Source organism: Mercenaria mercenaria, chromosome 5, assembly GCF_021730395.1.
Source record: "Mercenaria mercenaria strain notata chromosome 5, MADL_Memer_1, whole genome shotgun sequence".
NCBI lineage: Eukaryota > Metazoa > Mollusca > Bivalvia > Venerida > Veneridae > Mercenaria > Mercenaria mercenaria.
Genome location: NC_069365.1, coordinates 67,065,212 through 67,181,091, shown reverse-complemented (window position 1 = coordinate 67,181,091; position 115,880 = coordinate 67,065,212). Strand labels below are relative to the sequence as shown.

General features: G+C 34.6%; 5 protein-coding genes across 8 annotated transcripts in view; all 5 read left to right on the top strand.

Moving 5' to 3' along the window:
* LOC123557496 (heat shock 70 kDa protein 12A-like) overlaps positions 1 to 7,054 on the top strand; it is a 13,931-nt gene extending 6,877 nt beyond the window's left edge. For 2 of the 3 annotated variants that reach the window (XM_053543812.1, XM_045348978.2), the window contains exon 6: positions 2,888 to 5,768. In XM_053543812.1, the coding sequence (XP_053399787.1) occupies positions 2,888 to 3,951 (1,064 nt within the window). In that variant the 3' untranslated portion in view covers positions 3,952 to 5,768. Of the gene's footprint in view, positions 1 to 2,887; positions 5,769 to 6,897 lie in introns of those variants that run through there. The other variant, XM_045348979.2, reaches the window with a different exon arrangement.
* Positions 7,055 to 9,114: 2,060 nt separating this feature from the next.
* LOC123557495 (heat shock 70 kDa protein 12A-like) lies at positions 9,115 to 26,059 on the top strand. The gene is made up of 6 exons (XM_045348977.2): positions 9,115 to 9,268; positions 11,911 to 12,042; positions 12,400 to 12,600; positions 15,857 to 16,075; positions 17,143 to 17,299; positions 18,448 to 26,059. Exons 1-6 carry the CDS (start codon positions 9,242 to 9,244, stop codon positions 19,509 to 19,511), a joined length of 1,800 nt encoding a protein of 599 aa, XP_045204912.2. The 5' UTR covers positions 9,115 to 9,241; the 3' UTR covers positions 19,512 to 26,059.
* A 5,027-nt stretch (positions 26,060 to 31,086) lies between these two features.
* On the top strand, positions 31,087 to 41,861 carry LOC123557494 (heat shock 70 kDa protein 12A-like). The gene is made up of 6 exons (XM_045348976.2): positions 31,087 to 31,244; positions 32,072 to 32,203; positions 32,785 to 32,985; positions 34,425 to 34,643; positions 35,824 to 35,980; positions 37,539 to 41,861. The coding sequence occupies exons 1-6, from the start codon at positions 31,218 to 31,220 to the stop codon at positions 38,600 to 38,602; spliced, it is 1,800 nt and encodes a 599-aa protein (XP_045204911.1). The 5' UTR covers positions 31,087 to 31,217; the 3' UTR covers positions 38,603 to 41,861.
* A 15,715-nt stretch (positions 41,862 to 57,576) lies between these two features.
* Positions 57,577 to 91,761, top strand: LOC123557492 (ectonucleoside triphosphate diphosphohydrolase 1-like). Of its 2 annotated transcripts, none has more exons than XM_053543809.1 (6): positions 57,577 to 57,731; positions 79,077 to 79,263; positions 85,070 to 85,311; positions 86,168 to 86,457; positions 89,031 to 89,184; positions 91,235 to 91,761. In XM_053543809.1, exons 1-6 carry the CDS (start codon positions 57,716 to 57,718, stop codon positions 91,312 to 91,314), a joined length of 969 nt encoding a protein of 322 aa, XP_053399784.1. In that variant the 5' UTR covers positions 57,577 to 57,715; the 3' UTR covers positions 91,315 to 91,761. The 2 variants fall into 2 exon arrangements, with proteins under 2 accessions (XP_053399784.1, XP_045204909.2); XM_045348974.2 differs by lacking the exon at positions 57,577 to 57,731 and adding an exon at positions 67,758 to 68,346.
* Positions 91,762 to 96,664: 4,903 nt separating this feature from the next.
* On the top strand, positions 96,665 to 107,163 carry LOC123557493 (uncharacterized). The gene is made up of 4 exons (XM_053544888.1): positions 96,665 to 98,347; positions 100,623 to 100,912; positions 104,104 to 104,257; positions 106,941 to 107,163. Exons 2-4 carry the CDS (start codon positions 100,655 to 100,657, stop codon positions 107,039 to 107,041), a joined length of 513 nt encoding a protein of 170 aa, XP_053400863.1. The 5' UTR covers positions 96,665 to 98,347; positions 100,623 to 100,654; the 3' UTR covers positions 107,042 to 107,163.
* The last annotated feature ends 8,717 nt before the right edge of the window (positions 107,164 to 115,880 follow it).

Below are 115,880 nucleotides of genomic sequence, written 5' to 3'. Positions count from 1 at the left end.
AAATGAAATGTACAACACCCACACACCCCATTCTACCTACCCAGTATCGGCTTAAGCAAAACGTGCTTATATAATGGGACGGACAAGAAATTATACGTTTTTAACCAATCCGATTAAAATCATCTCCAATTAATGCTACGCATTTGATCTGACGACAGGCTATTGAGACTTCCCTTTACCAAAAAGATCCTTGCTTCCAACATTTTGAAAGTTAAAGTAGAAGTTTTAAAGAATCTATATTTAACCTGGGATTCCAGTTTTCTATATATGTGAATATCACGTGCGGGTTCATAAATCTACTAAGAAAGCTGATAGAAACACATGAGAATTAGTAGTTTTTCTTATATTTCTCTTCAAAATTGAAAAGCGTTTGTAAAGGGTACCGGAGGTAAACTGCCTTAATCATAAATCTTTATATTTACCCATCGACAATTATGTGTTCCTTTGTGATGTATTGGTGAAGAAGGCAGGAAAATGTTTCCCGACTTAGGCGTGATTTTCTCTTGATTTCACATTTTTACTCAAATCACTCTGCGTCCGTCGTCCGTTGTCCGTCCGTCCTTCAGTCCGTTAACAATTTCTCGTTATCTTCTCAGAAATTATAAGGGGAATTTCAACCAAACTTTTTCAGAATGATGTAGTGATACCCTAGTTGTGTTCTACTGAAAATCAGAAAGGTTCAACAGTTTTTGAGTGAGTTATGGCCCTTTGTTTTTTTATAATTTACATAGATTTATATAGAGAAAATGTTTGAAAATCTTCTTGTCCAAAACCACAGGGCCTAGGGCTTTTCTATTTAGTGCGAAGCATCATCTAGTGGTCTCTACCAATGTTTTTCAAATTATTCCCCTAGGGACAAATATGGCCCCGCCCCGGGGGTCACATGGTTTATATAGACATATAGGAAAAACTTTGTAAAATCTTTTCGTTCAAAACCACAGGGCCTAGAGCTTTGATATTTTTCTGTGACATCATCTAGTGGTTCTCTACCAAGATTGTTCAAATAATTTCCCTAGAGTCAAATATGGCCCCGGCCCGGGGGACACATGGTTTACATAGACTTAGATAGGGAAAAACCTTAAAAATCTTCTTGTCTAAAACCACAAAACCGGGCTTTGATATTTGTAATGTAGCATCATTTAGTGGTTCTCTACCAGGTTTGTTCAAATTATCACCCAAGGGTCAAATATGGCCCCGCCCCGGGGAGTCACATGGTTTATATAGACTTATATAGGGAAAATCTTTAAAACTCTTCTTGTCCATATCCTACAACATTCAAATTTTTACCAAATGTATGGTTTTGAGTGGCTAGATGAACCTAGACATGAATTGTGTGTGTGTGTGTGTGTGCTCGGGTTTAACGTCTTTTTCAACAATTTTTCCGTCATATAAACTACGGTGTCTACTTGTAGCAGTGAGCACAATGCTCAACTTTATAGTGCTGCCTCACTTGAATATCACGCCGTAGACACATGGCATGATACCCCCCCCCCCCCCCAGTCACATTATACTGACACCGGGCTAACCAGTCCTAGCACTATCCTCTTAATGCTGAGCGCCAAGCAAGGAAACTACTAGTACCATTTTTTACGAGACATGAATTGACTTTGATATTGACCTAGTGACCTACTTTTACATTTCTGTAGCTACGCCTTCAAATTTGGACCACATGGATAATTTTGTGTACAGAAATGAAATTTGATCTTGACTTAGTTGCCTACTTGCACATTTCTGTACTAAAGCCTTCAAATTTGGACCACATGCAAAGGTTTGAGTACCGAAATAAACATTAACCTTGACATTGACCTATGACCTACTTTCACATTTGTGAAGGTACAGGATTCAAATTTGGACCACATGTATAGTTTTGTGTTCCGAAATGAACTTTGACTTTGATCTTTACTTAGTGACCTACTTTCACTTTTCTGTAGCTACAGCCTTTAAATTTAGACCACATGCATAGGTTTGTACCGAAGTAACCTTTGACCTTGACATTGACCTAGTGACTTACTTTCACATTTTTGAAGGTACATCTTTCAAATTTGGATCACATGGCATTGCATAGTTTTGTGTTCCGAAATGAAATTTGACTTTGAGATTGACCTAGTGACCTACTGTAACATTTCTCAGGCTACAGTCTTCAAATTTGGACAACATGCATAGTTTTGTGTTCTGAATTGAATTTTGACCTTGATTTTTACCTACTACCTGCCTACCTACTTTCACATTTCTCAAGCTACAGCCTTCAAATTTGAAACACGTGCATAGTTTTGTGTACCGAAATGAACTTTCTTGAAATTAATCTAGTGACTTACTTTCACATTTCTAAAGCTACAACCCTCAAATTTAGACCACATGCAAGGGCCACATGCACAGTTTTGTGTACCGAAATGAACTTTGACCTTGAACTTGACCTTGAGCTAGTCTTGAAATTTTGAACATTCAAAAATGACCAATAGTGGGCGCCAAGATCACTCTGTGATCTCTTGTTAAAGATAGTTTAAAAATACAATTTCATATTCTTATGTTCATAATATAATCGAACTTTTATTCCAAAGAACAAATATTTTAGTAAAAATCTGAATCAAGTCCCTTTTAGCCTTGTTGAAACGAGTCATCTGATTGGTTCAAGTAAAAATAGATCGGTAAGAATAAACGGCAATATCGAAAATCCGATTATACAGAAGATGAATTTGAATGGGCTGTTATCAAATCTACCTTTGAGGAAGATCGAGAACTTTAGTCAGATTGGTTTTTAACATGTGTATGTGAAATAATTATGTTTACAGTGCCTTATCATTACAACATTTTAGGTTGCCTTTAACTGTAACAGAACCATTATTAAACAGTATTTGCCATGAAATACATTCCTTTTCGCATTTTGCAGGCGGAACTGTTGATATGACAGTACACGAAATACAGGAAGACAGCACATTGAGAGAACTGGCTAAAGCAAATGGTGGAGAATTTGGTGGCACTCTGGTGGATAAGAAGTTCATTGAATTGCTTAACGACGTATTTGGTCCCGACGTCATGGAAGTTATTCAACAACGCTTCAAAGATGACTATCTAGACTTGATGCAAAACTTTGAAATAAAGAAAAGAAAAGTTTCTCAAGACTTAAAAGGAGTTGAGAAATTCCAAATACCAGTTTCAATTACTGATACATACAAAGAGCTTAACAACATAGCTATTGAGAACAGTACAGGTATTTCAGACCGACTGAAAAACAAAATTATGTTCAAAAACAATCAGATGCGGGTGAATGCTGAGGTTGTCAAGGACCTTTTCACTGATGTTTGTGACCAGATATCTAGTATTGCGAAGGAGTTTTTCCAGTCTGTTAGCAGTCACAGGATTGAAAAGATCCTAATGGTTGGTGGATTTAGTGACTCCCCGATGCTTCAAGAAAATGTCCGAAAAACGTTTCCAAGAATACGTGTGATAATACCAGAGGAAGCAGGACTTGCGGTCTTAAAAGGGGCTGTCCTATTTGGGCATAATCCAAAGATGATAACAGCTCGTGTATGTAAATATTCATATGGTATACGTGCATTCAAGCATTTTGAGCCAGGCATCGATCCACCCGACAAGCGAGTCGTCCAAGGGGACATAGTTCTATGTAAGGACTATTTCAGTAAGCATGCAACGGTCGGACATGAGTATAAGACCGAAGAAAAGGTATACACTCAAGAGTACGTTCCGTCTGACGCAAGCGGATCTAGAATGGAGGTATGGGTATACACGTCCCCCAGGAGGCACCCTTTGTATGTGGATGAAGAGGAAAGTAGAAAAATAGGAGAAATCAGTGTACCTTTGCACGACGCAACTGGCAAAGATAATCCTGTAGTTGTTCAGTTTGAGTTTGGCAACACCGAATTAAAGGTCAAGGTTAAAGAAACAAAAACGGGACAAGTGAAAGAAGCTGATTTTGATCTGCTAAGGATATAATCATAGACATGAATAAACAGATTTTGCCTAGAGAATGTAGGTAAGGTAGTTCTGCACGTCCCGGTCAATTTTTCTTCAGTGTAGAATTTAAATAAAACAGCCAGAATGAGCATGAATCAAGAAAATTTGGTTTAAAAGGCAGGGTCAAGCGTTGGGTTGATTTGAAACATTTGGACATAGCGCACGTTTTTAATGGTGGGTTTATAGGAAAATCACAATTATGATAAATTTTGCGTATACAGTTTTTAATGGGAAGTTCGCTGTCTGTCGTCCGTCCGTTCAAAATCTTCTTGATAAAAACTATTGGGATAGTTTTTAAACAATTCACGGGAATGATACATGGTGACGCACATGAAAATTGCTTAAACAATTCCATTCAATGCAGAAATGTGGTTGCCATGGTAAACGAATTGAAAATATGTTTGAAAATCTTCACGTGTAAACCAGAAAGGCCGAGAAATTAGATTAATATGGTGTGTGGCATTATCTAACGGACCTCTAGTATAAGAGTGGCATGCATAATTTGGATACCTCTCTACCAATATTTTCAAATTATTCCGATTTTTCAAAAAGAGAGTGATCAGTTTTCCCTTAGACTAGATCTATATGAATACAGTGGAAACTTTATGAATCTTCATGTATGAAACCGCTGTCCCGATTTTAAAATGATTTCATATAAATTGTCCTTATATGACCCTCTACTAATATTGTTCAAAATATTATGAAACGTCAAGAAACATGACCGCTATGGAGGCGTGGTCACTTTTTCCGTATATCTGCAAATTGGAAACTTTGCTATCCTCATTGAACTAGGCGGACGGGTTGATATAAATGTGTGCTGCCACTAAAATCTAGAAGTTTTTTTTTCAACAATCGACTGTTACTGCATGACATTTAATTATGGAAGTAATTTTGGAAGTAGCTCTACATACACAATTGATTTATGTATTTTGTAATGCTAGATAACAGATATTCAAAGATAAGATATTTAAGTGAAAGTGTGCATAGGATATCTTTAAAAGACAGTATATATGGAAATAAAAGAAAATGGTAAAAAATAATGTATATAGAGGATAATTGTTGGTTTCGGTGTAATATCACGTTATAATTTCACCGAGTGGGCACCAAAAGTGATATTTTCACGAGTGGCGCAGCCACGAGTGAAAATAACAACTTTTGGTGTTCACGAGTGAAATTACCGTGATATTACATCGATACCAACAATTTTTCTGTTTATTTTATGTCTAAAACTCTACTTTTGTTGTGTTTATTTCAATAAAATGTCGAAATTTGCGGGAATTTTTATCAGGAAGCATCGCAAAGATGACGTCATTTTAACGACGTCATCGTCATATTGTTTCCGGCTTTCAGTACGCTCGGTAAACTTTTTGACGTTAATCCGGGTGTCAGATTTGATAATTTTCACTGAGTGGCCAGTGAGTTTATCAGGATATAATTCACAGTTATATTTCGATAAACCACCGAAAAACATAAAATAAAAGAGTTTAAAAAGACAAAACCACTTGACAAATGAATAATTCATCTAGCATGACTTTGGAAATGCATATCATTCATTTAAATTAAAGTTAACTCCAAAATTTCATAAAACGTAAATGTATAATTTTGAAAGGTATAAGATAGATTTAGATATGTATTATTTAAGTGGGTTTTTTCGGATTTTTTCGTTAATGTGTATTATTGTCTAAAGTTCTGATTGGTGTTAACATAGAAGATAATGCAAATTGCCCAAATAAGGCATATAATTATGTTAGAGGTAAAAATCTGTTGATCAATAAAAATGTTACGTGTCAAACCTTCTCACACTTTGTGTTCTTTATCACTGGATATTAATATGATATGATTTTAGTAAGATATTTTAAAGACCTTGCAAAATCATAGTGAAGTAACAGAAACGTATGTACATATGCAGAATACATTGAATTCTGTTTCATTTGACTAGATTTCCTTTAGGATATTGTATTTGAACCTTACAAAACAGTTCAGATGATTCCGTTTACTGTATATGTGGTTAAGTTAGCGAGGTGGAAATATTGGCGAAATTTACGAATAGACAAAATTCGCTAACATTTTCTCAAGCGTAAATATAATCCAACCCACCATATTAAAACACCAGAAGAAAACGAGAGAAATTGACCATCTGTCTCTATATGTACACTTTACACGTTTTATAAGCTACCTTTTTAGGCCTTAAATACGTCAAAACAAAAAAAGCTCGAGTTGCTTGGTTATATTTCAGAAAGGTAAAGATTATCATAATTTGATTACATTCCATTCATTTGTTGACAGATATAAAACTAGAAAAGCTTATTATAGTGCATTTTATTTGACCTGGCGGGCCGTGGTTTCGCGACGGTCCATTGCATTATTGTGTAGGCTATGTAGTACATGTAACCAATGTAGCGTTGAATGTTAGTCATTGGTTTCCGAAGATTATGGAAATAAACAGTTACATTGCTCAATCTATTTTGCTCGTTTTTTTGAGATTTCCATTATTTGCATAAGTCAGAGATTAAGTCCGCCCGCCAGGTCAAATAAAACGGACTATACCGTAAACTGGCATAGGCGAGTATGGAAGCGAGAAAACATTCAGACTTTTAAAATTGCATTTCACACCTTTACAATATGTAATAAAAGGATTTACTTCAATACATAGTGTTAGCCTATTCAGGTTGATAATTACACATGTTCTCTTTCCTGAATAAATACTAGTGCGTTTTCAAGTATTATTTTTATAAAGAAAAGACAAACAACAGTTTTAGTTATGTGTAGCACATTCTTTTATGTATGAACGTTCACTGGCTCTATACAAGAGATTATAATGCTGTCATGCAGCAAACATGTAATTATTACGCCAGACACATTAGTGATTCTTATGAAAAGCTATTTTAACGCAAAATAGTAAAAGGGAATTCGCTAATATTTCAGCACGCCAAATGTCTGGAATTCCGAATTCGTAACTCTTCGACCAGCGGAAATAACCACTTAATATACAGTAATTGTGACGGAATTCAAAAGCTTGTAACCTTTTCTTCAGCCTGTTATGCGTACGTACTCAAGGGGAAGGTATGCAAAAATCACTAAATATGAAGAACTAGGATAGTAAAGTGAATGTGATAGTATTTAAAACAGTGTTTTGATTTATTCTTTATATCTTATTTTTGGTTATTATTCTGATATAAAGTTCCCAAAATAACATTTGGAAAGACAATAACATTCTTTGCTGTCAGTTTAATTAACTTACTGAAAGTAACATTATTAACGTTTAAGTCCTATCGTCACTAAATATTGTTTATAAGTTTGTGTGCTTATTCGTAAGCAACTATATTCATTCAATACCAAAAAAAACTTTCCTTCATATTGTATCATTAATACTCTTTTTCCTTCATAGATAACACTAAGATTTGAATATTCAGATTCCTTTCTGTCCAAGATGATGCCTACTTAATCTACTATGTTATACCAAAAATCTTCCTTGTTATTTAATGTGCTTCAACCAAAAGAACATAAATAACAGAGTGAGTATGAGACCGACGTAAAATGTACAAAATAACAGCGGAATGTTTTGCATAATGTGTAAAAGTATCGGATGTAAAATTATTTCTTCGAAGTAATTTATTTTTCTTGCATCTTTTATTCCTTAAAAATGACTTTCGAGACTTTTTTAACGTACGATTATTACCCAAAAATTAATTATTTTCATTACACATGTATAATTTTCATAGAGACATATGTTACGATATAAAACCAGTTTGATGAAAAGTAGTGAAAGAAGATAACCTTTTGAACTTTTTATATTTCTACCAGTGTGATTTATTTTTTTATTACAAGTCGAATAAGTTGGTTTATATCCTAAGAGCTCAAAACAGACAGTAGCTTGGGATGGGATTCTAAAATAGAAAAGCGTTGTAAAAAATCTTATGTCACATACACGAGTAGTTTTCCAAGTCTGTAAGGGCAGTGCATTTTAGCCCCAGAACGATTTGAAAACGCACATTTAACATGTCAAATGTTTTATCGAAGAATAAGCACTGTAAGTCCTTCTGTTTGATTAAAATAACAAAAAGGAGAAACGACTGATCAAGTTTGTACATTTGTACAAAGGAGACCTTTTGTACAGATTTATAGATTAGATATGTCTTAATGTCTCAACGATCTGATTGTACATTCATATATATCCATTTTCCACAAATATCGTAAATGTGTGTTTCCGTGCAAATATTTTAGCTTGAAGACTATCTTAGAAAACCAAGTCAAATTTTCATGACATTTAAAACTATTTGACTTTAGCTTACCTAAATGAAATATCGTAATCACAACTTTGACAGCATGCTATCATGTACTTTTAAAATTACTAGACCTCAGAACGTTACACAAACAACATCGTCTCTTTTTTTATAGTAATCTTAGCATAAAACTGCTATCGTTGGTGTTTTTCAAGTGATCATAACTATACATCTAAAAGACTTTTTATACGCTTGTTCTATAGTGAAACGAATGCATGGCCCGGTAACACATATTTGCAAGGCTGAGGTGTGATGAACACTTCCATGTATATAGTGTCATTTAATATCTTCTACGCCAAATTAACGTTAATGCACGTTTGTATTTTTGTATCATGTAACAGTATCCGCAATATGCCCCGTGATTCTGCAAGTTATATCACGAAAAAGCACTCGTTTTCCCTAAAGTGTCGAAGGGCCATTTTTATAATATCCTACTCTGTAAGATTCATAATACATAAATAATTTTATAGTACCGGTTTTCAACATTTACTAATTCTGATTTCGTCTGATCATCAACAGACTCAGTTGTGTACCGTCTGCGTACACTGCTCACAGGCCTAGGCAAGATTAGTGAAGCTAATTCGCTGGCTTCTTCTTTCTTTTTAGACCACTTCGCAACATTACCGATTCATCACTTAAAATATAAGTGTAGAACACTTTTATAAGTTGATTCATGATTTATATTGATATATATTTGCATCTGCATTTTGAAGTTCATGTATAGTTTAACAAGCTGTGTGTTTTTCTTCTTTGGTTGTCGCCTTCCCTATCCTGTTGTATATATGCAGGAAGTAAGTGAACAATGTAACGCCTCTACTACGAAGGGAGACAAATCGTATTGTCAGAGATTGAAAGTGGATAACAGTGTTAACTACCTTCCTCAATTCTAACACTATTGAAATCGAAAGAGGAAGTTTAAACCTATTTAAGTTTTGAAAAATTCAATTAAAATGTTTTGTATAGTTTAACAAACATTCTCATCTAATATGGCTTCGAACAGCAGGATAGGTCAGGTAAATATGAAATATTTACATTTTTTGCCATTTATGTATTAATATGTTCAGTCTAAAGGTGGTAATGGTTTCATGTTTAAAGTATTGAATGTTTTCAAAAGAGAAAGTACTTTTCTAGTTGTCAATTCTTAGTATTCCTTGATTTCAGTGTGTGCGAGTTCGTAATCTACTTGTTTTACTTAAGATTAAACATACAGTACAATCGCGATACTACGAAAAGCCAAGGGACCGGCCGTTTTTTTTCGTAATATCGCATTTTCGTTCGAGCGCAGTATAGGAAATTTCGCTATACAGCACCTTAATATTTACACTATATCGTAACCAGTGGTATTTCGTATCAGAGTACATGTATCACACTTTTATATGTACATCTGGGTTTTCTACAAATCTTATTCGAATCTGAACTCAGATGGTATCAAGAACTTTAAATCGTTTTTTTTTCTTCACCTTTTTTCACTGTACATAAAATATATAAAGGGTACATTGTTGCACGAGAACAAAAATTGCAATTGCCTATTCCGATTCAGCTACCATACACTGATTTGTTTTCGGAATAATAAAACGACAATTTACAGACGATGAGGACTTAGATTTTTTTTTATATTTTTTTATGCAGTGACTGTTTGAGACGTATAGATCTCGAAGTAAGTGTGCCTGGTATGCCATCCGATTGATAGTGACACTTTCCACTCATAAGCGTTTTTCACGCCGTTATGGAAGGTGTGAAAACTTTGACGATACAGGTATTCGTAAAATCGCAACTAAAACAAGTTGCAAACAGGCTTTAAGGGCATAACAATACATTCGTAGGAGCGCATTTTTCGTAAAATTGCATTTTCGTAAAACCGCGACTTTGTAACATAGAAATAAGAAGGAAAGCAGCCGGGACTACAACACCTTTTCGTAGTATACCGGTATTTCGTTAAATTGCGATTCGTAGCACCGCGAATGCACTGTATTTGAATGTGTTTCAATGTATTAACCTATTTATCTGTAAAACCAACTCGGTTGTAAGGGTTAAAATATAGGACATGAAATATTGTTTTTTGGGGGGGACAATTTAGTGTGCCCTGGGCATTGTTATAAAGAAGCTGAAATAAAACTACTACATTCCTTACTTGAATAGATAGCACAATATAGTAATTCGATTTATATTAAACTGCGTGTTTACATCTTTATGTAAAAGGAATGAATATTTATATTTTGAAGTGCATGCTTGTATGTGAATTAATATGTCTCCTAAGATACATAAATTTTACAGCCTGTTACATCGTATAACGGAAGACCATTAGTGCCAGGTGCTTTTTTTTATTAACTCGAAATTTCGAGTTACTAACTCGAATGTTCGAGTTACTATCTTGCCCTTTTATCCGCAAAATTTGAACGTCTGTCCGTCTGTCAAAGGCCAAAAATGTAATGGACGACTTTTGACTATTCGAAGTGGAATCACCTATCTATACATACATCTATTGTACCGAACATATAGGGACTTGAACGTTTACTATCATACATCAATGTATGACTTACCATAGCCTCTAGAGCTACTCCAGACTTCAAACTGTATCCAGACCTTCATTTACATGTATAGTATGTTCAGGTGGTAGGGCTCGAACTAGGTCGAAAACCTTCCGGATATGGTCAAAATAGTGAAATATGCTAAGTTTGAAACTTTCCATTCAGATGGCTTACGGGAGGTCGGTGGTTCTACCCAGGTGCCCGCTCGTGATGAAAGTATGCACGGAGGGGCACCTGGGGTCTTCCTCCACCATTAAAGCTGGAATGTCGCCATATGACCTAAAATTGTGTCGGTGCGACGTTACACCCAACAAAATAAATAAATAAATAAATTGAAACTTTCCGGTCACCATTTATGACCTTTCCTCAAAATCTAGATCTGCCCAGGTACCAGATCTTGGTCAGACTCCTAACTACACGTTCATTTAGGGTGTGTCTATATTTCATTGCCATATTGGCTCAATCTAGGTCGGAAACCTTCCAGACTTAAAAATGGTTTAGGCACCTGGGATCTTCCTCCAACATAAAAGCTGAGGAGTCGCAATATGACCTATAATTGTGTCGGTGCGACGTTTAACCCAACAACATAAATAAATAAATAAACATGGTTTAAATCGTGATATTTTATATGAGCAAACGCTGCCTGGTCATCTTAATTATATGACCCTGTAGGGCTACCCGATGGATACACCAGGTACTAATCTTGGCCAGGCCCTATACATCAATGTAAACTATTGTAGTTAGTAACTCGGAATTTCGAGATACGTAACTCGAAAATTTGAGATATTAACTCGAAATTTCGAATTAATAACTCGACATTCAGACTTCGTAACTCGAAATTTCGAGATAAGTAACTTGAAATTTCGACTTAGTAACTCGAAATCTCGAGTTAATAAATAACATACATCTGGCACTAATGTTCTTCCGTATCGTTTGGCTAAAAATGCCAAAAAAAAAACACAACTTAAATAAAACTGTACGATTTTAAAGTTACAATAAGGTATGAAAATATTTACGAATTTCATAAAACTTGCTTTTTATGTTCCATGTCATACAAGTTTATCAAACTTCGGAGATAGTACAGATATTATAAACTACCATTTTTTAGTCTGATCTATTTCATCCAGGGTCCTACATCAATCCCTGTACGTGCTGGTGCCTTCAAAGAACGTTTGCTGGTGGCTGCCATTGACTTTGGTACAACATACTCAGGGTATGCTTTCCAAATGCGAAACCACTTCGAGTCTGATCCATTGCAGGTGAGTTTTTATCTGAGAGCCTTTTAAAATTTTGTTTCAATTTAAAATCCATTTAGAACAAACATATTAATTTTCTGAGTCAGTAACCGTCCGATAATGAATATATACAGAGCTGACTTCAACTGTATTCAAACTAAGATGTATATTGTTGAATAAAGTGAAAAAAAAGGGATAAATATTTCAAAAGATAGTATTACACTTATTACTACACAGTGTTATCATTATTATTCTATTCATGCATATACTACACGACGAAGACATTTATCTACCTTCCTTTTAAACTTTAAATTACCCAGAATATTCTTTGTCTTTATATTTGCTTCTTTGTATTCAATTCATTTGGTTTTGTTTTTCTAGAAAATAATAGCAAATAACTGGTCATCATCCTCGGCTCAGATCTCTCACAAAACACCATCTTGTATACTGTTTGATAAAGATCAACAGTTTCATTCATTCGGTTATGATGCCGAACAGAAGTACAATGATTTGGCTGCCGACGGAGAGCATTGGAGCTGGTATTTTTTCAAGCGTTTCAAGATGCTTCTGTATAAGGATGAGGTGCGTCTTATTAGAAATGCTATTACATCAGTTATAGAAAATAAGTTAGACCACTTTAAAGCGACATGCGTCCAGATCGTTCGACAACTAATTTTTTAGATATCTTGAAATGAATGCTATATTTTTAAGAAGGCTTTAAAACATAATTACTGACAAATTTTATTTTACGGAAACACATGAGAATTTGCTGTTTTTACTACTTTTTACGATGAAAATCGAAAAGCGTTTATCACGCTTTTACTAACATAACATAACATAAATTTTATTTGTCTTAAGCATGAAAAGCTCATCGACACAACAAAAAACATATAAACATAATTTTTTTGCATGCGTAAAATACATATTCATGTAAAATACATATTCATGTAAAGATGCGAGAAAAATCAAAATTAACATAAGCATAACACAAAGTATGAATTTTAAGATGTGAGAGTATATTCAAAACACGAATGAACATAAATAGACTAATATCTAAGTGACATCTGGTCTAACATTAGACTGTCTTAATTTAAAAGCTTTAGTAATATATAATGCAAGTTTCGTTAATGTATTCTTATTTGTCGAGTTTAATAATTCCATGAATTTAAAAACACTTGGATTTTCAGAGAAATATTTACTAATATATTTTTTGCGCAGTTCTGCATAACAGCTACACTTTAGAATGAAGTGGAACTCGTCTTCCAAATCATTAAGGTCACAAAAAACACATTTTCTTTCCTGTCTCGGTATGGGGTTTGCAGAATGTCTGGCTTTTTCAATCATTAAGTCATGAGAACTCAAACTTATTTTAAGAATAGCCCTTCTATAGTTTATATTATTCAAAATTTTCAGATAATCTGACATTTCAAACACCTGTTTTAACTCTTTGTACATATGTAACGATGGGTGGAAGTTCATATTTTCTCTCCATTCATTTATGAATGTGTCTTTTAGTCGTTGCCTTAATACTGGTATAAACTGGTCCATGTTCACTGAACTGGGGAAAATCCAAACGTCACCAAATCCTATTTCGTTCAACATATTTCTCACTTTTAGAGACCAATTATCAATTCCTCTGTTCGTTAAATCTAACTGGCGTAACAGAATATTTGTCAATATACAATTTTCTCTTCTTTGGTGAATTTTTAAAAAGTATTTAATAATTCTTATTTTGCGTTCAATGATTAACGGCACACGGCCAGATTCTCCATACAAACGTAGGTTGCTAGTTGACATTTTAGCATTAAAAGTCCACTTCAAAAACTTTCTGTGTACGCGTTCTATACATTCAGCGTTTGAGCAACCCCAGATTTCGCTTGAGTATGATAGAATTGAAGATACATACGCGTCAAACAGATTAAACATGATTTCTGTCGGAACAGTTATATCTTTTATAATTGAGTAGAGCGATCCTATTGCTTTTAAGCCTTTTCCCGCCAGTGTACTAATCGCTGTTCGAAATGAGCCACCGGATGTCAAAACCAATCCGAGATAGTTAAAATGGTCAACAATTTCTATTTCTATTCCATCGTAGGTCCATTTCTCTGAATTTCTCAAGGCGCCCCCTTTTCTAAAGACCATTATTTTAGTTTTTTCGACATTTACAGTTAAGCTCCATTTATCACAGTACCGTTTTACTCCAGGTAAACTGACTCGACTATAAATATCTATATTTTGAAGTCATTATTCACTACTTCAGCTATAGCGCTATTGGTTACGACGACGGGAAAATGTCTTTATTGCGGTCTGGGGTTCGATTCCTGGCGCGGTCATCTTTTTTCTTGATTTGGAACTTTTAAAATACTTTAGAAACAAAAATTCATATTCTAACGTTCATAATACGACCAAACTTCAATTTGAAAGAAAGCTTATTTTTAGCCAAATCTTGAGGCATGCTGCTTTAAATATACCTTAAACACATTTATAGCTAGGCACTCTTCTATATTCCTGAAAAATACACAGAAAAAAACATAATTGTTAAATAAGATACATTTGGAAATACCAGTAGTTCTAAATAGTCGCTTTCTTTACATGTACGATATTTTCACCGAAGATAAAACTATTTCGAGGAGTGAGTGCGAAACTGTTGTACATGTATTTGACAATTACAATAGTTTCGCTCTCAGCCAGCGATTTGAATGTGCTACTTTCGTTTTGAAATATTGATATTGTACCTCACCAGTGTTATCAATTATGAAAAAAGATATATACCATCAGTGAAAAGTTTTAAACACAATTTTGTAAACAATAAACTGTTTCGTAATTAAAATTTAAAGGTCACTAATTAAAAACCATATTGTAACTATAAGACAAATGAGACCTCTTCCGAAAAGACTTATTACATAACTGTTTCATGTAGCTACTTTTCCTAAATTCACAAGAAAGGTGAGAATGAAAACATTTTGAAAACTTAATTCAAGACAGAGGGGGCCTTCTGCCGAAAAAAAGAGACACAAATTGACCTTTGTTTGCTCCCTCATATCGTCTGCAATGTGCACTGCCTGCAATAGGGAAATACTCTCAAATCCTGTAAAATACATTCTTAATCAGAAATATGCGACTAAAATGCCAATAATAAAGAAATGCGAAAAAGTTGAAAATGTCACTTTTGTTATCTGTTTATTTATAACAAGATAGGATACTGTGAACCAGTTTCGCTAAGTATATATCTAAGATCAAAGTCTGCAATGTAAAATATATAGATAAGTAACATCATTTCTAATACCGATAATCTTCTGTAAAATTCTTGCAAATTCTTGTTTTTCTGTGCATAACGTTTAAATTTATCGCAAATTTAGGAGAGATGAAAGTTAATGGCATTTGCATAGTCAGAAACAATTTTACCCATGATGCACGTTTTGTAATAAAACATTCCAGTCCTTAGAATAACTAGCTTATATTCTAATCACAGGAGCGGCCTTGTCCGACCTTAGTGAACTGCCGGATCTTACGGCCTTTACGAATGATTCAAAGTTTTCCTTTTTCTTTAAAAAAAATTACAGTATACCTGAGTTCGTGAGTAATTTTTAAATATTGAGATTACGGAAACTTTGGATCATATTCGTAAAGTCCGTAGGACCCGGCAATACATAAAGGTCGGAAAAGGCCGAAGCATCTGTGTTCCCGACTTTGAGCTCCCGTGGTTGTAACTGGCTACGTGACAGCTGTAAATATCACCATGTCTTACATTGCATATAGTTAAATATGGTAAACAAACTTCTATGAGTATGATATATTTTATCAAGCTGATCATAATCGAATTATCTTATATTTTAAGGCATTAACACGCGAGACAATTCTCCAAGATGACAAAAGTATGGACATGCCTGCAATGACTGTGTTCACAGCATCTATAAAGTATCTGAAAGACCATATGATAAAGACTTGTGAAGCTGCTAAAACAGTTGTACGACCCGAAGACATCCACTGGGTAATTACTGTGCCCGCAATCTGGACCGACTCTGCAAAACAATTCATGAGAGAGGCCGCAATAAATGTAAGAGTACAAGTTTCAGTTTTATCAAGTTGATCTTGACCCAATAGGGTTATGACCGTAACGCCTTCTATTTCATGATTACCGATAGCCCCAATCCGTGCCTCTAGTTGATTCCCCTGAAGGTCTGTCTAGTTATATCAAACCGAAATGAAATGAAAGTGATAATTACGTCACGAGTTGAGAATTCTCCTCTGACAAATTCATAGGACGATATTAGGTTGCGCTCTTTTTCTGTTTTTATTATTTGAGATGGGTTCCACATGGTCTATGTCCGCCTTGAAAATTGTTAACGATTAGGTCTGACTTCCGACCGTCCAAATATTACTTTTGAACACATTAAGAATAGCATCACATTGTTCTATATAGACGACTTTACAGTGACTGCTCTTGTTTATTTTAGTGTACATAATTTGTATGCTAACAAATATTGGATGACCTAATTATTCTCTGAAACATGTGATGAAACTACGCATATTACGATACAATCATCTAAGTCGTACGGTTAATGAAATAAGGCAAGTATTTCATTCTCTGTACAAAGGATATGATCTGTGTTTTACAAGATTATGCGATGTTCTTAAAGAAATAATTTGGGCTGTATACTATTTGAACAATCCATCAAATGAAATAAGTTGAATTACCCAGAACGTAAGTGATTGCAGGGTCATTTGAATAACTTCCATTATTTTTCTCGAGTTACCAGTGATTTCACCCCAAATTTTATATCTTATAGAAATACATCTTACAGATACAAGAACATCTAAAGTAACAGTAGATCTGAAAAGCGAAATTGGTCGACCTTCTCTTACAAAAACAATCTACACTACTATTGCAATGACTTACAACATAACATTCACACTTAATAATTTTCTGCATGCATTATCAAATATAAACAAATGTAGGTAAATCAGCTAAGAAAATTATTACAAATCATTGAACAAAACCTAAGAGCTCAAAAATACAAGAAATCATTTCAGCTTCATACATGTACTTCATGATACGTTATTGACAATATATTGCCTACTGAAATAGTCTGGTTAGAATAAAAGGTGTGTTGTTTATTCCAGGCAGAGATTCACACAGATAAGATTTCTCTTAGTCTCGAACCTGAGGCAGCCAGTCTGTTTTGCAGATATCTTCCTGTTGAAAGAGTTGCTGGTGTGAATCAAACTGAAATCAGAAGCTTCAGTATCGGGGACAAATACATGATACTTGATTGTGGAGGTATTATTTTACCACTCTGAGTGGACTATTTGTAGAGTTAGATAGAATTAAGTTAGATACTTTAAAATTCTTGACATAAAATTGTTTCAAACTGATACATTTAACTCTCAAGTACACTGATTTCATTCTCAAGGGCCAATATTCTTCAATGTTCTGAAACTGAAAGCTAGACACCAAGGTCCAATTAAAACTGAGTTGAGGGCCACGACAAAACAGCTTTTCAAACTTAACTTTAGAATCAACACCAGTCAGATGCTAATGTTTTGAAATTGGTCTCTAATTTGCTGAAATGTCCTGTATTGACATATTTCAAAGGTATAAGTGTTGTTTTCACGCAAAATTTCGAACTGTATACACAAAATAAAGCAGAAAATCTATCATATTTATGTCTAAATCTAACGTCCAGACTCACAGTTTTGATGAACTCAAACACTGAATTTAATTAACTGTCTAATTTTCTGTCCTGTACATGACCTTTCTGAGTCCAGATGAAATGCTAGACATTTAAATGTTTGCCAACATTAATAGAAAATAAAGGTCTTTCTTCACTTATATACCCTTCGGACGTACTACTGCTAGTTAACTTTTGTTTCCTAGCTACACTTGAATCTTTGAAATATGCTTGGAATACATGTCATATTAACTTTTGTTTCTTAGCTACGCTTGAATCTTTGAAATAAGCTTGGAATACATGTCATATTAAGAAAAAAACGAAATTAGTTCTTCATGTGACGCGCTATAATATCATTTCGGTTTTTGCACCCTGGTGTCAATTATAGTGATTGGTAGATCGCAACTAACAGCCAAACAAAATAAGAACAGCCAGAGTGTTTTCATGGGTAGAGATGAATTTTTCAACACCCCTACAACCCATTCGACAAACCCAATATCGGCTTAAAACGTTCTTATACAGAAAGTGGAATGGGATCTATAAAGAACCAGAAATTATAACATAGTCACACACTGGTTTGTTCAATAACGGTTATTCAGCAGTTCAGCCGTCTATAGGGAGATACCGTAATAATTAAGTTTTTAACTTGTATGAAATCTGTGACAATAATGAAGTTTACATCATGTTGTCTTTAACTGTTACAGAACCATTCTTAATAGTACTTGCCATGAAACACATTCCTTTTCGCATTTTGTAGGCGGAACTGTTGATATGACTGTACACGAAATACAGGAAGACAGCACATTGAGAGAACTGGCTAAAGCAAATGGTGGAGAATTTGGTGGTACTAAGGTGGATGAGAAGTTCATTGAATTGCTCAACGACGTATTTGGTCCCGACGTGATGGAAGTGATCCAGCAACGCTTCAGGGAAGACTATCTAGATGTGATGCAAAGCTTTGAAATTAAGAAAAGAAGAGTTTCTCAAGACCTTAACGGAACTGAAACATTCCAAATACCAGTTTCATTTACTGATACATACAAAGAGCTTAACAACATAGCTATTGAGAACAGAACTAGTATTCCAGACAGACTGAAAGACAAAATCACGTTCAACAAAGACAAGATGCGAGTGGATGCTGAGGTTGTAAAGGACCTTTTCACTGAGGTTTGCGACCAGATATCTGGTATTGCGAAGGAGTTTTATCAGTCTGTTAGCAGTCACAGGGTTGAAAAGATCCTAATGGTTGGTGGATTCAGTGAATCCCTGATGCTTCAAGAAAAGGTCCGAAAAACGTTTCCAAGAGTACGTGTGATAATTCCCGAGGAAGCAGGACTTGCGGTCTTGAAAGGAGCTGTCCTATTTGGGCATAATCCAAAGATGATCACAGCTCGTGTATGTAAATATTCATACGGTATATGCGCATTCAAGCATTTTGAGCCAGGCATCGACCCACCCGAAAAGCGAGTCGTCCAAGGGGACATAGTTCTATGTAAGGACTATTTCAGTAAGCATGCAACGGTCGGACAGGAATACAAGACCGAAGAAAAGGTATACACTCAAGAATACGTTCCGTCTGACGCCAGCGGATCAAGAATGGAGGTATGGGTATACACGTCCCCCAGGAGGCACCCTTTGTATGTGGATGAAGAGGGAAGTAGAAAAATAGGAGAAATCAGTATACCTCTGCACGACGCAACTGGCAAAGATAATCCTGTAGTTGTTCAGTTTGAGTTTGGCAACACCGAATTAAAGGTCAAGGTGAGAGAAACAAAAACGGGACAAGAGAAAGAAGCTGATTTTGATCTGCTAAGGATGTAATCATAGATATGAATAAATAGGTTGTGCTTAAAGAACGTAGTTATGTTAATTCTTCATGTTCCGGACACTTTTTGCTATCTTGTAAAATTGTCTTAAAGCCTGATTTTTCAAATCTTGAGAATTTACTTAGAAAAAATGGCAAATAAAAAGGTTGGGTCAAGTTCTTGATTTATTGCTGAACAGATTTGAAAAATTTGTATCTCACGAAAGGTTTTCAAATGTGCGTCTGTTTTATATCATTTTCGCGAATATAACTTTTGCTACAAAGCAGATTGTCATGAAATTTTTTACAGTTGCAGACATGTTGTCTATTTTATGATCAAATAGTTCCGTGTGCTTATCATTTAGACAGTTGTCCATGGTTTTAGAGATCCTGATATTTTAAAAAATATGTGTAAAATGTTTATTATCGTTTTATAACTTTAAGAAATTTAAAGAATGTAATGTTGACTTTTTTGATATATGTACACAAGGGTAGACATTTAAACGTAGGATGATTTACCCTTTCATGCGCCGGGTCCAAGCTTAATTTTTTGTTATCACGATAATTGACGTTTCGTTATATCTTCCAATTTATGAAATATGCGGAACTATATTTTATAGATATCAATATATTTCTTTTTAAAACGGTATTTGTTGACGTTCATCATAGCAAAATGTTTATGATAGAAGTACTTTTTATTAAAATTTCTAGTTTCTAGATTTTATAGTGTTTTATGCGGTGTCACTTTTTTTTCTGGCTTTATTCTCATTATTCTATCAAACCGATCTATTTCACCTATAGAACGTAGGTAATAATTTAAATAACCTGCAGCTCATGCAGAACAATTTAATAGCCTATTCAATTTTAACAAGATCGGCGCTGCCATATTTGTATTTCAGGAAAAATATGCTCTTTTCACAAGAGTATCTCTCCTGACCTGTTAGTAGTCTTGAAACTGACGTATGTTATAAATTAGAGTATCTTGTCAAAGCTTAAATCTGCAGATGTAAATACAAAGTTAATACTAACTTGTTTGGCGCTCAGCATTAAAGGGAAACTAGTTTCTCTTTTCTCATATTCTCGTGGTAAAGGATTCCATCAGGAAAGAAGGGTGTCGGGAGTGATTTATATAAGTTATAGAACTTGTTTCACAACTGATCTAAAATATATTAATGTAATGAATAATTACTAAATACTAATTGATGTTGTAGAACTTTTGCATAATTATAGATGTTTAAGTTTTAACAAAAATGTATATTCTATATTATGTAATCGTCAGTGTGCAAATTTATTCATTGGGAACGTACTGATCGCCAAGGTGTATATAGCTCAAGATTAGCTATTGATTATATTAACCATAACAAATTATTCATTATCAATAATTGACCATATTATATCAAATGTGATCACTCAAAGCACTGATATAGATGCACAAAGTCTAGTACTATATTTGGGTTTAGATAGTACATACATGAACTGATACTAAATAATTGTTTCACAATATCAACAACTCCAGAATAACATTAAGTTATGAATGTAGACCAGCAGTTACAGTCAATTTGTATATTAAGTAAAGTTAAATGCATTTGATCAGGATTGGTTACATTCGAAATAAATATCTCAAGACAAAATTTTAAGAATATCAAGATGATTCGCATATCAATGATCTGTGATGGTATGATGTCTTATGACTCGTGTGAAGATAAAGTGAATTAAATGTATATATGCTTTAGGTAGCTTTATATTGTTGAAACTTCATTATTTCTGTTGAGACTGTATGTAATTGGTAAATGTGATATTATTTTGATAAGAACGGTGCTGTTTTATCGATAAAGGTACATGTATATATACCTTCCGACAATAAAAAGTTTCATTTGATTTCATTTTGCTGCGATAATGTTTGCAAAAATAATTTAATATGTAAATAGTGTTGTTAGCACTTACATTGTTGTGTATGTATTCGTTCTTGACGGATGAATATAAGATGTGAACATGCTCAAATCTTGGTAAATTGTTGTATATCGTTGTAGTTTATGGTTTGAAAAAAATATATGAGTGTTCAATAGCCAGATGTCTTCGAAAAAAGTATGGCTGTTTTATCTGAGATTTACGAAAAATGTTGTTATCAGGTGTGTTTCATTGATCATGCTTTTTTTTCAAACGTCTTCGCTAAACTCTTGATCTGTTTCAAGTAAACTAGATCCAATTTTCATACACCGGTATAAACCTTTTCCTAGAAAATAACCACCACCTACAGGTGAAGGATGTACTGATCGTCAAGGTGTACATAGCTCACGAGTTTGGCAACTTAGCTATAATTGATCATATTAACCATAATAAATTAATCCACAATCAATAACTGACCATATGATATCAAATGATCACTCAAAACACTGATATAGATGCATAATGTATATATAAATGTCTAATCTCAAATTTGGTTTTAGATAGTACAAACATAAAACATGTTTAATGAAACACAATATAAATGTGAAGTGACACTAAATACTCGTTTCAGAATATCAACAATTTCTGAATGACGTTTAGTTATGAATGTAGCCCTACAGACACAATCAGTTTGTATATAAAGTAAAGTTAAATGAGACGCGCCATGAGAAAACCAACATAGTGCGTTTGCAACCAGCATGGATCCAGACCAGCCTGCGCCTCCGGGCAGTCTGGTCAGGATCCATGCTAGTCGCTTACAGTTTCTCTAACTGCAATAGGCTTTAAAAGCGAACAACATGGATCCTGACCAGACTGCGCGGATGCGCAGGCTGGTCTGGATCCATGCTAGTCGCAAATGCACTGTCTTGGTTTTATTCACGGCACACCTCAAATGCATTTAATGAGGAGTGGTTTCATTCGAAGTAAATATCTCAAGACAAAATCTTTAGGAATATCAAGGTAATTCGCATATCATTCATCTGTGATGGTATGATGTCTTAGGACTCGTGTGAAGATAAAGTGAATTAAAGGTATATATGCTTTAGGCAGCTTTATATTGTTGAAACTTCATTATGTTTGCTAAGACTGTATGTTATTGGTAAATGTGATCTTATTTTTAATAAGAACGGTGCTGTTTTATCGATAAAGGTTATACATACCTTCCAACAAAAAAAAAATGTTTCATTTGGTTTCATTTTGCTGTGATTATTTTTGCAAAAATAATTTAATATGTAAATAGTGTTGTTATAACTTACATTGTTGTGTATGTATTATTTCTTGATTGATTAATATAAGATGTGAACATGCTCAAACCCTTTCTACCTACATTTTTGTAAATCGTTGTAGTTCATGTAAATCCTTCTAGTTTAAATATAAATATATGAGTGCACTTTCTCTATTTTATTATCACAGCATCGTTGTTTGTGCCATGTGGTGGCCGTAAAAAGTCTCCCCGCACATTCAATCAGGGCTGTTATATTTCGATCTTCTCAGAACGTTCAGCACGACTTTTATGTCGTGTTATTGGTACTGCTTAGTTTCTCAGCATGACCGTTTCGGCCTGGGTGGTTCCAATACTCCAGGTTTCATAGCCATGGGTATTGTATAATCACCCCTTGGATATGGTGCCTGCTTTTTAATTTTGTCTTTTGACAGTTCCTGTGGTATGCAGGCTCCATAACCTCAGATCCCCCTTCTAAATTCCAGTTTGTTTAGTTCTGCCCATTGTTTTCTCGTTTGGGGCAAACCCATTATTTTATCTGGGGACCATACGCCGCTTTTCATGAAATTACAAGCCACAACACGTGTATCATTGAAGGTTCCATGTGCACCGCCGTATGAATACATCTGTGGATGTCTCTAAATTGCTTTTTGTACTTCTAGCATGTGTAGAGGGGCTAGAGGTCATGTACGGTAGCATGCATTTCCACCACCGTCCATGAACAGGCTCAATCAAACCGAGCCTGCAACATTTTCGTTTTTGTCGTGTTGAACTATCTGTGGAGTTTCCACTTTTTCTATTTCAATGTGGAGACGTCTTAGAAATCAGTATGACTCTTTTATCTGATATTTACGAAAATGGTTCTTAGCAGGTATGTTTCATTATTTATGCATTTTATCAAATGTCTTCGCTATCCTCTTGACCTGTTTAAAGGTAAATTAGACCCGAGTATATGAGTGTTCAATAGCCAGATGTCTTCGAAATAAGTATGACGTTTTATCTGAGATTTACGAAAAACGTTGTTATTAGATGTGTTTCATTGATCATGCATTTTTTCGAACGTCTTCTTTGCCCTCTCTTAGTCTGTTTAAAGTATACTAGACCCAAATTTTATACACCAGTACAAACCTGTTCCCCGAAAATAACCACAACGTAGAGGTGAAGGACGAATTATATCAGACGCAGTATCATTTATCAAATCATCGCGAGGAACATATTCCTCGCCCGGTGATCGAACTCACGACCCTGCGATTCATAGAATTTCACCGAGTGGAAGGGCTTATATAAGTGTGTACTGTCACTAAAACATGAAATGTTTTAACAATTTATTGTTACGGCAAGACATTTAATTATGAATGTAGCTCTACATACACAAATGATTTATGTATTTAGCAAAGTTATAAACAACATACATATGAAGCAGTTTAGAAATACAAGATTTTTAAGTGATATATTGATAAAGGAATGTCCTATTGGAGTCTAAAAAGACATACTCACTTGACAAAAAATATTTATCTAGTATGACATTCAAAATGGATAACATTCATCTCAATAACAGTAATTTCATGAAATGTGAAACGTAAATTTTTAGAAGGTATAAGATATATTTACATAATGAATTATTCATGCATGATAAAACGTGTCGAAACTGGTTCTGAAACCTAAAGAAAACTATGTGACTTAGGAACATGATACCGTTCAAAAGTTTTTCAGTGAAATGTCTTAAGTTCTGAATGATGTTAAAGCAGCATGCCTCCAGATCGTTCGACAACAAAAAAAACAACAACTTTTTTTTATATATCTTGAAATAAATGCTATATTTTCAAGAAGGCTTTAAAACTTAATTACTGACAAACTTTATGAGAATTTGCTGTTTTTACTATTTTTATGCCCCCGAAGGGAGGCATATTAGTTTTCAACTGTCCGTCCGTTCGTTCGTTCGTTAGTTCGTTAGTCACAACGTTAACATTTTGCATTAAGGCACTCGCGAACCACTGCACCAAGGACCTTCAAACTTCACATGCTGATAGAACTAATTAAGTATACGACCCCTATTGACTTTGGGATCACCAGGTCAAAGGTCAAGGTCACAGGGGCCAACGTTAACTTTTTGCATGAAGGCGAACCACTGCACCCAGGACCTTCAAACTTCACATGCTGATAGTATTTATTGAGTACACGACCTCTACTGATTTCGGACCTTCAAACTTAACATGCTGATAGTATTTATTGAGTACACGACCTCTACTGACTTTGGGATCACCACCTTAAAGGTCAAGGTCACAGTGACCAATGTTAACTTTTTGCATGAAGGCACTTTACTCGCGAACCACTGCACCCAGGACCTTCAATCTTCAAACGCTGATAGTACTTATTGAGTACATGACCCCTACTGACTTTGGGGTCACGAGGTCAAAGGTCAAGGTCACAGGGGCCACTGTTAACTTTTTGCGTGAAGGCAGTTTACTCGCGAACCACTGCACCCAGGACCTTCAAACTTCACATGCTGATAGTACTTATTGAGTACACGACCCCTATTGACTTTGGGGTCATAAGGTCACCAGGTCAAAGGTCAAGGCGCTGCGGGGTCATTTGTCACCATTAGTGACAGCTCTTGTTACGATGAAAATCGAAAAACGTTTGTCACGCTTTTACTCCTGATAAACTGTCTGTCCCGGATATAAATATCTATATTTTGAAGTCATTATTCTCTACTTCAGCTATACCGCTATTGGTAACGACGACCGGAAAATGTATTTATTGCCGCGGCGGTCCGGGGTTCGATCCCGGCGCGATCATATTTTTTTCCTTGATTTGGAACTTTGAAAATATTTTAGAAACAAAAGTTCATGTTCTAATGTTCATAATATGACCAAACTTAAATTTGAAAGAAAGATTATTTTTTGCCAAATCTGGAGGCATGCTGCTTTAACATAGAAGTTATGTTGGTCGCTGCAAATAAGGCATATGTTAAAGGAAATACCTGTTTCACAATTCAGTAAATGAATTAGGTATGATTTTTATATGCAGACTTTGTAACTCTCTGTGTTCTTTATTATGGAAGATGAATATGACAAGAATTTTTCAAAAAGATGTTTTATAAAGACCTTGTAAAAGCAGGGTGAAGTCAGTTCAACATATGGCAAGCTCTTGAAAAATAAGTGATTATGTACAAAATAACTGACACGCATATACACATGCAGTCATCTGACTAGTTTTCCATGATAATATTAAATGTGTGCCTTATAAAACAGTTCAGATGGTTTTTATTTCAATTGTGATGGAATTGTTTTTTATCATTTCAATAATTTGTAGCTTTTTCTAATGCCTGTTAAGCATAAGTTCTTAAAGGGAAGGTTGTATAAAAATCTCTAGATATGAAGCACAGGATACATGTATGTGACATATAAAATGTTTTGATTTATCCTTTATATCTAATTTTGGTTATTATTCTTGAAAAGTCCAAATAATAAATTTCGAAAGACAATACATGCTTCGATGTCTTTTAGTAACTTACATATAAGAATACTAATGAATAAAAGATGAACGATCATTTTATACCTGCTCTTTTCTTCTATATGTAAACAGTGACGAGACTGCATAATATATATTTCAGCTCTGGTTAAAAAAAAAGATCCATATTTGATGGTTCAAAATTTGGTACGATTTCCTAGGTTTACCAAACAATAAAATTCATTGGCTAATAGTAATATCCGCCAAAAAAAGTGTTGCAACAAGCTTACAGTATTAGTCAATGTGATCACCTAAACATTAACGCATGTCTGTCTGACACAAAATAATAAGACATGATAGATGAAACAGTCAAGCTATTTCCAGACTAAGTGACGTCACTTTGAATAAAGTGTTGTTTGCTACATTACAATGATAGTATGTCTCTGTGCATTCATCTTTTGAATTAAAACTAGAAGTGCTTCTCTGCCGAATCTGTTCATTGGTCAGGGCAGAGAAACGTTTAGTTTGATCAATTAACAGACTTATACGTGGAGAAAATAAAACCGTATAAGATATCGGAAACCTTAGTAGTATCGAGCCGCAGTGACTAATTATAAAGTATCTATTTTTCTATTATAATGATAATATATCCATGTATTAAGCTTGTAAACTACAGTGTAAAAAGCTTCTCTGCAGAATAGCTTCGTGGCTGTTAAAATAATGGCGATCTCATTTTTGTCAAAAATTGGACTTATACAGTGGAGAAAGAAAGAACATCACAAAATATCACAAATCTTAGTAATATATAGCCACTATGACTTAATCAGTTATAATTGCTGCTGTAGTATATTGAAAAATAATCTGAGTATTAAGGTTGTCAACTAAAATTAGAAGAGCTTTGCTCGAAACGATTCTCATGTTAAGTGATCATGACTTCGATTCAGATAAAAATTGAATTGACATAGGCAAAACAAATGCAGTGATGTTGTCGACTCTGGTTGAATTGATTCAGTCTATCACATACTCTTTGCATCGCTACACCGCACCTAAAATGAATTTCACTCAGGAAAGTGAGAACCACATGTTTGTAGGCAAGTTAAATGTTTATATAACGAAATAATCAGTTGTTAACAATTAGGAGTGTTTACAGGAGAAAGGGATGTATTAGGAAGAAGTCGTCAAATTTGGGCAAAAAATCAACATTACACACCGTACAGTGAGGAACCGCAAATATTGCAAGCTATAGTTATATGAGACACTAGTTTGTACAATGTTTCCTCTCATTACATTGACAATATGAAAGCAACTGACTTAATTACAATTGCTGTTCAGTTCATTGCAGACAAAATGAGTGTCTCATTTTGACAAATTTACAGCTTTTACTTCGTATACTTTTCATCCAATCCTCGTTTTTATTATAAATTTACGCGAACATGTTTGTGTCTTGCATATCGTGTATTTTGATACTATAACGTGTGTTAGGGATACGCTTAACATTTTAAATTTTAAGTTTTATTTAAATTTTCCTGTGGCGACTTTGGAACATTTGCCTTCGTGACCAAGTGGTGAAGTTTGCCGGCTTCAAGTCACCTATCCCCCTCTACAGTGAGTCTGAAACCTCGCTTCGTGTGTAGAATTCTTTCATGTGAAAAAGCCATTAGCTTGCTTACAGAAGGTCGGTGGTTCTCTACACAGGCCTGCTCGTATCTGAAATAATGCACGATGGTATGTAATTTGAGGTCTTTATACACCACCAAAGCTTAGAAGTCGCCATATGATTTATAATCATCAATATGTGGCGTTACACTCGACAAAATATTAAGACATCAACCTGATTACGGCTGACAATTTGCATTTCTAACATTAAAGTAATTTGGTTTTGTCTTATCCACATATCAAAGCTAACAATTGAACATTGCTCTCGTCTCCGTTTGACACAAAATACATACACCTGTACTCTTTGATACATAGGAACAGTTTCATTCAATCGGACGTGATGCTAAACAGAAATACAACGAACTGAAAACCGATGAAAACTTGTATTAATTTTTTCTCAAGCGTTTCAAGACGATGCTGTTTAAAGATGAAGTACTGCTAATGGGTTAAATGTCACTGATTAAAATACCTTTCTTTTTATTTCATATAAAACATTCAAACACATCGTCATTACTTAAAAATCATAAAAGATTTACCTTAAATTGACGTGACATGAGAATGGAATAACTGGACTGCTTAATATATTAGTATTTTTTTTCCAGAAAGCGGACTCGAGAGTGGTTCAAATAAGCTTGAAGCTTTCATCATTTTCGAGCTAAAATAAATTAGTATAAACTAAGCTTACATATAGTTCCTTTTTAAACGCCATTCGGTTTTGTTGTCTGCTGCCTTGTGGCGTTAGTCCGCAAAGAAAACTCTCCTTTTGATTTTTATGTGCACAACATGTACACAACATGCCATATATGTAGCTAAAAATATTGATCTTCTGATTTCCTGCACGCATTTTAGATAAAAATGCGTCAAATGGACTATCTTTATCTTTTTTACATGGGACTCATTTCAACTAAGCGTCTATTGCTTAGTTTTATTGTGTCCCGTCTTTATGATACCTTAATACCATTTAACAACTTATTAAAAATCATATATTAAACCTGATATTATATGAGAACTATCCATTTATTGTCTTGTATTGCTTTTGAACATTTTGTTCTAACCATCTTTATCTGTACTCGTACATAGAATCGTCCATGCTATCTTACATTAACATAATCTGCAGAATTTTAATCAATGGTTTTATGCATTAAATTTAAATCAAATGGAAATTCAGAACAGATGGAAGTTGAAAGCATTTGCAAAATTTAATGCAAAAACTTTGTTCGAATTTCATTTTTGCTGCTTGTGTATGCTTTCACTAGCTCATATTCAGTAAGGTTACGATACAACACAATACAACATGATCAAGCTGTTCTTACACTTTTCTGGCAATGACACACAAAATGTTTCACCAATGATAAGGATTGGATATAAATGTAATGTCAGTACTATAACCGTCTATCAAATATTTGAAGACAACATCATTAAGGCGTATGAATTCGCTGAAAAAGGTTACGACCTGATGAAACTACTTAGTAATCACTGTATGCGCCTAGCCAAACAATTCATGAGGGGAGCAGCTATAAATGTAAGAATACTAGCTGTCATAATACCATCTTGACACCATTAGGGTCATTAATTCACCTCCTCATTTGACACCGTTGCAGATATTTCCGCGAAGCGGAAACGCAAGTAATACAATAATAGCTTTCATCACAATCAAACTAAATGTTCTCTTCTGATTAATTCATTGGACTATATTAAATTCCGCTCCTTCTATTTTGCCATTGTTTGAGATTAGTTGCAAATGGTCTGTGTCCGCTGTGACAATTGCTAATGATTAGGTTTGATTTCCGACTGTCCAAACATTTTCCTGGGTCTAGTTCAGAGTTCTGGACAATTTCGGAATGTTCCATTCACTAGCACTCTATATGGAATGTTAGAAATGAGTAAAATATTACATTTATTTAAGTATGGTGACAAAAAAACCTTATACCAAATCGTTTTATTTTTCCTAAAAAATCGTGATGTAAACATAATACAATCAGAAATCATACCAATTTTCCTTATGATATTTTATTTGAACCTACAGAATTTGTTTTAACTGTAACGGATTTAAATACTTTGTAACCTTTTCTATATGTGCTCAAGGGGAAGGTTATAGAAAAAAAGCGAATATGAAGCACTATGATAGTGCTTGTGATAGTATTTAAGTGTTTTTATTTATTCCTTATTCTACTTTTTGGTCATTATTCTGATATAAAGTTCTCAAAATAAAATTTGGAAAGACAATAACCTTCTTTGCTGTCATTTCAAGTCAAAAAATCTTTCCTTCATGTTGTTTCTTGATACTCGCATGCCTCCATAGAAAATACTTAAGATTTGAATTTTCAGTTTACTGACTGTCCAAGATGATGCTTCCTTACGTAACCCTTTTATGCTGAACCAAGAATCTGTGGTTGTTATTGAATGTACCAAAATTACATATGAGACCGACCCAAATGTGCACTGTTAGAGCGTACTAATATTTAGGGACGTTTTGCTTAATAGGTAAAGTATTGGCTGTAAATTTCTATTGCATCTTTTATTCCTTAAAAATGACTTTCGAGACTTTTTTGAACGTACAGTTATTACCCAAAAATAAATCATTTTTCCATTATACGCAAATCTTATCTTCAACAGACTCAAGCAAGCGCTTGGAACATTAAACAACAAATGAGTGATTTTACTATCAGTTATAGTTTACTCTTTATATCAAAATCATCAAATTATGTTCTTTAGATTACGTCACCTTTTAGGTAACTATTGGCGGCGTACATCCCATGTAGCAATGTGACACCTGAAGGATACTGTTTCTGTTTCCTTCTGACATTTTTATTTTTTTTTAATTTAAAAATAGACACTCTTTGTCAGAATGAAACTGTGTAAGAATCTATTTAGAGATAAATATGATCATATGCGCAGTGCCGATTTATTTTTGTTATGACATATTAAAATACGGTATTTAGAGCAAACTTCCATCTGCATACACTGCTCAAAGGCCTCATTAGGATTAGTGAAGCAGATTCTCTGCAAACTGTCTGATTCATTGGCAACTGACTTGTTCATTGCAGTTTGAAATTCATCAAACGTTTAAAAAGCAGTTCATTTGGTTGTGTGCTTTTCTTCTTTTGTTGTCGCTGTATTTGCACTTCCTTCCATATCCTGTAAAGCACTTTTAAACATGTATACATGCTTGAAGAGAGTACTTTACAAGTGGTATGATAATGATAACAATATAACAACTGCCTGATAAATTAACCTTATGTTTATCAATAGCATTTTATCTTATATGATTACTTCAAAGGGAGCAAAATCATATTGTCACAGGTTGAAATTGGTTAACAATGTTAGCTACCTTCCTCAATACTAAGACTATCGATATCGAAAGAGGAAGTTTAAACCCTTTTAAGTTTTCGAAAAAATCCGAAAAAAATGTTTTGCGAGGTTATAACAAACATTTTCACCTAACATGGCTTCGTACAGCAGGATAGGTCAGGTAAATATGAAATATTTACATTTTTACCATTTATGTTCAGTCTAAAGATGGTTATGGTTTCATGTTTAAAGTATTAAATGATTTCAAAAGAGAAAGTACTTCTTTCTAGTCTAGTTTTCAATTTATAATTCCTTGCTTTTATTGTCTTGGAATTCGTAATCTATTTGTTTTACTTAAGATTAAACGTATTTGAATATATTTAAATGTATTAACCTGTTTATCTGTAAAACCAACGCGGGTGTAAGGGTTAAAATATGGGACATGAATTTGGGACAATTGAGTGTGCCCTGGGCATTTTTATAAGAAGTTGAAATAAAATTACTACATTTCTTATTTGAATTAAATATATACCACAATATAGTAATTCGATTTATATCTAACTTTGTGTTTACATTTGTATGTAAAAGAAATTAATATTTTTATTTTCAAAAGCATGCTTGTATGTTAATTATGTCTTCTAAGATAAATGCATTATACAGCCTGTTACATCATATGGCTAAAACTGGCACCAAAAATACTTATATACAGTTTTACGAACGACTTTTTTAACGTTACCAAAATATTTACGAACTTCTCAAAACTTCGTCCTTTTATAAAAATCCATTGACTGTCGTAAGTATTTTTCATGTCCTACATGTACAAGTTTATCAAGTACCTCTGCATCACTTAAATCTGAACATAGTTATGACTTTTCATGAAGTTCTGTTGGAACATACGCTATCATACATCATGGAAGTAATACAGTCTCTATACCTCCGTAATATATATATATATACAACACCCAAGATTCAGATATAATCGCCTTCACTCTTATTTATCGCATCCAGGGTCCTACATCCATCCCTGTACGTGCTGGTGCCATAAAAGAACGTTTGCTTGTAGCTGCCATTGACTTCGGAACAACATACTCAGGGTATGCTTTCCAAATGCGAATCCACTTTGAGTCTGATCCATTGCAGGTGAGTTTTTACCTGAGAGGTTTTTACAATTTCGTGACAATTTCAAATCAGTGTGTATGTTCTAAGTCAGTATTCGTATGATAACGAGTATATGTAGAGCTGATATCAATTGTATTCAAACTATGGCGTACGTTGTTGAATAAAGTAAATGGTAAAAAAAGATACTAATCCCCAATGATAACGTGACTCCCGCGCAAACGCGAGGACGCGTCTATTTCACGATAATAGATGTAACAACAATTCATATTCCTTGTGCAATACTTGACGAGTAAATATCAGTATTTGTTCCATTTTAACTGTCCAACAAGTATGTTGCAAAATAGCGTAGTCGGGTAGAATGCAGGTACCAATAGCAAATCATCAAATTGTTTTGCATGGGTTCGAAACCTCATGACGATTTTTTTCAGGGTAATTGAAAGTTTAAAAGGAACATAGATAAATATCTGCTTCGTGTGGTATATGCATAAACGAACGGAAAAAATGATAACACTTTATAGTAATACCCTGAATATTCTTTCTTAAAAGGGTATGTCTTTTCGTTTGCTTCTTTGTATTCAGTTCATTTGATTTTGTTTTTCCAGAAGATAATAGCAAATAATTGGTCATCATCCTCGGCTCAGATCTCTCACAAAACACCCTCTTGTATACTGTTCGATAAAGAGCAACAGTTTCATTCATTCGGTCATGATGCCGAACAGAAGTACAATGAATTGGCTGCCGACGGGGAGCACTGGAACTGGTACTTTTTCAAGCGTTTCAAGATGCTTCTGTATAAGGATGAGGTGCGCCTTATTGGAAATGCAATAAAAATAAGTTGTAGAAGATAAGCTAGACCACTTTAAATATACACAGAAAAAATATAATTGTCAAATAAGATTCATTTGGAAATATTAGTAGCTCTAATTAGTCGCTTTCTAAACATGTACGAAACAGTTGTATCTTGCTTTCTATTTATATACAGTTACAATAGTTTCGCTCTTAGCCCATGATTTGAATGTGCTACTTTCGTTTTGAAATGTTGATATTGTACCTTGTAGTTTTATCAGCTATTTGTAGAATACACAATTATATGAATTAAGATACATACCATCAGTTAAAAATAAAAATGTAAATACAATTTTGTAAACCATAAACTGTTTTTTAAGTAAACTTTAAAGGTCACTAATTAAAAACCATATTGTAACTATATTTAAGACAAAGTGAGACCTCTTCCAAACAGACTAATTAATTACTTTTTCATGCGGCTACTTTTCATAAATTCACGAGAAACAATGAAAATGAAACATTTTGTAAACTTATTTCCGGGCAGAGGGGGCCTTCTGCCATAAAATAGCCTCAAATTGACCTTAGTTTGCGTCCTCATATCGTCTGCAATGTGTACAACCTGCAATAGGGAAAAACTCTCAGATCCTGCAAAATGCATTTTTAATCAGAAATATGCAACTAAAATGCCAATTACAAGGAAATACGAAAAAAAATGAAAGTATCACTTTTTCATCTATTTATTTGGGATAACATGATAGAATACTGTAACCCAGTTTTGCTTAATATATATCTAGGATCAAAATCTACAATGTAAAATATATAGATAACTTAATATTTTACATAAGCACGTAATAGAAACAGTAACCTCATTCCTAATACCGGTAATCTTCTGTAAAATTCTTGCAAATTCTTGTTTTTCTTTGCATAACGTTTAACTTTAACGCAAATTTAGGAGAAATAAAAGTTAATGGCATTAGTATAATCAGAGATAATTTTACTCATGATACAGGTTTTGTAATAAAACATTCAAGTCCTTAGAATAACTAGCTTATTATCTAATCACAGGAGATTGAGATGGGAAAGGCAGATTTTTCGGCCTCGTTCGGCTTTTGTGTATTGCCGGAGCTTACGGCCTTTACGAATGATTCAAAGTTTCCCTTCTCTCAATTTCTAAAATTTACAGTATAACTTTGTTTGTGAATATCTTTTTAAAATTTGAGATTAGGAAAACTTTGGATCGTATTCGTAAAGGCCGTAAGATCGGGCAGTACATAAAGGTCGGAAAAGGCCGAAACATCTGCGTTCCCGACCTCGAGCTCCTATTATTCTAACTGGCTACACAGTTATTAATACCAACATGTCTTATATTGCATAAAGTTAAGTAAGGTAAACAAACTTCTATGAGTATGATCTATTTTATCAAGCTGATAGTCATCGAATTTTCCTATATTTTAAGGCATTGACACGGGAGACAATTCTCCAAGATGACAAAGGTTTGGACATGCCTGCAATGACTGTGTTCACAGCATGTATAAAGTACCTGAAAGACCACATGATAAAGGCTTGTGAAGCTGCTAAAACAGGTGTACAACCCGAAGAAATCCACTGGGTAATCACTGTACCAGCAATTTGGACCGACTCTGCCAAACAGTTCATGAGAGAGGCCGCAATAAATGTAAGAATAGAAGTTTCAGTTTTACCAAGTTGATCTTGGCCCAATAGGGGTTATGACCGTAACGCCTTATATTTCAAGATTACTGATAGTCCTATTCCGTAACTGTAGTGGACTCCCTTGAAGGTCTGTCCAGTTATATCAAACCAAAATGAAATGAAAGTGAGAATTACGTCACTAGTTGGACTAAATTACCGATAGTTCCTGAAAACGGAAAAGGAAAATATAAGATCAAAGCTTCTATCAGAATTAAGTATTCTCCTCTGACAAATTTACAAGACGATATGAAGTTGTGCTCTTTCTATAGTTTCATTGTTAGAGATGAATTCTACAGGGTCTATGTCCGCCTTGAAAATTGTTAACGATTAGGTCTGACTTCCGACCGCCAAATATTTTGCTGGGGATAAGTCAAATGTAAGTCTTTATTTTGAACAAATTTAGAATAGCATCACATAGTTCTATATAGACGACTTTACAGTTACTGCTCTTGAAAGCAAAATCGAATAGGGTTTTAGTGTATATAATTTGTATGCAATCATACAAGCAGATGACCTAATTATTGTCTGAAACATGTGATGAAACTATAAATGATACAATCATGTAAGTCGTAAGGTTAATGAAATAAGGCAAGTATTCCATTCTCTGTACAAAGGATATGATCTGTGTTTTACAAGATCATGCGATGCTCTAAAAGACAGGGGACTGTATACTATTTGAACAATCCATCAAATGAAATTAGTTGAATTACCCAGAACCTAAGTAAATGCAGGACCATTTGAATAACTTCCATTATTTTTCTCCAGTTACCGGTAATGTCTGCTTTCACCCCAAATGTATGATATCTTATAGAAATACATCTTACAAATACAAGAACATCTAGAGTCACGGTAGATCTGAAAGAGAAGTTGGTTGCCTTTTTCTACCAAATACAATCTACACTACTATTACAATTACTTACAACATAACCTTCACAATAAATAATTTTCTGCATGCATAATCAAATATAAACAAATGTAGGTACTTTGTTAATCAGCTAAGGAAATTATTACAAATCATTGAAAAAAACTAAAGAGGTCATAAAAAGAAGAAATAATTTCAGCTACATACTTCATGACACCTTATTTACAATATATTGCCTACTGAAATAGTTTGGTTGGAATAAAAGATGTGTTGTTATTTCCAGGCAGAGATTCACACGGACAAGATTTCTCTTAGTCTCGAACCTGAGGCAGCCAGTCTGTTTTGCAGATATCTCCCTGTTGAAAGAGTTGCCGGCGTGAACCAAACTGAAATCAGAAGCTTCAGCATCGGAGACAAATACATGATACTAGATTGTGGAGGTATTAAATTGAAAAGAACGTTCTACCCGTCTGAGCGCAATTTTTGTACATCGATGTAAAGTTTAAAACTCTTGACACAATATCGTGTCATACGTTCAACTGTGAATTTTGACTTTTAGAATAGTGTTAACAAGTACGCTGATTTCATTCCCAAGGGCCCACATTCTTCAGTATTCTGGAACTGAAATCTAGGCACCAATGTCTAATTCTATAAAACAGATAGCAACCTTTAAAATTTAATTTCAGAATCAACACCAATTAGATGCTGCGGTTTTGAAAGTGGCAGATGGAAAATACTGAATTTAATCAACAGTCTAAGCTGTTGTCCCGTAAATGACATTTTATGAGTCCAGAGGCAATGCTAGACATTTTTGCCAACATTAATGGATAATAAAGATGTTTTCTTCATTTATTACCCTTCAGACTTACTACTACAAGTTATCTTTTACCTCTTAGCTACACTCGAGTCTTTGAAATATGCTTGGAACATATGTTATATAAAGAAGATACAAAAAAGAACTCAGTTCTTTATATGACGCACTATAATGTAGTGACTTACCCTAAGTCCTCTTTATACAAGGAAAACAATCTGTTTATAGAGTGAAATTGTTCAGTGAACAGCGTTTGACAATTATAATCATCCTGTCAATTTTATACCAGTGCAATAGAAAAGTAAGTTATCTGTGTTACCTGCTATACATGATAACACAGTCATGCATCTAACAGTCCTGAAACTGTTTTCTTTGATTTTCTCATAAACGGGTAGCAGAGATCATTATCTTTCCAGGAATAGCTTTCTAAACAAATTTTACCTTGTGAAATTCTGTGGGTTTTAACATTTACAAAAAAAATCGTCTGTTTGTTGACAAATTTCACCACAAAAATGTCACAGGTAAAGGTCTTTACATATTTGTCTTTTCAAACTGTTGATCTTTACATTAATTGCTACTAATTATGCATGCGTTTGTGCCTAGAGGTAAAAAAGCATGCTTTGCATGAGATACTATGTACATAGCCACCTAAGCCTACAATAAAGTTTTAGCGGAGTTGTCTCCATTTTTTCCAGATATTTTACCCAGGATCATTTTTGGCTCAAGTAACTCTTTTTCAGGAAATGAAATCTATATAGTTTTCAGACTGCGTACTTTGATGAAGTTATGTATCTAAAATAGATAGTGCCTACTTGAAGTTTGAATTTTTAGTTACAATGCCTATATAATGTCATTTCGGTTTTGCACACCGGTGCTAATTATATTGATTGATTGATCGCAACCAAGCAACAAAACAAAATACAAGCAGCCAGAGTATTTTCATGGGTAGATTATTTTCATAATCCTAAAGAATCAGAAATTATAAACCAGTCACAAAATGGTTCGTTTAATAACAGCAGTCTGTAGGAAGATACCGCAATAATTAAGTTTTTAAGTTGTGTAAATTATATGATAGTAATGAAGTTTATATTGTCTTATCACATAAACGTTTTAGGTTGTCTTTGAATGTAACAGATCCACTATAATCAATACTTGCCATGAAACACAATCCTTTTCGCATTTTGTAGGCGGAACTGTTGACATGACTGTACACGAAATACAGGAAGACAGCACACTGAGAGAACTGGCTAAAGCAAATGGTGGCGAATTTGGTGGTATCCTGGTGGATGAGAAGTTCATTGAATTGCTTAACGACGTATTTGGTCCCGACGTGATGGAAGTTATTCAACAACGCTTTAGGGATGACTATCTAGACATGATGCAAAACTTTGAAATAAAGAAAAGAAGAGTTGCTCAAGACTTAAAAGGAGTTGAGACATTCCAAATACCAGTTTCAATTACTGATACGTACAAAGAGCTTAACAACATAGCTATTGAAAACAGTACAAGTATTCCAGACCGACTGAAAGACAAAATTACGTTCAATAACAATAAGATGCGGGTGAATGCTGAGGTTGTCAAGGACCTTTTCACTGATGTTTGCAACCAGATATCTGGTATTGCGAAGGAGTTTTACCAGTCAGTCAGTAGTCACAGGATTGAAAAAATCCTAATGGTTGGTGGATTCAGTGAATCCCCGATGCTTCAAGAAAAGGTCCGAGAAACGTTTCCAAGAGTACGTGTGATAATTCCCGAGGAAGCAGGGCTTGCGGTTTTGAAAGGAGCTGTCCTTTTCGGACATAATCCAAAGATGATCACAGCTCGTGTATGTAAATATTCATACGGTATACGTGCATTCAAGCATTTTGAACCAGGTATTGATCCACTCGAAAAGCGAGTCGTCCAAGGGGACATAGTTCTATGTAAGGACTATTTCAGTAAGCATGCAACGGTCGGACAGGAGTACAAGACCGAAGAAAAGGTATACACCCAAGAGTACGTTCCGTCTGACGCCAGTGGATCTAGAATGGAGGTATGGGTATACACGTCGCCCAGGAGGCACCCTTTGTATGTGGATGAAGAGGGAAGTAGAAAAATAGGAGAAATCAGTATACCTCTTCACGACGCAACTGGCAAAGATAATCCTGTAGTTGTTCAGTTTGAATTTGGCAACACTGAATTAAAGGTCAAGGTCAAAGAAACAAAAACGGGACAAGAGAAAGAAGCGGATTTTGATCTGCTAAGGATATAATGATAGAAATGAAAAAACAGGTTGTGCTTAAAGAACGTAATTAAGTTAGTTCTGCACGTTCCGGACACTTTTGCTACCTGAAATTGTAGCCTGATTTTGGCAAACTAAAAGGTTGTATGGAGAACTTGATTTATTACTGACTAATTAGATTAATTTGGATCTCACGAAAGTTTTCATAATGTGCGTCTGTTTCGATATCATTTTCGCGAATATAACTTCTGCTACAAAGCAGATTGTCATGAAATTTTTCATAGTTGCAGACATGTTGTCTATTTCATGGTCAAATATTTCTGTGTGCTTATCGTTTAAGCAATTGTCCATGATTTTAGAGATCCACATATTTTAAGCAGATATGACAGATTATACGAAATTATTTCACGTGTAAACATTTCATTATCGTTTTATACCTTTAAAAAGAAAGTAGTGTTGCCGTTTTTATAAATGTACACAAGGGTTGACATTTATATGTAGGATGATTTACCTTTCCATGCGCTGGTGGTCCAGGCTTTATTTTATGTTATATCTTCCGATGTTTGAAATGTGCGAAACTATCTTTTATAAATATCTATATATTTCTTCTTAAGAATGGTATTTGTTGTCGTTCATCATTATAAAATAGTACTTTTTATTAAAACTTCTAGTTTCCAGATTGTATGGTGTTTTTATGCAGTGTGTCGATTCATTTTTTTCTGGCTTTATTCTCATTATTCTATCAAACCGATCTATTTAATTAAGACCTATAGAACGTAGTTAATGATTTAAACAACATGCAGCTCATGCAGAACAGTTTACTAGTCTATTAAATTTTAACAACATCGATTTTTTCTTTGTTGTTGGATTTAACGTCACACCGACACATGATAGGTCATATAGCGACTTTCCAGCTTTAATGGTGGAGGAAGACCCCAGGTGCCCCTCCGTGCATTATTTCTTCACGAGCGGACACCTGGGTAGAACCACCGACCTTCCGTAAGCCAGCTGGATGGCCTCCTCACATGAAGAATTCAACGCCTCGAGTGAGGCTCGAGCCCACATCGATGAGGGGCAAGTGATTTGAAGTCAGAGACCTTAACCACACGGCCACGGAGGCCCCTAACAACATCGATGCTGCCATATTTGTATTTCAGGAGAAATCTATTCTTTTTACAGGAATAGCACCCCTTACCTGCGAGTAGTCTTGAAACTGACGTTTGTTATGCGTTAGAGTATTTCTGTCAAAGCCTAAATCTGCAATTGTAAATACTGATTTAGTACTAGCTTGCTTGGCGCTCAGCATTAAAAAGGAAACTAGATTTTTTTCTCTCATAATCTCGTGGCGATGGATCCCATCAGGAAAGGAGTGTCGAGAGTGATTAATATAAGTTGTAGAACTTGCCTTACAACCGAGCTAAAATAACTATAATGAATAAAAACTAAATACTAATTGATGTTGTAGTATTTTTGCATAATTATAGATGTTTAAGTTTTGACAAAAATGTATATTCTGTATTATGTAATCGTCAGTGTGCAAATTTATTCATTGGGAACGTACTGATCGTCAAGGTGTATATAGCTCAAGAATTTGGCAACATTAGCTATTGATCATATTAACCATAATAAATTAATCCATAATCAATAATTGACCATATTATATCAAATGTGATCACTCAAAGCACTGATATAGATGCACAAAGTCTAGTACTATATTTGGGTTTAGATAGTACACACATGAACTGATACTAAATAATTGTTTCACAGTATCAGCAACTTCTGAATGACAATTAGTTATGAATGTAGCTCCACTGACACAATCAATTTGTATACTGAGTAAAGTTAAATGCATTTGATGAGGATTGGTTACATTCGAAGTAAATATCTCAAGACAAAATCTTGAAGAATATCAAGGTGATTCGCATATCAACGATCTGTGATGGTATGATGTCTTATGCCTCGTCTGAAGATAAAGTGAATTAAATGTATATATGCTTTAGGTAGCTTTATATTGTTGAAACTTCATTATTTCTGTTCAGACTGTATGTTATTGGTAAATGTGACATTATTTTTAATTGGAACGGTGCTGTTTTATTGATAAAGGTTATGCTTGTATAAATGTGTACTGCCACTAAAACTTGAAATGTTTTTACAATTTACTGTTAGGCATGACATTTAATTATGAATGTAGCTCTACATACATAAATGATTTATGTATTTAGTAAAGTTATATACAAGTCATGAGGATTTCTGTACGTTTGAAGCAGTTTTTTAAAGTGATAAATTGGCATATTAGGATATCTTAAAATGAAAACAACTATTCTTAGATAAAAGAAAATAGATAAAAGAATGTCTTAGAGTCTAAAAAAAGACAAACTCACTTGACAAAAAAATATTTATCTAGTGTGACATTCAAAATGGATATTATTCATCTCAATAACAGTAACTCCAAAATTTCATGAAATGTAAAATGTAAATTTTTGAAGGGTATAAGATATATTTACATAAGGAATTATTCGTGCATGATAAAACGTGTATCTGTCGAAACTGATTCTCAAACGTAAAGAAAACTATGTGACTTAGGAACATGATAGCGTTCAAAAGTTTCTCTGCGAAATGTATATAATTGTCTTAAGTTCTGATTGATATTTACATAGAGGTTATGTTGATCGCTGCAAATAAGGTGTATGTTAAAGGATATAACTGTTTCACAATTCGGTAAATGAGTTAGAAATGATTTTTATGAGTCAAACTTTGTCACTCTTTGTGTTCTTCATCATGGAAGATTGATATGACATGATTTTTTTTAAATAAGATTTTTATTAAGAACTTGTAACATTAGAAGTCAATCCAAATTGTGGCAAGCTCTTGAAATATAAGTGATTATGTACAAAATAACTGATATGCGTATACACATGCAGTCATTTGACCACTTTTCCATAATAATATTATATGTGTACCTTATAAAACAGTTCAGATGGTGGTTTTTATTTCAGTTGTGATGGAATTGTCTTTTATTATTTCAGTAGTTTCTAGCTTTTTCTATAGCCTGTTATGCATAAGTTCTTAAAGGGAAGGTTGTATAAAAATATCTAGATATGAAGCACTAGGATACATGTATGTGATAATATTTAAGTGTTTTAGTTTATTCATTTATATCTACATTTTGGTTATTATTCTGTTGTAAAATTCCCAAAATAAAAAAATTCGAAAGACAATGACATTCTTCGATGTCATTTTAGATAACTTACTATAGTAAGAATACTAATGAATAAAAGATAAACGATCATTTTATACTTGTTCTTTTTTTCTATATGTAAACAGTGACGAGACTACATAATATATATTTCAGCATTGGTTAAAATATTTTCCTTATTTGACGGTTCCAAATTTGGTATGAGTTCCTAGGTTCACCAAACAATAAAATTCATTGGCTAATAGTAATATCCGCCAAAAAAGGTTGCAACAAGTTTACAGTATTAGTCTTTGTGATCACCTGCATATTAGGCGCATGTCTGTCTGACAAACATGATAAGACATGTTAGATAAAACAGTCAAGCTATTACAAGACTTAGTGATATCGGGTCACATTGAATAAAGTGTTGTATGCTGCATTACAATGAAATGATGTCTCTGTGCATTCAGCTTTTGAATTAAAACTAGAAGTGCTTCTCTGCCGAATCTGTTCAGTGGTAATGGCAGAGATAATGGTCTAAGTTTGGTCAATAACAGTACTTTTACAGTGGAGAAAATAAGTTATCGTACAAAATATAAGAAATCTTAGTAATATCGAGCCGCTGTGACTAATTATAAAGTATCTATTTCTCTATTATAATGAAAATATATCTATGTAAAGCTTGTGAACTACGGTGTAAAGTGCTCCTCTGCCGAATAGCTTCGTGGCTGTTAAAAGGATGGCGATCTCATGTTTGTCAAAAATTGGACTTATACAATGGAGAAAGTAAGAACATCACATTGTCAAGATATCACAAGCCTTAGCAATATATAGCCACTGTGACGTAATTATTTATTGCTGCTCTATTATATTGAAAATGTATCTGAGTATTAAGGTTGTCACCTTAAACAAGAAGAGCCTTGCGGCCGAATCGATTCTCGGTGGTAAGGGGAAAATGACGTTCTGAATTTAGATAAAAATTAAAAATTTACATAGCAAAACATATGGCCTATGGAATGTATTTGGCGCTTGTTGAATTGTTTCAGTCTGTCACTAACTCATCTTCATACGGCTCACCGCGCCTAAAATTAAAATATCACTCAGGATAAAGTGAGAACCACATGAGATATTACAAGGCATGGTTAAGTCGTTTAGTATTAGACTGAAAAATATATATATCTGTTACGCGCATATAGCCAATCTGCGCATTTGGTAAATCGCGCAGCGCAAATAACCAATTTGTTATTTGCGCATCGATTTGTAAATCGGGCAACCTTATTTACATTTGTTATGTGCGCAGGGTAACTGTCTTGCGCGTTTGGTAAATGAGTCTGCGCTTTTATCATATGGATGATATATCACGATAAAATTGAACCTCGTAAGAGGGCTAGACTTGTGGGCCTACATAAAATTGTTTTTCTTTTTTTTTTTTTGAATTTTTTTTAACGCCGTAGCATAACACATAATTTAAGTACCAAGATATTCAGCATTTGACATTTATATTTATTAAAAAATTGACCAACTGCATGACTTATCAAACATGAAATGCAAATTACTGATATATAAAGTTACATTTGTTATTTGCGCTGCGCATTTGGTAAATCGCGCAGGTTAAATTTATCCTGCGCAACGATTGGTAAATCGTTGCACATATAACCAACGTACAAAAAATTTGTTATATGCGCTGCGCGTTTGGTAAATAGCGCAGATTGGTTATTTGCTCTCAACATATCTATTAACAGAATTAGAAGTGTTTTACGGGAGAAAGACGGTCAAAATTTGGGCAAAAAATTCAAATTTCACACCGGACAGTCAGGGAACCGCACACGACATAACAAGCTATAGTTATATCGGGACACTGTGACCAATATGTTAGTTCCTCCATTACAATAAAAATATGGTAGCGCACTGAGCTTGTGAATTACAATTAGAGGTGCTTTGCTGCCGAATCAGTTCAGTGGTTAGAGCAAGATGAGTGTCTCATTTCGACTAAAATTCAAATTTCTCGCAAAGTGGAAACCGCATATTATAGTACAAGCCTAAGTAATATGGAACCACTGTGACTAAAGCTTTTGTTTCTATAACAACGAAAATACATCTGTGTATTAAGCTTGTAAACTACAATAAGAGCTGCTTCGCTGCCGAAAATGTTCAGTGAAAAGGGCCGGATAAGTACGCAATACTGCAATTATATCGCGGAAAAATGATAACCTCACATGATATTACAAGCCTCAGTAATATCAGATCACTGTTACTAAAGTGTTGGTTGCTCCATTACAAAGAAAGTACGTTTGTTCATTCAACTTGAGAACTGCAATAAAAGGTGCTTAGCGGTCGAGTCGATTCAATGGCTACGGCTTTATTTTGGAGACAAATTGAAATTTTACAGAGGACAAAGTGATAAGCGCGCAAGATATCAAAAGTGAGGGTACTTTCGAATTCGAAGCTTCTCATGTGGTGTTTTACAAATGCACTCGTCAAAATACATCCCATTCCAGTTTTGCATAGAACAATAAGTAATTTCATGTTATGGTTTGCACAAGGTCAGTAAAAGTGTTGTCGAGATAATCGTATATGATGTATGATATAACTTGTTTGTTTATGACAACAAGTCTACAAGTCTATGTATTTTTGTATTCAGCTTCATTTACTTTGAAATTCGCAACTAGGACTATGATATGAGATAACTGTCTGTCATTGTTCGCAATACAGGTCAACACTTTAGTAACAGACAAAGCAATTTGTTAATTCGTCTTTGCAGAGATGTTTGTCAAATTATCGCATTTTCAAGAGGTATATGATAATGTCAAAGTGATGCGTTTAAGTATCTGGAAACAGAAAAACATCGTGACAGCTTGAATGAGATAGTTATTGTAACGATATTATAAGATACTGCAATAACTCCTGTACTCTTTGTAAAATATGAAGACAACGTCTTTATATAATTGAAGGGGTATCTTTGTTGTGTAACAAAGTTTGTCAATGACCAGCCAAGTGTATGTGTGTAGCTCTTTGTTTTGGAAATTAATGAAAATTTTAAAAACTTTCAAAGCGTTCTACTAATAGGTTAGAAATTACATACAAGCAGTCTTGTAAATCTCAATCAAAATATTATAGCGGCTGAAAAAGTTAGACGACACATAATGAGTGACTGGTCAATGTCATGTTGTCATTTGATCGCTGGGAATAATGATTCGATTTTATGATTGCTTTCTTGACATGTGACAAAGACCAGAATGTTTTATAATTGAGGGGGTATGTAATTAGTATTGCCAATCTGTAATGTGTATTAGCATACATCTCTGTGATTTTTGAGTAAAGGCATTCAGGAAATCTGCTTCAAAACCTTTATTCATTTCGATTCTAAATGTCAATAAAGTTATTTTCTGTGCTTTTGCCTTTCGACTTATTTTGTCAGCTTTCAATAGTATTTCACCGTTTACAGTTTTTGTCTTCAAAGGCATATGTTTCATCCAATCTTCTTTTTTTTATAAATCTACGCAAACATGTTTGTGTCTTGCATAATGTGCATTTTGATACTTTAACGTGTGTTAGGGATACATAACGTTTTAAGTTTTATTTGAATTATCCTGTGGCGACTTTAGTACATTTGCCTTTGTGACCAAGTGGTTAAGAAGTGAGTTTGAAACCTTGCTTCGTGTGTAGAATTCTTTCATGTGAAAAAGCCATCCAGCTTGCTTACAGAAGGTTGGTGGTTCTCTACACAGGCCTGCTCGTACCTGAAATAATGCACGAAGGTATATCTGAGGTCTTCATACACCACCAAAGCTTGAAAGTCGCCGTATGATTTATAATCAGGAATATGTGGCGTTAAACCCAACAAAAATTAAGACATCAACTTAACATGCTTTTCTAACATTGAAGTAGATTGAGTTTGTCTTATTCACATATCAAAGCTAATAATTGAACAATGCCCTCGTCTCCGTTTGACACAAAACACGTACACCTGTACTCTTTTATACAGAGGAACAGTTTCATTCAGTCGTATGTGATGCTAAACAGAAATACAACGAACTGACAGTCGATGAAAAACTTATATTTTCTCAAACGTTTCAAGACCATGCTAATAAAGATGAAGTACTGCTAATGGGTTAAATATCACTGATTAAAATTCCTTTTTATTTCATATAACATTCAAACACACCATCATTACTTAAAAATTACCTTCTCCTGCACCTACATGAAAGATCTGCCTTAAATTGACGCGACTTAAGAAGGGAATAAGTAGACTGCTTAATATATAGTATTGCATTTTTCCACGAAAGCGCTTGCGAACTCGAGAGTGGTTCAAATAAGTTTGAAGCTTTCATCATAATCAAGCTAAAATAAATTAGTATAAACTAACCTATAGTTCCTTTTCAAATGCCACTCGGTTTAGTTGTCTGCTGCCTTGTGGCGCTAGTCCGCAAAGAAAACTCTCCTTTCGATTTTGATGTGCACAACATGTATACAACGTGTCACATATGTAGCTAAAAGTATTAAGGATAGTAAATTCTTCTAATTTTCTGCACGCGTTTTACATAAAAATGTACCAAAATGGACCATCGCATTCTTGATGCTTATTTGTACCGAATTAAAGATATTGTGTCCTGTCTTTAAGGTACAATAGCACCATTTAAAAACGTATTAAAATCAAATATTAAACCTGATATTTTATGAGAACTATCCATTTATTGCCTTGTATTACTTTGAACATTTTTTCTAACCATCTGTATTTGTACTCGTAAATAGAATCTTCCATGCTATTTTACATTAACATTATCTGCAGAATTTAAATCAATGTTTTTTATACATTGAATTTTAATCAAATGCAAATTCAGGACGGAAGGAGGTTGCATGCGTTTGCATAATGTAATGTAAAACCTTTATGTTGGAATCTTTTGCTGGCTTTGTTACAAAACATTTCATTCCTTTCACTAGCTCTTAATCAATAGGGCTGCGATACAACACAATAATACATTTTACCAGATAGAAAAAATAAAGAGCACAAAGAGGCCGTACACAGTTATCATGCTAATAAACGTTCTTATATTTTTCATACAATGCCACACGAGAGTATACACAAATATGATAAGGGTTGCAATGACTCTATTAACAACGCCTATCAAGTACTTGAAGACAATATGATTAAGACATATGAATATGTTAACAAACCTACGATCTAATGAAATATACTGGTTAATCACAGTACGCGCAACCTTAACCAGCCCCAGCCAAACAATTCATGGGGGAGGCGGCTATAAAATGTAGAAATACTAGCTCTCATAATACCAACTTGCCACCCTTGAGTTTATTTATTCACTTCTTCATATTGCACCGTTGCAGATATTTCCGCGAAGCGGAAATCGAAAGTAATACGATGAGAGCTTTCATCACAATCGAACTAAATATTCTTTTCTGACAAATTCATTGGACTTTATTAAATTCCGCTCCTTCTATTTTGACACTGTTTGAGATTAGTTGCAAATGGTCTGTGTCCGCTATGACAATTGCTAATGATTAGGTTAGATTTCCGACTGTCCAAACATTTTCCTGAGACTAGTTCTGAGTGTTCTGGACAATTTCGGACTTTTCATTTCACTGCTCTATATGGAACAGTTAAAAGAGAGTAAAATATTACATTTGTGTTTCTAGAAAACGCGACACAAACGATGAATAGCAGATAATATAATCAGAAACCATGCGGTTCTTTCTAGCAGAATAAGGCAAGAATAATTGTATTCTCTAAACAAAGGAGATCATCTACTACCTATTAGATTATGAAGTGCTCTCAAGGAAACAATTCGGTCTGTAAACATTTGTACAATCATCCAAATCACATTACGTTGAAGAAACAAGAATTTAAGCAAATAGTTTCATTGTAGGGTCATTAGAATGAGGTCATATGAAAAAATAAAACATTATAAACCCGCGTTCAACAGCTTCATTACGACAATATAATTAGGTAGCAAAATTTGTAGTCAACACTTACTATTTAATAGCGTCTCGTTGGACTGAATGTTAATTGGTTTTCAACTTTGTAAATGCAGGAATTTCAAATGGTACGCAATGAATGAAACATCATTAAGAAAAACAGGGCTCATTCAACTTCTCATCTTCCTGTCCCAGATCCTGGCAAAGCATATTGTGGAGGAAATGATAAACATCAAATGTTATGTCAAGAATGAATACAATCTTCACTTCCATACCTTCAAGCGTAATTTCCTCCTTTGAGACTCGCATGCAATGGAAACTTGAAAATGAGTTTTGATGGAATGTCACATTAGATAAACAAAATTGATACAAATAAAATCTTAAAAGTAGATCCCTCGGAAGCACAGAGAACAAGGCAAACAGTGAAAATTGCAGATTCGGTTTGATTGAGTCTGTTCATGAGCAGTAATGGAAAATGCAACACTGCCCACGCCTCCTAGCACCGGCTTAAGCAGTATTCAATCTTCAAATCTAAACGAGTTGAAATCAATGATCCCGAAGGACCAGAAAATATAATAACACTGAGAACGTATTTCTTTATGATCTCTGGCCCCACAAGAAAATGTATAATTAGACGCAGCTTAATAACATCCTGATTTCGCCCAAGGTAACAATTATAGCTCTCATTTTCCATGCAGACTGTCAACATTCTATGAAGTTTTAATGAGATATCCTGCTTAATAGGAGTTCTTTGACTTCACATCAGCATGATTCTAATCAAATATGACGTAAATTAGAGAACAACAGAAAGCAAATGTCGAACACACGCTTTTAGTCAGTTTTTAAGTTCTAAAAAAGCATTGATTAAACATCACACTAACGATTAAGAACTGAAAATCCGATTATTTACAGTATTTTTTACACTTGAGAAGGATTGTTTAGAAGCATAACACTCAAACAAACAAAAAGATAGCAATTTTGGTTTGATACAGTGTTTTGTTGGGTTTGACGTCACACCGGCACATAATTTCATGTGCCGACATTCCAGATTTTGAACGTGAAGGAAGATCTGATCGCAACGATATGATGTTTATATGAATATTTAGTTATAACAGTGATGCTAAAGTCTTACTTAATGGTTTTTTAAAATCGAAACTTTGGTAGCTTTATTAAGAAGTTGTTTATATATTTTCGGTATTTGAGAAAGTTTGTACATTTATAATAGAAAAGACTTGGTAGGGTTTTATTTTGTAATTTTTCTGTTTGATATCATCAGATTCATAAAGATTTTGTATCTTATGAAATATTTCAAGTGAATTTACTATAACTGTCAAGTATGTCGAAACAAAATTTTCTTTTATCTATGTTGATAGACGAACTCCTGGACTATGAAAAAAACGAAAACAATTTCCATTTAGTGAGTAAAGCTTATCTAGATTGCTTTATATAGCTTTTTCTGACATATATGAATATGACCTCTATTTGATCAAACAAATATATCATGATTTGTTTTCATACTCTGTTAGATTGAAAAGTACAGTTCAGAGACGACAGAATAAGTAGTAGGCTTAGTGATAGACTTTTGGCTTACTTTGTCTGATTTCTACTGAGTTTTTGTCTGTTACTCTATCTGCTTCAAGCAAAAACGTTAAGTACATACACATATGTTTAGTATGTGTATAAGGATAAAATTATTAATGCATCATTCTTTTATATACCGTACCTTTCGTTTTTTTTAACTTGTGTTAGGAGTTCATCTTGGGGATGTAAGTTTATTTCATTACCTCTCATGAACAGACTCAATCAAATCGAGTCTGCTGTTATTCTTCTTGGTTGCGGTCTTTGCTTCCAAAGGATCTTTTTACAGGTTTTATCAAACCCTATCCTGTAATTTTGGATAATCGGTTGGATTAAGAACAACGATATGTGCATAATTAATTTTCTATTGCTCCATAATAATGTTTTGTCATGGACCTTTCCAGTTGGTTGCTTCACAGTGTATTTAATCTCTTTTTGTATTTGGTTTACCTTTCAATATATTTTGTGATAACTAAAATAGTGTAGAGATAAATGTTTAATACTTACCATGCAAAACTATATTGATTATGCCTTTGTGACCAGTGCAGGTCATGGTCAGCCTGAACATCCGTGCAGTCTGATCATGGCCTGCACAGTTAGCCACTCAGTCAGTCTGTATCTTTAGGTATGCACCCTTTTAACAGTTCATGGTAATGTTGGCATATGAAATTATCTCAGAAAGTCAGCTTGAATATAGGCATGAATGAAAATCTGAAAAATAAGTAAAAGGACCTAAATCATATGATAGAAAACCAACCATATGATAGAACAAAATGTAACTTTACAACACTATGAATATACAATTGAGGTACTTAATAAGCTTTAGTAGGATATTAAATTTGTGCTATTCTAAAACCTTGAAAACAAGCGATTACTCGATTTTCTGGCATTCTCCTATTTTCATCACATTAAGTTAGAACCATGTTGAACAATTTTTAGCAAATATCTCATTATAACTTTGTAGAATCTTGACAGGAGTATTAACGGTATAATTGGCTCCGGGGGAAAAACGGAACGTTATTAAAACTCGTCATTATTTCCTAATTGGCTACGCTCAAACGTACATAAATTATTTATCCCATAATCAAAGTAAATCGAGGGAAGAAAGGAGAACAAATACATAAATGCATTTTAGGATTTGTTGTCTGCATTGTCATATATCCACATTGTTAACACATTTCAAGCTTTAACACAACACATCATGCATGAACTTTAATAATACTATTTTGTTTTAACTGAGCGAAAACTGCACATATTTATATACATTATTAAAAAAACTGAATAAACCTTCTTTAAAATTATATCCTGTTCAACTGAACTTCAATCATATAAAATATCAATTTTCTTTAATTTCTTCACGGAAAACTTACATATATGAATATACTTTCCCAGTCAGTGTGCTGCGAGGCGGCTACTCAACCCTAATCCGTCGTGGGAGGGGGGAAGTAGAAAGATACCAAGTCTCAAGACCAGCTACCATCTTCTGGCGGCTTGACAACCCCCACCCCACAATTTATTGCCGAAAAATCTTATCCTCAGTGAAGATAATGTAGTCCATAGAAGTTCAATTGCTAGCCAAAAGCATGAACATTCATTAAATGTATGTCTTCCGAACAAATCATTTCATTAAGATTATAATATACGAGTACCTATAAATTCATTTGAATTCTTACAATGTATTTATATCTTAATGTGACTATAATAAAATCGATTTTGCACTTTTGGTAAAACACTGTCTCTATCTTTCTATCTTACAAGAAAAAGTAGCTTTCTATTTTTAAAGGATCTTTAAACGAGGCAAATGTATCATTCATAGTACGTCAGTCCATTGTAGAACAGTTCTCTATAAGCGTCAATATAAAACACATATCCCAAGAAATCTAGGCGACAATGTATCCAGAAGAACTCCTCAACTCTTGGAATTATCTGTAAAATATAAATTAAACTGTATTATTATCAACATCATGTTGAAAACTGTACCGAGTTTACTTTAATCAGCTCTTACAAATAAGCCGAGCAAGTTAACCAAACACATCATAAAATACATTAGGGAAACTTCCATGAAGTGCTATGTACTGTTAATTAATACTCGAAATAACGTAAAAACTCGTATTACATTTGTTTATGACGTGGCTGCCACTCTTTTATGAACATAAATATATAATTTATTTTTGTTCCTAATTTCTTTTTTTTTTTTTTTCTTTTTTTTTTTTTTTTGATAATTGTTTTCTCCAATATTTCAAAAGTTGCCAGGAGTTTGATGATTACAACTGAAACTATTATTGAATTTTCTAGTTCTGATTGCCTCCCTTTATTCATGGCTATTCTATAATTTCGTTTAAGATATTGAAACAAATGCCACTCCAACCGTGTACAAAATGCACAACATGTATATCGACCAATTTTTTAATATCATTATTATCATTATCATTTGTTTTAACTTTTGTATCTTTTCAAAACTTGAATATTTTATTGAATTTTGAAAAAGCTTCCAATGGGTGGGCAGGAAGGGATCCAGTTTGTATACATGTAAGTAGTGTGTGTTGTGTTAAGCAATGCAGACAACCTCGAATGACTTAACTGACAATTCAACTCCGCTATATATCAACTGAAATTTGCACGAAATAATCGTGCAACCAACACTTCAATAACATTTCAATACAGTAAAATCTCGATTACTTTAAACCTAAAATAAATACATTTATTTCCTAAGTCGCTATGCTCAAACGTTAATAAATTATTTATCCCATTATCAAAGTAAATCGAGGGAAGAAAGGAGAACAAGTACATAAATGTATTTTAGGATTTGTTGTCTGCATTGTCATATATCGAACAACAAAGAAGGAAAGGGATTACATTATTATTTTAATGTAAGATGCAACTATTGTTACACTTCTGATAACTTTTAATCGTTTCTAAACCTAAATCGACCTCTTCACTATCACTGAACAATTGACAGTCTATACAGTAAATATCGACTTCATAGCCGTCATTATATTCATAAAATATATCAGAATGTCCTAAAAGCACAAAACACTTATATTTCCTGATGTTAGTAAAACTGGGATGTTCAAGAAAAACTTAAGTTATTGAAATGCACTAATGATACACATGCAAATGCTGTTAAAAAAGTCAATGTCAGAAACTGTATAGAGACATAACATTTTGAAGGACTTATGCTCTTTGCATGCCTTACTGCCTTTGAACACTGAACAAAGATTTAACAAACAGTCAATTTACTGACTGCATAAAGTGTAGAATAAAAATCCATATGCAACTTCATGAAATTATACAAGTGTTATCTTGTGTTCAATTATCATAATAGATAGTATATGCGAGGCCTTTTAGAACATATCGTGATTATAAGAAGCCATTGTGCAAATCAAGTATATTCAATGTTCAAAAGATACCCAGATAAATGATATAATGTTGGAAATACTGATACAACTGAAAATCAAAAAAAATACGCGTGCGAAAATATCTGAACAAGGGAGATAACCCCACTACCAAACAGACTATGACATTGTCTGATACGTTGAAAATAATATGATTTAGAAATAAATGTGTTTGCATAAAACGTATTTCTTTGCTATATCATAATAATATTAATACAGATAGTGTAATTGCGATAAACATTAACAAAATAAGTACAGAACCCATAAATATCGCCCTTGCCCATCGGCTTGCCGTAATACAACTATAAATCTCGGGCCTTGGCGCTTGCTCTTGTCCATCGTCTTTGCGAAATACAACTTTATATTTGCTAAATCATAATCTTATATATATGGACCGTACAATTGAGATAAAAATTGACAAAATAACTATAGGACCATAAATCTCGCCATTGCCCCAATGGCTTGGCGTAATACAACAATAAATCTCGCCCATTGTCGATCGCCCTTGCTCTCAGCTTGGCGTAATACAACTATATATTTGCTAAATCATAATCTGATAAATATGGGTAGTGCAATTGCGATAAAAATTGACAAAATAACTATAGAACCATAAAACTCGCCCTTGCCCATTGGCTTGGCGTAAAACAACAATAATTCTCGCCCATTGGCGTTCGCCCTTGCCCTCGGCTTGGCGTGATACAACTAAATATTTGCTAAATCATAATCTATATAAATAATCATAATTCAGTTGCGGTAAGAATTGACAAAATAACTATAGAACCATGAATCTCACCCTTGCCCATCGGTTTGGCGTTATACAACCATAAATTTTGCCCATCGGCGTTCGCCCTTGCCCTCGGCTTGGCGTAATACAACTATATATTTGCTAAATCATAATCTTACTAATATGGATAGCACAGTTGCGATAAAAAAATTACAAAATAACTATAGACCCATGAATCTCACCCTTGCCCATCGGCTTGACGTAATACAACAATAAATCTCGCACATCAGCGCTTACCCTTACCCTCTGCTTGACGTAATACAACTATATATTGCTTAATCATATAGTACACTTGCAATGAAAATTGACAAAATAAATATAGAATAGAACCATGAATCTCGCCCTAGCCCATCAGCTTGACGTAATACAACTATAAATCTCGCCCATTGGCGCTTGCTCTTGTCCTCGGCTTGACGTCATACAACTATGATAAATACAGATAGTGCAATTGCGATAAAAATTGACGAAATAAATATAGAACTAAAAAGCTCGCCTTTGCCCATCAGCTTGATGTAATACAACAATAAGTCTCGCCCATTGGAGGATTCCCTTGCCCTTGACTTAGCTCATACAACTACATATTTGCTAAATCATATTCTTTAAATTTGGTAGTGCATTTGCGATAAAAATTGACAAATAACAAAAAAAAACAAAAATCTCGCCCTTGTCCATCGGATTGACGTAATACAAAATAAATCTCGCCCATTGGAGGTTTCCCTTGCCCTCGACTTTGCGTCATACAAATGTGTATTTGCTAAATCATAATGTTATTAAATCAAATGAAATATTGATATTGGAATTGCGATAAAAATTGACAAATAACTATAGAACCATAAATCTCGTCCTTGTCCATCGGATTGATGAAATACAACTTTAAATCTCGGCTACTGACGTTTGCCCTTGCCCTCGGCTTGGCGTGATACAAATATATACTTGCTAAATCATAATCCTATAAATATGGATGGTGCAATTACGATAAAATTTAAAAAATAACTATAGAACCATAAATCTCGTCCTTGTCCACCGGATTGATGAAATCATCAATAAATCTCGTCCATTGGAGGCTTCCATTGCCCTAGACTTGGCGTTATACAGTTTTATATTTGCTAATTTTTTTCTTATAAATATGGGTAGTGTAACTGCTATAAAATTGACAAATAACTATAGAACCATAAATCTCACCCTTTCCCATCGGCTTGACGTAATAAAACTTTAAATCTCGGCCACTGACGTTTGCCCTTGCCCTCGGCTTGGCGTGATACAAATATATACTTGCTAAATCATAATCCTATAAATATGGATGTTGCAATTGCGATAAAATTTAACAAAATAACTATAGAACCATAAATCTCATTCTTTCCCATCGGTCTTGCATAATACAACTATAAATCTCGACCCTAAGCATACACCGCTCCCCATTGACGCCGGGCTGCTTAGTCTAATCGCAAATCGTAAAAACAATACTCATCTTTTACAAAACGTTAAGCCTCTCTCTGGACCATATGTAGTCCTATCAATAAGACCTGACATAACATATTTTAACATTTTGACGTCTATCGGTTATGTCAGGTCTTATCGGATCGCCATTTATAACATGTAGTGAGAAGCGAATACACTTCGTGTCGCCTCTAATCTTCAAATTATGAACAACATAACCCAATCCGAAGTAAACGAACACTACTTACACAGAAAATAATCCTTTTTTCAACTGCACATGTGAATGATTACAAGATAAAAGTTACTTTTCGTATATAAATATCGAGTTGTTTCTTTCCACTGTATGTAATCGCCGTGTATCTGTATTATGGTGTGCAGCATTGCCGATCTATTCCGAATGTTGTGTAAACACAGTTTATTTTGAGAATCAATTTAAGACGAAATATTTTCCCGCTAGATCAATTAGCAAATAGTTCACGTGGAAAATTGTTTTCGTCTAAGTCGATTCTAAATATATTATTACCTGCTGAATATGCTTGAAAAATGGCGGAATGTGTATTGAAAACTGTACACATTTGACATATGTTGGATATGAGGGATTTTAAAGGTAAATTTAAACGATATATTACTAGAATATGATAAATAACGGTAGGCTGGACTGTTTAAACCTGCGTATATCGTAAATTCTACATGTGAGAAAATGCTACATTCTACTGATTAGGGCCCTTTTAGACGTTACAATTCAGATTGAAAATAAAATGTAAAATATAAAATAATGAATGTTGAAGGTAAAATGAGCATGTACACGTCTAATATTTTGGACTAGACCATATGGATAAATTTGTTGTCGGTCAGCCTATGTCTCCTCACTCTCAGTTTAGACGGTGTCCAACACTTGACTCGCCGTAAATTATTTCTCATCTTCTCATCCTTGGCTATCATACTGATGTACCGAGTTCTTGTCTACTGATTTCATCAGCGATTTCGACAAGTTTACCACTGTGACAGTCTTTGTTACAACTATTGGTAGATCAAACTCTAGAAAATGCAAATTTTCACAAACATCTAGCTGAAATGTAGTCCTATCAATAAGACCTGACATAACATATTTTAACATTTTGACGTCTATCGGTTATGTCAGGTCTTATCGGATCGCCATGTATAACATGTAGTGAGAAGCGAACACACTTCATGTCGCCTCTAATCTTCAAATTATGAACAACATAACCCAATCCGAAGTGAAAGAACACTACTTACACCGAAAATAATCCTTTTTTCAACTGCACATGTGAATAATTATAAATTCTAACACGATCCGCAGCAGCTGCTATATAAACATATAGCGAAATCGCCTATACATGAATCTACGATAAAATATAGCTCTTCCATTCCGCCCTACGATTGTAACATGACTGTGAGATTCTACTCTGCTTCCATTATATACAGTATAATACCGACTAAATATTCGACTTTTTCAGTGCTAGTAGTAATAAAAAGTACATCAAATTTTCTGAAACAAACTATTTCTAACTGATGAATTTATTTGTTTATATTTTTACCGTAAGAAAATGTTTCAGCCCGGTAAGTTTCAACTTCAACACCAGTGCATCTATGTCTGGTCGTGTGTGTAGTTTACAATTTCTGCGTTGTAGGCACCACAAATGTCAACTAGATTCTACTTTGACAGTAAATAAATCATAATTCATGTTTCAATCTTCCAGACTCGAGTGTGTACGTGTTTATATGCCGCCGCAATGTCCTAGCGTGTATGTTTCAATGCCATCATGTAGGTGGCGTGTACTATTTTTAGAAACTGCATCTATAAACTCTGAATTAAGTATTTATCTCTGACTTCTATATCCGACCTTAGATGTTATTAAAAATAACATTTTCACGGCAATAACTACTTAATAATTTAATACAAATTTATTGAACATCAAAAAATTCAGTTTGATGCAACGCTTTCCATTCCTGGGGAGGTTTTTAAAATAGCATATGGCCAGCCGAATGATATCGCGCTAAAATGTAGTGCTGTAAAATGCGAAGAATTTGCGTGGTTAGAATCGAAATAATAAATATGTTCCAATAATTTTATCAGTTAATAAAATATGGGCAGTCGTTCGGATGCGAATATTAAATCACTCGTGCTACGCACTCGTGATTTAATTATTACGCATCCGAACTCCTGCCCATATTTTATTAACTGATAAAATATAGGCACATATTTATTATTTCTTAAATAAAAGTTACTTTTCATATATAAATATCGAGTTGTTTCTTTCCACTGTATGTATTGCCGTGTATCTGTATTATGGTGTGCAACATTGCCGAGCCCGCCCGCTTAGCTCAATAGGAAAGAGCGTTGGTCTACGGATCTCGGGGTCGCGAGTTCGATCCTCGGGCGGGGCGTATGTTCTCCGTGACTATTTGATAAACGACATTGTGTCTGATATCATTAGTCCTCCACCTCTGTTTCATGTGGGGAAGTTGGCAGTTACTTGCGGAGAACAGGTTTGTACTGGTACAGAATCCAGGAACACTGGTTAGGTTAACTGCCCGCCGTTACATGACTGAAATACTGTTGAAAAACGGCGTTAAACCCAAAACAAACACACAAACAAAAGCAACATTGCCGGTCTATTCCGAATGTTGAGTAAACACAGTTTATTTTGAGAATCAATTTTAGACGAAATATTTTCCCTCTGGATCAATTGGCAAATAGTTCACGTGGAAAATTGTTTTCGTCTAAGTCGATTCTAAATATATTATAACCTGCTGAATATGCTTGAAAAATGGCGGAATGTGTATTGAAAACTGTACACAATTGACATATATTGGATATGAGGGCTTTTAAAGGTAAATTTAAACGATATATTACTAGAATATGATAAATAACGGTAGGCTGGACTGTCTAAACCTGCGTATATCGTATATTTTTCGTGTGAGAAAATGCTACATTCTACTGATTAGGGCCCTTTTAGACGTTACAATGCAGATTGAAAATAAAATGTAAAATAATAAAATAATGAATGTTGAAGGTAAAATGAGCATGTACACGTCTAATATTTTGGACTAGCTGAAATGTAAATGTTGACGAGCATTTGCTGTCATTCAATTTCTTGAGAATGTTCACTGAAGCTGGTTAAACCCTTTCGCCGGAATCAAAGTTCTTTCGGCTCCACTGCAACTAAATTTGCCACCGAATTCCCATGTGGTCGCACAGACACTTGGGGTTCGGACCTCCACACACTCCATTCTCCTACGCCCCTGGTTAAGTTTAGCCAATATATTTTATCATTTTACCATGTATTGAGCATAGGTGACGATCATAAAACGCATTTTGTAACATTTCAGCGTGTTTTTAAAAAATGCATTTTTACCATCAATGCTCTCAATACTAGAAGATATGCAACTTCTCACGAACACTAGAGAAACAATAGCCAGTTAAACGTTTAAATGAACCCCTACCAATGAATCACTGGTATCAATCGTCAGATCTGTTACCATTCTGTTAAATGACACCGGTCCCGACAACTGTCGTTTGTATTCCGACGAGAAATCAATAAATAATATAAATCAATCTATCTAAATTCTATGGAACACTTCCTTGCGAATAGATCCCTGCTTTGAACTGCGCATATCATTGCCGGGTACCAAAATCACACCCTGGTACCGGCGCTCCCAAGTACAGGTGGCACTCACACATACAGCGCTCGATAAGCGATTTTAGAGGAGCGGTGGTGTAAGTATTTCTTATTGTATCTCCGGTAATTCAAAACTTTTCTTAAAATGAAAGATATCTGCGCCCTGATGAATAATTGGTGACTATGTTCTGTGAGTGTCACAACATTTCATCTTGAAATAAACAAAATACGACGAGTTAAACGTGAACGTTTGACTCAAAAATGTCAAATGTCAAAACAACACGTAAAATACTCGGTAAATACTCCAAATGTATTCATTTTTGATACAGTATCGTATAGCTATGTCTTCCTACAATAACCAGTTCAAATTCCAAGACTTAATTTGTTATATTTAAAGAATGACTCGTGTTTAAAGATGGTATGGGGTTTCAAAACGGCACTCACATCGCACAGGTGTTAATTTTTTTGGCGCTCAACAAGTACAGCTGGAGAAAAGTCTCCAGAAACGTAGACCTTGTTGTTGTTTCTCTCAGTGTGGTGCCTGTATGATCATAAATCATTATATTGTTAAAAACTGACTGTAGAAGTCGACCTTTCTATGTTAAAACTTACGGCAACAATATTTTAACATTATTTTTTATTAAAAAGCTTCTTGAAAACTGATTAATGCTAAATTTTGATATGTCCTAGGATTTCGTTGAAAAATGAAAAACGTGCTTCAAAACATTTATATGACCCAGTGGGATCAGTGGACGGTAAGGTTTGCAAGAAGATATGTGTGTGCTTGCGTGCGTTTGTGCGTGCGTATGTGTTTGGTTAAACGCCGTTACTAAACAATATTTCAGGTCAATCTCAACGTTTTTGAATACCAGTATAATGCAGTGAGCATCCGTATGATATATATAGAGCCAGGTCGATACTTTTTTCGTTGGGGTGTGGAATAAATGTTTAATTATAGTTAATTAGAGTTAGTAAAACTCATTTATAACGGACTGACAAGTTTTCTATTCTTTTCTTTAATTTTAACAACTTAACATACGCCTACATTGAATGTATAATAAATGTTGAACGAAAATATTTTACTTGTTTCATTAGATTTAAGATTCAGTAAACACTCATAACAGAAAAATAGAAGGTTTTTACGGTGGATGATTTATACCATTTCATCAATTCGCCACGCGACCCCGTCGAGCGAAAACACGAGAATTAAAAAAAGTTAAACGCGGAGTGGTTAGCGAGCAAAAATTCGATAACATGTGGCGACGCGGAGCGAAAACACGATTATGGGGATGGGGGGGGGGGGGAAGGGGGTGCTGGCGTTGAGTGAGATTCAAGATGTAAAGCGGCTGGGTGCCCGGGTGCCCACCAATGTTATGCCTTTCAAACCTCAACTTCTTGCTCGGAGCCCGCTGATCAGCCAGTTTTCGCTCGACTCCCCCCGACGATTTACATATTAAATCTAAATTTTTTGTCCGCGATTCTCCATACAAAAAATACTCGGAATAAGAAAGGGCGAGAGCGTGGATTGAAAACATTATAATTAGTGGGGCGCTGAGCGAAAACTGGCTGATATTTACGTTATAAATCGGCGCCTAAAATTAGCGGAAAGACGGAATGGCATATATCAGCCACCAAAGAATTTTGTTAAAATGTCTGTTCGGTACAAAAGACGCTCATATTTTAATATCTTATTAATTGAAGGAATTTATCAATTAATGAGTTCTTGTTTGGCTCTCTCAGGAATCGATGCGAGTCATTCCGATTTAATAGCAGACATGAGACGTAATGACTAGTTCCATTAACTATTGTTTAATCCAACATCAAACTGTTCTTGGTGGTGTAATCTCTACCACACATAACTAACCCGTCCGATTCATCTCTTTTCCGTTGTAGTTGCCTTAGAGCTGACGATTTCTCCACATTTCTGAAGACCTTTCTCTAGCTGTACTTGGTGAGCGTCAAAAAAAATGCACACCTGTGCGATGTGAGTGCCGTTTTGAAACCACTTACCTTCTTTCAACACGAGTCATTCTTTAAATATAACAAATTAAGTCTTGGAATTTGAACTGGTTATTGTAGGAAGATATGACTATACGAAGCTGTATCAAAAATGAATACATCTGTAGTATTTACTGAGTATTTTACGTGATTTTTTTTTACATTTGACATTTTTGAGTCAAACGTTCACGTTTAACTCGCCGTATTCTGTTTATTTCAAGATGAAATGTTGTGACACTCACGGAACATAGTCATCAATTATTCACCAGGGCTCAGATATCTTTCATTTTACAAAAAGTTTTGAATTACCGGAGATACAATAAGAAATACTTACACCACCGCTCCTCCAAAATTGCTTATCGAGCGCTGTATGTGTGAGTGCCACCTGTACTTGGGGGCGCCGGTACCAGGGGGTGAAAATTGATACCGCTTCGACTGCATTATAACCGGATTATCGCTTCACCACGTGTTACACGAGGTTTGTTTACATAAAGAAGTGATGATCTGGTTTAACATAGCCGTAAGAGTAACAATTTTGGTTCCCGGTTTATGACATGCACTACACAAAGCGAGGGTCCAGCGCAAGCAAGTGTTCCCATTGTTCGTGAGAAGTTGCATATCTTCTAGTATTGAGAGCATTGATGGTAAAAATGCATTTTTTAAAAACACGCTGAAATGTTACAAAAATGCTTTTTATGATCGTCACCTATGCTCAATACATGGTAAAATGCTAAAATATATTGGCTAAACTTAACCAGGGGCGTAGGAGAATGGGGTGTGTGGAGGTCCGAACCCCAAGTGTCTGTGTGTGGTCGTTTGTTCATCAGCCATTATAATCCAGTTTGTATACATGTAAGTAGTGTGTGTTGTGTTAAGCAATGCAGACAACCTCGAATGACTTAACTGACAATTCAACTCCGCTATATACCAACTGAAATTTGCACGAAATAATCGTGCAACCAACACTTCAATAACATTTCAATACTGTAAAATCTCGATTACTTTAAACCTAGAATAAATACATTTATCTATGGGTTGGGCGGGGGTCATGAAGAATCTTCTTACAAGTTGTATTAGCAATAACAACAGCAGTGCTTAATTGCCGTATTAATTTATATCTTCAATTGCTTTATATATAAAGCTCATATAAGAAAGCTAAGTGCATAGAAATAAAGTTACCATTTACTAGAGTTTCTGCGAATTTGGCGAACAAAGTAATAACCTAAAAACTGTTGAGAATATCCAATTTTTCCTTATTTCAATGACGGACATGTATTTTAAACCTTGATGGAATGGTTTCTAAACATGAACTATATAATGGTGAATTACGAGCATTTAGTTTCAGCAAAATTAATCAAAACTTACAGACAATGTATATTATGTCTTTACTGATCAATTGTTGCATGCTTATACCCCCATCACACCAAGCTCGTTTTCAGTACGTTCTAAAAAATGTAACCGAACGGGCTCAAACTGTGTGGTAACGGAACAGACGTAGTAGCGACGTTCTACAGTCTGTCTAAGAACTTTATGGACTGGCTCGGACGGGGTTGAACGGGAATGGTGCTCCAGAACTTTGAGCCTACTCAAAAATTTCTGCCGATCATTCCGTCCTGCAGTTAGACGGACAGACAACGTACTTAAAACGAGATGGACGTATTAAGAACTGAACCGCCGTACTTCGATCGTACTAGAGACGTGGTATGACGTAATGCGATCGGGGGTCAATTTAAGTACGTGTGCACACCGACCGGATCCGTTTCTAGCTCGTTTAACCCGTTCACAGAAAGACTTAACTCGACCGCATTACATCCTTAGTGCGTCGTTATTCCGTCTGAATACGATCAAAATAAAATACTTAGTTTGCAATACGTTTCAAAACAGTTCTAAGAGTTTACAATACGTTCTCAGTACGCTCCGCACGTTTTTAGTACCTTTAGTACACAGTTCCAACAACGTCGATCCCGTCTGCATTATAATTACACAAGTTAGGATATAAATACATGCCGTTGTCGTACAGGTTCAAAATTTGGGCACAAGGTTTAGCCAAGTTTATGCCTTTTGGTTTCGGACTCTGTCCTCCTTCATCCTCGGACTTGGAGACAGAGTCGTCAGAAGGTGCAGGGAATATATTACGACACTCATCCTCTCGACTTTCACGTTCAGAGACTGACTCAGGAGACTGTATCGGCATTGGTCTTTTGCTGCTTTAACACTTTACACCCTGTCTGTCTGGCTTAACTTTTCTTTGGAGTCATATTGATACTTGCCTATTGTTGTAGTTTTTTGTGTCTTGAGAGGTTGAAGAGACAAACGAGAATGAGAACTGGGCGAAACGTGATGGCTTTTAATAGCCATCGGGCCAGAACGTGATTGCAATTTACGTTCTGAACATACTAGGGAGAGATAAGGACGTAACCAGAACGAGTTAAACTGTCTGTGAACGAGTTGGTCGAGTTAACAACTACGTAGAACGTATTTCGGCGTATTCAAAACGAAGTAGGACTAGTTACATACTTCTTTAATCTGACTACAGACGGACTTGGACTGCCTAGAAACGGTGTTCACATGAGGTGAACGGGCATTTTTTTCCGAAATGAACTTACTATAAACGTACTTCAGACGGGATAAAGACGCAGTGGACGTATCGAGAACTGTTTAAGAACTAACTATGATCGCGTTATGGATATTTTCCTGCCAAATTTCAAACGTTCTAGCCAGATCGCAGCCCGTTTTACAATATTTTAGGACGGGCTGGAACGTTTTGAGAACTAGTTTGGTGTGATGGGGGCTTTATGAGCTAACATTGTGTCGCCGTGCTTATGAGCTAACATTGTGTGCTCGCTTTCCCTCCACAACGTTTTTGTACGTACTTCAAATAACGACAAGCATTGTGACCAGTTCTTGATTTTGTACATTATAAACAACTTCAGGTTTGTTTGCAAGGTGTATCTAAATTTCATTCCTATTTATGGTCAATGGTGAATAAAGCATCTTTAATTATTCTATAATGATGTTAACGTCTTGCATCTTTTCGCTCTGAAACCAAAAAAATGTCAGACTTGCTAGACATTTATATGCTTTCCTTACACCATAAATCCAGTTTATATGCTTTCTCTCGCATTTTCTTTGCATTCATGTTTAGAAACCATTCCATCAAGGTTTAAAATACATGTCCGTCATTGAAATAAGGAAAAGTTGGATATCCTCAACAGTTTTTAGGTTATTTCTTTGTTCGCCAAATTCGCAGAAACCCTAGTAAATGGTAATGTTCAGTAACCGTAGCAACGGGGTAGCTTAAAATATCTCATTACTTCCAATTTTTCAAGGTGTTGTAATCTAAAATACGAATTGTCATTTTTTTGTCATTGTATGTGGCTTTTTGTAAACATATCTTCTAATAAGTGATGCATTTCTTTCAAACAAATATCAAAGCTCAATGTACGAATAACAGACTTTTGTGTGGAAAAAAACTATGTGCATTCCCTTTTATCCTGCCTATAAAGCACTTTGAGAAAACGTTAAATAAACCTTTGCTGTTGTTTTTTTTTTTAATAGGACAGTGCATAGCGTTTTAATGCGGAATTAATATTTCTATATAACGTAATTCGTTTCCATGGTAACATTTATTTATTTCAGAGTATCGTTGTGTTTTGCTGAAATACTATGAAGTAATTTGAATTTTATTATTGTCGAAAGGTCGATGTAAATTAATGAGATATCAAAGTTGCAAAATGCCATGTAATGTATTTATTTTCATCTGCATCTCTGCCATGTAAAATCAGTTTTCGTATATTCAACGCATGTTATAAAATGATAAGATTGCGCAGCCTAAAGCTCAGTGCATTGTCGTTATTTATTTGTTTATCAAGGAATATTCGTGAAAAACATTAAGAAGATAAAGGATATTCAATCTATATTGTCATAACAATATGAATGTAAAAAAAATGAACTTTACTGTTTTTAAAACATGCTTGAAGGCCATGCACTTTGATGCATTTCATACAAAAATGGTTTTACTTAACCAAAATTCACTTGTAGCGATAAAGAGGAGAGGCTATTCTATAAGTTTAATTCATTTCCTTTACTTCATAACTCTTCTCTTAATATAATGGATTACCGCTTTTAGCAAGACAAGTCATAACTTTTGGCGACAGACCAAGCATTAATTTTTTCCTTCTTCCAGACAAATGTCTAATTATAACATTTGTTCCGATGAGTTTCCCGTAACAGTCAAGAAATAAAATGTCATATAGCAACATTTCTTATTTAGTGTCATATTTGTTATCTAGAAAAACTCGGCTTAGACGACCAAGGAGTAAAAAATGAACTATTATTGTCGGCACAATATTGCAAAACAAATAACGAGATGGAGATATTGATGAGATTATCAGACATTCACAATAACTTTCGTTCGCTCAAGGGATGTGACGAACACCAGGGCAGAATATAATTGACCGAGTATCTTATTGTGGTTGCGATGCTTGTAGGTGAAAAGTCAACTCATCAAGTGAATGCTTGTGAGGTGGTTCTGGTCTTTTTCAGGAAAAAAGATAGAGTAAAACCGCTGACTTCAAAATTTCTATAGTCATGAAGAATACTTACATAGATATAAAAACAAGAGTGTCTGACAGATATTATTTTAAAACGTCGGGTCATGCTCAGATAGACATCAACATGCAGTATTTGAATTTAGATACTTTTTTTTTATTTTCTTAGCTATTTGTCTCATATATATGAGATGCTGTGTTTACACGTCAAATTTTGGTATGGTAATTTTATAAGTATTAAATAGTTCTTATTTCAGACGAATATCTAATTATCGCAATTTCCATGTTTATTTTTAGTAAACAATCCATCGAGACCTAAATTCTCACATAGCAATATTTGTGTCACTTAGAGGATAGGATGGAAAACAGAACTTGTTATATCTGACCGAATATCTAATTGTTATGCAAACCTTGTCAATGGCAAGTCAAGTACTATATTAACATCAGTAGTTTTGGAACAAAGTCATTAAGGCGACCTACTTCAAAAGCACTTATCATTCCACTGGTACGCTAAAACTAACAACATAACAAAACAGGAAAATAAACGGTCGTCAAAATAATAGATATATAAAATTGTCAACATTATGCTTAGGCGATATCAACATTATTCCGTCTTTGTATCGTAAAGTACACTGTCTTTGTCTGTTTTAATTGTTTAAGTTGCTGCTATGGGGCGCTAGAGATACTGCACATTTTATCACATGTACCTCTCATGAAGTGACAAGCATCTCGCTTTTCTGTCATTTCATTTTCGAACCACCTTGAAAACACTCAAAACCGAAACTTCTACATTTTTCATGATCCAAAGTATCTTCTTATAGATTTATGAACTACCTCATAGCTGTAATTCAGTGTGGCGACCGTTAACAGTATCTACGTACATAGAGTCAGGTTTGTTATATTTTCTGGTCCTATCAAATATACCTGTATAAAACACTCCGATGATGTAGGATAGGGGATACGGTGCGTGTTGATGCCGCATATTTTACTACCACTCATGAAAAGACTATCAATCCGACTGTGGTATTTTCTGTTGTTTTTTTTTTTAGTTCCCTGCTTCTTAAGGATCGTTTTAAAGATCACCAATTGGGTCGAAGCTCTTTTCATAAACTAGTAAAGAGATACCGTCAGTGTTTTTGTTAGCTTCGGCAGATGAAAGTCTTCAGCATTCATTTCAATGTGACGTATTACGAGAAACATTTCTATGGTTTCCCTGTCTGATGGAACTTGAATCGTTCCTTGTTTGAATTATTGTAAATGATGTTGACATTTGCATTCACGTTGATGGAGTTAGTGATCTGGAAAGATCATACGCAAATGAATTGCTAACCTTTATATTTATTACATACATTTTGTATTTGCAGTATTCTTTTTCACATATTAACGCTCAAAGGTCGGGTAACTATAACTGTAACTATTCTGCGGGTGAGATGTTATAATTATGAAATGTGAAGAAATTCTACTTTTTAGGAAAAGAGAAATACGAATCTGATGTAGTCACTGTTTAAACATTTAAAGGTGTAAAAGTAGGGAAAAAAGTTTTATAAAACCTAAGTTAAATCATTGCCGGTTTGGTTATGTTCTATTGCTCATCGTTTTGTGAAATTGAATGGTGTGGATTCACGACATTGATATTATGTCTGTATTTGCAATAGGCATTGTATGTACGTGCTTTATACAATAAATTAAAATTGAATTGAATTGAACTGAATTGAAACGACTCTATTCAAATATGTAAACAATTTTTTCTGTAATAGTTACGCAGGCTTTCCCAACGATAGAGGCAGCATTTGGATGAAGTTTGTTTACCTTTTTCAGACGCACAACAAAGTTTTTGATTAATGGGCCTTTACCTCTAAACAGACGTTCAAATCTGTAAATATGAAAAATAAAATTTATATATAATTGTATTTGCCTTTTTTACAAAAAGGTGTCTTCATGGCCGAGTGGCTGATGACATTGACTTTGAATCACATTCCCATCATCACTTTCGGCTCGAACCCCGCTAAAGCAAGGATTACTCAAAAATATTACTGAACGTTGTAAGTTTTTTCAACGACAAACCTTATGTTGGCCATTATATTGTATGACATTATTTTGCGGCCGGTGGAAAGTGTTTTATTAATGAAGCCTAACAGCGAAATGTCAAGATTTTCCAAAAAGCGGCTGAGATGAATAGGTTTTATTGAAATAGGAAAGAGAAGTAATTCAATATTGCCATTTAATCTTCAAAATGCATTTGTATTATACGTAAACATCGACTTCTTTAGTCCTTACCCTGCTGTATTTCTATAATGGACTGGTCCATCTTTCAATTTGAACCATACCATTTATTATTCAAAGGGGTTTGCACTGAAAATTTACTGACTGAATAGCGAACAGTGCAGACCATGATCAGACTGCACGGATGTGCAGACTGATCTTGCTCTGCACTGGTCGCAAAGGCAGAATCATCTGCCGCCAGCAGGCTAAGGGTTAGACTTTTACATTACGGAGTTCATGAAATATTAATTGAAATAGCTTGGTATTTGATCTCTAAAATTCAGCTCTCAGATAGATCAATTCTAATTCATTACATCAAGAAAAATGTCAAACATAAAGAAAACTGTTAAACAGTAGAGCAAAAAGTATATATGAAACACGCTAAGCTGAATTCCGCGTGACCGTATAAATATATAAAAGGAAATCGCTCTTAAAGGAGTTCTTGTGTGGGAAGTCATCAATTAAGGAAGGCATCGTGAAAACTACCTCTAGAAGCACTATTATTTAGCCAGAATATAGATATATCTTATATCTATAAATTCGCCAGAAATGGAAGGATAAATAAGTTTCTTGTCGGCGCTCTAGAACAACGCGTCCAATATTGAAAATTCTTCGTGAACTTACGCTGGCGGAAGAAAATTGAACATTTTGGAAATATTTAAATGATGATGGAAAACGCAGGCTTCAGGATTTATATATCCGTTTTTTTATTTGTAACATTCTTCGCGTTTAAAATTGCAGCTTTACCTCTTTCGGAGGACAATAACAAGTTTGGCATCATACTGGACGCCGGAAGTAGCAGTACAAAGATAAGAATTTATACCTGGCAAGATACTATAGAAAATGTTCCAAATTTCAACGAAATATTTTACAAAAAAGTTAAACCAGGCATAAGTTCATTTCACGAAAACGCTGATGAAATATCTACGTATTTGCGGTCTATATTAAAGGTTTTAGAGGGAGAACTTCCACCACTCTTACGGCCGAGAACATCACTATACTTCATGGCGACGGCAGGTATGTTAACGAAACTAAAATATGTCTAAAACTATTTTTGATTTCTTTTAAATTATATTTTTGTAATGATGAAAGAAGCGGATAGTTATCAAAGCTGATAAAACAAATTTCTCAACAACTATATGTTACAAAACTATATAGGGTTGAAAAGATACACTTGATCAAAATGTGAAATTATGAAATCTTCCCGAAGCAGTGGAAAGGACGGAATAACTCACGGATAAATATTTATTAGTTCATTTTCTAATTTAACAGGCTTAATCTATGTTGTATTTTTCTTGTTTATACTGCTGATATGTAATAAGTTTCGGTATCATTTGCAGAGAAACATGTATTTGGTGTAACGAAGTAAATAAAATATGAACTTTATAAAAAGCTCAACTTGCAACTTATTATTATATCTTTTTTCTCCGTTATAATGGAAACTAAAACATTAAAAAGTAGCATGTCTGATGGTGAAATTTTCAATATTTTGTAAATGTGTTTGTTAGATCTAATAGAGTCAATCCAAAAGTAAATTCAAACCACTTTGTGCGAGGTGTATTTGTTGTTTTTGGTCCATATGACCTGCCAAGAATTTGCGTTAGCTCAGATGTGATCTGATTCTCTAATTAGGTTTGATAAGGATACTTTTGCAACTAAAACAATAAATTATCAAAATTAATTATCTTTTAGATATAAGGGAACAAAAATGAGCCGTATATATTTCTGAATTTTTGTGCGTCTAGATAAAATTTAATTGGCAAATATAACAGTGTTTTCTAGATTACTCTAAAGGTATCTGAAATCACATTCTTTTTCTTTCAAAATAACATTTTCACTGATTTTAACGTGTTTCGTTGTTTTTTGTTTTTTTCCCCACTTTTAAAGCATTTATTAGAATTATTTTCGTGTCGCGAGAGTTCGTATAATCACATAAAATGTTGTAAAAACTAACAGACATATATTTTTTTCCATCTTTAAATTTTTACCTTTGTTATGAAAAAAAGTTTAAACTCATTGTGCGTGTGTGTCTTTGTAACAAGAAGTAAAAACAATAGAAAGTTACCACTTTATCCACATCACCTCAGTTAGATTAATTACTGAATTTGCTTAAATAAAAAACAACGCGTTCAAGTCTTTATCTTGAGAAATAATTAGCTCATTAAATGCGGAAAAAAGTACGTGTAAAAGTCACGACGTATATGTACGTTCACTAAATTCGCGAACAGACTACTCAAGAACGTACAATCTCTACTTCCGTCTGCATACTACAAGAAGACCTCTTCAGAAACGGGCCCTTTTTGAGTACAAAACCAACCCCTTCTCACAAAATGATATGAAAGGAGCATTTACGCAGAATCAACTGCAATGGCCCAACATGATTCGAATAGAAACAAATAAGATAAAAGAGATAAAAAATATCAGTCTATCAAAATCAACTAAACCGGTGCATTTAATTTTAACGAAAAAAAAAACAATTCACAAATGAAAAACAGGTAATAAAATGATTCGTATCAGCAGAACCTCTAATAAAGTTTGTTGTTGTTACTCAATAGGGAATGCATTTGATGTAGTGCTTGTTGAACAAGGACATTACATTGGATATTATTTCCGCTCACATGTCTGACTGTTGTTGAAACGCGATAAGTTCGTTTGGGCAACTGTCATGCACCCAATTCCCATATCCGATTTAACTTATAATGTGTAAGGTTTGCAGTTCATAGTAAGTTACAAACAAACACCTGTCTCCATCCGGCCCTAATAAAGGGGTTACAGGTAGTTGCTTCGGCAGTCCGTTGTCCCACTACCTCTCCCATACCTAAAAGATGTCTGAAAGAACTGAGTTACGTTTGCCCTTCTTCATGTCTAACCATTGTAGGATGATAGTCACTTGCAACCGCCCACGGAACGTGATAAGTAGGGTCCTTGCGACCTGTACAACGTCAAATTGGCGACATGCGGGTTGAATTGAAAGTGGTTAGTTTCCTGTATGTGTAGTATGCCCGATCGTCCCTATGACACAGTGGGGGAGGGAAAGTGACCCATGGCTCACTGAAAATTGAGGGAATATGACCATGAGGCCTTTTCAATGCCTGATTTGGAAAAAGAGTAACGACTGGGATGTTTACTCTTTGAGGTAATACATGGCTGCTTCAGTGATACAAACTAGAATTAACTGAATAAAAAGCAATGTAATTACCTCTAAAACAAAGGACTTATATCAAAATAATCTTAAACATATTAATAAAAATATATAAAAGTTGTATCGCAATGTCCTATGTGGTTACTGCTTGCATTTAAATCACATATGAGCCGTGCCATGGGAAAACCAACATAGTAGGTATGCGACCAGCATGGATCCAGACCAGCCTGCGCATCCGCGCAGTCTGGTCAGGATCCATGCTGTTCGCTAACAGTTTCTCCAATTCCAATAGGCTGTAAAAGCGAACAGCATGGATCCTGACCAGACTGCGCGATGCGCAGGCTGGTCTGGATCCATGCTGGTCGCACACCCACTATGTTGGTTTTCCCATGGCACGGCTCATATGCTCTAAACTGTAAGTAACAACTGCACAGAAGTCAATGCAGCACTTTACTTTTACTTTTATGTACTATTATTATCCGACAAAAACACTTTTTCAGTTATTTGTTTTTCGTTTTCTTATGTTTCTGATTTATTTCTTAAATAAAAATAAAATTAAAGCTGGAAGAAGAATGAATTTTGAAAAATTAGTACCGCATTCAAATTAACAATCGTATTATATTTGTCAACATTTGTATGTGTCCTTGAATTTTATAAATTGTTTTATACACTAATACAACTTCCAATGTTTCCTCGATATTTTTGGAAATATCTTCCATACCATAAATATTAAATATTTTTCTTACACAATTGGAAAAATTATATATTGTAAAAAGTAATTACATTTAAATATTGCCACACAATCGAGTCTGGCAATATTATCATTTTATTGCCTGTACAACACCTATACTTTTAAAAATCACAAAAATAAATATCATGTTATTTACAAATAGATTCTTTGAAAGCATAGAATGCAACAAAGACTTGATTTGATTGATTGTTCATGAGAGGTAATGACACATAACAATATCTGCTGGGAAAAAAAGAACACAACAAAGCGAAACAATAGCAGCCTCGGTTTGACTAATTCTGTCCATGAGAAGTAATGCAATGTGCAGGTCCCCTAGCACCGGCTAAAGCGGAATTCTGATAATATTATCTTATAGAGTCCATAATAATATTATATGCTTTTGCCATGACTTTTAACCTCCTAACGAAATTAGTTCGACATCTATACATCTGTTATTTGACTTTTTAAATTGATTTTGATATTGTATAACTAGTACTTCAAAATGATATCAAAATAAATCGTTGAAATTTTAATATATTATTTACTAGCGTGTAGGGAATTCTATAAATGCTGTCAAAATTTTAGAAATTTCTTTCATCAACAATTCATTTTAAATTTGCTAAAAGCATATCAATAACTCCTTCGAAGTCTGCTGCAACTTGTGCAATGAACCACTAACTAAGAGGGATCATGGAGTCCATACAATGTTTCTTTCCGGCCACAGACCGGTTTTATTTTCACTTTTACTTCCAGTAAATATTTGGGGTGAAAGTCATTTAACAGCTGATTAAAACTGTACATTTTGATTGGTGGATGAAAAATTCCACAGATTTTCGAATGGAATAGATAATTGCATATTTTCTTAAGGTAGAACTGCATTGTTAGACACCAGTGGAAATAGCTGCGTCATAAACCTGAATACACTCGGTAGTGAAACAATTCTGCCACTCTGATACGGTAAACGATTAACAGTCAACTCGTTCCCCAGTCAGCTCGTCCCAGTTTTGGTCATTTCGTATCCCTTGACCATTTTTTCTCCCGCTTTTCGGTCACTCCGTTTTAGTCTTGATATTATATTAATATAATTATGATGTAAAATATGTGTTCTGTAAAATACGTTCTAAATAAAAATCATGAAATTTTTACTTTAAAAACTACATTTTGTTTTGTTTTACAAGTACCCGATCGTATGTAAAAGTGTAGAGTGCATGCACGTTTTGTAGCTTAACGTGTGCACTGACTTATGCGGCCGTATATCTTTTTTAAAGATACTTCTTGTTCATCATTATCGTGCTTACGTTCTATCCTGCCAAAGGATTTTCTCATAAAATAAATCAAATAGAAAATGTCAGAGATCAGAATATGGAAATTACACCAGTAGGTTGTGTTTCTTAAAAAGTGATGATTTCTTAGCACAGTAATTTCAGTTTTACGAAAACAGGCACGTTACTTATATCGTTTGCATGCTTTGTGATGCAAAAGTAACACGGAGCTTAAGGAGAACTGAAAATTTGAAATGTCAGTCATTTGGACAATAACTGTTTAAAATCAGAAATTCAAAGAAAATTGTGATAGGTTAATTTCGTATCAGAAAGGAAAGATATGATTATGGTGTGCCCTATTTCAGACTATTTCAATTACACGTTTGATTATTTTGGTAACATGAAACAAAGAAATTATTATCGAATTATCTTAACTCTCCGCCTAAACTCATATGTATTTACATCTAGACACGACTGTTGTATAATGGAAAATTGGCATATTTAGACCGTTGCTATCATATCATGCTGACACAGACTGTGCACTGGGAAACTATCCGTAGTTCACGATGAAAGATGATGATTCAAAAAGCGAGTTGCTCAATATCATTAATGGCTTGAACTTCTAATTCTGGATCAGTTTAACATATTTTCTTTGAGATAGCATGCCACCTACGGAAGGTCGGTGGTTCTACCCAGGTGCCCGCTCGTGATGAAATAATGCACGGAGGGGCACCTGGGGTCTTCCTCCACCATCAAAGCTGGAAAGTCGCCATATGACCTAAAATGTGTCGGTGCGACGTTAAACCCAACCAAAAAAAAAAAAAAAAGAAAAAAAAACACAGACTGTGCACTACTGTTTGGATTAACTAATCCGAATGTTCATACATGAAATAAATGAAATGGTTCTAAAAAAGCTGGAAACTTTAGCTCAAATTATAACATTATGGCTTTTGAATTTATCTTAAAATATCATGAATCAGTTTTTTAACATTATAATTTATTCTTTCGAAAAATTATGATATACACACATTATTTTAAAAATCACAATATTTAAGTTCTTCACAGAATTCAAAAAAGTCCTATTACAACATATACTGTCCATTGTATGGTTGTTGCAAAAATAAAAAAAGGTTCGAAAATATCTGTATCAGAATTATAAGATCAAAAAGTCAGAATATAATGAACTTCCTCGTTGCAACAATCTTATTTGAGGGATGGGGGAGACTTCAAACAAAGTTTCTTTGTAGTTGACATGTTTAACAATTTGCTAATTTCTAAATTGTGTACATGGATACAAATTGGTAGTATATAGAACGAGGAACAATTATTAAGTTCAGTTCTAAGTCATAAGCACGCGACGTTTGCGTATTTTTGTGAATTTTGAAACTATTAATAAAGTCGACGTCCATTAACAAAAGGACAGAAAGTGAATTGTGCATACAAAAATCACTGTTCAACGACCAGTTTCGCATAAGGGGTAAACGATGTGCGCCAGTAAAGAAACGAATTCTAATATTTCGTCAATGATTGTATTAAAAATATTTGGTGGTTAGAACGAAATAATATAATAGTGATTGGATAATCAAATTGTTTGATGTGCAGATGTTGCGTTCATGTATTAATATCAATACGGGCTGGCCTCCCAGTGAATTAATTCTTTCGATGATTTGAATCAAACATGATTAAATCAACGACAAATGACGGATAGATTTATTATATTATTAAATAAAGTGAGTCCATTGACATCCTAAAAGGCTGTGAACTTGTACAAGGAACCATTAACTAAGAGGAATCATTGAATCCATACAATGTTTTTGTATCATTTAGCGTGCCTGCATTCTATCTTGCCAAAGGAGCTTCTCATAAAATGAATAAAATAGAAAATATCTGAGATCAGAATATGGAAATTACACCAGTAGGTTTGTTTCCAAAAAAGTGATGATTTCTTAGCACAGTAATTTCAGTTTTACGAAATCAAGCATGTTACATATATGGTATGCATGCTTTGTGATGCAAAAATATGGAAGCTAAGGAGAACTGAAAATTTGAAATGTCAATTATTTGGACAATAAATGTTTTCAAATCAGAAATTTAACGGAAACTGTGATAGGTTAATTTCGTTTCAGAAAGAAAAGATATGATTATGGTGTGCCCTAGACTATTTCAGACTATTTCAATTACACGTTTGATTATTTTGATAAGATGAGACACAGAAATTATTATCCAATTATCTTTAACCCTCCGCCTAAACTCATATGTATTTGCATCTAGACGAGACTGTTGTATTATGGAAAATTGGCATTTTTAGCCCGTTGCTATCATATCTTGCTGACACAGACTGTGCACTACTGTTTGGATTAACTGTTTACGGCTTCATATATGAAAAAAACTGTAATGACACTATTGAAACTGGAGAATTACTAGTTTACCTCAAATTATAATATTATTGGTTTTGAATTTATAATAAAATCATGTGAATCGGTTTTTAATTTTATAATTTAATTTTTCGAAAGATTATGCTGTACATACATTTGTTTTTAAATCACAAATTTTTAAGCTCTTTACAAAATTCAAAAAAGTCATTTTACATCATGTTCTGTCCCTTGTTGCAAAAATAAAAGAGTTTCGAAAATATCTGCAACAGAATTGTAAGATCAAACAGTCAGAATGCACTGAACTCCTTCGTCACAACAATTTTGTTTGAGGGATTTGAGGGATGGGAGGGACTTCGAACAAAGTTCTTTGTGGTTGACATTTTTTTACAATTTGCTTTTTTCTAATTTTTGTACAGGGCTACAAAGTGGCAGTATTCAGATACAGTAACAATTATTTATTTCAATTCTTCTAAGTTATTAGCAAGCGACATGTGCGTATTTTTGTGAATTTTGAAATTATTGTTAAAGTTCGAGCCCATTGACATGGAAAGGCTGCAATTGAAATAAACGCAGTAGAAATAAACTACAAATTTTTGAAGAGCATTTTAAAGTAGGTATTTCCGCTATAAGGAGAATATATTTGATGTGTACCAATGTACCAGTAGTAACACACTTCTATGGTGCTTCATTTGTAACATGAATAGTAGAATGATGATGTATGGAAAGTGGGATGAAAATGGTGAGATAATAGGATGGACGGTAGAATTATTGTATGTTGATGGTTGGATTCAAGTTGTACGATTGCATTTAAAGAATAGTTGTTGGTCATTCCATATATAATTTTAGAGAACTTATTCAAATAAACAACCTTTTTATGATTTTTGTTGTTCCTGTTTTTTTGCAAATATGAAGTAACTTAAAACTTTTTAAAGTCCCAAACAGATGCAATGAATGTGTATAATTACTGATCTGAATAAATACCAAATTAGAGGTTGAGACGAATTTCTAGCAAGCTGTGAGATTGAAACTTTACTTGTCTAAGCGGTGAATAGATATCGTATAAGCCCTGGGATCCAATGATGATTTCTTGCTGTTTTTTTTTTTTTGTGGGGGGGGGGGGGGGGGGGGGGGGTAATGTAAAAGCTTGTCAACACGTTGATATTTGAACTAGGCATTAGTAAAATTTGATTGCATAAAGTTATTAAAGATATGCTGAATTTCGAGATAATGTCTAGATGAATTTCTTGTCCAGGACCTGGTTCGATACATTTAAAATAAAATTGCAACAAACTGCTTATTTTATGCAGAACGTGTATCTATGATTAGTTCTATTCCGTACTGTACTTTACAATTTGTAGCTGAAGTGGTAAAGACGTCAGGCATAATGAGTGCCTAAAGTTAACTCATACAAGGAATATGTTACTGATATGTGTTCGGACGGTTTTTGAGAAAACGGCAAAGAACGCTTCCATCATTCTTTATTTTGCAATTTGAAAATATCGTTTATGATTTTCATGTAAGGCCAAAATATGTATTTTGTTACAAAAAGTGCATGCCTACTCATGGTTTATCAAAATTTGGAAATAGTATGTTAATTTTTTGTATGAATTGCTTTTAGGCTTACCAAGATTTGCCGAAAGTTTTTAAGAGTCTTAGTCAGAGTTGCAATTTATTTATTTACTTATTTCTGTTGTTGTTGTTGTTTTGTCCTTTTCTTTTCATTTTTGCTTTTTCTTTTAATTTATAATATGGCTATATTTCGGGGCAACCATTGCCGAGTGATTAATTCGCCGACTTAAAATCACTTGCCCCTCACCAATGTGGGTTCGACCCTCACTCGCGCATAATACAATCAGAAATCATAGGGTACTTACTAGCAGAATAAAGCAAAAATGTATTCTCTATACAAAGGATATTATCTACTACCTATTAGATTGTGAAGTGCTTTCAAGGAAACAGTTCGGGGCCTCCGTGGTCAAATGGTTTAAAATGTGTATTTTATTCATAAATATAATGCATTTTGCCCTTTATAAATTTTTGCGCATGTACAATTTCGAAAAATGAAAATGTTGTTTTCATGCTTACTAAGACATGCATAACTTTAATACCAACGCATCCGCAGATGGAGCTAAAACTGAAGATTTGTTTGAAATGGTTGAATTTACAATTAAATATATCATACTAAAATTTAAGTGCGATCAATTCAAAATCTTTTCTTCACATTCAAAAGAACGCCAGGTTTGTGCTTATATATGTATAATTTTACTTATCCAAGAGCCATAAGTCCGCGCTTACTGTATGATATCCATGATAACGAAACAAAAAATGCATAGATTCACATGCTGAATAACATCCTTATTTTTGGTCACATAAAAGTATGCCATTTGATGAAATAGAAAAACTATTTCAGCATCATTGTCTGTAAAACAAATTATTAAAAAGGACTAAACCTCATTACGGGGTATATGGATGTTTCCAGTAACGGCCAAGTACAAAATACTTATGTGCAACATTTTTGATAGTCAATTGGAAAACAATACTTTTCTTCATAATAAAGTATACTTATGGGCTGTTCATTATATTTTTCTGAACTTGGTCACTCCCAAGATAATTTGAGCCGTGCCATGAGAAAATCAACATAGTGGGTTTGCGACCAGCATGGATCCAGACCAGCCTGCGCATCCGCGCAGTCTGGTCAGGCTCCATGCTGTTCGCTTTTAAAGCCTATTGGAATTGGAGAAACTGTTAGCGAACAGCATGGATCCTGACCAGACTGCGCGGATGCGCATGCTGGTCTGGATCCATGCTGGTCGCAAAGCCACTATGTTGGTTTTCTCATGGCACGGCTCATTTATATAAATAGAGAAAGCCATAACAACCGTAATTTTGTTGCGGAAAAAAACACTTTCATCCTCCACCACTGGCTAGGCAAGGCAAAAAAGAATTCGAGTGCGTAGCTCTACCCAATCGGTAAGAAAATCCCTATATCATAGTGACGTAAAATGGATACTGAACAATCTATGGTTTGATGAAAAATTACTAGGGTTAAGGAGCTGGTCTCCATCTAGACTTGCGACATGCCAGCCACAAAAGGCCCACGTGTTTGATTATATGCTCTAATGCACATGAGCATGTCTCCGGAAAAAAATCCCGCTGCTGCTGAGACGGAGTGAAGACGTTTTTCTTTTTTTTCTTTTTGAAACGTCTGACAGTTCATGTATCTGGATTTATATCAAGAGGTTGGGTACGTTGCACTCGCTTTTAACTAAGTCACAGGCAAGTCTATATTTCAAAATAGCAGTTGCAACTTAAATGTCTGTGGCAATAGAAGCAAATGTAGTAGGTGCAGATACCCCAAAAGTCTTGCATTCTCCATACGAATGCAGTGCGTAGCCCCGTATTCTGATGAGAAAGGGCGAAAGGGTCCTTTAAACATTGTCTGCTTCGGCTCAGTCTTCAGACCATGAAACGTGCGAACACTATAAAATTTAGTTTGAATTGTGTTCATAAGTCAGTTTGAATTAGGGGCGAATGTTATAGCAATTCCGGTGTAAAATTCATCTGGAATAAATCACAATTTTTGAGGTTGCGGCGAATTTCCAGCACAGTCCTTCATTTACTACATGTATAAATTTGGGAAATAAAGTTAGGGCAAACGTCAAATTCTTGTTCTAACTTTGATTCCGTTTGCCATCTCTTACACTGAACTTCTGTATTTTATCAGGATGACTAAATTTGTTGTCAAAAAAAAAAACACTGAAAACGAATTTTAATGATTGGTCGAATACGTACATTTATATCAAACGTGCAGTGTAGATCTAAATATTATTCTTCCCTTTCGCACCCGGCACTTGATTAATCAATTGACCGATCGTCCGCTATCAAATGATGGAAAAGTCATTAGCTGTAATTTAGATTTAATGAGTAGCGAAAAATTTCTTTTGATATGATGGAAAACTTAGGTTAATAGCCATCGGAAAAATTGTTTGTAATTCGTGTTTCTGCGATACTGGTTATTTATAAACTCCTGCTAAGGTCATTGTAGCATCATCTTATCGCCCGTGATACAAGACGGCAAGATGCGAAACGAGGCAGTACAATACGACGCCAACGGTACGCTGCTACGCACGACAATATGATGCTACGCGCGACGGTACGATTCTTAAAATGTAATTGCAGAAAGTTTTTGTGAAAAGCGCAATCGGAAAGTTAGTGTAAGTTTTCTTTATATATTTAAGGATTGCGCCTACTTGATGAAGAGACTACATCATCAATCATGTCAGCCGTGAAGCAGGTACTGATGGACCCAATGCAGAATCCGTTCAAATTTGAAGAAGAAAACGCACACATACTTGCTGGGGAAGAGGAGGCGTTGTTTGCATGGCTAACTGTCAATTACCTCAATGACTTTTTCACAAAAAAAGGGTAAATATATTAGCTAAGGGCGTTATGCAAATCTAAGTAATACTTTGTTTAAAAAATAATATATCCCAAAAGTGATTTGTCGTTGAATAAAATCATTGTTTGGAGTTTAGATGCCAAAGAATTGTATCACAAGGGCGCAGCCCATCCATCAAATATTTGCCCGATTTCTGGTGATTTCTTTTCAAGCGCGCCATTATGCCGTCTAACGCTATGACATAATAATTGTGACGTCAGAAAAAATGAATTATTGAATAATAACACACAGATTTCAGCCTACTTTGTTTAATAGGAAACAAATCGGGTCGTGTTAGAATAAGAGATGACATTTCAACTGCATGTAAGCCTGATTGCCACATAGCCAATCGTATATATTCAACAAACACCTCTTGTCAGTGATCCTTACTCTTTACATCGTGTTATTAATGAGGCAAACACAGAAATGTAATGTATAGCAATATATATTATAGCTGAGATATTGATCGCATTAAACTATGCATGTATAACCAAATACAAACAGGAGAGGGAGAGGTGGGTCTATACAAATCAAGTTTTAAATTGCTGTCTGGACTAATACTTTTTTATAAGAGCGTCGTGTAAAAAACATTAGACCATAATTTATAGTCTCCAAATTAAGCATTTATTTTCTACATTAATGCCTGGTGGCTTTTCTGGTAATGAGAAAAAGTGCCGTGAAAACCATCTCTTTCGTATGGCTTTACTTTAATGAGGGGGATTTTTACGTGCTCAAAGTTTGTGGTGAAATAGATTAACGTCTAAGAAATTTTAGTAGTGTTTGATTTTTTATTTACGTTAATGTTGTATCTTTCATATTACCGTTCTCGGAATCAATTTGGTTAAAAATGTCTTGCAAGTTACTTTGTTTAATGGCAGTGTCAAAAAAATGCATTTAATTTTTTGTATATTTTCCAATTTCATGTGCAAAGCATGAGAAAATGTAGTAAAATATTGTATCAACTGATTATTATTTTAAAAGCTGGATTATCTAATTTTCTTACCCCCGTAACATTTCGAAATAAATTTCAAACCTTAGCCAATTTCGAAATACCGATAAATAATAAATCTTAATATATATTAAAGTATAAATTTGCTATTGAGGCATTTTGAAAGTATGTGTTCAGTTACCTCATTTAAATGATCACTATGATTAATGTCCTTGACATGTTGGCACAAAAATAATTATCTTTATTCTATGATAGAAGATTTACTACGTCACAAATACAATACAGATATCTAGTAGAGAATGTTTGTGGATTTTACATGCCGCATACATTTGACTTCTCAGAATATTTCAGAAAACCAGGTTTAATTAGAGCACAATCAAGTTATGCAGTGGGACATTTTAGAGAATTAGAGAATTCCGGGGGGATAGGTTGTTAAAACGAAATTCGTTAGTTCTTCAATGGGCTAAAATGGATGTTTGAAAAGAAACGGTAAAGGATAATTTATATTTAGTACACATTTCGCCGAAATTAAAATGATATATAACTTTGCTGCATAACAGTAAGGAATGGTTTTATTTGCCAGCTGATGTTTTAATAGTCCATTCTAATTAGATATTAACTTTTAAAGCAGGTGTATTTATCTCGTAGTAAAGAAAAACAGTAGTTTCTCCAAGGAAAAACTGAAACGATGAAAGCAGTCACAATCACAAACGACTCGGTTGCATGGTAAAAAATATTGAAATTGTAAAAAAAAAAACTGATTCATATGTAGGCGATGTCATTTGTTTTCCCAAAGAAGAGAAATTCAGTTTTCTCTTAAATCAGACAAGGTCAGGACTTTAAATTGCTTGACGGTTATAAGTTTAGTCATTACATAAATTAAATTTAATAGCCCCCATACAACCTATGCTAGTGTGCAATAAAACCCAACAAAAACGAAAACAGTATAGATCCCTGGAATAACTTGCAGAGTCATGTTCAATGTGTAAAAGTTGTTGTATATTAATGTCACCACGGCGATGTTTATATTGAACCTTTCCATCGTAATGCAATTTGTTATGGAAATACAAAGCAAATTGGTTTCGTTGTTAATTTATGCATACTTTGTATTCTCAAAAATTCAATTAATAGCTATGGCAGTATCTAATTATGGAGTCGAGATGTTAAGTTCAGAAGTGAGTCCGAATTCACTATCAATTGAGTGGCCATGAATTCTATCTCTTGGTGAGACTAATGATCCCTTAAAGATACGGCCATAAGCACGTAATTCGTCCATGTCTTGTTTTTGTCAGGTAACCCTTATCATGCTGGACATAATTGATTCTGCCTTTACGACCAGTCCAGATTATAATCATGACCTGCACTGTTCGCCATACAGTTTGTATCTTTTTGGAAAGCTCCGCTTTTAACAGTTAATGGTACCGTCCAAATTAAAAGATGGACACGTTCATTATAGAAAATTGGTAAGGTAAGGGTTAAACAATGTAAATCACAGGATTGTGGAAACCATACAACGGCGACCAATTACAGTAATAAAAGCCGACGTAAGAAGTTTTAGGTTTTCGCTTTTATATAAAACAAGTTACACTATTTTAGTGGAATTAATATAAATCTTGTTCTTTGGCATTTTCCTACGCCTGAATGTATTCGCAATATTGTTAGGCTATGTAACAACGTTGATCTATATGAAAGGAGACCTCTGTGACTAAAAGGTTATTAAGGTTAAAAGAACTTGCGCCTCAACACCGAGTTTGAAAACTCGAATGCCAGAGGATAGCATCCGGGATTTTCCTCCACCACTAAAAGCAAAAAGTCGCCATATCACCTCAAATTGTGTTGGCGTGACGTTTAACCCAACAAAAACAAAACAAATATATTTGGCCGAGAACCCAGCTCAAGATTATATTGGATGGGCCAGTATGTTTTCACCGAGCAATGAGCAATTTTGTTTTACGAGGTGTTCGAGAGACAGTAAAACAACTATTGTCGCTCGATATTAAGCTCTTCATTAAGGAAATAGATTTTAACTATTCCCTAAACACCTATGAAGTAGTGGAATGATGGCGTTATACTAATACAAACGGTTACCAAATCAGCTACCGAAAAAATGCAAAGGTGTTTACAAAGCTTACCATGAATACGATATATATTTACATGTATGTCATAAAGTAGAAATTTTCGTCACAGTTAGCGAGTAGTATAAAAGAGTATAAAACTTGATGTCATGTCTATCCTTTCAAAAGCAGCATCTGTCGAACGCTCAAATGAAATAGATAACAAAAGTTACACATGATATCAGTCTCAACACACTTTGAATTCATAAAATTTTGCATGAATGTAACAAAATACGTTAAATACGTTTAAGGTAGAAAAACCATGTCAATAATATCTTTGACTTGTTACAAACATTCCAAAAATATTTTGCGTCAGTTGGTGCAACCTCTGTTAACAAAACCATGAAAAATCAAAGTCCTGCGTACAAATGTAATTTTCTATCCAGCTAAACCACAAAATCAAGCCTATAATACTGAAAACACTCTCTGTAGAACTATCCCCCGTCCTTGAGGTCATATTCCAGAAATCCCTGGAAGAAGGATCACTTCCATCCCGGTAGAAATCCGCATATGTTGCCCCCATTTTTAAAAAAGGTGATAGGTCAAATCCAGTAAATTATAGGCCAATTTCATTAACATGTGTCCTATGCAAAGTTCTTGAACACATTGTTTCCTCATCTATTGTTAAGCACTTCACCAACCATGGTATTCTGTATGACCTACAGCATGGATTTAGGGGGAAAAGGTCATGAGTTACTCAGTTAGTTATGTTAGTAGATGATCTGGTCACTTCAGTCTACAATAAGAAACAAGTAGATCTTATACTACTAGATTTATGTAAGGCTTTCAACAAGGTTAGCCATAAGAAATTCCTTCTAAAAATGCACGAATATAGAGTCAGAGGTAACACACTAAGATGGGTCAAAGGCTTCTTAGATAATAGGATCCAATCAGTAGTTTTAAATGGCACTACCTCTGATGCCATCCCAGTATCATCAGGTGTCCCGCAGGGGTCTGTACTTGGTCCCCTGCTCTTCCTAGCTTACATAAATGACCTCCCACAAAACGTCAGTTCCAACGTCCGTCTGTTTGCAGATGACACGGAAATATATCTAACTAACTTTGTCATCTGCAGACCAATCTGTCACTCTCCAAAATGACCTTAAACTTCTAGAAAAGTGGGAGTTGGAGAGGGATATGGAGTTCAACCCCTCCAAGTGTCAAGTGATCCACGCCACTAGAAGGAAACATCCTATCTCTACCCAGTATTACCTACATGGAGTCCAACTTGAATCGATCAGCTCAGCTAAATACCTAGGCGTGGATATCTCAAATGACCTATCATGGAACAATCACATAAACAGGTCAACCAAGAAAGCTAACCAAACCCTAGGGTTCTTACGAAGAGACATTAAGGTCAAATCCCAACCCATTAAGACCATTGTTTACCAGACTCTTAATCGACCCCAGCTCGAATATGCCTCCGAGGTATGGTCGCCCCACACCCAAACTCAAATTGACCAAATTGAAAGCGTCCAAAGGAGAGCATCCCGTTGATCAAGACTGACTACGGCCATACTTCCAGTGTAACAGATATGCTACACTCCTTTAACCTTCGTCGACTGGATTTAAGGCGTATAGATTCTAGGTTATCAATCTTCTATAAGATTCATCATGATCTGGTTGCTATCCCAATCGCAGATTACCTGACCCCAATGACCCGATGTGTCCGCTATGGCCATTCCCTAAGTTATAGGTTAATTAATGCAACCACCGACTATTACAAGTTTTCTTATTTTCCGAGAACAGTGTACCATTGGAACCGACTTCCTCCCTGGGTCGCCCACCTCCCTACCCTAGAGCAGTTCAGTGCTGCAGTTTGCAGCCTTGGACATGCCTCGCCCTAGTTCTCCTGCAAACTCATGTTTAAACCTTTTTATATCACCAAAGTTATTTTTAGTTTCTTCCACTCTAATTTTTTATCACTATATTATTTCTCTTTTTGATTTTGACGCGCAAAACGTCTACGTTCCCGCAAGGGGTTTGACGTCAACGGAAGATAGATAAACCACAGTGAAAATAAATCTCTTTTTTCGCATGGTGTTCTCACCAAAGGCTGTTTTGTACAAATATACGTACATTGTGTTGTATCAATACTTTCTTACCGTGAGAGTCCGACGCCACATATAATGAGCATTATCGTTGAATATTAATGTCGTGTGTTCAGGCAATATTGTTATCAAGCCTTGTCTAATAATTTCCATATCAATGGTAGCTGGAAATATTGTAGACAAATTGTATCATGTCGTTGTTACTTTGTTAGTGCGGAAATGTGGTATCTTACTACAGTTTGTTGCAATATGTTCTCCTCAAAAATATTTCTCGATTTATGAAATCAAGTTATATCATACTTAACTGCCAATTAACCAAGTTAAAAGGTACTTGTGGGAAATGCGTGGACGTGTCTTTGCTTGCATAAACCAAAGACATGATCTGACCAATCATCAACAGAAAACCAAAGACATTTTCTTTAGCTTTTTAAATCGCCGAAATTAAGAGTCTACGTCTTTACGATACCAACCGATCGTAATAAATAATCAGAACTGAACTGATGAATGAAGGTGTATTTTAATCGATTTAATATGCTAGTCATAACAAAAATTAAAATTTGAAATAACATTTTTCTTGCCACCTTTATACTCAGTTTTAGCTTTTTGTCACGTTTTGTTTCATTCTACTTCAGTAAACTTTGTTTATGAGAAAAATGATATAACTGATATCTGTTTACAGACCTGCTTCAGACAGTTTAGGGTTGATCGAGCTGGGTGGTGGATCAGCCCAAATAGCGTTTATTCCAGATGATCCGATATACGCCGGGAAGATGCCCGCAACCATTGCTGGCCAAGAATACGGGGTTTACTGCCATAGTTATCTTTCATATGGTGCCACTCTTATGTCTGAAAGAATAGCTGAGTTGCTTATACAGGAAAACAAGCATGCCAATGTGATTATCAATCCCTGTATGTTGAAAGGTAGGTTTAGAGATTAAACGTTTTTGCACTGTGCAATCGTTTGAAACGTATTTTCTTTGGAAGTTTTCCAACAAGACATTGTATTTACACATCTCAAATGTAAATTCTCCATATTTTAAAACTTTTTACAACCAACCATCTTGTTAGTGAAAATACATTAGAAAAACATGTCTCGCAGTTTGCAGTATTATCACGCTCTAAGACATTTATCGTATTATCCTATTTTGTTGTATTTCTTCGCCAAAACTCTTTAGATATCAATTACCACGATGCTTCTTCGAAAGCAAGCGCACAGAGGTAGAATAATAAAGTTGGAAGGTCATCCAAAACGGTGTGATAAAACTATATAATCTATTTTCAAATAAATTTTCTGTGTCTTAATTAAAAAATAATATATAGAAAAACCGTATTTTAACGTTATTAATACACAGAAAGAGGCTATACGTCCGCGAATTAATTTCACAAGGGCGTAGCCCGAGTGAATTATTCTTGCGACGTATAACCGATTTCGGTTAAACACGATTGTGCTATACATTATTTCGATTCTAATATGCCCTGAATCTAAAACAGTAGATAAAATATAGTAGCACTCTTTCTTGGTTGCAACAACAGTTTAAATCAATGTTAGGAATAGAGTTGAAAATTCCACCGGTATATAACCTTGTCATAATATAACAAGATTCAGTTTTTAAGCAATGACGGCTAAGCAGGTAAACAAATGTCACATTATTATACAATGTTTCTAGTATGAAAACTGGGAATCAGATGTAAAAGCATAGAGATCCTGAAATCAAAAAACTTTAGACCAAAGTTGTTTCTATCGCATCATTATTCATTGCATTTCTGATTTGTCTAGGAGACTCCAGGAACGGAACTTTAGGATACAAAATGGTGGCCATGATTGGCGGAGGAAATGCGTCACTGTGTGAAGACCTTCTTAAATATTACCTGGCACCTGCTGATGACGACATGTGTTCTCCAAAGCCTTGTTCGATTGGTCAGGTGTATCAACCGTCAGTGAAAAACAAACAGTTCTTTACCTTTGGCCTCATCTACTACCTAGCAAAGGATTTTGAAATTCTGAGTGAACCAGGCCTTCTTGATTTGAAACAGCTTCAAAATACTGTCAGGGGATACTGCGAGCAGGTAATGTAACCAATTATGCCTTTGACTACTCAAAATATTGTCCGAACGTTTTCGAGTAAATTCTTTCACGTGAAGTTTTGTCAATGAAATTACATTGTACTCTCTTATTTGATTTTGGGATACGTACAAAGGCATGACTTTCTATTGGGCAAATGAATCATTTATCATCTGGCTGCTTTGTTCTCAGAACATTTCGAAAACATCAAGATTATTGTTTATGTTCACTAAGAATAATTTATTATGTCCCAAAGGGTATTTTTACAGATTTTATTAACTATCACAACAGCAATTTTATGCCAAACGGCGGCCTTAAGAAGTCTCACCCGTACTTGAATTTAGTGATATTATATTTTTTGGGTCTTTGGAATCATGGAGTCTATTTTGTATAGTAGAATTCTGCTTAAGCCGGTGCTAGTGGGGCTTGAGATGTGTGACACTTTCCATTACCTCTCGTGAACAGATTCAATCAATCTGAGACTGCTATTATTTGCTTGGTAACATTCTATACTTTAAAAGGAACTTTTTATAAGTTCCAATAGGTAATGGAATATGCGGTTAGGATTCTGTGCTGTAACGCAACAGTCAATATATTCGATATATGAGGCTTGGTTTTGCCCCTACTCCTTTACATCTCCAATTACAGAAGTTTTTATTGTTCTATAGCGTGTAAAACATTAACGTGATTCTTACCCGTTATTAATTTTAGTTGTAGAAGCGAAGGCTCAAACTCACGACCCTTAGTTTCGTAGTCAGACGGTCTTAATATTGGACTACTGTGTCCCCTCTTGTAACTCTTCTGATGGTTCGTTATTTATGTTTATTGAATGACAATCCATCCACTATTGCCTGAGCATCTATGCGAGCTTATTATCCTGTAAGACAAGAATCATAAAGCCAAAAGCTGAAGAAATTTAACCATTATGCAACTTCCATAGAATGTAAGCCGAAAAGGCAACAAAAATCAGAAGTTAAAATTGGTCACTGTCTACGGCAAATGAGAGCTTAACATACAGTAATCAGCGGACAATACACCTACGGTCTTTTCTATTCAGGGACTGTCTGTAGTCCTGAAAAGTACATTGTCCTGTATTGGACAGGAAGTGCCATGTTTTGTAATGATATCTTTTATATGTCAATACAGCAGTACCACGCTTGGTGTCCCCGTCGTTGTAACTACAACCGCCGTAATTGCGTGTCAGTGTCGTCGTTTCGCTAACGTCGGGAGTTGAAGTGTAACCGTAGGGTTTCATGGATCATTTGGCCGAAGCCTTTTAGTACTGCGTTTGGGTTCCCCATGAAGAATCTCCACAAGTCCTTAATGATCTATCCTAGTCGTTACTTTGATCAACGTTTATTCCTACAGCTTTAATCGGGACACCGATGCTTACGCCCCAATAATTGTCTACATTCGTCGATGAACTGTGCCTTCTCAGCGACGTGCACACACTGGAGGTTGACAGATGTATAAACCCTTCCAAAACTCGTATATATACCCAAACATATGTGGGCTATAAACAGCGGTTGTGTGATCGATAATTATATATTTAGCAAGCACTGCTTAATCAAATACCTACAATCAACACTTCTGTATAGAGGACTGGGTTCAGCTTTTATCTCACATGAATCAAAGGACGAATTATTTAATGAATTTAAGAAAACTTCAATACATGTATCATGTTCCTTACGTTTAACCTACTACTTCAAACCCTTCTTCAGTAGGAGAGATATTACGTGTCAGTTCGGTCAGTTCTTAATACTAGTAGGATGTTCACAAGAGGTTCGAGATGTATTCGATCTCCTGGAAGAGGTGTCGATTTGACAGAGAATGTTATTTCTAAAGTAGTAGTCCAAGACCTGTCTCATTTAAGGATATTTGCGATAATGTACAGAAACCTGTAACAATTTACATGATGAAAGCAACACATAAAAATTCGATCTATCTGATAATAAAGATATTGTTCGATGAACTGGTTGAACTAAACGACACCAGTAGTTCGCCAATGATTTTAAAAGCCTTATATATTTAACTAATGGCTTTGGGGATGAGTGAATGCTTTTAGAACTGCATTATAAATCATGAAAATAATTTTATGTACTATTGTAAATTATTCAGGGAAAGGTCTGAGTCAAATAATTTAAGCTGATATTTTTACTAAGATCTAGTTTTTATTCGACTGTACATTGTTTCCTTACATTTGAATAAATAATGTTTTATAACGTTAAGCAATGCAAATGTGTAAAAAACAAACTTCTGTCAAGTAGAAGAACGGGAGAATGCTTCAATATGAAAAATTCGATCCTTAGGCTGAGAGAAACCGTTATGGCAAAATAGCTTAGTAAACATTTTTAACATTAGTCTTAATACAAGTTTCAAGATTTAATGTTCTCTTCCTCCCAATTTATGATTATCTAGAACACTTAAATCAAATAAATAAACGGCAATGCCGCGAAATGATGAATCACAACTAAGCACAATTAACATTTCGAAGGGAAGTATGTGAATTACCTTTTTGCAGCAGGTTTCTAAATTTGAATTGAACTGGTTTAATTGATTTTTATTGAAACCCTTTCAGAGTTACGAGTATGCCACGGAAACGTTGGGAATGTCAGAGAAGTACGCCTCAAGAAACTGCCAGGACGGATTGTACATACCGCTACTGTTTTCTGCCCTCGGTCTGGACATTGACAATGTCATTGCAGCCAAGGACTTAAAGGGATCCTCAATCGGTAATGCAGCTTTATTTTTGTAGCCATCTTCCATTGGCAGACACTATACAGAACCAGTTTTTCACTTAAATGTATCACTTTGAACTATTATAAATTTCAGTTTCTGTTTAAAGTTGAATGTGGCAAATCTGAGCTTTGAGATTTCATTCAGTGTTAAACCTTGCTAGGTTGACTCTTTGACTTATGAGCAATTAAAAAAAAACTTATAAAGTAGTTTTGACAATGTTCAAACCCAGGGGATCCCAAGACAGATCTCCGTATGTTTCAAACTTCAGAGAACACCACAACAAAGCTATATATTTTCTCTTTCCGGAAGAAGTTTTAAAAGTGGTTTTAAAATACAAATGTAACTACTAACTAGTATGTTAAGTTTCTCGTTTGTGCCCGTTTGCCTTTCGCCACAAAAAGGTAGTATTGATATCAAATATCAGTGTGTCCGATCGAGGGAAAAAAAACAGGCGGTTCACGTCGCCATGTAATGGTAGTTTTGATTATAAGAAAAGTTCTGGTCATCCTGATGCAGTAATGCTAAAATTCGATCTTTAGAAATGATTTTTATGCTTATGAGGACATGGTCTTTTTGATGTGTCTCAATCTATCTGATATATTACAGTAGTGTAGCGTCGGAAGCGTGGCGATCGAATGAATAAATTTTAGTACATAACTAAATGTAGCTTCAGTACAAAATTAATCAAAGGTGATGAATGAAATTGAATTGTATGAGCTACAGTATTCAATTTGAAAGGATATAAATATAATATTCGGTTTCTCACATGCACAATAACGATAGAAAAAAAATGAATTTGACTCTGATACTAAAACACATAAGACATTATCAGTTACTCAGTCTTCAGCTTATGATTTTCATTATTCACGCAATTAATGATAGATATATTCAAACACTAATGATTATTTACTCATCAATTTTATACTCTTATATTCCTTTGGCGTGACGCTTGGTGAAAAACGTTAACATATCACCATCCTGCATCGTTACATGTCGTCTTAATTAATAAATCGGCTGAATCAGAATAAATCAATACAAATTTTCAGAGCTTCCAGGTATTATATTGTGTTAAAAAGAAGGTCTGTGTGCAAAATTATTATCTTGATGAGAATATCACGTGAGGGACTTAACAATGGGATTATACGTTTTATAAAAATCTGCCATTTTCTTTCAGTTACATATCTCAAACATTTCCTCTTTCAGCCCTGACCAGGGTTTAAGCAGGCTCACAGTTAACTATAAAATTTCTTTCAAGTGTCAAAGTGATTAATAATCTAGTTTCATTGATTGCAAATCAGATACTATTTCCATTGGGCTTGGTGCAATGAATGGAAATTAATTAATTAATGTTGACACGCCTTGTTTATATCTTGTTTACGACCCACAAAACTGCTTATTATATAAGATGAATGCATTTATCCCTCATATTTCTGTTACTTTTCTAGTTGCTAAGTTTCATTTACATCATCATCCACTTACCCTAAGTGAGTTAATTAAGTAGATATTTTAACCCACGAGAGTATAGGTAATGTACTGTTGCTTTTCCTTTCTACTGACATCTAGTTTTCATGTGATAGTAATACCATGTAATGCCAAAAGCACTTAGTAACTTTGCTTGCAATGACTCTTTTGTTGCAAACATGTACAGTTGTGACTTAAGCTAAAACTTACTGCGGTGGTCTTTAAGATAGTGACAAAATATTTCTTTGTATAATATTTTACTAAACGGCCAAAAAGTGGATGTCTTTACCACACGTTTAGCATTAGATTAGTTTAACTTTGGATCTGATCCATATGATACCTAGCGATGTAAATCTGTCTTTAAGAAATTCGGTTTTATTTACACACGTTTTTAAAAATTAATAAGCGGTAAACACACCAATATACAGTAAAAAGGGTTTTAGTAAATAATTGAACGAGAAACTAATAAATGAGTATATTTCATTTTAAAGGTGTTCATTGATAAACAATTTTCTACAGCTAAATTAATGGTAAATATGTAAAGTTGTCCAAATTCTATGGGAATAAACTTTCTACTTTCAGCATGGAGTCTTGGTGGAATGTTGTATGAGGAAGAGAGAAATAGGTATCAAGAACTGGCTAGTCAATTGATGGAATTATAGAAGAGCAGAGCCAATTCCAAACAAGCTGTCATGACGATATTCAAGACTTTAGTGAATTTTAATCTCCTTAAAGTTTTCTTGTTTTGTTTTTCATGACGTTGATTCATGTTGTGAGAATGTTTTTGATGATGACAAAATACAACCGTTCTGCAATGATCTAGTCTCTTTAAATGTGAATGACAGTACCAATACATTAATATATAAACGCCTATCTACTTTTAGTTTGAAGGCCATTTATATTATGATATATAAAAATTTGAAAAAACAACAACACATACTTCAAGAAATATAAATTGAACTGTTAATTTATAAAGAGCATGTGGGGAAGTGGGGATGCGAAGAAAGTGAATCATATTATATAATATACATAGATATGATACCATTTTTAATTGTATAATAATAATAGCATACAAATTTGAATGTGTGTTTAATAAAAAGTCAATCGTTCTGAATGTACATGATCATACTTGGGTTGGCTGCGAGTCAATCAGTCGGACCGTAAAATGTAACTCACTTGGTAAGACTTAATAAAAGGATACTTGCGTAGTTCTAGTAAAATTCTATTTCAAATGTAGTAACGTGCGCTTATTACAACAATGCAACAATAATCTAAATGAGCTTTCGTGCCCGAGTTCCAATCATATGCCCCGCAATGACGTGGCTTCGAGACCACTCCTCAGTTCTATATGTCTGGAAGCCATCCAGCTGGATTACGGAAAGCCCACCGCTTTTATCCACGTGCTTGCCCATCCCTGAAACAATGCTAGAAGGAGCACCTTCGGTCTTATTTTTGACCCAAACTGTGCCAATGCCACCCAACCCCTACCTAACCCTCAAAACTACCGAAACAGAACGGTTGTTATAGAAGTGCATCATATGTAAAAGTAGCTCTACGTTAACAATTATTGTGTTTATAGAGCTATATTAATACTCAAGGAGTAAATTTTAAAGGAGAGTAATGGGTCTGACAATCACTCACAGAAACACAACGTAAACTAGAGGTTTATTACGTTTAAGAAAGGCTGTCACGAACTTCCATTGAAAACAAGAAACTTTACTCATTACGGATGACATTTATTTAATCACTGTAGGAAGTAAAATCTACTTTCTGATTATTCTTGTGCCAGGATTTAATTAAGTTTGTGTCAGCTGAGAGCGGCACTTCTAACAAGGAAGTATTTACTCCTGTATCTTTTAATCAGTCAATGGATGTTTAATTAAGTGTAGTATAACATCGAAGTTTTGAAGCATTAAGTTTTAATGCAACTACAGCCTAACTTATATATAGCGACCAAAAAATGATGTCTTTATGTAACTTGTGTTCCATTGCAGTCAAAATTACACATCAAAGATGAAACTCGTTATTGAGGGTTTCTTTGTACTGAATTTCTTTACCACTATCAAAATAAGAGAATTCTTTAAAACTCAAAGTCCTCTGTTTAGTATCCCAACAGTTTCCCGACTAAATATGCTATATTTGACACCCATGGTGACCATCTTCAATTAATTGTCCTTGTTCACGACCATCATTGAATTGCCATAATTCGTAATTTCGACTATTATTATAATTGTTAATCCTTTCTTTTGCACGTGTGCAATGTGAGCTCAAACAATCTTTAGAAGCGCCTATAAATTTTCCCGCAACTATTATAAATGAAGCATAACTAAGTTAACGGTACAAAAATATTTTACTGGCCTCAAATGTAGATCTAGTCATACATAGCAAAAACTGAGTGAAGAGCAGTCGTTCCGAAAATTGCCACATTTAAACATGTGATTTTTGTTTGTATTGATTTTTAATTCCAATAAACATTTCTACATGCAGGTATTCTTCCTTTAAGTTCTCCCATCTCAAACTACAGCTAAAAGATAAGTGGATAAGTGACTGAATAGAATAGAGGTATATGTCCCAAGCGAGGTTTAAACTGCAATACTAGAACTCGCATATAGATACGTATTTAATTTGATATGTGCTAATGGGATGAACAACAGATAGACGAATGCCAAAAGTCGTAACCACGATGAAGAAAGACGAAACCACGAACGTTAAGGTCAAAACCTTGATGACAAAATCAAATGTCAAAAATAGGATGATAAAAGTCGAAAATGCGAAATTAAAAGTTGAAACTACGATGGTGAATGTCGGCAGTACGGTAATGAAAATCGAAAGCACGGTGGCGAAAGTCGAAACTACGATCAAGGAAGACGAAATCACGGAAATGAAAACACGATTACTGTCTTTACTAAAACCTCTGCAAATTTTTCTGTACAAAGGCAAAATATTTCTCCACAACTAAACCAGCTTCTTATTATATTTAGAGCAGCAACTAGCAAAATCTTAAACGTCCGTATAGTGTTGCTTATCAAAATCTCTGTCATACATGTATAAAAAGTGTTATATGTATTTGAAGATCCTACGCGGCCTTATGTGTATTACTTTTGAATATTAATTTTGAAAATGCAAGCAATATTGTCATGAAATATCTGTTATATGTATCCTCATATAAATGTTTGCTGGAAATTTTGCAGACAAATTATACATCGTCTATTTTTTCGCACTAGTTTATTGATGCAGAAATATTCCATTATACAAAACCTTGGCAATCAGACTTATATAGCGGTCAAATATGATGATGATGAATCAATTTTTCATCAAGACTTTTTTTATATGACAGTTACCAACATTGTTTTGAGTAAATTTGTTATTCCGAGACATTTTCTCGAAATTTATCCCTACATACCAAGAAATCTGGATACCATCCGTAAAGCTGTATTTATTATAACAGATCTTGTTAATTGCGTGTTTTTTGAAGAGATAGGTGTGTGTTCTAAGGATGACGACATACATTGCACTGAACTTGCAGGATGCTCGAATCTAAATGCTTTATTCAGTATTGATATTGTGCCAGATTTTGGCGAGTAGAATCTCAGTAGCTTTTTCAAGCGAAATTAATAATAAATCTTAAAGTTCCTGAATATAATTTTGCTATTCAGTCATGTGGAAATTTATGCGTTTCATTACCTCATTTCAATGCTCACTATAATTAAGGCCCTTGACATGTTATAACAGTTTTAGGTGCAAAAAAGTTGTCTTTATTGTATGATATTGTAAGGTTTTTGAATTTTCAGTGTGCTCTCAATAAACACATTCTAACATTAGATTTTACAACCTGTCTCGTTTCATAATTTTACAGTACAATTCCGAGTTTCATTCATTCTGCATGCTTTTAAGAACTTCATTAATTTATTTACTTATTTTGTTAGGACACCGACACAATTATAGGTCATATGGCGCTTTTCCAGCTTTTGATGGTGGAGGAAGACCCAAGGTGCCAATCCGTGCATTATTTCATCACGAGCGGACACCTGTGTAGAACCATCGACCTTCCGTAAGCCAGCTGAGTGGCTTCCTCGCATGAAACATTCAACGCCCCGAGTGAGGCTCGAACCCAAATCGACGAGGGGCAAGTGATTTGAAGTCAGCGACCTTAACCACTCGGCCACGGAGGTCCCTACGAACTTCATATCCTTTCGCCATATTTTTACACTATGAGCTGTAAGACGTCTTCTAAACTTTAATGACCTGAACTTGGGATGCATTCTTTAAGATTTAGTACGACACAAATACAACACTGCTAATTCGTTGAGCATGTTTATGGTTTTCACATGCTGCTTACATTTGACTTTGCGGTATATCTCGGAAACCAGGTTTAATTCGAGCACAAACAAGTTATTCAATGGAACATCTTAGAGAAATCCGAGTGAGGATAGGTTATTAGAACATTAAATCGAACTTCGTTTATAATAATAGTGGTTCAATAGCCTTAAATGGGTGTTCGAAAAGAAACGATATAAGGATATATTATATTTAGTACAAAATTCGCCGAAATCAAATGATAAATAACTTTGCTACATAGCAACAAGGGATAATTTTATTTGCCAGCTGATTTGTGCAGACGCTTTGATTTGATTAAAAGTGGAATTATGTAGTCGTGTCTCGTTAAACCTATCATGTTGTTAATTTTGGCATTGTCTATATTTTCCTGAAAAAAATAGCCCACGCAAATTTTATATTGATTTCAAAAGCATGTTAAATTTATTTCGTAGTATAGAAAAACTGAGGTTTCTCCATGGAAAGAAATGAAACGATAAAAGTATGCAGTCACAATCACAAACGTTGCTTGGTGGGATTTCTTATAATTATAAAATGTATCAAACTGACGAGCGGATTTTGTTAAATGCGGATGAATGTTCTTTTATGTGCCCTTTGGTATAGCATTTAAACACATTAATGTGTTTTTCTAATACTTTTGTGCCTAATGGATTTTGAAAATTGTTAAAAACTGATTCATATGTAGGCAATGTCATTTGTATTCCCAAAGAAGAGAAATTTAGTTTTCTGTCAAAGTCCGTCTAAGTCATGACTTTAAATTGTTTGACGGTAATAAGTTTAGTAATTATATAAATTAAATTTAAAAGCCTCCGTACAACCTATACTAGTGTGCAATTAAACCCAACAAAAACGAAAACAGTATAGATCTCTGGAATAACTTGCAGGGACATGTTCAATGTGTAAAAGTTGTTGTATATTAATGTCACTACGGCGATGTTTATATTGAACCTTTCCATCGTAATGCAATTTGTTATGGAAATAAAAAACAAATTGGTTTCATTGTTAATTAATGCATACTTTGTATTGTCAACAATTCAAATAATAGTTTTAGTAGTATCTTATTATGGGGTCAGGATGTTAAGTTCAGAAGGGAGTCCTAATTTATTATCAATTGAGTGTCCATGAGTTCTATCTCTTAGTGAGACTAATGATCCCTTACTTGTTCAGCCATAAGCACGTAGTTTGTCTCCAATACCTGATTCATGTCTTGTTTTTGTCAGGTAATCATGCTGGACACGATTGATTCTGCCTTTGCGACCAGTCCAGATTATAATCATGGCCTGCACTGTTCGCCATTCAGTCAGTATCTTTTTTGGAAAGCTCCCTTTTTAACAGTTAATGGTACTGTCTAAATTGAAAGATGGACACGTTCATTATAGCAATTTAGCAGGGTAAGTGTTAAACAATGTAAATCACAGGATTGTGGAAACCATACAACGGCAACAAATTACAATAATAAAAGTCGACGTAAGAAGTTTTAGTTTTTCGCTTATATATAAAACAAGTTACACTATTTTAGTGGAATTAATATGAATCTTGTTCTTGGGCATTTTCCTACGCCTGAATGTAATCGCAATACTGTTAGGCTATGTAACAACGTTGATCTATATGAAAGGAGACCTCTGTGACTAAAAGGTTATTAAGGTTAAAAGAACTTGCGCCTCACCACTGAGTTTGAATACTCAAATGCCAGGGGATAGCATCCGGGATTATCCTCCACCACTAAAAGCAGAAAGTCGCCATATCACCTCAAATTGTCTTGGCATGACGTTAAACCCAACAAAAACAAAACAAATATATTTGGCCGAGCACCCAGCTCAAGATAATATTGGATGAGCCAGTATGTTTTCACCGATAAGCATATGAGCAATTTTGTTTTACGAGGTGTTCGGGAGACAGTAAAACAACTATTGTCCCTCGATATTAAGCTCTTCATTAAGGAAATAGATTCTAACTATTCTCTAAACACCTATGAAGTAATGGGAAGATGGCGTTATACTAATACAAACGGTTACCAAATCTGCTACCGAAAAAATGCAATGGTGTTTACAAAGCTTACCATGGATACGGTATATATCTATGTCATAAAGTAGACATTTTCGTCACAGGTAGCGAGTAGTATAAAAAAGTATAAAACTTGATGCCATGTCTATCCATTCAAAAGACTATCTGTCGGACGCTCAAGTTTAATTAAGTAACAAAAGTTACACATGATATCAGTCTCAACACAATTTGAATACATAAAATTTGCCATGAATGTAACAAAATACGTTAAATATGTTTAAGGTAGAAACTAACCATGTCTATAATATCATTGGCTTGTTACAAACATTCAAAAAAAAATTGCTTCAGTTGGTGAAACCTCTGTTAACAAAATCATAAAAAATCAAAGTCCTGCGTACAATTGTAATTTTCTGTCCAGATGAACCAGAGTAAAAATAAATCTCTTTTTTGCATAGTGTTCTCATCAAAGGCTGTTTTGTACAAATATACGTACACTGTGCTGTATCAATGCTTACTTACAATGAGAGTCCGACGCCATATAATGAGCATTATCGTTGAATATTAATGTCGTATGTTCAGCCAATATTGTTATCAAGCCTTGTCTAATATATTCTCATATCAATGGTAGCTGGAAATTGCAGACAAATTGCATCATGTCTGTTGTTTCTTTGTTAGTGCGGAAATGTGGTATCTTACGACAGTTTGTTGCAATGTTTTCTCCCCAAAAATCTATATTTATGAAATCAAGTTATATCATACTTTGCTGCCAAATGAACCCAATTAAACGGTACTTGTCTGAAAATGTGTCGACGTGTCTTTGCTTGCATAAACCAAAGAAATAATCTGGCAAATCATCGACAGAAAACCAAAGACATTTTTTCAGCTTTTTAAATCGCCGAAATAAAGAGTCTACGTCTTTACGATACCAACCGATTGTAATAAATAACTAGAACTGAATTGATGAATGCAGGTGTATTTTATTCGATTTAATTTGCTAGTCATATCAAAAATTAAAATTTAAAATAACATTTTTCTTGCCACCTTAATACTCAGTTTTAGCTTTTTGTCACGTTTTGTTCCATTCTACTTCAGTAAACTTTGTTAATGAGAAAAATGATATAACTGATATCTATTTGCAGATCTGTTTCAGAAAAACTTCAGCCCAAATAGCGTTTATTCTCGATGATCCGATATATGCCGGGAAGATGCCCGCAACCATTGCTGGCCAAGAATACGGGGTTAACTGCCATAGTTATCTTTCATATGGTGCCACTCTTATGTCTGAAAGAATAGCTGAGTTGCTTGTACAGGAAAACAAGCATGCCAATGTGATTGTCAGTCCCTGTGTGTTGAAATGTAAGTTTAGAGATTAAACGTTTGTTACACTGTTCAACCATTTGAGACGTATATTCTTTTGAACTTTTCCAACAAGACATTGTATTTACACATCTCAAATGTAAATTCTCCAACCATAAAGATATTTTTAATTTTTTTACAACCAACCATCTTGTTAGTGAAAATCCATTAGAAAAAGATATGGTAATAGAAAATTTATGAGTCTCGCAGTTTGCAGTATTATTAAGAGGATTGTTCAAATATGAATGCATCTAGAGTGTTATCTCGCTCAATAATGCGAAAATCACGAGGAAATTAAGATTATTGGGTAGATAAACATGTTAGCTTTACATTGATACCACACCCATTAAAATCCGTTCACTTTAGCTGTGTCTATCGCTCGCTAAACATTGCCTACTCGTGTATACTAATACAAAAATGGTTGGAAGAAGGTCAGCGTACGCCGTTGAAATACGGTCCTATATTAAGAATCGTTGTATTCTTGGCATAGGGTGTAAAGACATTTTTGATGAAATATGTTCTGTTTAATGGCATAATGAAATGTCTTTTTCGACAGTTATTCGTTGGTTTAAGAAATTCAAATGTGGGTTAGTTTCAACACAAGATGCACCACATGGCCGTCGGCCGAAAACAGCAACGTCTGCCAAGATGGTTGCTAGAGTGAAAGAAATAGTTGCTACTGATGCAAGATACACCGCTAGGCAAATAGCTAGTATGGTTAGCATCTCATTAGGAGCAGCTCGTACAATTCTGAAACGTAATTTGAAAATGAGAAAGATCTGTGCTAGATGGATTCCCCATCTGTTGACAGATGAGCAGAAAAAGACACGCGTGCAATGCGCAAAATTGTTACTTAAACAGTTTCCAAATTACAATGCACGGTCTTTCCCAAATGTCGTCACTGGTGGCGAGACATGGGTTCACCTTTTTGAGCCCAAACGAAAGATTCAGAACAAAATATGGGCAACAAAGTCTGGCAAAAGACCATGCATTGCAAAGCGGACCATGAGTGTCAAGAAGGTAATGTATGCCGTATTCTTCACAACTCAGGGTCCTGCCATTCAGGTTGCTGTACCTAAAGGCAAGTCCGTAAATGCGAAGTTTTACAAGACTTAAGTTCTTCGAGCACTGAAGAAATATTTCAAAAATCGAAGACCCGCAACTGGTTTGGCCAATGTCAGATTGCTACATGACAATGCGTCATCGCACAATGCGTCTATTGAACAAGACTTTCTGAAGCAGGAAAAGGTTGTTTTGCTCCCTCACCCTCCTTATTCACCTGACCTTGCCCCGTGTGACTTCTTTTTGTTCCCAAGGCTCAAAAAATACCTTTCTGGTCGAACATTTGTGCTGCGCAAACACCTCGGTTCTGCGATATTCCAGTGTCTTCATAGTATACCTAAAAAGACTATGAAAATGCCTTCAAGGATTGGATTAGAAGACTGAAACTTTGCATATCTGTTGGAGGTGAATAGTACGAGGGGACCAAATAAAATTTTCATTGAAATCTATCAAGGATACATTTTTTATGCTCTTAGATGCATTCATATTTGAACAATCCTCGTACGCTCTGAGACATTTATCGTATTATCCTATTTTGTTGTATTTCTTCGCCAAAACTCTTTAGATATCAATTACCACAGCAAGCGCACAGAGGTAGAATAATAAAGTAGGAAGGTCACCTAAAACGGTGTGATAAAACTATATAAACTATTTTCAAATATATTTTTTGTGTCTTAATTAAGAAATAATGTATGGAACAACCGTGTTTTAACGTTATTAATACACAGAAAGAGGTTATACGTCCGCGGAATTATTTACTGATTACTCTGATTTAGGTAAAACACGATTTTGATATACATTATTTCGATTCTAATATGCCCAAATCTAAAACAGTAGATAAAATATCGTAACGCTCTTACTTCGTCGCAACAAAAGCATTGACGTCATCTCACGTTAACGTGACGTCATTTTAGCGTAAGCTTGTTTTAACAGAAACAAGCATATTAGAATATAGTTTAAATCAATGTTTGGAATAGAGTTGAAAAAGTCAACCGGTATATAACCTTGTCATGATAAACAAGGTTCAATTTTTAAGCAATTACGGCTAAGCAGGTAAACAAATGTCACATTATTATACAATGTTTCTAGTATGAATACTGGGAATCATCTGCTCGTTTAACGACGTAAAAGCATAGGGATCCTGAAATAAAAAATCTTTAGACCAAAGTGGTCTCTGTCGCATCATAATTCATTGCATTTCTGATTTTTCTAGGAGACTCCAGGAACGGAACTTTAGGATACAAAATGGTGGCCATGATCGGCAGAGGAAATGCGTCACTATGTGAAGACCTACTCAAAAATTACCTAGCACCTGCTGATGACGACATGTATTCTCCAAAGCCTTGTTCGATTGATCAGGTGTATCAACCGTCAGTGAAAAACAAACAATTCTTTACCTTTGGCCTCATCTACTACCTAGCAAAGGATTTTGGAATACTGAGTGAACCAGGTCTTCTTGATTTGAAACAGCTTCAACATACTGTCAGGGGATACTGCGAACAGGTAATGTACAAATTTTTCCTTTGAATACGCCAAATATTGTCCTAACGTTTTCGAGTAAACTCTTTCACGTGAAGTTATCAATGAAAATACATTGTATTACTTTATTAAATTTCGGGATACGTATAAAGGCATGATTTTCTGTTGGGTAAATGAATCAATTTCATCCGACTGTTTTGTCCGCAGAACACTCCGCACACATTTCAAAAACATCAAAATTGTTGTTAATGTTCACTAATAATATGTTCCAAAGGGTTTTTTTACAGATGCTATTAACTATCACAACAGCAATCTTTAAATGACATGCGGCGGCCTTTAAAATATTTCCCCGTACTTGAATACAGTGATGTTATATTTTCTTGTCCTTGCGGCCATGTAGTCCATTCTGTGTAGTAGAATTCTGCTATCTAAGCCGGTGCTAGCGGGACTTAAAGGTGTAGCACTTTCTATTTCCTCTCATGAACAGACTCAGTCAATCCGAGTCTGCAATAATTTTGCTTAGTTGCATTCTATGCTTCCAAAGGATTTTACAGATTTTAATAGCTAATGAAATACGCGGTTAGGATTCTATGCCGTAACGCAACTGTAAATATATTCAGTATATGAGGCTTGGTTTTGTCAACTCTTTTTCATCTCCAATTACAGAAGTTTCCCTTGTTCTATAGCGTGCCGGATGTAAAACGCCGATAAACGTGATTCTTATCCGTTATTAATTTTAGTTGTAGAAGCAGAGGCTCAAACTCACGACCCTTGGTTTCATAGTCAGACAGTCTTAATACTGGACTCCTGTGACCCCACTTGTAACTCTTCTGTTCGTCCGTTATTATGTTTAATGAATGACGATCCATCCACCCTTACGTACATAATATTTTTTTTTTTTTTTTTTTTTTTTGTTTGAGGCCCTTGGAGGGTAACCCCGTTTATTTTTTTTTTTACATAGTCACAAAACAACGTGGTACAGAGTAATATGTACATAAATATTAACATATGCATATTACTCCCACTAAAGAATTGTGTGACTAATAACATTTTAAAGTACAAATAATTCTAACTATTTCAGAACCTTTCGAACCTTTACGTACATAATATTGCATGAGCAGCTATGCGAGCTTGTTATCTAGTAAGCCCTAAAAAAAATTGTAAAGCCGAAAGCTGAAGAAATTTAACTATTATGCAATTTTCATAGAATATAAGTCAAAAAGGCAGTTAAAAATTAGAAGCCAAAATTGGTCACTGTACACGGCCAATGAGAGCTTAACTACAGTAATCAGCGGGCAATACACCGACGGTCTTGTCTATAATGGGGCTCGGCTGTCTTAGTCCTCAAAAGTACATTGTACTGTTTTGGACAGGAGGTGCCATATGTTGAAGTAACAACTTTCATATGGTCAACACAGCAGTGCCGCTCTTGGTGTCTCCGACGATGTGCCACCGTAATTGCCTGTCAGTGCCGTTGTTCGCTAATGTCTGTAGTTGAAGTCTAACTGTAGGTTTTCATGGACTGTTTGGCCGAAGCCTTTTAGTACTGCGTTTAGGTTCCCCATGAAGAATCACCACAATTCCTAATGATCCATCTTGGTCGTTACTTGATCTTTTCAACGTTTTTTCCTACAGCTTTAATCGGGACACCGACGGCTGCACCACAAGGAATTTGTTGTCTACATTTGTCGATGACCTGTGCCGTCTCGTCTCGGCGACGTGCACACACAGGAAAGCTATATACAGTAGTCGATTGGCTGATTTTTTTAGTTATATATTTAACAAGTGCTGCTTAATCAAATACCTTTATCCGTCCATTATTATTAGCGTTGACTTAAATTTCGTTCAAAATTAGTACTAAAAGGGCTTGTTTTTTCCGATAGACAATTTTGGTGTTACTGGTAAAACATGAATAGTTGGGTTGGTTGGATCTATCTATCAAGAATTATTTTGATACATTTCAGGAGAAATATAAGGTTACGCGAAAATGCTCCGATAATATATATATGGATTTTGTATTTAAAAAACAAAAAGGAATAAACGGACATTCAATACGTCTTCTGTATAGGGGACTGGGTTCCGTTGTTTTTTTTTTTTTTTTGTTTTTGTTTTTTTTTTTTTTTGTTCTCAAATCAAAGTCTGACGATGAATTATTTGATGAATTTAAGAAAACTTGAATATCACGTTCCTTACATCTAACCTACTCCTTCAAACCATTCTTACGTAGGAGAGATAACACTTGTTAAGAGCCCGTCCGATAGGTTCTTAATAGGCTGATCACAAGAGCTTCGAGGGGTGTGCGATCTCCTTGTTAGTTCTAAAGTAGTCGTCCAAGACCTATCTCATTTAAGGATTCTTGCGATAATGTAAAAAATCCTGTAACATTTTACACGATGAAAGCAACACATAAAAACTCCAATATCATTCGATGAACTGGTGAACTAAACGGCATCAGTCGCCAATAATTTTAAAAGCTTTATAATCGCGATTGTCAAAATATTGTTTATCTTATATATTTTACTAATGGCTTTTGGGATGAGTGAATTCTTTTAGAACTGCATTATAAATCATGAGGATAATTTCATGTACTATTGTAAATTATTCAGGGAAAGGTCTGAGTCAAATAATTTAAACTGATATTTTTACTAAGATCTAGTTTTTATTCGACTGTACATTTTATCCTTACATATGAGTAAATGTTGCATAAAGTTTAGCAATGCAAATGTGATATAAACAAATTTATGTAAAGTGGAAGCACATGACAGTCATTTATGGCAAAATTATGGAAGCCCTGGAGAGACACTAGACTTCCGTACATCCAACTTTTGATTTCTAACTTTTGCACTTCTCACATCCAACTTCTTGACGTCTTACTTCCTACTTCTAACTGCTAAACTTCGGCCTTCTAACTTCCGCATTTCTGAAGTACGGAAGTCAAATGACCCACTAGGGCTGCCATACAAAATAGCTAAGAAAACATTTTTAACATTAGTCTTAATATAAGTATCAAGTTTCAAGATTTAATGTTCTCTGCCATCCAATTTACGATTATCTATAAAACTTAAATCAAATAAATAAACGACAATGCCGTGAAATGATGAATCGCAATTAAGCACAACTAACATTTCGAAGGGAAGTATGTGAATTACATTTTTGCAACTGGTTTCTAAATTTATATTGAATTGGGTTAATTGATTTTAATGAAACACTTTCAGAGTTACGAGTATGCCACGGTAACGTTGGGAATGTCAGAGAAGTATGCCTCAAGGAACTGCCAGGACGGATTGTACAAACCACTACTGTTTTCTGCCCTCGGTCTGGACATTGACAATGTCATTGCAGCCAAGGACTTAAAGGGATCCTCAATTGGTAATGAAGCTTTATTTTTGTAGCCATCTTCCATGGCAGACACTATACAGATTAAGTTTTTCATCTAAGTGTATCACTTTTAACTACTAGTATAAACTTCAGTTTCTCTTTGAGGTTCAATGTGGCACAATCTGTTTTACTTTTAATTAGAAATTTTAAATGGTAAATACATAGTTACTGCTTAGATCAGATGATTATTCACACATTAGAATTTTTACTGTGCCATTTCATACAGTACAGATTTCAAGTCATAAATTCCTCAGACATTAATTTTGTTTTTACTCAGGCACATAAGACTTACTTATTCAAAGCAGTTTGCTAATAACGAAAGTATAGATTGTTGTATTAAGTATGAAACTAACCAGTAAAATGAATTATTACAGTGTACTTCTCTTCTTTAAAACATACTAGATAATCATATTTAAGCTTTTACGGAAACGTTATTGGAGAAAAGTACTTGTGCAAAATAAATGAATTGGAAGCAATTTAGACAAATCATGTACTGCAAATGTCGGAGTTGTGATGCTTTGAGATTTCATTGTTAAACCTTGCTCGGGTGATACTTTGACTTAAGAGCAATTAAAGAAAACTTATAAATTAATTTTGACAATGGTCCAACCTAGGGGATTACAAGATAGATCTTCGAAAGTTTCAAAATACAATGAACACCACAACAAAGCAATACATTTTCTCTCTCAGGAAAAAGGTCTTAAAAATGTTTTATAATAACTAGTATTTATAGTTTCTCGGATCTTGCCCGTTTCCCTTTTTCCGCAAAGGTATGATATTTAATGTCAAGCATCTGGGTATCCGATCATCGGAAAAAAATAGCTATCGTGCAGCGGTTCACGTCGGCATTTTATGATATTTTTGGTTATAAAAATGTTCTGGTCATCCTAATGCAGTTTTACTAACATTTGATCTTTAAAAATGTATAGCTAATGAGAACATGGTCTTTTTGATGTGTCTCTCTATATATATAGTAGTGCAGCGTCAGAAGTGTGACGATCGAATGAATAAATATAACTGAATGTATCTTCAGTAAGAATTAATTAAAGGAGATGAATGAAATTGATTTGTATAAGCTTCAGTATTGAAATATATGTCGGTTTCTCACATGCACAATAGCGATAGCAAATATGAGTTTGACTCCAATACTAAAACACGGAAGACATTAACGGTTACTCAATCTTCAACGTTTGAATTTCATTATTCGCTCACTTAATAATAGATATACTTAAACACTAACGATTATTTACTCGTCAATTTTATAATCGTATATGCTTTTGGCGTGACGCTGGGTAAAAAACGTTAACATATCACCATTCTGCATGATTACATGTCGTCTTAATTAATGAATCGGCAGAATCAGAATAAATTTATACACGTTTTCAGAACTTCCAGATATTGTATTGTGTTGAAGAGAATGTCTGGGTGCAAAATTATCATCATGATGAGAATATCACGTGAGGGACGCAATAAAAGGATTATATGTTTTATAAAAATCTGTCATTTGCTTTCAGTTACATATCTCACACAGTTTGTTCATTCAGCACTGACCAGGGTTTAAGCACGCTCTCAGTTAACTATATAAATTTCTTTCAGGTGTCATAATGATTGATAAACACTAAGAATTTGGTTTCATTGATTAAAAGTCAGATATTTGATTCGTTAGGCTTGGTTCAGCGAATGGAAATTAATTAATTAATGTTGACACACGCCGTATTTATATCTTGTTTACAACCCACAAAACTGATATACATGAATGCATTTATCCCTCTGCTTTCTCTTACTTTTCTCGTTGCTAAGGAGATTGACAATAAAATTGTTTATACGTTTCATTTACAACTATAGAAACAACTTCAAGATACCCCTAAGAGGATCTCTTAACCCACGAGAGTATATGTCACAAAACTGATATACATGAATGCATTTATCCCTCTGCTTTCTCTTACTTTTCTCGTTGCTAAGGAGATTGACAATAAAATTGTTTATACGTTTCATTTACAACAATAGAAACATCTTCAAGATACCCCTAAGAGGATCTCTTAACCCACGAGAGTAAATGTCATGTACTGTTGTTTTTATTTTCTATCGATATTTAGTTTTCATGCGACATTAATACCATGTTATATTAAAATCCTTAGTTACTTTACTCGCTATCACATGTTTTATGCAACCATGTACATGTATAATTATGACTTTGACTGCGTCCCTATAATAATATTATCCTAAAACGTACTATGGTGGTCTTCAAAATAGTGTATCATATTTTACAAAACTGTCAAAAAGCGGATGACTTTACCACACGTGAACAACGAGTATCAGACGCTGTTAATGTAAGATCTTATGTAGGATCTAGAACGTCAATATGATACCTAGCAGTATTAAATCTGTATTCAAGAAATTCGGTTTTATTTACGCACATTTTATTTTTGATTTAAGCAGTATCAATGTGATAACGCAGCCTTACTTTTTACAAACTAATAAATTCACCAATATACAGTAAAAAAAGGTTTTTATCAATTAATTGCACGAAAACAATAATAGATAAATTGAGTTTTTTTTTCATTTTTACAAAGGTTTATTGATAACAATTTTCTAGATACCAGTTCATGAGCCAAATTATTAGTAAATATGTAAAGTTGTCTAAATTCTATGGGAGTTAACTTTCTACTTTCAGTATGGAGTCTTGGTGGAATGTTGTATGAAGAAGAGAGAAATAGGTATCAAGATGATGGAATTATAGAAGAGCAGAACCAATTCAAAAAAAAGCTGTCATGACGATATTCAAGACTTTAGTGAATTTTAATCTCCTTAAAGTTTTCTTGTTTTGTTTTTCATGACGTTGATTCATGTTGTGGGAATGTTTTTGATGATGACAACATACAACCTTTCTGCAATGATCTAGTCTCTTTAAATGTGAATAACAGTACCAATACATTAATATATAAACGCCTATCTACTTTTAGTTTGAAGGCCATTTATATTATGATATATAAAAATTTGGGGAAAAAAACAACATATACTTCAAGAAATATATATTGAACTATCAATTTATGATAATATGTTAATTCGTTTCTTCTCGTCTACACGTAATATCCACTTATATGTGCACAGAAGTAAAGAGCAGTTGGGGAATGGGGGTGGTGGGTGGGGGCGAAGAAAGTGAATCATATTATATAATATACATAAATATGATACAAATTTTAAATAATAGCATGCAAATTTAAATGTGTGTTTAATCAAAAGTCAGTCGTTGTGAATGTACATGATTATTACATTAAATCAAAGACAAACTGTCAGTTCGTAAAATGTAACTAACTTAGTAAGACTTAACAGAAGCATACTTATGCAGTTCTAGTAAAATTCTATTTCAAATGTAGTAACGTGTGGTTATTACAGCCTGTTGTGTAACAATAATCTAAAAGGGCTTTCGTGCCCGAGTTCCATTCATATGCCCCGCAATGACGTGGCTTCGAGACCACTCTTCAGTTCTATATGTCTGGAAGCCATCCAGCTGGATTACAGAGAGCCCGCCTGTTTTATCCACGTGCTCGCCTATCCCTGAAACAACGCTAGAAGGAGAAACTTTCGGTCTTCTCTTGTATCGAAACCATTTTCTCCCTCCCCGCTCCTCCGCACCACCGAAACAAACCAACTGTTTTAGAAGTGTATCAGATGTAAAAGTAGCTCTACGTTAACAATTGTGTTTATAGAGATTAATTCTCACGGAGTAAATAGAAAGGCTCAGCAACACAACGTAAAGTAAATGTTAATTACGTTTAAGAAAGGCTGTCACGAACTTCCATTGAAAACAAGAAACTTTACTCATTACGGATGACATTTATTTAATTACTGGTGGGAGTAAAAATGTAAAATCTACTTTTTGATTATTCTTGTTCCAGGATTGAATTAAGTATGTGTCAGCTGAGAGCGGCACTTCCAACAAGGAAGTATGTACTCCTGTATATTTTAATCAGTCAACGAATGTTTAATTAAGTGTAGTATAAGATCGAAGTTTTGAAGCATTAAGTTTTAATGCAACTACAGCCTAACTTGTATATAGCGACCACAAAGTGTTGTCTCTATGTAATTGGCGTTCCTTTGCAGTCACAAATACACAACAAATGTTAACATCAAAGATGAAACTCGTCATTGATGGTTTCCTTTTCCTGGTTTTCTTTAACACTGGTTCAATTCTACCCAGAACAAAAGTCATACTATCAATATAAAAGAATTATTTGAAACTCAGAGTCCTATGTTTAGTGTCCTAACAGTTTCCCGACTAAATGTGTTATATTTGACACCCATGGTGACCATCTTCACCTAATTGCCCTTGTGCACGTCCAACATGAATGGCCATAGAGTTACATAATTCGAGTATGACTTGTCCATTATTTCTAAGCATACAAGAAAGTATATTGTCCCATAGGACAATCAGGAGCTACAATAGAAATAGTTTTTGACTGTTCCCCTAACACCAACAAAAACTAAACGTTCCTGTCAATGTAACACCGTTATCCAGTCGCAGTGTCCGAAATGTTGCTATCAACTCTTGAGCTGTATTATATTTCCGCATTCATGCATTTAATTAAAACTCGATGCCATTTCTATCAGTTTAAACGTACCATCTGTCGAACTCTAAATTTAGCTAAACATGTATTTATAAACACTGAAGTGATTCTTATAGATGTAATGAAATACGTTGAGTGTCACTGTGTGCAGTAAATGACGGTATATTTTGCTATGTTTTTCGCAAAATTTTTTGCCGCTTTTAAAACAGCATTTTACTGTACTGGTGTCTACTGTGTTCCATTTGACTTTTCTATTTTTTCTATCTCCAAACCGCAATGCTCGAAACAACCATGGTAAAAGTCGAAACAAAGATGAATTGAAAGTTGAAAGTACGGTTGTGAAAATCGAAACCACGATGGTAAAAGTTGAAACTATGATTACGAAAGACGAAATCACGGAAATGAAAACACGATTACTGTCTTTACTAATACCTCTACAAATATGTGTGTACAAAGGCAGAATTTTCTGCACGAGCACCAACCAGCAAATTTTAAGCTTCCGTATGGTGTTGCTAATCATAATCTGTGTCATACATGTATACACACTGTTATATGTATTGTCCTTGTTACATCTGAAAATCCTAAGCAGCCTTATATGCATTACTTTTGAATACGAATTCAGTAAATTCAAGCAATATTGTCGTGAAATATCTGTCACATGTATTCTCATATAAAATGTTTGCCGGAAATATTTCAGACAAATTATATCTCGTCTATTATTTCGCATTGGTTTATTGATGCGGAAATATTCCATCATACAAAACCTTGGCAATCAGACTTGTACACAGTGGTCAAATATGATGATGATAAATCAATTTTTCATCATGACTTTATTTATAAGGCAGTTATCATCATTATTTGGAGTAAATTTCCAAGACTTTTTCTCGAAGTTAAGAAATCTGGATATCAGTCAGTCAGAGAGCTGATCTTGTTAATTGCATGTTTTTGAAGAGGTAGGTGTGTATACTATAGATGACGCCATACATTGCAATAAACTTGGGACACCCGAGCCTAAATGCCTTATTCAATATTGATATTGAGCCAGACTTTGAAGAGCAGAATCTCAGTAGCTTATTCAATGGGTATTAACCGTCTGAAAAATACTGAAACAGACACTCGAATAATTTGTTTTCTTAACCAACCTGAGTACTTTGGTATTCGTTGTTTTTTTGGGGTTTTTTTGTTGTTATTTTTTTGTTTTTTTTTTTTTGTTTTTTTGTCAAAACGCTGTCATTTTTTTCATTGGGCACATGGCTAGGAATGTTTTTCGGTGCAGCCGTATTAAGCTCGCTATTGCCCAGAAGTCGACAAGCTCTCAACAGCAAATATAAACGTTTTTTGAATGACAGATTATTTTTAGACTGGGAAACTTACTTTTGATTGGAATATATCGAATGGAAAAGGTCAATGAAATACTGTTGTTTTTCAGGCTTTCATAAAAAGTGCATTTTTGTATTATATAAAGAAAAGCCCATCAGCATCAACACAGTTGTTTGTTATACAAAGCTGATAGAGAGGGAAATGCGGATTAATTGTAGCGGAATAATTACGTTTTGCTATCGATGAAACACACCTTTTCTAGTAACATTTATTCAATTTGCCTGACTGCACACGGCACTGCTGTATTCGCCAGACTATTACTTTCTTCGCATTGATAATGATAAAATATAAATAAATAAACCATTAAAATTGCCATAAAGACGAGCACCACTCCCTTTTCGAATAACCTTGAAAAGCTTGTTATGTTTGTCACATCATTCGACACCAGTCGTCATCAAAAAGAGATAAAAAGAGACTGAACAAGCCAATTGGTGTTTATGGTAATTTTGATATGTCCGTTCTAGGATTATTCCATGCAAATGTCGGCTAGCTCTGGTAGTAAGTCTCTTTTTGGCCATGTTACGCTTCGTCCGCTTTTGGCGCTGTTTGCAGATTACGTAATGCCACCCTTATCTTTGGCCTAAGCCTTGATGGACCAGTTGTAGGAATACGTATTGGGTCTATCAGGGGTCAGTCAGGGCCCGTAACTCCGGAGCCTATGATTGGATCTGACAAATTCATCATGAAATCCAAGATCTATTGTAGTTAAATATATTTTGTAAGTTTGTATCAAATCAAGCCATACATGAAGTCTCTATATGGTTGCAAAGCAAAAATAGCAAATTTTGGCCCTTGACGGGGCCATAACACTAGAACCCATGATGGGATCTAGCCAGCCAGGAACCGAGATATTATGCAAAGTTATGTGCATGTTTGACTAAAATCTATTGCAAAATTTGCTCTCTATCGTGTTCACAGGACAATATATCAAATTTTGGCCGTTTAAGGTGCCATAACTCTGGAAGCAATCTTTGGATCTGGCCAGTTTTCAAAAGGAACCGAGACATTTTGCCAATACAAGTTGTGTGCAAGTTTGATTAAAATTGGTTGCAATATGTGGCCTCTATCGTGTTCACAAGAAATTGTGAATGGACGGACGGCGAACGGATGACGGACGACGGACGAAGGGCGATCACAAAAGCTCACCTTGTCACTACGTGACAGGTGAGCTAAAACAAGGATATTAACGTCAGAATATTCTTCTGTATCAAGAACTTGTCACCCTCCTGGGCGTATCAGTGTTACAGAAGCAGGCTGGTCCAGTTGCCCACTACTTAGATTGTCGCATGTCGCTTCTTCATATTTACTAGCACTGTCTTCATCAGTTAGTTCAGTGTCAAGTGGTTGCTTAATGTGTATATGATGAATTACCAAACTCACAAATTGACAGTAAATAAAGTGGATTGTATTTAGTATTAATTGTTAGACACAAAGTGTAAAACATATGTAACATAACTTGTAGAAATGAAAAAAAAAGTAACTTGCTTACCTTTTCTTGCTAGGCATTTTTACAAACTTTCAAGGAAAAAAATGACCTTCTTCATTAACATGAGCTACATATGAGCCGTGCCATGAGAAAACCAACATAGTGGCTTTGCGACCAGCATGGATCCAGACCAGCCTGCGCATCCGCGCAGTCTGGCCAGGATCCATGCTGTTCGCTAATGGTTTCTCTAATTGCAGCAGACTTTAAAAGCGAGCAGCATGGATCCTGCGCTGGTCTGGATCCATGCTGGTCGCAAAGCCACTATGTTGGTTTTCTCATGGCACCGCTCATATAACACTTACGTGCCTAATTACCAATGGACATCTCATTATTCCCACACCAGTTACTTATCAGCACCGCCAACTCACGGAAACCAGATTCAGCTTCATTTATTACGTATTTTAAGCAAATAAACACAAATGTCTACAAAAGACACTATGCATATATGAGTAAGCTGACTTACTTTAATTTGCAGCCGTATTATCTTTCTAAGAAGTTTAGCTGTCATGTGTTTACATCGGAACTTTTTATGACGTTTAGCGGTCTGATTACTTATAGCAGAAATTTATAGTACGTTTACCGTCGTTTTGACGAGATGGTGCCAAATGTTATATCGATATGTAATATATCTTTTAATTTTGTATGCATCTAACCAGTTAAATACGACACTGCAATGATACAATGTACCATTCCGCTTTTAACATTTCACAGCCAAAAGAAAATTCCAGATAATTAAAATTAAGTTTTTACGAAAATGTGTTCGTCATATTCATTCTGGGGCAAGATTTTTTCTAGCTACAGTAAAAATGCATGAGAATTATTTTGACAAACAATGTACTCTGGGGGCTGTGGTGATTTGAGATTTAGTTGAGCGTTAAACCTCGCTTGGTGGCCTATGATATCTGAGCAATTAAAGAACACTACGTTGACTTTATCAACTAGTTGGACAATTTTCGAACCTTGGGATTCAAAGACAGATTTCTGTCAGTTTCACTATTTCTAGATTCCTATTAGAAATATATTTCTTAAATAACTATTATTTAAAATTAGTCTGTATGTACCTTTTGTCAATAAAATATGCCAAATCGTAGCGGTTCACGTTAGCATTTAATACAAGTGATGTTCATACTCTCACCAAACTGGCGAAATTTTCGAGGATTTTTCAAACATAACTTTGAATATAATGTAATCAAAAAAATGATATTTCTGCTGGGCTTCTATGTATCAATACTATGGTATTGCAGGGTCGAAAGATTTTTTGGGGGAAATAAATTTTAGTTTTGCGTGCTTTGTTGGCAAATAAAACACGATTTTGAGTCAGATGCGTAGTAATCTAATCACGAAGGCCGTAGGACTAAGTGATTAATTACGACGCGTGTGAACGAAAATCTGTTTTTCATTTGCCAACAAAGCACGCAAAACTAAAACCTATTTCCATTCTAACACGTTCGAATTACAATAATCTGGAATTAAATGCGGATATAGATACGAGGGAGTAAACCGGAATAGTCAAAAGTAGGTCATTTTGCGAAACGTGTTCTAATCGACAAGACAATACACGGTAAAATCCTACTTTGTTTATATAAAAAAGAAAATCTTAAAAGTTTTAGAATTACAAATACTCCATACATAAGCCTCATGTACCTATAAAATGAGCGCGCGTGCAGAAATTTTACGATATACGTACATTTGTAATACATTCTTTTAATGTTTCATGGAAATGCACATTTTTTCCGTTATCATGATGCTGAAAGATCAGTAACTGTGTGGTTACAATGCGCCTTAATTAATGAATCGGTAGAATGGGAACAATTAAAGATTCATTAATGTAAGGAGTGTATTTGCACAAATCCATATGAGAATATTACGTGCGAAACGCTATAAGTCAATTCATGATTTTTACAATAATTTGTCATTTCATTTTTCACAATTTTTCTTTCCAGCGACCAAGCTTTAAGCACGTTCACAATTGATTAATAAATTTCAAGCATCAAAATACAGAAGATCATTAGAACTAGATGCATTATTCATTAGCTCAAAATTTCTATATTCTAAATTCCAAGCTTCTACATCGCAATTTCCAGAGACGTAACAGAGCGAAGACTGTCAGATTGTGAAGATAAAAAGGCAAGACATAAAGTTGAAATTTTGAATTAGAAACTCAAAATCGAGTTCATAACTCGAAATTTCAATTTATGTAACATTTTTAGCCTTTGAGAAACGTCTAGATTTTCAGACGAAAGAGCAAGATATAAAAGTTGATTTAGCATTTCGAGTTTTCGAGTGATAAAGTAAACGCATCTGGTACTCATGTTCTTTAGAAGTATCAAAACAATTTATAACAGGTCAGATATAATAATGGAAAGAGCCTAACCTATATATCTGTGGAAGTTCAGAGGCTGTGTACAATGAATGTTGACACGCCGTGTTCGCATCTTGTAAAGAACCCATAAAACCGTAAAGATGTGTGAATTTATCCATCCTTTGGGAAAAGCATCTCTCTATTAATTTTCTTGTTGCTAACATCATCAATTTACAACTGCAGGAACATCTTAAATATACACTGAAGAGCGTTAATAAGATAAACCTTTCATGTTGAATATAGGAAGCTAAGTATGTTTGACAAGAAAATTATTAGTGAAGTAATTAATTTAGTGATAAATGATAACTGAAAGCGCTGTCAGATATATAAATACTTTTTGTCAGGCATCAGCATCTTTTTTTCTTCTTTTTATTACTAATATCATTAATATGAATGGTGTCGTTTTTTTCGGGGTGGTGGGGGGCGGTGCGGGAATGTATATACTCTCTATTGCAAGGAACATCTCCCTTTGTATAACAAATTGAAAGTTAAATTGTAATTTTTAGCCACACTGATATTACTGATATTACATGTAAATATTGTATTTGCCTCATATTATCATGTGTATCATTAAATGCATAAATGGAAGAAATAAAGAATTGAATACTACACACAAGAAAATACATAATTTGATGGGTTTCGTTTGTTTGTTTGTTTGTTTGTTTTGTTATTGTTGTCTTAATGTTAAATACAATTAAGGTATAGTCTGAAATCATGGAATCTACCGTAGTAATTATACATGTCCTCTTCTTGTCTAGGTACTTTTGTCATTGCTGAAGACACAGATGTGTTGGTGCTACTTTGCTACCATGACGATAAAGCCTGTAAAAAGGTGTACTTTAGATCAGATTCGAGACAGAAAAGAGCTAAAAGTAAGTATGGGATATACACAAAACAAAAGAAATACTTGGATTAGAAATGTGTATATATATTTCCATTCATACATGCAATAATAGGATGTGATACAACATCTGCAATATATTGGAATAAGGAAAGGAACAGCTTTGAAAGCATTCATTTTTAAAAACGCATACGAGAAATCGCAGAAAACTCCATGCAGGCGCTGACGAAAGATGAGATATCTAAAACAGAACCAAGGTAATGACAAGTACGTCATGTGTTCAAGTCTACAACTGCTGCAACAGTATACCATAGCTACAGAATACACATCCAAACACAGACTTGGACTATCAATGACACACTTAATCCACTAGACGGACTGGGGTTGGAAGACGATCAATAACAAGTTGCTACAAATACAAACAGACCTACCGCCAGCACCAGAATCATTGCTTCAGATTATTTGTTGTAACTGCAAGACGAATTGTGATTGAAGAAAATGCAGTTGCCAGAAACATGGATTGCAGTGTTTACTGGTTGTGGTGACTGTAGAGGTATAAATTGCACTAACACTCCTACAACAGCAGGTATTGATATGGATGACTAAGTATAGACTTTCTGGGGCCTCCGTGGCCGAATGGTTAAGGTCGCTGACTTCAAATCACTTGCCCCTCACCTGGGGCGTTGAATTCTTCATGTGAGGAAGCCACCCAACTGGCTTACGGAAGGTTGGTGGTTCTACCCAGGAGCCCGCTCGTGGATGAAATAATGCACGGATGGGCAACTGGGGTCTTTCTCCACCATCAAAGCATGACCTATAATTGTGTCGGTGCGACGTTAAACCCAACAAAAAAGAATAGAGTTAACTGTTTTAAAGAAGTAAAAACAAACGAAGGAATTAAGACTGAAATATTTATTCAAAATCAATCAAATAATTCGCTGAAAATATTTACAGCTCATTTGAAATAACATATATGT

Coding starts and splice junctions, on each gene's coding strand:
- LOC123557495 (XM_045348977.2), top strand. CDS start 9,242: ATGGCTTCGAACAGCAGGATAGGTCAG. Junction 9,269..11,910: donor CGAACAGCAGGATAGGTCAG/GTAAATATGAAA, acceptor TATTTCATCCAG/GGTCCTACATCAATCCCTGT. Junction 12,601..15,856: donor TGCTTCTGTATAAGGATGAG/GTGCGTCTTATT, acceptor TTATATTTTAAG/GCATTAACACGCGAGACAAT.
- LOC123557492 (XM_045348974.2), top strand. CDS start 67,992: ATGATGATGGAAAACGCAGGCTTCAGGATTTATATATCCGTTTTTTTA. Junction 68,347..79,076: donor ATACTTCATGGCGACGGCAG/GTATGTTAACGA, acceptor TATATATTTAAG/GATTGCGCCTACTTGATGAA. Junction 86,458..89,030: donor TCAGGGGATACTGCGAGCAG/GTAATGTAACCA, acceptor AAACCCTTTCAG/AGTTACGAGTATGCCACGGA.
- LOC123557493 (XM_053544888.1), top strand. CDS start 100,655: ATGGTGGCCATGATCGGCAGAGGAAATGCGTCACTATGTGAAGACCTA. Junction 100,913..104,103: donor TCAGGGGATACTGCGAACAG/GTAATGTACAAA, acceptor AAACACTTTCAG/AGTTACGAGTATGCCACGGT. Junction 104,258..106,940: donor CTTAAAGGGATCCTCAATTG/GTAATGAAGCTT, acceptor TTCTACTTTCAG/TATGGAGTCTTGGTGGAATG.
- LOC123557494 (XM_045348976.2), top strand. CDS start 31,218: ATGGCTTCGTACAGCAGGATAGGTCAG. Junction 32,986..34,424: donor TGCTTCTGTATAAGGATGAG/GTGCGCCTTATT, acceptor CTATATTTTAAG/GCATTGACACGGGAGACAAT. Junction 35,981..37,538: donor CATGATACTAGATTGTGGAG/GTATTAAATTGA, acceptor CGCATTTTGTAG/GCGGAACTGTTGACATGACT.